The following is a 144,179-nucleotide window of genomic DNA, read 5'->3' on the forward strand; positions in this document are numbered from 1 at the left end:
AAAGTGGATGCGGACACAGTGTAGTATTTTTATTTGACAGAAATTGTCGTACTAGAAGGGATGTATGACAAGGAGCATTGTCATGATGAAGAATGAAACCACTTCAAAATTTTCCTTGGTTATTGACGCTGTAGGATGTCCTGATCTTTTCTCGTCTTCAATCGAGTCAGATCCATTACAAAATCGATCAAACCACTTGTAAACAGTCTTAATTGTCGGTGCACTGTCACCATAAACCGATTTTAACATTTGATGGGTTTCCTGAGCTTTTTGCAATTTGAAGGAAAATTTCATGTTAATGCATTGCTCGATATCCATTATTAGCACGACAAATTTGAAAAACACGCTTGAACTCAACAGTGGCTCACAAACAACTGATAGTATCAAACAAGTTGAAACTTGTCACAAACCAGGATGGACATGTCAGAACCTGCATTGAATTGTTTTGCGTTGCTCTTGGATGGTGCTCTGCATCAACATTCACCATACTTTTTGATCACAACTCGTATAAAACCATTCTATGCACCATTCTATTTCTAACAAACTTTGCACAGTTTCCAAATTTGTACAAGGGGTGACAACAGGCCATGTTTCTATTCAAAATGTAATTGTGTCTGTGCTTTATTAGCACTAGAATCCCTGAAGCCTACAAAAAATTTCGGAATCTCAGGTTCCCTTAAATTCTCTAGCACCTTCTTGCAAGCGTCTTTTGTTTTGCAAAGGTTTTGATTAGCACAAGCAGCAGGCAACCTGCTATCCCGAACCAATGGAGCTTTAGTCGCACACAAAGTTTTCCCAGCTCAAGCTATTTATATGGGTGCGAGGTGCCTTGAATTATATAGGGTATATAAGATATCATTATTCTAGAACACATACATTTCATGTGTGTTCCATGTCTACAATGATCTGCATAAATGTAGGCAAAAAATATTGAACATATCGCTAGAACAGAAATGTTTTTCATGTTCTACTAATAATTGGCCAAATGCTGATGTGACGTGTATAATGTGTGAAGACAAAAGTCCAACTATCAAATAAACACTTTTATAAAAGACACAGATATAACAAAACAAGTGTGCTTTTTTTCAAGAATTTAACCAAAGTAAAAGAAATTAGGATGGGGTACGACAAACACACCCACATATACAGTATGTCTGCTTTCCTGGTGTAGAGGTAAGAACTGCTGTCCCCAAGTCGAGAGGTGGTGGGTTCGATCCTGGGACTTTAATACATTAACTGTTCTGAGTAGTGAGTGGATATTTATTACTACCGGTTTAGAATAAAAATATACACTTTTTTTTTTTTATTTGAGACTGTATCAACCATTGTAAATTTAAAGTACTTGTAAAAGTTAGAGTTTTGTTTCATTATTCATGTTCACGCTCCCCCCGATCAGACACTGTTAGTTTTAAAATAATGACGTACTATAACAGAAGAGAACTCAGATGAGGATGAGGGTACCCCCAGGAGGCACTTCTCTGACCTGGCACAAGTGTGCAACATTATTCCCTAGGTTGGTATTTAGTTAGTAAGTATTTGGTATGAAATAAAACAATTCCTCCCTGGGTAATTAATTAGAGGCCGCACCTGCACATTATTCTGCCCTGAGCAGCGCTGGGTACCCCCTCTAGATCCCTAAATTTACACGTACTACTGTAACATCATCAGCAACTGCAATGGTTAGAATATTCATTCCGTCAAACTCATATCCAGTTCTCTCTAAGCACATTTTAATAACCTACATTGAAGGAAGGAGTGAATGGCCACTCTTTTAATGACTTGTTACTGTTAATAAGCACAGATAAAGCCCATGTTAAGCAATTGCAGCATAGTAATATGACCAAAAGATGAAGTGTAATAAGATCAAAAGAGACAGTTAGAGTGCTGGTGCACCCGTGGACAAACCCCATATAAATGAAATAAGTTTTGATCAAAAATAAACCCTATGAAAATGCAGAATCAAGTCTTCTCAGAGTACTATTCAGACTAAGAGGGCATTAGCTTCTGGTCATATGGCTGCTAGGCAGGAAGAGGCGGGTCCAGGTGGGCAGACAGCAGAGATGATGTTGTTGGAGGAGAGCAGTCAGTCTTCCAGTCTGCAGAGGGACGAAGAGAGAGAGCATTATCACACAGTATCACCCCCTGGATTGGTGGAGAATTACCATCAGCTGAGCCCATAAACCATCTCCCATGCACAGATGTGTGACAGCAGTCATAATCTCTGCTCTGTATTTGTATTATTTCTATTGCACTAGTATATTGTATTAAGGATTACTTGTGTTCTGTTCTGTGTATTGTATTGTATTGACCCCCTTTTCGACACCCTTTGAATTGCTTCTCCCAACGTTTCTTCCATTTTTTAACCCTACAAGAGTTATTTTTTTGGGAGTTTTTCCAAAGGCAGGGCCTGTTAACACTAGAATTACCAGAGCCTACAAGAAAAATTAAAGCCCACCTTAAAATCGTTTGCACCTCTTTGTCAGCGTCTTTTGTCCTGTAAATGTTCCGATTAAGACAAGCAGCCTGCTATTCCATTCCCCCACCATTGCAGAATGTTCACAAACCTCTCCCAGCTTGTACCTTGTTTGATTATCTGGGAGTGAAGTGCTGGAGTTTTAGAGTGGAAATAATAGATCATTATTTGGAACACATGCATTTCATGTGTGTTCCGTTTCTACAATAATCTGTGTACAGTAATCCCTCGCTATATCGCGCTTCGACTTTTGCGGCTTCACTCTATCGCGGATTTTAAATGTAAGCACATCTAAATATATATCACGGATTTTTCACTAGTTCGCGGATTTCTGCGGACAATGGGTCTTTTAATTTATGCTACAAGCTTCCTCAGTTTGTTTGCCCTGTTAATTTCATACAAGGGACGCTATTGGCGGATGGCTTAGAAGCTACCCAATCAGAGCATGTATTACATATTAACTAAAACTCCTCAATGCTATAAGATATGCTTCCCGTGCGGTGCTCGATTGTTTGCTTGTCTCTGCCTCTATCTCACCCTCTCTGACATTCTCTGCGCCTGACGGAGGGGCTGTGAGCAGAAGTGCTGTTTGCACAGAAGCTGTTTGCCTAGTGGATACGGAGACACCTCTAAGAAATGCTGCTTTATCGCGGTGCTTCCAAAAGCACACTTATTGATTTTTTGATGGTTTGCTTTAATCTCTCTCTCTCTCTCTCTCTCTGACGTTCTCTGCGCCTGACGGAGGAGATGTGAGCAGAGGGGCTGTTTGCACAGAGGCTGTTTGCTTAGAAGATACTGATGCTCCTCTAAAAAATGCCGCGGCAAACTTAAAAGCACACGTATTGATTTTTTGATTGTTTGCTTTTCTTTGCGAGCTCTCCCTCTCTCTCTCTCTGAAATTCTCTGCTCCTGAAGAGGAGATCTATTTGCATTCTTTTAATTGTGAGAAAGAACTGTCATCTCTGTCTTGTCATGGAGCACAGTTTAAACTTTTGACTAAAGGGTGTTATTTCATGTCTAGAGGGCTCTAATAATGTTAACAGTGTGGGAGAGTTTATAAGGGCTTAAAATATATAAAATAACCATACAAACATATGGTTTCTACTTCGCGGATTTTCATCTATCGCGGGGGGTTCTGGAACGCAACCCCCGTGATCGAGGAGGGATTACTGTAAACACATTGTTAAAACAGAAACTTTTTCATATTTTAGTAATAAATGTTACAAAATGTAGATATAAACTATAGAATGTGTGAAGCCTGAAGTCCAAAGATCAAATAAACACTTTCACAAAAGGTTTAAGAATAATACAACAGCTTCCGTGGTGTAGCGGTAAGATTTGCTGACTTGTAATCAAGGGGCCACCGGTTCAATCTCCACTGCCGCCTATATTTACCGTTTTCAGTAGTGAGCTGTTCTTATTATTAATATTATACAGTACACACATACATTTGGTTTGTGTCTATAACACACGGTGTACATTTATAGTACTGTACTTGTAAAAGTTACTGGTTTTTTTTTTTCACTTCACTTCACGATCATGATTCATACTACCGTCCTAGGAATCTGACGCTGTTAGTTTTTATTTGAAACTAGGAATAACTGTAGATCTGAGTGCTGTTTTGAGGCAATGGAACTGGACATTCTCTGATCTGAGCTGACACACAAACGCTGGTGAATCTGCCTTACTCGTATCTGACCGTCAGTTTATTTTTTATATTCAGTTTTATTGAGTGTTCCTGCTCACGCAGAATTAGTATGCACCTTATGGTTTATGATGTCAAAAAAAAAAACCAGAGATGTAGGTATATATGATATTTGGAATTATTCATTTTATGACCTTTTATGAGGTCAGTTCAGTGCTATATGCAATCATCAAATTCAAATGTTAACAGTTCACACACACATGCAAGAACCGTCTTTCCTACATTTATGACATGTGTACCTGTTGCAATACGCACACTCCTTGTGTGGTTTTGGTCTATACTGTACAAAAATAAATTGCATTTTATTGTATAATCATCTAGAAAAAGTGCTCCCAATTAATACTGCACAACAATTGTTTTGTAAAGTCTTGCTTGCTGATTGTGACAGGTACCTACCGGGTATGCACAAATATCGTTTTGGTTTTACTGCATCATGTAGGAACTCTGAGAAATAGACATTTATATGTTTACTGACAATAACGTATTTAATCATGTTTATGTTTCGCATAAGCTATTAAATCCAACAGAATTAAAAGTGTTTTGTTCCTGATTTTCTTTTGTATTCAATGTCTGGTGCATCACGTTGCAGTGTCCAACAGTAGTCAGCAAGCATTGACGGATTCCAGTTGCCCTGGTATTGTTTCTCCATCGTAGCAATGTCCTGGTGAAACCTTTCACCGTGTCCGTCACTTACAGTACTGAGATTTCTGGGGAAGAAGTCCAAGGGTGAGTGGAGGAAATGAATCTTGAGTGACATGTTGCACTTTATTGTTAAGTATGCTTTGAGAAGTTTGTCTACCAGCAGTACTTTGTATAGCCGAGGTGCAGTCCTAGTAACAGAGCAATGATTTTAAGATCTCCACTGATATTCCAGTTGTACCTGCTATACTGGACGTGCTTCAGCAACAGTTCCATATTCTCATACGTTTCTTTCATTTGTGCTACATAGCCAACAGGTACTGAAAGATAAATGTTGCCATTGTATAGCAAAACAGCTTTCAGGCTTAACATTGACGAATCAATGAAGAGATGCCACTCTTACGGTTTGTGATTACAACTCAAGGCAGAGAACAATCCTTCAATGTCACAACAGAAACAGAGACTGTTGACTTGTGCAAAAAATTTGGTTATATCATGATGTTGGCCTCGAAACACAGAAATTTTCATACCTGGTGAGAGCAAACACCATTCCTGCAGTCTCGAACCCCAGCAACTGGGCTTTCGCTTTTTGAGAAACCCAAATCTCTGACCAAATCGTTCAATTTGGACTGTGTTATCAGATGTGGATCGCCTGATGAGAACGGTTCAAAATCCGGGTCAATGTCACTGTCAGTTCCCTGCATTGCAGTTTCTTCATCTGGTGTGTCTAAGGTCCAATCCTCTGGTGGTTTTCGGAACTGGAAGACTGTCGTCATGTGGCACGAGTATCATTGCTGAAGGCAGATTAGGATATTCAATTGACTTCTTGTTTTTGGCAGAGAAGCCAGACACATTAGTCAAACAGAAGTAACAGTCCGTCACATGGTCTTTCTGTTCTCGCTATATAATCGGAATAGCAAACAGCATCGTCTTTTGAGTGCCTCTGAGCCAGGCTCTCAGACTGACAACACATGTCACACAGCAAATGTGAGTCACCCATTCCTTGTCTTGATCACCAATTTTGCAGCCGAAATACAAATGATAAGCTTTCTTCACAGGAGCAGTCATCCAACATCTCTGAGGTGCAAGTGCATATTCACCACAGATATAGCAGAATGTATCGCGGCTGTTACGACATTGACGAGACACCAAAACGTCTATAGCATCAAGCTTGCTTACTTACTGTTATATTGTTACAGATACTATACTGATACTATACATACACACTGACTATCTATATAAACCAAATGAGCAGGATCGGTGTATGCAAGCCACCTTTATAGCATGCTGAGACAGTGTCAAGCTTGTTCACACCTGCCTAGGATGTCAACTTCCACAGAACAGCTTCCAACCTGACCTGATTCCATGCCTGGACATACCCAGGCTGCACAAACCGTTGTTGATAAGTCACTTACGGAAGGGAGCAAAAATGTTTGGATGCAAATATAAGAAAAAATCATGACAAAACTGAAGATTTCTCTGAAAAGGTACGTGATGGGTAAATTAATGTGATATTCGTGATCAGCACCCAAAACTCTATAAGAAACACACAACAGTGTGCAAGAAGCAAAAAATTTGTTGTGCGGTGTAATCACCTACTTTACAGTATCTTGGTTTCATAAATGTCCCTGTAGAACAACAAATGTTTGTGACCAGCAGCTGCATAAATTAGCAATTTATTTGAAGGGGCTACGTGAGGGTGAAGTGAGTGCTACTGCCTCTGTATGGCGTGTGCACAGATTCTCTTCTCCAGGTATTGCAGTTTTTGATTTCTCAAATATGTTTTGGCTAGTTTGTTGGGACTAGAGTGAGTGAGCTAGCGTGTCCTGCCATGGACTGCCTTACCATTCAAGGATGGTTCCTATAATACACACTATTTTCTTACAGTCTCAATTATGCTTCAGTTTCAAAAAGTAATTGGATCAATGGATACAATGGCAGAATGCAATGCATTTATGTTTGAATACCCAAGGCAATACATTATTCTGTAAAAAAATGCCATTTAAAGGTCTTTTTAGTGATAGCTATATACAGCACATAAGAAAATCTTTTCATCCTTACATTCATGGTAAATGCACACACATGCTGCCCTTTGCAAAACAAATGAAATTATTATAATTAATAATATTGAAACATAACGTAAGCACAGGTCATTTCTTCAAAAATAAGTTAAAGCAAGCCCTTTGTCACTTGCTCTAGTCAGGTGTTTGTAATACACTTCAGAAGATTTCACATCATTTTCATATCTTACAAAAATAAACAATATCTAGGAGGTTTGCCTACTGTATATATTTGTTATTACATACAAATAAATGTGACACATTTTTCCCTTTTGTAAGGTCACTCTCTTCTAATATTGCTCACTTTAATATAACATTACCATTAAGACAAAGTTGCTCAGCTAAAATGAAATGCTTTACTTTGTTTTGCAAATAGTCCTGCAGTGAACAAAGTATTTTCTCACTTCAATGGTGCCGCTTTATTATAATAAACACAACTTTCAGCAAGTATAAACAGTATTTGAAGCATTTAAATACCTATTGTATGTATATATATATATATATATATATATATATATATATATATATATATATATATATATATATATATATACAGTATATATATATATATATATATACTGGATATACTGTACATACATCGGACTTACAGTACAACTCGGAGTCCTGCCATGTACAAAAGTTCGCCGATGACACTGCAATCGTGGCCTGCATTAGGAGTGGGCAGGAGGAGGAGTATAGGAACCTAATCAAGGACTTTGTTAAATGGTGCAACTCAAACCAATTACACTTGAACACCAGAAAACCAAGGAGCTGGTGGTGGATTTTAGGAGGCCCAGGCCCCTCATGGACCCCGTGATCATCAGAGTTGACTGTGTGCAGAGGGTGCAGACCTATAAATACCTGGGAGTGCAGCTGGATGATAAACTGGACAGGACTGCCAATACTGATGCTCAGAACCGACTATACTTCCTTAGAAGGCTGGTGTCCTTCAACATCTGCAATAAGATGCTGCAGATGTTCTATCAGATGGTTGTGGTGAAGGCCCTCTTCTATGCAGTGGTGTGCTGGGGAGACAGCATAAAGAAGAAGGACGCTTCATGCCTGGACAAACTGGTGAGGAAGGCAGGCTGTATTGTAGGCACAGAGCTGGACAGTTTGACATCTGTGGCGGAGTGACGGGCGCTGAGCAGGCTCCTATCAATCATGGAGAATCCACTGCATCCACTAAACAGGATCATCTCCAGACAGAGGAGCAGCTTCAGCGACAGACTGCTGTCACCGTCCTGCTTCACTGAAAGACTGAGGAGATCATTCCTCCCCCACACTATGCGACTCTTCAATTCCACCTTAGGGGGTAAATGTTATTATACATTATACAAAGCCATGGTCTGTTTTACCTGCATTTTTATCACTCTTTAATATTGTTTTTATCAGTATGCTGCTGCTGGAGTATGTGAATTTCCCCTTGGGATTAATAAAGTATCTATCTATCTATCTATCTATCTATCTATCTATCTATCTATCTATCTATCTATCTATCTATCTATCTATCTATCTATCTATCTATCTATCTATCTATCATTCCTGTTGTAAGGCTGTTCTGTTGCACCATGTCTACATCCAGGGTTGACTTATTGCCACAGTTTTAGGTACCTAGCACTTGGAAATGGTCAAATACTTTTGATCTTTTACTTATTGTAAAGGCGTTAACAAGTTGCATCAGCCTGGAGATGAGTCTTCAATAGAATGAGCTGGCATTCCCTCATCTAAATGAGCAGCTTTAGAGCCAGCAGTGGGGAGCCCATAAAAATGGTAAATCTGCCAAGTTTGTCAATTAATTCCAATTAGCACAACAAAAGCAAGCAGCCTTTTTAAGAACTGTGAGGAATGTAAACAGTGAGAATCTATTGGCACTCCACAGCACTGCCACATTGGTGTCAGAAGTGGGATAAGGAGAAGACATACACCTGAATTAGCAAAAACCTGAGTGGCTTGGCTCTCCTGCGAAGTCTCTGCAGAGTTTTGAAGCTAAGACCTGGGATCCGGAAAGCTGGTTGCTGCATCAGTAGAGGAGGACCAATTCACATAATTGTCAAATCTTACGAAAAGAAGTAACTTCTTGTGTTAAAATTTGAGTTTTGCGGAGAATCTAAAAGGAGTTGCTTGGCTGTCTTGAGAGGTTTCTAGAGAGTTTTGAGGTAAAGATGTGGGATCTGGATTGTTAATTAAGTCATAAGTACAGGAAGGATCAATTCACTTATTTTGTGTAAATAAATCTGAGTGCTGCTAAAAATTCAAAATGAAGTTGCTTGGCTCTCCTGGAGAGTTCTGACTCAAAGATCTGGCATCTGGAATACTGGCAACAGCATCAGTACAGGTAGGATCAATTCACATCATTTTCACACCTTATGTTAAAATCTGAGTGCCATGGAGACCCTGAAAGGAGTTGCTTGGCCCTCTTGAGAAGTTTATGGAGAGGTTTGAGGCTAAGACCTGGAATCTGGATTGCTGGTTGGAGCATCAGTACAAGAAGGGCAAATTCACATAATTTTCAAACCTTATAAATAACATCACGTGTTAACCCTTAAACTGCCACATACTTGGGGGTTAATGCACCCCCAGACGCCAAATACTTTTTCTCTGCCCTTTTTAAGGCAACACCACAATTCAAGAAGAAAAAGTGAAATTTTGATGGAACACATTTGTTTCATACAAAGAGCTTTGCAATTACTACAACACTGATCATTTTACACCCTGCCAATGAACTGTAAAAACTATTAAAAAAAAACTACTGGAACAATCTATTATTAAATGTACAAGGTGCAAATGATGCCATTGATGAAAATCAGTAAATCACCAACTATGACAACTGCATTTGAACTGGCTGCACACAAGAACACACAGAGGCCAACGCTGATGCTTACAGGCCAGTCTAGTGCAGCGGCTGAATCCCATGGACAGTGATGCTGATTCACTAGGGGGTGCCAGTGGTCATGAGCTGGCTGCTCAAATCCTGGATATTAACATTATTGTTTTTAAGCCTTTCCTGTTTGGGTTTACACTTACGATTGTTGTCTTGCTGGAATGCAAATCTTCTCCCAAGGTGCAGGTTTCTTGCAGAAATTCTTCAAAAATTTTGCTATATGTTTATGCATTCATTATCTCCTTTACCCTCACAAGCCTTCCATGGTTTACTACAGAGAAGAATCCCAAGAACATGATGCTGCCACCTCCATGCTTCATGGTGGGATGTTGTGGTTGTGAGGATGTGTTGAAACATGATGAATCATGTGATGGACAAAAAGTAGAATTTTGATCTCAGCAGACCATGGAACCTTATTCCAACTGACTCTAGTGTCTCCCACGTGCCTTCTGGGAAACCTTAGGTGAAAAGTCCAGTGCGTTTTTCTCTTTACCACTCTTCCATAAAGCACTCGGGAACAGCTGGTTTATGCACGGTCTCTCCAACCTCAGCTGTACTAGCTAATAAATCATCAGGAGTTCTCATGGGTTCTTTCTTCTTGCATGACCCCTCAGTTTTTTGTGGATGGCCTGTTCTAGCATATTTACAACTGTGCATGCTCTTTTCATTTCTAAATGATTAATTTAACTGGATTCCCAAGAGGTAGTCAGTGACCTGAAGGTTTTCTTGTATCCATGACTTGAATTGTGATTCATAATTCCCTTTCCACAGAGTTGCTTGTGCTGTTGTTTCCTCTTCATGGTGTAGATTTGTCTGCCATATTGAATCACCGCAAGTTGGCCCTTCAACATTCAGATGCTTTTAAAATACAATCAACTAAGACCCCAGACAGGTGACCTCCATTGGACAAATTCTAGGACTCCTAAAACCAATGAACTGCACAGGTGATGACTTCATATTACACTTATGAGATCAATTATTTTGTGTTTTATATTTGCAATTAATATTTAAGGCACTTCATAGAGGTCTAGCTAAAGTTTTTCTGTACGTTGGCATCATAAAAGCTAAATTATATCCACTGAGATTCAGTGTTGTATAACAAGAAAACAGGAAAATGTCCAAGAGGGTGAATACTTCTGCTGGCACCGTTTGTAATTTCTTCATAGCATCAAGTGATGTAAGACTGTTGTGTCTCAGAGTTCAGGGTTAGCCCAATTGATACTCCTTTTAAAAATTACAATGTCCCAATTGAATTCCTTGGCTAGAATGACCCTGCTAATCTGGATATGTGTCAAGTGTAAAAACAAAAAAAGAAATCCCAGCCCATGAGTCACTTATTCTCCGTAATTTCCACTTATACAGACTTCCTTATCTAATTAAAGCTCTTCTTTCAGTAAATGAATGATGGCTGCACGTGGTCTGGGTTGTCTGAAAAAGCTCTTCTAATTATCATGAACAACCTTCTCCAAAATAGTCCTAATTATCCAATGTCCATCTTCTGCTTGACATTGCTACTGCAACATCATCGAGATGTTTCTTAACTATTTTACCATGCAAGCAGAACCTTTTGATCTGAAATGTTTATTATACATTAAATTAATCTATTGTACAATAATGTTGCTTATATCTACTTTGCAAAAAAAAAAAAAAAGATAAAAATTGAAATAAAAAGTAAACTATAGAAAAAACACTAGCAATCTAGTGAGCAAATCAAAAGGCTCCAGGGTTTCAATAGGCTCATTTCTTGAGAATTACAAATATTTTGCTTATGGAGAAGTGGCTTTAAAAAAAAAACAAAAAAAAAAAATAACTTTTTTTATTATGAGGTATAAAAATGTGTGACTCGATGACCATTAAAGTTTTGCACTTGCTGTTGCTGACGAGTTGCTAGGCCTGGCTATTTGGCTAGTCAAAAAATAGGAGGAAGAGTGGAACTCATTACAATTTATTCTTTTTGTCATTTTTATCATTACTGAACCACACACACTATACAGTACTTATTTACAGAGAATTCAAAAAGTATTCAGACCCCTTCACTTTCTGCACACTTTATTGTGTTGTAGATTTCACTTTAAATGGACATATTTGCCATTGTTGCTCTTCAATCTACTGTATATGTAGCTGCGTTTTTTACCCAGAATTACCAAAGTTCAGCTGCTCTAGTTTGCCGATGGGATTCCTCAACAAGTTTTATGCATTGAAAAGATTCCATAGACAAAATATCTTCATTTTAAAAAGTTGTCCTGTCCTCTCCATCTTAATCTGTCACACCCATCACCTGCATGTCCTCTCTCACCACATCCATAAACCTTCTCTTAGCCCTTCCTCTTTTCCTCTTCCCTGGTTGCTCTATCTTTAGCATCCTTCTCCTAATATACCCAGCATCTCTCCTCTGCACATGTCCAAACCAACGCAATCTCACCTCTCTGACTTTATCTCCTAACTGTCCAAACTGACTTGACCCTATAATGTCCTCATTTCTAATCCTATTCATCCTCGTCACACCCAATGCAAATCTTGACATCTTTAACTCTGCCACCTCCAGCTCTGTCTCCTGCTTTCTGGTCAGTGCCACCGTCTCCAGCCCATATAACATAGCTGGTCTCTGTAGACCTTCCCTTTCACTCTTGCTGATACTCATCTGTCACAAATCACTCCTGACACTCTTCTCCACCCATTTCACCCTGCCTGCACTCTCTTCTTCACTTCTCTTCCACAATCCCCATTACTCTGTACTGTTGATCCCAAGTATTTAAACTCATCCACCTTCGCCAACTCTGCTCCCTGCATCTCACCATTCCATTGATCTCCCTCTCATTCACACACATGTATTCTGTCTTGTTCTTACTGACCTTCATTCCTCTCCTCTCTAGAGCAAACCTACAACTCTCCAGGGTCTCCTAGATCTGCTCCCTACTCTCGCTACAGATCACAATGTCATCAGCAAGCATCATAGACCAAGGGGACTCCTGTCTATTGGCTCTTACACTATACTTAATAGCTCATAATGGTGAAGTGAAAACATGTTTTCTGAAAGGTTTGCAAAAATCAAAAACTGAAATCTGTCATTCATATAAGGTGAAGTGCATATATGTCAGAGGAGCACCTTCCAGACTTATCAGAAATATAGTATGTCTTGCCACTTCGGGATGAGAGGGGGCGCTGTCACTAACTGTGTTGTCTTTCTTTCTCTCCACAGCTTCAAAGACACTCCATGAATACAACTGAATCTTCCACTCCTGGTCAGAGCACAATAAAATCCAGGCTCCCTGTACAGAGGGTGTCAATTGCCAGACTGAGGTGGCTGAAGGACAATGGTCTCTCGCAAACAAGTACCGCCAAAAGATGACGAAATCTCACCTTCCAAGGCTGTTTTCTTTGTGCCTAATATGCAATGTTTATTAGTGTTGTTTTTGTTTTCCTTTTGTTAGAATTAAACAGGATGACTCAGCTGTTGTCCCAGATTTTCACAACTCTGGCCTGTGTTACTCCCTCACTTGATGACAAAGTAATCAGATCCTTTGCTGCGGCACTTCAAATTGTGGTCAGGTACATTATGCACTCTTGAGATGTGTCCATCAGTCATATATGGATTTCACTGGACATCGTTTAGAAAGGCACACACCTGTGTATGTAAGATCTCACAATTCACCCAGAATGTGAAGACAAAAAAAACAAACCAATTCCGATGAAGCATAGGTAAGCCAAGGGTGTAAAACCATTTCCAAATTTTTAAGTGCATAGTGTCCCCACAAACTGTGAAATGGAAGAAGTTTGGTATCACTGGCACTCTTATCAGAGTTGGCTGTCCAGCCAAACTGAGTAAGTGAACAAGAAGGGAATTGGTCAAGGAGGTGACCATTGGGTTGAGCTTCATAAGTCATCTGTTGAGATGGGAGAACGTGTCAGAAGGTTCCGTCTGGCATTTATAGCAGAGTGGCTAGACAGAAGACACTCTTGAGTAAAAGCTACATGACAACCCACTTGGAATTTGCCAAATGAAACTTAAAGGACTCTAAATGCATGAAGAAAAAGATACTCTTGTCTGATGAGACAAAAACTGGAAATCCTTGGGCAGAATTCCAAGCACTATGCTTGTTGAAAACCAGATACTGCTCATCACCTGCCTAATACCATCCCTGTGGTGAAGCTAGGGTTAATAGATACCTGCGAACCCAAAGGAGGACACCAAAGGACATAAAGGAAGACAAAGCCATCAGAAAGGAGGAAAAAGGAGAACACGTCCCATACTATTCACGAAACACAGTGTGAACTGTGTGTTACAATGAAAACTTTAAAACCAACTAATTTGACAGGTCACAGGTTTTCAGACAAGGGAAATTTTCTTCTCAGTTCAGAGGCATGAAACTCTAGACAAGAAATGTTCTTAAAATTGTACTTTATCATGTTTCTGTGTTTTTCTCTGGTAACATGTCATTCTAAATCTGTGGTACCCTTGTTTGCAATGGATGCATAAGAATCACAAACCAAACACCTGCTTCATTTTCGCTCTGTCCTTCACCAAAGCACAGATACTCTGTTTTCATGTGTTCCGAGAATTTGCATTCCCTCTTGTTAGTGTTACTGCTGGACGACACTTTTAGATAAAAGACTACTGCATATTCGTATAACAAATGCGGACAACACAAAAAGGAGAAGTAGGAGTAGGCACGTAGCCGTGTTTTGTTTTCGATAAAACATAGAGAATTTATGTAAAACATAGAGATGATAGCATGTGATTTCAGCAAATAACACGGCCGAGTTAGTGATTGTTAAAAGCTGGATATTTTCACCTTTTTAGGCAATGCCTGCCGGACAGAGGACACAACATCGAAAAGGAGGACATGTCATCCTTTTGCCAGATGTCTGGTAACCCTAGGTGAAGCACAAAACATCTGCTGTCGCTCATTACGAGCACTGGGCAAAAAGGAACAACACACTAAGCAAGAGACCCAAAGGTGAAAGAGAAACTCCAAATACCTAAATGAAAGAGACTATCCATCTGGACATCAAAGACGCTGTGCATGCATCAACCTGACATCTGCCTAAAAATAAGCCTCCCACAAGATGCAAGATGGAAAGCAGATAACGCAGAATCAGCTAAACTGTTACAGAGGAACTTGCACAGTATACAGGCTTGAACAGATTTGTGGTAGATAACATTTAATGCAAGTAGGAAGTAAAATGTTAAGTATGAATACACAGTGCGAGATCTCAAACTTGAAAGTACACCTCGTGAGAAGGAGTCGTAGTGGACTCTTCAGTCTCAACATTCAGACAGTGTACAGGCACAATCTAGAAGGCCAATAGGGCGTTAGGTTAGATATCACAAATTTTAGAGTTCAAGTCAATGGAGATTATGCCTTTTTATGTTTTATTAAAATGTATTAAAAGCATGTAGCATTCCATACAAATGTCCATCCATCAATTTTATGGTATCAGTTTTCCCATTAAAAGGCTGTAGGGAGCTGGAGTCTGCTCCATTTAGCATTGGATGCAAGATAGGAATCAACGGATGGATGCCAGCCCATCACCTGACACAATTACACAAATCATTGCTAATTAAGAGATGCAAATCAACCTAAAGAGCCCAACTATGGGATGGTGGAAGAAAGGAGTACAAATGTACACAATAAGATGAAGAACCTGAAAAATCCACACAGAGGTAAACTTGGCAGAGACTAAAACACAGATTTCTGGAACAACAATGTGCCACCTGAATGTTGGTTTTGTCATATCAAATTGACACTGATTTATTATTATATAAATGGTAATTATGAGAGGCAATCTTAGGTACCCTCATGGTTAGAGTCAGCATCAAGGGTTACTTAAACAAATGCAGTTATCAGCACTTTTAAATTATACAATACATTGTGATATTTTCTTAAGTTTTCAAAAACTTTTTCTTGCAACAAAATCCTTATGCACTTTCTGGAACAATGACCATGACCTTCATCTTTTAAATGTTATTACAGAACCTGAATGTAATCGAAAAATTAGACCATTTTCATTACAGCAACCTGTGCATTAAACAAAGAAAACAAAAGTTCTTCAATCTTTGTCAAAAGATGGCATTTGCAGATCAATAAAGCTTATCTGTTTATACGGATTCACAAATGTAATTGTTCAAAAGGTAAAGGCAACGAGAGGAAAACAAGAATGCCTTTGTCATCCATCAAATCCAGACAAATATAAACTTATTTTTAATATTGAGTTTTCCAGCAACCGATGCATAAGAGTAAAGTAAATAGGCTCTTTATGAATGTGCAAGGTGAGTGTGGAAAGAGAAGCACATTATTACCAAGGCTGAAATAAGCAATGATAATTTAAGATGTGCTAGAAATGTAAAAATAGATCAAAATAATAATATGAAATTATAGAACACCATGTACTGTGCAAGTGTTGGAAACAACTGAACAAGGAGGCATTTAATTCAGCTCCTTTATTAATTTACTTTGCTTTCTTCCCTCATTAGGGATTTTGGGCCATTGTTAATTTATCCTTATTTCTATTTTCTATTAGTCTTAACTTTGATAGTTTTCATAGACTGACAGAGGTGAGCAAATTAGATTTTGTGTTTAACGGAGGAGTAAATGTAATAATGGAAAGCAGCAAACACTTTTACATTCAGCAAGTTGTAAGAATCTTGAACAAACTTTGTATGCTGTGTAATTGAAACAGAAACCCTAATGACTTATTAGATACTAGACAGTAATGGCGTACTGCATGACAACGTGCAGTGAATACACTTGACATCACCATTCTCCGTTGACCCTTGACCTTCGTTGACCATATATGTGTACAATGATTTAAGAAATGAAGTGGTAGGGGAAGTGACCGGCTGCTCGCTGCAGAGAATTGATTCTACAATAAAATAAAAATAAAAAGAGTAATAATTCCAAAACTCTTCGCTTTTAATATAAAGCTGTAGTGCAGAGTTTCAGCGTAGTATATGTGTACCACACTTCAGGCTGTGTAGAAGGAAATTTTTTTATATTAGCATAGAGAATAGCAAATTAACATAGAGAGCCATAAAAAGTAATTAAAAGCTTCTAAAACATTAGATTAAGCATAAATTAGAATGTTAAGCAAATAAGATAGGTCAAGCAAATAGTTAACTTTATCAGTTATATTGCATTATTTTTTAAGCTTACAGCAAAATTTCCAGAGTAAGAAAAGAACAGAAAATTAATGCACCGAAACCAGTTTAGAACAGGATAAGAGTTTGAGAACACCTGTGATTCAAGGCTAGGAAACTAAGGAAGCGATAACACAGAAGATGGCTCTGGAAGGCATGTAGCGAAACCAGCTGGGTTGATGAATCAGCAGAAAGGCAACAAAAGGCTTTTGCTGTAAGCAGGGTCACACTGATGTAATGCATGAAGAGAAGATCTTAGTATATTCAGGCATTAGTAATAATATTAGAAGAATATTTTAGAAATTAGCTTTAGTGTAGAAATTAAGACAAACCAAGTATGCCAAGCAACGATTAAATGAAAGCATATACAATATTTCTTTTTAATTAAAGCTTAGCTTTAGGCCACTATTATAGTATAGCTTGAAAGGCTAGAGGAGGAAGTGACACCATGAAAGACCAAATAAGGAATAAAGGACATCTGCCCAGTTGAAGAACCAATCAGGAATAAGAAAAACAGAAACTGGAGTGAACAATAGACAAAATGGCCAGGTGCAGAATGAGCTCATTGAACAAGGTTAAAATGATAAGAAGTTCTTATAAAAACTTTGATTATGGCGCAATGTTCAGGGCTCAGCTCAATTTGGCCGTATTGGGTTGAGTCCTTGTTATTTTTTGTGTCGTTTTATTGCAATAAAGCTTTGAAACTGTCTGTCTATCCTGAGTCCTAATAGCCTTTATTTTTAGGTAAAAAGCCGTCTGATGATGAATTTATCGCCAAGACAGCTACAGGTTATTTGATTTTTGGCCTTGACCTTCCTGGGTTGACCTTTGAAATTGGAGGTCAATCATCACTCCGAAAGTAGATAGTAGAGGTCACATATTTCAGGTCAATAGGTCAAGCGGTTTGTGAGCTACAGGTGATTTAAAATCCTGGACAGACAAACGGACAGCCCCGGTAGCGTATTATACTGTAGAAGAACAAAAGACAAAGTCATTTATTAGTCAAAAGTTTTGGGCTGTGGTTTCCGAATTTAGTATGTGGGGACCCGTGACCCGTGACTACATGTTTTTCTCCATCCAGTTTCAGTTAGTCATTTTACCGCTAAGTGACCACACTGTCTCCTTCTCTTGTTCTGCATTTAGAAAAATGAGTGATGGTGTGAGGTTTACATTCTTAAGAAATTCAGAAATATACCTATTCTATCCATAGTTTTAAGTTGTTAACTCTTTTTTTCATTTTCTATTCATTCACGTTTTTTTCTGTTGAATTTGCTCCCTTCATTAGTCATTTTTACAAAAAACTTTGTGTACTTTGCTTCTCTACTTTATGGAAGAAAAATGAGGGGTCACTTTATCATCTAGGGGTAATATACTAGGGACATTCAAAATGTTTCCGCACTTTTTTTTTTACTCTATTTATTAAGAATTTCAAAAACAATTGACATTACTTTTCTACATAGTCACCATCCTTTGCGATACAATTTTCCCAGCGTTGTACCAACTTTTTAATGCCATCAGCAAAAAATGTTTTTGGTTGAGCACGTAGCCACTGAATCACTTCCAGGGTTCTTTATTTATTCCTCGTGGTAATGGCGGTAGCTGGACATCTGGAGCTCTCTGTATCCATCACACTAGTACGGCCATTTTCAAACATTTTAATCCACTCATAGACAACTTTACGAGAGAGAACTTTATCCTCATACTGAGCACACAAGTGGAGATGAACTTGTGCTCCCGGCACACCTTCTGCCCACAAAAATCTATTGACAGAAAGCTGTTCCTCTTTAGTGCAATTTATCAGGTTTGCAGCCATCTTCACCACAGGGTGACAACTCTTATACTAAACTGCAAGGGCAGCTGGCATGCCAGACAGATCTAGTCACATGACACTCTCAGACACGACCGATTACTACTTCTCTCGCCTTCACTGTTTACAATCAAAATATAAAATTGTGCAAACTTTTTGAACGACCTTTGTAGTTATTGCACATAAAGTGTTTTGGTATGCTTTCCACATTAAAATATAGTATCTATCTTAGAAGTAGCATCAAAGGGTTAATAAATGTCAGAAAGTTGTTTAAGTTTTTCAGGAAACTAGATAAAGGTCAAGTGAACAACAGAGAACATCAAGGTTCTGGGTGACGGTTCAAGAAGTTGGCTGACTCTCATGTACCCAGTAAGACTTGACAGATGTCATGCACGCAGGAACACAAGAAGAATTGAAAAGTATTGTAAAGACCAAGAATACAGTAAAATAAGACTTTTATTTTGGGGTGTGTAAGCTGGTTATACTCTGCTGGAAACATCTCATGTCATTTAACCAATCAGAGTAAATATTCAGATAGTGCAGGCCCATGAACCAATCAAGAGTAAATGTCAAGATTAATTCAGCACTGTTATGTAAATTCAATTTTCTATAAATATGAGCCTGTAACTTTGCCTATTGATCATTTGCTAAAAGCCTCTGTCCAGGGGGCTGTCACTTAGTAGATTGCTGTAACAGGATGATCCCTCTTCATCATTTGCTAGAGAGAGTTTGTAGTGGGGCTACATAATAAGTATTTGTTTTATGTCTGGTGGCATGGTGGCGCAGTGGGTAGCACTGTTGCCTCACAGTAAGGAGACTTGGGTTCGCTTCCTGGGTCCTCCCTACGTGCAGTTTGCATGTTCTCCCCGTGTCTGTGTGGGTTTCCTCCGGGTGTTCCGGTTTCTTCCCACAGTCCAAAGACATGCAGGTTAGGTGCATTGGCGATCCTAAAATTGTCCTTGGTGTGTGTGCACCCTTCCTGGGGTTTGTTTCCTGTCTTGCGCCCTGTGTTGGCTGGGATTGGCTCCAGCAGACCCCTGTGACCCTGTAGTTAGGATATAGCGAGTTGGATAATGGATGGATGGTTTATGTCTGTGTTTAGTTGCGTTTTTTGTTTTTATCGTCCCATTTACTATCCTGTATATATGTGTATCAGTAAATGTTGTCCCCGTAAGTGAAAAGGGGAAGGATGATGGAGAGAGATCACAGGCCCGAGATGGAAATTGCCTGTTAAACTCACCAGAGACATTCCGTATTTAAAAAAGAGGAGCAAAAGGCAAAAGAGAGAAGAGAGGAGAGAAAGAGACAGCGGAGAGAAATCGAGAGGAGAAAGGAGACAATTTACTCGTTCAATTACCAACTCATCACTGCCATTCATTGCATCATTCCACTGCTTGCTTTTTCAACGTCTGATTCATCGTCACGACAGTGAGTGCCGAGAAACCCCGGGGCTTTGGATTCATACCAGCCATTGACAGGACTTTCAAGGTGAGGTTGTTTTCTTTTTGGTAAGGAGCACAATAACTCTACAGCCAATATCAATACCGCCGGACTTTATTTTGGACTCATTTATCACCACATTTCAACTGCCTTATATAACTAATCTTCGTTTGTGTTTTCATGTTTCTATTTAGTGTTTAGGGGCAAGAGAGGGTTCTTTGTAATTATTTGTATATTCGTGTTTTATACTGTATAATAACTAGTCACTGGTGTCATTGGGATAGTGGTGTTTTGTGCGTACATATTTGCATTGTTGAATATTTGTTTGTCTTTATCATTTACAATATATCTGTGTTTGATTTTACATTTCTGTCTTCTGTTTGCTTATTTCGTAGAGTGGGGAAAAGTACAACTTGTAAGAAGTATGGCTTGTTACTACATCAAGAAGCCTCAGGTTATCCAAGGAATAGTCTTCGTAGTGTAGTGGCCGGTCTGGGTAAGGAGTCATCCGTCACAAGATAAATGACACAGTGAACAAGTCTCCGTCTGCCTGGTTCCTTGATAGATAGATAGATAGATAGATAGATAGATAGATAGATAGATAGATAGATAGATAGATAGATAGATAGATAGATAGATAGATAGATATGAAAGGCACTATATGAGAGATAGATAGATAGATAGATAGATAGATAGATAGATAGATAGATAGATAGATAGATAGATAGATAGATAGATACTTTATTAATCCCAAGGGGAAATTCACACCAATAATATTCAAAGGGGTCCTAAGAGAGGACACAATTTCTTTCTTTAATATATTTCCAATTTAGTTTCTTCGTCAACTTCCACCTCCAAAAATCTGTTTTTGCAATGTAAGAAGTATCATTGAAAAGTGCTACATAACAAAATCATCAAAACTGTACAAGGACAGTAAAAGTTCAGTGGAGAAATACTTTTATAATTACTAAGGTACTAGGGTGTTGTACCATGTTAGCTGTTATGGATGTAGTGAGAAGTCAAGCAAAATGACACCTTTTATTGGCTAACATCTTGCCTGAAGAGGCCTGAGTTGCCTTGAAAGCTTGCATATTGTAAAAGCTTGCATTATTGTGATCTTTTTAGTTAGCCAATAAAAGGTGCCATTTTGTTTGACTTCTCACTGCATTTATAATCACTAAGGTAAATCTGTTCCCATAGCAATGAAAAATAAAAAAAAAATGACCTCCTTAATATCTTTTTGATTTCTCCAAGACTACAACGGGATCAAAAAGAAATAAAACGGTGACATTTTCTTTTGTCTCATGCTTCTCAGATTTTTCTCCTGAGAAAAAATCCCCCGGTGTTCTCACAAGTGTCTCCTCTTGAGTTTTGAAACCTCAGCAAAGTCACACAATGGATTCAGATTCTGCAAGTAGTGTCTTGATTTTTTTTTTTTCTTTACAGTTTGAAAGTATTGTGTATTAGTATATTAGTATAAGTATTAGCATTGTGTGCTCAATAATATCTGGTGACATGCATGGACAGTTTGTGGTATGAAAACACTTTACTAGGATTACAAAACTGTAATCCTTGCATCTGACTAATATTATAATTTATACTTCTGTGCCCCAATCAGATCCTACTCAGTCTAAAAGAAAAGGCAGGCAGTGTGGCATAGTGGCTAACTAAGACTTTAGTCTTAAAGCCCTGAGGTTGTGTAAATTCCACAGCTGACACCACTGTGTGACCATAAGCAAGTCACTTCATCTTCCTGTGCTCCAATTGGAAAAACAAAAGAAATGTAACTGATTGTATCCCAGATGTTGGAAATCTCCTTCGGTAAAGGCATCAGTCCAATAGTAAGTAAAAGTATGAAGTCTTGAAAGAGATTTAAACACCACCAGAAAGGGATCTCACAAAATATGACAGGCTTTTCAACCCAAATTCTAAATTTTCACTCCTTTTTACCTCAGTTGTATCTCATGTCTGCTTTTTGTCTAAGGAATTTAAAAAAAAAAAATCTGTGACAAAGTTGATTTTTAAATGAAACATAAAAAAGAGTCTCATGAGCCATTAAAGATGAACATTTGAGCAGTAAAACATTCCTATGGGTTAACATATGCCAGTATGCTAACAGTTTAAGGTGATCTGTTTTTTTATATTTAATGTTAGGTCGCTCCATTTCGACAGGTGTCAGTACAATGTTAAATAGAATAAACAAGGTAACTTTGTTATAATCTCAAATTTGATCTACTTGATCTGCTGCTAATGGCCATTTATCATTGCATTGTTTTCAAATATTTTTTCATGTTTCTTGTATATGAGTTATTAAGTTCCTGACATGAAACATGCAAACATACATCACTTAAACGTATGGTTCATATTGTTAGTCACTGCAGTTACATTAAGTTGTATACGCTGACCAGGAGCAGGTGCCATACACAGCACAGTTGTATTCCATTGAGAAAGCACCTGCTGTGTTGTTTTCTATCAGCACAGACTCTCACACATTAACTCCAAGATGACCATTTGCCCTTTCAAAATCCGATTCTCCTGTCAGTACAACACTAAAGTTGTTCCAGTTGGCACAGCACCAATCGTAAGGCAGCACATAAACTTCATATATTCATCATACTTAAAGTGATGGATACAAACATAAGTACTGCAATAAAAAAAATTATTTTGATCTTTTTTGATTGTTTGGGCCTATTACTGTCTATTCATTATGTTTCATGAGTGGACAAGAAAATCCGAGCACATTTCTCCAGTTTTGATATCACTACACTGGTTACCTGTGTCATTCAGAATTGACTTTAAAATACTGCTTATGGTTTACAAAGCCTTAAATAATCTCGCACCATCTTATATATCGGAATGTCTGACACCTTATATTCCAAATTGTAACCTTAGATCTTCAAATGAGTGTCTCCTTAGAATTCCAAGAGCTAATCTTAAAAGAAGTGGTGAGGCGGCCTTCTGCTGCTATGCACCTAAAATCTGGAATAGCCTGCCAATAGGAATTCAACAGGCTAATACAGTGGAGCACTTTAAAACACTGCTAAAAACACATTACTTTAACATGGCCTTCTCATAACTTCATTTTAGTTTAATCCTGATGCTCTGTATATTCAATTAATTAGCATTACGATTCATGGTGGCTCCAAAATCCGTACTGACCCCTACTCTCTCTTCTGTTCTTTTTCCTGGTTTTCTGTGGTGACGACCTGCACCACCTCCACCTAATCAAAGCACCGTGATGTCCCTACATTGTTGAATTAAAGGCCCGAAGTCCACATGACCGTCATCATCAAGTCCTTCCATGAGAACCGTGAATACAGTACAATGAGGACTGATTTAGATCATTTATGTTAGGTAGAATGCCTAGAGGGGACTGGGTGGTCCCGTGGCCTGGAACTCCTGCAGATTTTATTTTTTCTCCAGACGTCTGGAGTTTTTTTTTTGTTTTTTCTGTCCTCCCTGGCCATCAGCCCTTACTTTTATTCTATGTTAATGAGTTTTGTCTTATTTATCTTATTTGTCTTTTTTCTCTTTCTTCATTGTGTAAAGTACTTTGAGCTACATTATTTGTATGAAAATGTGCTATATAAATAAATGTTGTTGTTGTTGAAAGCTGTTGAATTTGAACACAGTTCATACTAAAAAAGCTCTTAATTTCTGATTCTGCCACTGTTTAGGTTAACCAGAAGTGAGTTGAAGCTTACCCTTTGACATCGCATCCTGAAAGAAAAAATGCAGAAGTGTGAAAAAAGCTAATTATTTCCTAATAATGTGTTGTACGCTTGCACATCTAACAGAAACACCTTCATCATAAGTGCGTGAAGACATAGTCACTAAAGCCTCCTTCTTTTTCACCTGCCACAAATTTGGACATCACTTTTGGTTTTCACCAGCAGGTCTCACTGCTTCTGCACCAGGACCCATTTGAAGAGAAATGGCGTTCTACTGACGAACCCGCTTCTAACGAGGAAGGAGCTCCTGAAGGAAACACTTGAATCTAAAAGCAATGTCTAGGCATCATAAGTCGATACACGTACAATTACTTTTTTGAATTTTACGTTCATTACTTTCACTTTTGTTTGTAATAATCAGGGTGCCTGGACAAATGACAATATAGTAGGGACCACGGCAAAAGCGTCCCAATGCTGCTTTTAGAGGCTTTGAAAATGTTCTGCACTGAAAAGCTTGGAGCGCGCATTGAAAGAGAAATTAAAACTTTATTTATGAAACTGTCAAAGGGTACACTTTTATGAGTTTCAATTGTTCACCCTTTGCAAAAGGGCTATTTTAACTGGTTTCTATAGGAAAATATTGACTTTGGCATAATGAAGGATTTTCTGTACACCTCTGGTGTCAGACTTATTCACTGTTTCAGTGGGTAGTAATTATTGAAATTTTACATATATTGTCAGTTATTTTCTGGTTTTGGAAAAGTTTTACTTTATTGTTGGTTGACCATGATGCAGTAGTTTTCATCATGAGGTAGCCTTGATCAGTTATGACACAGGATATAAATATGGTGCTGGTCATATCCACCCTTATCCCTCAGTTGGATAAATACTCTAAAACAATTCTAGTGATATCTACTGTAGTTTTCAAATTAGTGTTAGATTTTGGTTTATTGAGTTTTGTTCTACCTTCGACTTGATTTTTGCTTTGCCCTGGTGTTTTGTTTGCCTGTTTGTTTTCCGTCTTTTGTTACTGGTCTGGTTTCTCTCTTCCAATGCATGTAATCACGTCCTGGTTATTTTCTCCTCTCACGATAATCTTTGGACATGGTTTCGTTTCACATAATGATTCTCTGTTCAGACTACTAGACAATGACAAAGATGTATTTCTATAGCACATTTTTATACAAAGGCTATAGGTCAAAGTGCTTTTACAAGGTGACAAAGAGAAAGTTACATGAAGAAAAAAAAATAAGATTACGTAAGAATAATTATAAATGAATAAATAAGTGAATAAAAGCTGCATGATCTTATAACACATAGCCATATAATTAATACCATCCTTATTATACAATAACCCTCAAGGGAGGACCCATATTGTCACATGCTTTGTGTACCTGTCACCAATCACATGCAGCAGGAACACTCTGTGGGTGTCACATGTCACATGTCATCCTCAAAGCTGCTTAATCCCATTTAGTGCTGAGGAGGCCAACAACACTAGCCAAAAGTTCATCGGGACTCACACACAAACCAATTTAGAATAGGCAGCTAATCTAACTGGTATGTCTTGGGGCGTGTGGGGGGAAAAAAAAAAGAACGGAGTTCCCAGAGGAAAACCTTCTGTGACAGAACCACTAGGGGGTGTGCCAGCCTCCCATCCCGACACAGATAGACGCAGGAGGCACACTTATAAAAACACAAATGTTTTTATTTTCTTTTTTTTTCACCTGTGGGCAACGTCTTCCCTGTTTCCCACAGGCACAAACAGTCCCACAAGCACAGTCCCATCCAATTTTTCTTCTCTTTCTCTTTAACTCCTCCACTCCACCTCGGCAAGCTTTGTCTCTCTCTTCCCGACTCTGCCTCACCGAGTAGTGTCCACTGGTACCTTATATAAGACACCCAGAAGTGCTTCACGTGCTCATTGCCCCACTTCTGTCAACACCTCTGGGTGTGGCAGAAGAACCACTCAAGTGGGCTCAGGACCAGCTGCAGCACCCCCTGGTGGCCCTTGCGGATCCCAATAGGGCTGTACCAAACTCCAATTCCCAAGAAGCCCTGCGGGAGTCCGAAGCACCGCTTCAACCCAGGGGGGTTGCCATCTAGCATCCCGGGGAAAGTAACACTCTGGCCACACTCGCTCCCCAGGTCCTCCCAGCGTGAAGGCATCCCAGTCGGGCAAGGGTGTCGGCCGTACACTACACTGCTTACATAAGAGAGAATGTGTGAGACAAAGTCCAGGCACAGATTTGGAAATCGAGACGTCTACTCTATATACTATATATAAAATACTAAGCCTAAAAGTGCAACAACTTTTTATGTCACTCTTTAAATCAGGCTTATTTTAAAACCTACATATATATGTTTGTTATCATTCTTTTCAGGATTTATCGAACTTTAATGTGATGTTGTTAGATTTTCAGATTCTCATTCCGTTTTTAAATTATAACCTAAAAAATATCAAGAACTCACATCCCGCGAGACAAGGCTTAACCAAGAGTGCCAAGAGTTTAACCATGCTTGGGGCCGGAAATAAAAGACAAAGAGAAGGACAGCTGCTGTACAGGCTTTTAAATGTTTGAAGTGCCGTGTGGGATGCAGATCACACAGTGACAAGCAGCAAGCCAGCAGCTGATCGAGCAAAGAGGAGGTAAAAAAAAACTATTTGTTTCCCGTTGTATCACCGTTTAAGAGGGGGTTTCAGAGGAGTGACCACGTCTCCTTGGGGTGCATTCAGCCCCCCTCTTCACAATGCAAGCAAGTAGATACGCAAAGTGGCTGGTGCATAGTGCAAGCCGGGGGGTCGGTGAGCGAAGCAATCAGGGGCCAAACCCCCTAGTTAAAGCACTAATATTTGTGCACCACCTATCGCACATCAAACATCTTTACTGAAATTTCTATTTTTGTTATCAGACTTTTGTACTGGCAATAATTTAAAAAAAATACCTTAAACAGTCATTAAACAACTATAAATGCCTTAGTTGTGTTAGTGTGCACACCTTTTACAATGGAGGTTATATCTCATAGTTCAATGGTATTATAAAAAATGTTAATGAATACCTATTATAAGCAAATAGGAATATTGCATCCCAGGCATAATGGAAAAATGCAATGCACACAGGACTAGACTAAGACCTTTTAGAGGGTCTAAGCACTTAAAAGACTTTGGTGCCCCCATACATACAGTATGAGCTGCACTCACTCTCAGTGGACGACTAAACGGGACAGCCGACATGACCAAGGCAAGAAAGATCAAGTGAGCCTCAGTGGACTGTGAGGCAGTTACCATGTTGTATTCCCCAGATTAATAAATATCATTAACCTCTGTAATTACTGTTTTATTATTATTTCTATTATTGTATGTATATTTATGTAACTTTTTCATTTAACGATTTTGTGGAATGTGGTTCAGCTGCACCATCTGCAGTTTTGCAACACAATCTGGCAATGGAAAATTTAGGTGGTGCCCTCCTTCCCTTGACACCCTAAACACCTGATAAATTTGCTTAATGGTTAGTCCCGTCCTGAACACACATACAAGTCCAAATCAGGCTGGCAGAAAATTATGTTTTTTTCAAAAATGTAAGGAACAAAAATCCCAAAATCTTAGATGAGGAGGCAAGACATGCCAAGGTAGAAGAGGTTCTGACTCTGCAGAGGAATACAATTATAAATGTATAAAGGCCTGCTACACTTCCAGAACACAAATACTTTTTAACATCACCTGTTAATATTTGCTGAGCTAGGATCCTTAATGAAAAATACTGCTTCATATATTGAGATTTACACTTGTCTTTAATTATATTCAAATACACAAGACAACCCTGCTTAGGGATAGCCTTCTCAGAGCTTTCTAAAAAATGTTCACGCATTTGTCCCGTGGTGAGTTGTGGATACATTAATATCTGCCATCTGTGCTCTATTTAAAATCCACATCCCGCTTGGCTTCATTGTTTGGCATCTGACTAACCCTATTTTAATACGTACACTACTGTATATTCAATTTTGTTTGACCCCAGTGATTTTATCAGTGCTGTTTACTTGGAGCTCTTTGTGAGTTCATCTGCACAGTCACAGTTATCAGAACTTATTTTCATTAAAATAAAACATAATGTGAAGTGAATCTAACAAAGGATCACAGTGTAATTAAATAATTCAATTCCCATCAGGTAGAGAAATTAATAGCAGCAAGCAGCTTCTGAATGTTTACTGACCTACTCATTTGACTTAAAAGGAGAGTCCTGTCATCCTCCGTATTTAGGATCTGACACTAATGAGAGCATGTTGACATATGGAGGAGGTCGCATACTTTAAAAAAAGAAAAATAATAAGATTAGGAATAAAAAGATGATACTTTTATCTATACTAATAAAAGGCAAAACCCTCACTGACTCACTCACTCACTCATCACTAATTCTGCATCTTCCTGTGTAGGTAGAAGGCTGAATTTTGGCAGGCTCATTCCTTACAGCTTACTTACAAGAGATAAGTAGTTTTCATTTTGAAATTCTACATGTAACCGTCATAACGGTCGACAACGTCCGCCATGTTGAACTTTCTTATTTATGGCCCCATATTCACGAAATTTGGTAGGCGGCTTCCCTGCGCTAAAAGACACCAATGTACGTACATATTTCGGTGGTATGACACCAATGTCGGCCGCTATATTGAACTTTACAACGTCACTAATTCTCCAACTTCCCGTGTAGGTAGAAGACTGAATTTTGGCAGGCTCATTCCATACAGCTTACTTACAAAAGTTAAGCAGGTTTCATTTCGAAATTCTACGCGTAACAGTCATAACGGTCGACAACGTTCACCATGTTGAACTTTCTTATTTATGGCCCCATCTTCACAAAATTTGGTAGGCAGCTTCCCTGCGCTAACCGAAACCAATGTATGTACTTATTTTGGTCGGCTGCCATATTGAACTTTCAAACGGTCTTTGTTACATATGGGCCCATCTTCAAGAAATTTGGTACGCGGGTTCCCAACGCTAACTGAATCCCACTTACGTACATATATACGTCCATAGCCTGCAGCTCTGTCACCGTGTGAGGCGCCGTTGGGTCCCCCAACGCCACCCACGTTGTTGGCTGCCTGCCTATATAAGGCCATCCGTTGCTCCGGTCTCTTCCTTGCTTCGCCACGGGATTCACATCTCCTTGCTGATAACTACAGCCATTTTATTTAATCTACAGATTCTCCGCTGTTTTATTGTTCATTTATTATGATTATAGTTATTGTATAGATATTTTAGATTTATTTTACATTGTTCAGGTACCCATTTCCTTTATCATTCCAACCCCCATTAACATGTCTATCGAGGTGATCACCATTGATTAAAGAACTGTCACTTACCGAGTGGTTTCCATGCCCCGAAATGGCACCTGCCTTTTCCATTCTCTTTGTTACATATTGCACGGCCATATCAGGCTCACTCTTGATATCCGGAGGAACATTGTGTCTTATGTATTGAATGACTGGGACAGGTTCAAGGTGTGGACTGATGACAGTACAGGAGATAATTATACTACACAGGAGCACTACAAGAGTGAAATGCTTAAGCCCTTCACCTATGGTTCTGCATGTGAGTTGATGGCTGCTGCTGAATTGTTCGGTTGTCGCTTTCAAGTGTACTGAAATGGCCAAATATTTTACACCTTTGGACAACCGCCAATGCCTCTTAAACATCTTAGATTCACAGGTGACGATTTCAGTAGTGGACACTTTGATATTTATGAATGTTTAAACTCTCAAAAGCTGGATGTGAAGTTATCGATGAAACTGGTTGCATACTTACAACGCTTGACAGATGCTGAATGTCTCTTCAACACAAGTCCTGCAAATACTGTCATAATTGAAACAAACCATGAAACTCAAACCGATTATGACAGCAGCAATCCAAGCTGTGAAATTTGAGACAAGATTACTTTTCACATGGCCAACTGTACGTTGCATGCTCAAGAGTAATCTCAGCGCACACCTTGGTCATATTACAACCGGAGGGCCGAAATGACAATGTGGTATACAAAGAGATCCATAACGAATAATTATTGGTATATTTTCCCTCACTTTAAAAAGGTTTAATTTTCTTCTTAATAAAAAATTTAAGGCAGTATTTTGCCGCTGTGAAGCGCAGGTATTTTGCTAGTTCATTAATAATTATAACATTTATTCAGTCAGAACAGTTGTGATAATGATGATGATAATCATCTTTTTCATTTCAAATTGTTCCTGCTGCTACAAAGATAAGATCTGCCTCCCTGTAACCTAAACACTAGATTAAAAGTATTAAAAAAATGAGTAATAAAACTGTCACCATGGCAGCATACTTTGTCAAAATTTTTGAAGGAATCGATTCACAAAGAAACTCTAAAATTTTAATCAAATTTTAAACCAATATGCAATATAATTTTACAATTTAATACAAGTCTATACTTATATGAAGTCATAACAATGAACTATTAAGCATAAGGATAAGCACTGAATGTAACTAAAGGGTTAACTGAATGTTGTTTTAAGCCCAGGCACATGAGGCTTTGGCCCCATCTTAGAGGAGCCACCATGATAGTTACTAAGGTTAAATTGAAGTAGATGAGTAACAAAGACCCCTCTAGAAAGTGGAAATAAACTAATGGGAAAGCCTACATACCCCTCCTATGAAGAAGAGTCTGCATATCACCCCATTTACAAGGCAATATTCAGATTACTGGGAGAGTCAAAAAGAAATTACTTGCCTGTCTGCAAAAGTATTATCCTTAAGGGAGTGATGCAGATAGCAAGTGCACCTTATTATCCAATGGCCTGTGATTTTGACGCGTCAATTAATCCTTAATTTATCCTACTCATATTCAGTATAAAATTGTATAGTCATTGTCATGCTAGGCATACTCGTATACTGTAACACAATGATATATCCTAATTATTGATCTATTTTATACTGTATATACTCACGTATAAGTCAGGTCTTGAAGCCCAAAACATCGATCATAAAATCAGACCCTGACTTATACGGCCATTCAAAAATGCAACACATTTTCTTGCCTCCTTCAATCTCGTATCAGTTTCACAGATGCACTGAATTTTGTTGCAGCAGTGCAGTTACCAATTTCTTTCAACGACGTTTAATTTAAATCCAGCTTGATATTTTCTTCTGATCGAACGCTCCATCATAAATAAGGGATGCTCTTACGATAAAGGTGTATGAGGGTGTGAGATATAAAAAACCCAAATCTTTGGAAATGTTGCTTCAGAACAGTTTGGGTATTACTGTGTGGTCATGTAGGCACAATAGAGACAGTGAGAGAGAGAGGTTAGGAGCACATGCTGATTTAGTGCATTGCTGCACCCACATAGAAAAAAAGGCAGTGTTCTCCATGGTTACTCTCTCAGGTGGGCATTAGCATATCATAATCTCTTGGACCAATAGCATGAGTTTTCTGCATTCTACTTATAAGACCAACGTTATAAAATACCAGAAATTATACGATAAAAACAAGTCCCGATTTATCGCAGGAGAACTTATCCACGAGTATATACGGTATGCACGATATCACTTTGTTTTTGGTAAAACGTTTACTGTGCCCAAAGCTGCCCTTTGATGAGATACTGATTATGGTAGCGTACAACCAGTGAGAGCCATTGTTCAAAAGGGCAGGACTGTACCAACCTGAATTAAACGTTTAGCATGGTTTTCTATCTTCAGCAGAGCAATAAACCTCACACTATTTAAGAATCTGGTGCAGAATATCATAGAAAAAGAAGGTTTCTTAAAAGAAAAGACAAAAAGAGTTGGAAAATACTGGTGGCACTCGGTGATTGGATGAAGTCCTACATATTATGCATATTAAGAGTCAGATGATGTGATGTATTAGATGACGTAATGTAACAGGAAAGCATAAAAGCAGAATTGTTTTATCGATTGCTCCCTCCGTGGAATGAGACATTTGTGCATATCTGGCCTCTGTGAATGACTTCTTTGAAAACAGAGGGAAGCTTTTCCACTACAGTCTTACTTTTATAATTAAATTGCTTTTAAATGTAAATTGCTTATGTCAGGTTGAGAATGTATGCAGCTATGTATCTATCTGTTTCTGGGTGCTTCGTAGCCCTCATTCTGTGATGAGTTCCAGTATGAGACTGTGTTAAGGCCCTGTCATATTAAGGAAAATTTGAAATGATTTTTAGTCACAGACTTCATTAATATAATCTTAGTAGTAGGAGTAGCAAGGTATTTGCAGCATGCTCCTGTGACCAATGGCAGAGATTGTGGTTGAACTTGCCATACCTGTAAAACACTCCACATGGCCACCAGCTCCATAAGGGAGCATGTTACATTTTGTGACATTGTAACATTTAGTCCTTAGACTCACCTCCTGAACAGGTCATGTTATGGGTGGGTGAGGTTCCTGTCCCTGACGATTGAGGAAGCTCTCCTGTGAACTGTGGGCTCCTGGTGATCTTCTCAGCAGCCTTTACCACTCTCTGCAGGCGTTTGCGGTCCACAGCAGTAGTGTTACTGTACCACACAGTGATTGCATTTGGTCAAGATACTCTCAACAATGCTGTAAAAGTTGCCGTGGATCTTAGTCAACCTACCAAACTTCCTCAGCCTCCTCAGAAAGTACAGCCGCTGTTGAGCCCTCTTGACCAGTTGTGTGGTGGTAAGAGTCCAAGTGAGGTCCTCACTGATATAGACACCCAGGTATTAAATACTGCTCACCCTTTCCACTTTAAGCCCTCGGATGAACAGTGGCCGGTGAGGTCTCCTCTCCTTCCTCATGTCCGCTATCATCTCCTTTGTCTTGTCTGTGTTGAGGGTGAGGTTGTTGTCCTCACACCATGATGCCAGACTGTCCACCTCCCTCCTGTAGGCCGCCTCATCCCCACCAGTGATGCGTCCATCTGCAAACTTCAGGATGATGTTATATTTGTGGGAGGCAACACAGTCATGGGTGAACAGGGTGTAGAGGATGGGGCTGAGGATGCATCCCTGTGGGGTGCCTGTGTTTGTGATAATGGTGGCTGAAATCTTATTACCAATCCTGGCAGACTGGGGTCTGCCAGTTAGAAAGTCTAGGAGCCAGTTGCACAGGGTGGAGTGCAGGCCAAGTGCAGACAGTGTATGGGTGAGTTTATAGGGGAAAACCATGCTAAATGCAGAGCTGTAGTCAACAAAGAGCACCCTGATGTAGGAGTCTTTGTTCTCCATATGGGAGAGGGAATAATGTAGTGCATCTGAGGTGGACCAGTTGGGCCGGTTGGCATACTGCAGGGGGTCCAGAGTGTCCGGTATGCTGCTCTGAATGTGAGCCAGCACCACTCTCTCAAAACACTTCATTATGATTGGAGTAAGTGCTACGCAGGTAGGTGGGCTTTTTTAGCAAGGGGGACGATGATCGTAGTCTTAAAGCAGGACGGAATGATGCGCTGACTGAGGGAAAGGTTGAAGATGGAGCAGAGAATATCAGCCAGCTTGTTGGCACATGCTTTGAGAGCCCATCCAGGGATGGTGTCTGGTCAAGCTGCCTTACGGGGGTTGATCTTCCTTAATGCTTCCTTGGTGCTCATCTTCATCATTTCTGCTTCACACTCAGCAGGTAATCACTTAAAGAGTGTGCTAAATGTCAAAGTCAGAGGAGACAAAGATGACAACATCATCTTTATAAAGCAGATGCTACCCCTAGCCTTTCCAGCTGGGAACCCTCACATCCTCGTCTGTGCCTTGATATCTTGTCCATGAAAAGCACAAACAGGAGCAGTGACAAGACATAGCATTCATGGAGCCTCAAAGCCCACAGTGAAGAAATTCAAAATGGTCTTATGCTTTTTCAAAATCTCCAAAAACACATTTAGGTTGGTTTATCGTACCCCCATGGACCCAACTGTGCCAGGAAGAAGAGCTGGTCTACTTTTCCACAGCTAGGGCAGTTTTCATATTGCTCCTTCTGTATCTTAAGTTCAGCCATTAGAAAGAGTTTCCCTTTCATCACCCTGACTAAAGCAATACGTAGAAGGCTGATGAGCATGATCTGTAGTTGGAAAACAGCCTGTGTGCAATGTGTTTTGTGTTTTCTTTGAAATTCCAAATATATAGTCTGGTCCATAAGTATTTGGACAGTGACACAATTTTAATAATTTTGGTTCTATACATCACCACAATGAATTTAAAATGAAGAAATCATTAAATAAAAAGACTTTCAGTGTTAATTTAAAGGGTTTATAAAAAATAATGTAAAAGCCATTTAAGAATGACAGCCATTGTTATACATGGTCCCCCATTTCCAGGGGCTCAAAAGTATTTGGATATTTGACTGACAAGCTGTTTCATAGCCAGGTGGGAGCAGGTACCTCATTATTTCATGAACTATTAAGCAGGTAGAAGGTCTGGAGTTGACTCCAAGTGTGGAATTTGCATTTGGAAGCTGTCACTGTGCACTGTCAATATGAGGTCCAAAGAGCTGTCTGTGCAAGTAAAAACAGACCATCATTAGGCAGTGGAAATAAAACAAACCCATTAGACAGATATCAGAAACACAAGAAGTTGTGAAATCAACCATTTGGTACATTCTTAAAAAGAAGAAACACACTGGTGAGCTCAGAAACAACAGAATTTCTAGAAAACCGTGGAAGACGTCTGTGCTAGATGATCACAGAATTCTTTCCTTGGTGATGAAGAACTCCTTTCACAACATTTAACCAAATCAAGACCACTCTCTGGGAAGTAGACCTACTATTGCCAAAGTCTACAATCAAGATAAGACTTCATGAAAGTAAAAACAGAAGGTTTACCATAAGGTGCAAATCACTGATAAACTTCAAGCATAGGAAGGACAGATACGACTTTACCAGAAAATATCTCTCTATTATAAAAAAAAAAAAATCTTTGGACGAGATGTGATCTTTTGAAGAGAGACAGAGAACAGGGACACTTTCACATCCCGCGAGATGGTCAAGTCACGTCATACTTATAAACTTTGGAAGCAAGTCCCGTGAGACAGTGACTTTTTCAAGTCACACCCACTTACGACCATTTTCAACAAGACCATGGTCATCTAACCTTTCAGTTGTGTGAATGCTTTTGGCAGACACACTTCCTGTGCTCTGTTTGTGCCAAGAGATTTAACCTCGCCAGTGCCGGAAAAAGATAAAGTAGAATATCGTAAAGAAAAAAAGCTGGTGCGATACACATGCAGAGCAGGTTAGACCTAATGGAAGTAGGAAAATTTGAAAGTCTCAAAAAAATGATAGTAAAGATCGCATTAGTGTAAACAAACAAAAAATATTACTCTGTGAAATAACAGCGTAAAGAGATCGAATAATGTTTGAGGATGTCTGGGGGAGAAGAGAGACAAGGAAGTGAGACAAAAGGACAGCTGCTGTACAGGCTTTTAAAATGTTCGAAGTGCTGTGCGAGATGAACATCACACGGCACGCAGCAGCAAGCCAGCAGCTGATCGAGCAAAGAGGAGGTAAAAAAAAAAAACCCTGTATTTGTTTCCCATTGTATCACCATTAAAGGGGGGTTTCGGAGGAGCGACCATGTCTCCTTGGGCCTTGTAATGCACTCAGCCACTCTATTCACAATGGCGCAGGCATGGGAGGGGGAAGGGGTTGGTGAGTGAAGCGAGCAGGGGGCAAAGCCCCCTTGTTAAAAAAAAAAGTCCAGTTCCAGAACAGTTTTCTTTGGACAAATGAAACGAAGATCAGTATACTGTATACCAGAATGATGGAGAGAAGAGTATGGAGAAAAGAAGGAATAGTTCATGATCTGATGAATAGCACATTATCTATGAAACACAGTGGAGGCCGTGTTATGGATTAAGCATGTATGACTTCCAATGGAAATCACTCACTGGTGTTTAGTAGCAGGATGATGTGTGAAGTGTACAAATGATGCACAACTGACAGGAGGACACGAGCCAAAACATACTATGACAGCAAAACAAATGATTTTCAAGGCAGAGAAATGGAATATTCTTCAATGACCAAGTCAATCAACTGACCTCAACCCAACTGCAAATGTAGTTCACATCCTGAAGACAAAGCTGAAGACAGAAAAGTCTAACGAACGAACAGGACCTGAAGACCATTGCAGTAAAGCCCTGGTAAAGCATCACTAGGGTGGAAACCCAGCACTTGGAGATGGCCAGGGGTTCAGACTTCAGGATGTCATTGCCTGTAAAGGCTTTTCAACCATGTATTGAAAATGATCATTATATTTATGATTATGTTAGCTTGTCTAAATACCTTTTCAGCCCCTGAAAATAGGGAGGGCAGTGTACAGTATAAAAATGGCTGTCTTTTCGAAATGGCACATATAATGTTTTTGTTAAACCCCTTGATATAAAACTGTAATGCTACACTTCAATCATATCTTGATAGCTTCATTTTAAATCAGTTGTGGTGGCTCACAGAGCCAAAACTATAAACATTGTATTACTCCCCAAATACTTATGAACCTAACTGTTATCACACTGCTGCCTCACTGTCTCGGTCATATCACTGCTTGTATTGAGTCTAAACAATACCCACATATCTGTGTGAATGAACCCATCCCCTCACAAGACATGCATGTTAGGATGATTTTTTTCAGTTTATGGTATGTATTATACAAAAAGTGTTTCTTTAGTTTTCCTTGCAACCAGTGACAGTTATACTTTTGCAAATATTTCTGGTAACCAGGTATACTGTTGCATAATAAAAGCTGTCACTGCTTACACAGGATGAAATACTCCTCAGTCATTGCTGGTGCAGGCTGAGTTTGAAAGTTCATCGAGTTGTAGCCTAGTATCACTTGTTAATCAACCAATCATGTGGCAACTGTGTGATACATAAAATCCTATAGACACTGCTCAGGGGCTTTACTTAATGTTCATATCAAACACAAGAATGGGGTAAAAATGAGAACTTGAAAATTTCGTCCAGATGGGCTAGTTTGAGTATTTCTGTAACTGCTGATTATATCTCTAGAGTTTACTCAAAATGGTGCGAGAAATAACAAAAAATCCAATGAGAGTGGTTAGAGGAGAATGGCCAAACTGGTTTAGAAAGTCTACAATAAGTCAGATAACCACTGTGTGCAACTGTGATGAGTAGAAAGGCATCTCAGATATGCACACCACTTTGAACCTTGATACAGATGGGCTACAACAGCAGAAGACCACGCTGGGTTCCATTCCTGCCAGATTGCTCTGATAAATCTTGATTTCTGCTGCGGCACACAAATGGCAGGGTCATAATTTGGTGCCAACAGCATGAATTCATGTACCCAACCTGCTTTGTGTCAACAATCCAGGCTGGTGGTGGTGGTATGGGGAATGCTTTCTGTGCACACTTTGGGTCCGTTAATTCCAAACAATCATTGCTTGAATACCGTAGCCTATTTGGGTGACCATGCATGCTGACCAGGCTAGAATTTACCCATCTTCTAATGACTGCATCCAGAATGATAATGCACATCTCACAAAGCAAAAGTCTTCTCAAACTGGTTTCATGAACATGACAATAAATTCAGTGTTCTTTAGTGGATCAACGGATCTGAAACCAAAAGGTCATCTTTGGGATTTGGTGGAACAGGAGATTCACGGCATGAATGTGCAGCTGACAAATCTGCAAAAAACTGTGAGGCGCAATCAGGTCACCATGGACCAGAACCTTGATGGAATGTTTCCAATATCTTGAAGAATCTATGCCATGAAAAACTGAGGCTTGTCTGAGAGCAAATGGAGGCCATACCCAGTATTAGTGCATTACATGATACTTGGTATGTTATATTTTTAAGTTAAGGTCAGTGAAACATACATATCTTTCAGCTAATATTTTACAATATCGCAAACCAGTAAAAAAGATACCTTATAGATTTACCAAAGGCAAAATGACAGAGCAAGGGCAAACACTTGGTAACCTAATGCTGCTGGCCACATGAGACTCAGATCAGATGTGGCAGAAAACCTTCAGAGTAGTTAAAAATCTTCCTTCTGACAGCCATTATTCCAACAGAGCAAATTCATTTACAGCCTTCAGGCCTATGCCTTTTACAAGCATACTCCAAAATACAGATGTTACAAATGTAAACTGGAGTTACTTAGCTTCTGCTGTAAACCATGGTGTGGTCATCTGCCCTGTGACCTGAGTGTAACACATATTGAATGAAGCTATATTAATACCAAAATGGAAGGGTAATTTGCAGAAATGTAAAATTTCAAAGGGAAATCACTTTGCCTACTAGGGTGTCACTTATTGATTTTGTAAATCTTGCATTTTCTTAAATTGGACTGTCAAATTTAAAAAAAAAAAACCCGTTTGATATTGTTGACAGAAAATCAGATGGGATTGCATGTTCAGTGTGATTTGCTAATACGAAGGTTAACTAATTTAACACAAACATAGTGGCTGGATGTTACTGAGTTTCCAGATTTGATTATATTGCCAAAAATATGTGCTTTTAAGGCATTCATCTCAGTTCAATTAGACAACAGTTAATGTATTTTTTAAACGTCTACAGATGAAGCCCCTACTTTGTTAATTTTTTATCAAGCAATTTAGTATGGTCGAGTGGTATCATTCCATCACTGAACAATTATTTTCTGTTTGTGACTGGTGTATCCACAGGGGGCTGAGCCCCAAACCATAGATACAGTATCACCCGATACAGTCCCAGGATCAAATAAAGGATTTTATTTGGCACCAACACGTTTCCTAAAAGCCCAAATACACAATTACAAAACACAAAATTTGTTTCTCTCTCCTTCTTTCCTCCAAATGAGTTTTGCCCTTTGCCTCCCGACTCTGATTCTCCAAGGAGATGCGGCGGACTTCTTTTAAACTGGACCAAGGAACAGTTCAGGTGTTGCTGCAGTGGTCAATCAGAGCACTTCCAAGTTTTAAAAAAATCATGTTAGCCCCCCAACAGCACCCCCCCCCCCTTGTAGCACGCAAAGATGCCGACAGGGCTGCTCTTCTAAACTTCAATTCCCATGCAACCCTGCAGGAGTTCTAACTGGGACCAGCCTGGAGGAACTTTGACACCTATCGTGTGGATGGATGATTGCCACTGGCATCCAAGTTTGCCCAGTTGCTCCAGTAGTATATTATCCCATTTGGATTAAGGATTGCCAACCATCCCGGCAGGGCTGCAACTCCTTCCTTGTTGTCATTCCATTATGGGTTTGACCAGCTGGGATAAGGATTGCTAACAATCCTGGCTGGACTGCAACTCCTTCCATTATGGCCTCCCGTTGGTTAATGGTTCACTCTCCATCCCAGTTAGGATACCAGTCCATTTGCCTTGGCATCTACACTAGAAAAGCAGAACATGAATTCCCTTATTGAGTTTTTGTAATACAGTTACATTACAATATGCCATTTATTCAGTATTATGGAGTTGTTTAATTTAGATATCCTTTGACCAAGATCTCATGATCACAGGTCATGACTCACTCCACACTGGCCAATCCCTTTTCCTTGCCGTGGTCTCACCTAAAAACAAATATTAAATAACAATAAAATAAGAGATTATATTTTGTTGTCTGGAGATTGCTGGTGTTTTAACTGCTGGAAATGTGGAAAGGTACATCAGACAACCCAAATTATTATTTTTTTTTCTGCCATTGTTTGAAATTGATATTTCAAAAGCAAAGATGAATTCTCAGGATATACAAGATACTCACAATGCTCAGCATGACAATGCAGCAAGCAGATGGTATTTTGCATGAAACTCACAAAAGATCTCTGCGCAAAATTCTACAAGGAGCCCATACTTAGTCCAGGGCTCCAGGGGCCTAAGACAATGGAGACACAAACAAAACAAAAACTTATTTGACTTGACTGTATGGAATGTTATCTGTTTCTAATTAAAATCAATAACAAAACTTGTTTCTGGTAGTCATTTGCCTTTTAATGATTTATTTTTTTGTTATTTTTCAGACTTTTTTATCAGGAACAAAAAAAACACTAACAAAGTTTTGAAAGAGGAAAATGTCTCCTATGATGTCACATCTGCATGGCAACAACTGTTGCAAATGATATCACAGGATGTACAAAGCTGTCAGGTTCTTCACCCTTTATGCTGAGTTTTTTTGTACTGCTTTATGCTTTTTTAAAGTTTATCCATGTATCAAGTATAACCTACTGGGTCAAGAGGCAGGATATCGATATCAAGTCAAATCAAGTCAAGCTGGGGAGCATGCACTGGTACAGTATATTGCCGCACCCACTACACAATGAAACAACTCGGGATCCCGGATGGCAAACCCCCAGGCAGACATGCAGTCCAGTCCCACCCTCCAGAAATGACCCTCTATCTGCCACAGCCAGGTGTTACGTGAGCGACCCCTTGGCCTGGTCCAATCACTTGGGTCCCCAACAATGAGGATCTTATGAGCCGGATCAGCTTCTGGGAAACACGCCACTTTGTCATAGTGCTGTAACTGACACTCCCTCACAATGCAGGTAATGTGCCTCATTTGGGACTCCATGAGCAACCGCTCATTTGACACAAAGACAAACCAACAGTACCCAAGGATGTTCTGGAGTGACACAGTACCAAAGGAGTCCAGTCTTCATCTCAGGTCACTGGATAGCATCCATGTCTCGCAACCATATAGCAAGGCAGGGAGCACCAGGACTCTAAAGACTTGGACCTTCATCCATTTGCATAGATATCAGGAGCGCCACACACCCCTTTCCAGCGACCTCATGGTCCCCATGCTCTCCCAATCCGTCTACTGACTTCATAGGAAGAGTCACCAGAGACATGAATGTCACTGCCAAGGTAAGTAAACCTCTTGACAAGGTCGACACTCTCTCCGCAAACAGACACACTGCTGATGAGCGTGTCCAAGAAGTCATTCAAGTCCTGGATCTTGGTTTTTATCCAGGAAACTTACAAGCCCAGACACACAGACTCCTTGCTCAGTCTCTCGAGCACCCTGATCAGAGCCTCCATTGACTTTTTCGCAGGATATGACATGGAGAAATTAGGTAAATATGATTGATGAATTTTGTTAAGCTGAATAGTCTGTCTTATGGACAATGAGAACAATGTAGACGAGAACAGGCCATTCAGTCAAACAAAGCTCACCATACCTATCCACTTAATTCTTCCAAAATAACTTAATAAGTCCCTAAAGTCATTCTATCTACCACACTGATTGGTCTCTTATTCCAAGTGTCTATGGCCGTCTATGTAAAGAAAAACTTCTTAATGTTTGTGAGTCTGTAGTACTAGGTTGTTGTACCGTGTTAGCCATTATGAATGTAGAGAAAAGCCAAGCAAAATGACACCTTTTATAGGCTAACTAAAGATTACAATATGCAAGCTTTCGAGGCAACTCAGGCCCCTTCTTCAGGCAAGATGTAATCCAAGGGGCCTGAGTTGCCTCGAAAGCTTGCATATTGTAATCTTTTTAGTTAGCCAATAAAAGGTGTCATTTTGCTTGGCTTTTCTCTACATTAATGTTTGTGAGAAATTTACCCTTAATAAGTTTCCAACTGTGTCCCCATGTTCTTGTTGAACTCATTCTAAAATAACAGTCTCGATCTGCTGTAATAATTTCCATCATAATTTTAAATACTTCAATCATGTCTCCTATTAATCTTCTTCTGCTTAAACTGTAAAGGCTCAGCTCTTTTAATCTTTCCTCGTAATTCATCCCCTGTAGCCCTGGAATCAGCCTAGTCGCTCCTCTCTGGACATTTTCTAGTCCTTTTTTTAGCCTGGAGACCCAAACTGCACCCAGCACTCCAGATGAGGTCTAACCAGTGCAATATAAAGCTTGAGCATACCCTCCTTGGACTTGTACTCTATATATCAGGGTGCTATATAACCTAACATTTTGTAAGCTTCCTTAATGGCTTCTTGTGGTAGAGTGGGTCTGTGGCTAGGAATTCAATGGCAAATTTTAAATAAATTGTTAATTGTGCTCTGAGAAGGTGCAATTTCCAATTGGGTGTGGGTGTACATGAGTGTGTTTCGCTCCACAGTAAATTGGGGAGCTGTCAGAGTGTGCTCCATGCACTTGCAGAGGTAGGAGGATCAGTCAAGCACTTCAATGATGCTGCAGAGGAAGTGGCTCCTCACACTCGTACCCAAGTAAGGAGCATTGGATAAAAGAGCCTTCATAGAACAGAAGGGGAAGAATCAGGGAGGCTTGCAAAAAATGGAGAGACAGAGAAAAAAGAGAGAAAAGAACTGTGAGAACAGCATTGGGAGGACAAGCAGGATGAGTCAGCCAGTGTGTGAGAAACAGCACGGTTATAGGCCCTGTTATGGAACAAAGGATCAGTGCTCTAGGGGTGGATGATCCCAACTGATAGTCTGGAGAAGTGGGTGTGATCGAAGCGGAGTCCTCTCCAGGGGAGCGAGAAGGATGATGAGTGGCCAACTGACCCTGAGCGGTCTGGACGACACTGTGCAAGGTAGCCAAGATGGGGGTTGGTGAAGACCACGGCTGCTAGTGTTTCCACGAGCTGGGTGAGCAATGGGTGAGCTTAGGGAGATGAAAAGGGAGAAGTGCTGGACTCGTCCAAGAGGGAACCATTGCCCCAATGACTGTGTTGGCAGTTTTTATTCTCATTTTAAATTTTTAACTCACGGAGAGTCTCCATTTTAAAGGATTACAGTGGAACCTCGGTTTACGAGTGTTTTGCAAGACGAGCAAAAATTTTTAATAAATTTTGACTTGATAAACGAGCGATGTCTTGCAATACGAGTAGTATGGATACACTTTGTCTGCTGAGCATCATGTGATCACAACTGAGCTGATGCTGGTTCTCTCTCTCTCTCTCTCCTTATCTCGCTCGCTCGCTCATCGCGTCTTTTTCTCTCTCTCTCCTTATCTCGCCCAGTGGTCTTTTTCTCTCTCTCTCCTTATCTTGCTCGCCCAGTGCTTCTCTCTATTTACAGCGCTTCTCTCTCTCTTCTTATCTCGCTCGCCCAGCGCCTCTCTCTGTTTACTACAGCATTGTGACTGTGTGTGTGTGTGCGCTGTGAAGTGCGAGTCCTCATCTTGCTCCTCAAAACACGAAGCTGAGCTTAACACCAGCTGAATAAACACCAGTTTATTCAGTTTGAAACAGCAACAGCACTGTTATTTATTGCAGCGGGATCTTTATAATGTTCCCTGATCTTTTTGGATGCGCTTATACGGCGAACTGCTACAGCGCTGGAAGACTGCGATTGCTTTGGGATGCTCTTCCGCGTGTCGTCCCGTTGGGTGAAATTCCACATGAGTTTAGAAACTCACACCAGCCATGATTCTTTTTAAAGGTAAATTGCAGGTTAATTTGTATTATGTATTTTACTTTATATTTTGTATTAATCCTTTTTATATGAATAGTTTTGGGTTGTGGAACGAATCATCTGAATTTCCATTATTTCTTATGGGGAAATTCGCTTTGATATACGAGTGTTTTGGATTGCAAGCACATTTCCGGAACGAATTATGCTCGCAAACCGAGGTTCCACTGTATTTATTAAAGTGTTTCAAACACTGCAATTGAGCAGTGTTTTTGAACACTATTTTTTTTTATAGTTCACCACGATTCCTAAATCCTTCTCATAAGGTGTACTTTCAATTTTCAGACCTCCTATTGTGTATTCAAATAATTTTACTTTCTACATGTAATACTTTACATTTATATTAATTTTCATCTGCCATAAATCTTTGTTTGTCCAATATCCTCTGTAACGACTCAATGAATTCTAGATTATCTAACCATCCACCTATCTTGGTATCATCTGCAAACTTAACCAGCTTGTTACTATAATCCTATCCAAATCATTTCAATATATTAAAAATAGCCTCAGCACTGACCACTGCTTAACACCACTGTTAACATCAGCCAATTCTGATAAAGTTCCTCAAACACTAAAACTCTCTGTTGACTGTGTCTGCAACAATTTTGTATCCATCTACAAACATCACCCTCAACTCCCATTTCTTTTAGTGTGATTCCAAACCTCTTATGTGGCACCTTATCAAATGGTTTCTGAAAGTTCGGATAATTAATATCATATGCTTCACTGGTCATATCCTTTTGTTCCAGCATGTTGGTAAAACAAAACCTTCCTCTTATGAACTCATTGTTACTGTTCAGGTAAAACTCCTGTTCTTGCCATATGTTGCTGAATGTTATCCTTAATAAATCCTTCTATTAATTTACCTGAGATTCACGTTAAATTTACTGGCTTACAGTTGCTTGGATCTGCCCAGGCACCCTTTTTATATATAATGGTATAATATATGCAATTTTCCAGTACTTCAGAATTTTCCCAGTGTACAGTAACTTTCTAAAAACATGTGTCAAGGGTATATATATGTACTTACTAACCTCCTTAACACTAGAATTCCTGAAGCCTACGAAAAAAACCCATCATCCCGGCCCTCCTTAAATTCGACTCCTCTCCATCAGTGTCTTTTGTTTTGTAAATGTGTTAATCAGCACAAGCAGTAAGCAGCCTACTGTCCCATCACCCCCACCGATGGAGCTTAGCTCGGGTAAAAACTTCTCCCAGCTCAAACCAAGGCTCCTTATCTGCATGTGAGATCTGGAGTTATACAGGGTAAATAATACAGTATATCGTTATTTGGAATACATAGACTTTTGACCAAATATCTAATAAACGTGCTATTTTATTCACTAATATAACCAAAGAAAAAAAACATTCGATTTACAAGTGGATGTTAATGAGTTAAAAACTCAAGCTCAAATGTCAATCGACAGGGAGTTTACATGTATTCTTGAATGGTGCCGAGGTAAGAACTGCTGCCTTATAACCCAAAGGTCCTGGGTTCGAGACCAAGCGCTCCATGTTTTGAGTAGTGAGCTGCTATTGTAATTATCATTTCTACAATATAATAAAAACATGTATTTGATTTGAGCCTGTAACACCCAGTGTAAATTTTGGCTACTTGAAAAAGTTAATGCTTGTCTTGTTATTATTCAGTTTTATTCTGTCAGTGACGTTCACGTAGTACAAAGAATTTGCCTCTCCCTTTTTGAGTTGAGGGCATTTATCTCCATTCTTTTTACAAGAGCAGTGCCGTGGTTGATACCTGCTCAGAACTGTTTGTTGTACCGGCAATCAAAGATACAATGTTTCATGACCGCTATCAGACTAGACAAAGGCAGGACCATAACAACAGACAGCTTCTTCACAGCGCTTTCGCTGGCTAATAGACTGCTGCACCACAACGCAACTCTGCTTGGCACCATAAAGTAAAATGGGACTTCCACCTGCAGCTAAAGTCACTTCAGTACATGAGCAATTTGTCATACTGCTGTTTACCTCTGACAGCGCTGTGGTGACGGTGTATGCGCCCTAAAAGAAGAAGCCTTTGATTTCAGTCTGTAACAGCCGGTGTAAAGTTTGGGTGCATAAAGTAATTGCAACAAATGTATTAGCTAAGCTTACGGAATCTGAGTTTCAAAGTTCACTTTTTGGATTTGCATTTGGAAATGTTTCCAGGAAATCTTAGAGTGATAAGTGAAGAGCAGGGCGAAAGAATCCATCAGGACATGGGAAGAAGGTACCAGGAACGTTGGAATGTCATTATTATGGTGGACTACCTCTGGATGACTTATAAGGATGCACCAAAGAAAAGTGGATAAACAAAAACCACTAAACAAAGTTTTAGATCAAATAAACTAAAAAGTGACAAAAACTAGAGAAGTCCTATTTAAGTCAATGACTATCAATGAATGTGTTTTTACATATATGTTTAAAAAATAAGGCTGACTTTATATTTTCAAATTAAATTGATTTACAACAATATTAAATACATGAATACATGTGAAATTTGTTACATTTTAATAACATTTCTTTTCAGTTTTCCAGTTCAAATCCCAATACTGCAAGAAAATATCCTACTCCATTGGGCACTTAAGCAAGGCCCTTAATCTGAAAATTGCTCCGGGATTGCCATATAACAGCTGTCTCTGTGCTCTGACCTCCAAAGGTAATGTGAAAAGACAATTTCCCCTTGGAGATTAACAAAGTACAGTGGAACCTCGGTATACGTCCTTAATTCATTCCAGACCCTTTGATTTATTCCAAACAGGACATATACCAAACAAATTTTTCCCATAAGAAATAATGGGAAAATGATTAATCCGTTCCCATGAAAAAAAAAAATCCTATTGCTATTGGCATATTATATACATTGATGGGGTTGTATAAAATAATTTAAACACTGCTTAATACTAAAATACATAAATACAAAAGCAATTAGATGAAATAAATGAAAATTTGACCTCACTTTACTTTTTAATAACATCTTTGTTTTTCACAATCGTAGATACCGTCATTCTCGGCAAACGGTATGCAACAGCCATGTCCCGGATACGCATGCCACCTTCATACTTTTCAACAATCAATTCAAATTTACATGAAAAAAACACAAAATCACGTTGTGACGATGCAGGTTTGCTGTATGCTCCCATCTGCTGCCGGGGAGCCCTTGAACCCTACACCGTCGGTAATGTGCCTCGCTGCTAACCTCATCGGTAAAGCAAGGGGATGGTGAAAAAGTGCTTTTATTAAAACAATTAACAAAACAAGGTGTTCAAATGAAAGTGCAGTCTCCAAAGTTCCAATAAATAATCCATAAAATCAAAAGTGAAACGTGGAGGTTAAAAACAATAGAACAAAGTCTTCTTAAAAACAACGAAGTTAAAATAGAGCAGGAAGCATTCTTTTAAAAAAAACAAAAAAAAACCAAGAAGAAGCTCGGTGCCTTTTTACCTGTCGGCGCCCCTGATTCCCAACAGGGGAGTCGCCCTACTTGCAGCTGACGTTAACTGTACCTACTTCAGCTACTTCTCTCTCTCTCTCTCTCTCAACCTCCCGTCCGTTCTTTCTTTTTACTCCCCTTCTAGCCGACTCGCGCTTCTGTTTATCAAGATAAGCATCCCCAGGAACAATCATGAATGCGGACAGTCCCTCACAAGTGCACTTTGGTGAGAAACGCCCACATCGCTAATCGCCCTGACAACCTTCAGCCACATAACCACTACGCCCCCTCACCAAGCTGCGAGCGCGGTGATTATTTATTTTAAAGCTGGACTTTGACAGGAGCTGTGGACCTGCTATATCACACACGTGAAAGTTCACAGAGAGTTATAGCGAGGGTTGTTCACTGAATGCTAGCAACTGGCGCACTAACGCTTGTGGGCAGTCGTGGCTTTGTCTCGAGAGAGGTAAACAAGGGTAGCACGCGAGTCGTATTCCAAACAAAGGTCGTATACCAAGCAAAATTTTTCGTGTCCAAACAGGACATATACCAAGTTGGACTTATTCCAAAGCAGACGTATACCAAGGTACCACTGTATATCCAAAAAAGAAAATACTACACTTTATTGTGAAGTAATGGGAAAAGTTGTATTTTTTATTGTGTTTGTGAAGGCAAATTAAACAACTATTCAGAATTAAAACAATTTCTTATGAATTTTGAAGACCTCCATATTGTTCCCTGGACTTTTAAATACATTTTGCTGTTTTGTACTTCTTTTTTTCTTGATTTCAGTCCATTGTATTTTAATTTCTTATTTTCAAGTACTGTAGTGGTTAGGACTATTTTTGATTGATTTTTTTGTGAGCTTTTCTTTATCAATCTTGTTGATTTACCATTCATTTTGGGAGATTTTCTAGCCCAATAATTTGAATCTGTTATTACCTTTTTGATTCTGACCTTAGTTTTCATTAGTTCCTTATTTGCACCAATTTGGCCATCACCCCATTGTAAGGATGATGCCCCATGTTTCTATGGGTATGTCCCTGGAGGCTGTGACCTTTAGGGAAAGGTTAGACAGGATAAAAGGGTTTCAAGTTCACTTCGTCATTTCAGTTTGCTGATTCCTAAACCGTTTTTGAATTGTATGCTGATTTTTGCTTTGCTCCCACCTCCACTCTAACCTGTCATCTATGGGTGAGGATTGAAAGCTTTAAAAAAATTTGAGCACTGTTTTTTTGACAGATCTCGATGTTTTAGGGTCCCCTGTTACTGAAAACACTGATATCTCGATGATGGATGTGTGCGTGTCCAAAATGGCTGGACGGAAAAATACCAAAACCTGAAACTTAAGTCTGTTAGGAGATTCGTTTTTGATCCAAATTTTGCAAAGAGAAACAAGCCCTCTAGAGCAGGGGTCCTCAATCCCAGTCCTGGAGAGCCGCAGTGGCTGCAGGTTTTTGTTCTGACCTGGTTGCTTAATTAGAAAGCAATTCTTGCCAATAAAGCACTAACAAGCTATGAAATTAAATTAACTCTGCTATGTCAGGTCATTCTCATATCCTAGATTTTCTTTCCCTTTCTATCATGCAAATGATTTGAAGGCTAAAATGGACGAGTAATTCTCAGTCCTTCACTTTTTTCTCTTCATTTTTCTTCCAAGTATTTAATTAAACCCAATAGTGCAGATAAATACACACAGGTGTAAATGTAAATAAGCTAAATGGAGAAATGCTGCTCTCTCTTGTCATTTGCATGTTATTGATCATAAGGAGCAATTAAAATAGCTGTTTAAGACAAAATTAAGCAATAAGGGCTCAAAATCACTAAAGTGAAGCAGAAGTGTTACTTTAGCAATAAGTGCTTTTTATTAAGCAACTGGGTCGGAGCAAAAACCTGCAGCCACTGCGGCTCTCCAGGACCGTGATTGAGGACCCCTGCTCTAGAGGAACCCTCAAATACCTAATTCTGCAATTAATTATGAATTTTTCTCATCAATTGCTATGGTAATGACTTATTTTATGATCAGAAAGATCAGTATCAGAGCGTTTGAATTGTTAGAGAATAGTTTGGGTAATTTGGTTCCTAGGGTGGAAAGGCTACTGACGCTCACATCCAAATTTTTTTAGTACTAATATTTGTCTATACTTTTGATTTTGATTTTTTTTTTACCTCTCATTTTGTTTTTATAATGCTAATATGGCTCGTTCCTCCAGTTTTGAAGCTTTGTGTTTATGAACTGTGCCTAGCTAATCGAGTATAATGGTGGCATTCTAACGCAGGGGTCTCCAACTCCAGTCCTGGAGGACCACCATGACTGCAGGTTTTCATTCTAACCCTTTTCTCTAATTTGAATTGACTTGCTCTTGAAGGTTCAGACCCCTAAATTGTTTCTTTTTCCTTAATTAGCAGCCAAGGGTAATTAGGCCCTGATTTAGTTGGTCTTCTCTTGGCTCCCTCACTTCACATTTCATTTCTGTTTGGGTGCCATTTAAGGAAAGAGATTTAGCAATTCAGAGGAATGATGAAAAAATTCAGGAGAACAAATCATAAAAAAGCAATTCAATTAAAATAAATTCATAAGAAGTTAATTAACAGCACAAACAGGGCACTCAATTAAAAAGGGTTAGAATGAAAACCTGCAGCCATAGTGGACCTCCAGGACCGAACTTGGCGACCCCTGTTCTAACGCATATTTAGAATCCAGCTAATCACGTCCTCATTGTAGCTACATTATCGTCAGACTCTTTGTTTACTGCATTGTTTATTAGGACTTAATATAAATACTGGTTTTGTTAAATGTGGAGACAATGGGCCAACTGTATATAGTAAGCTGAAATCTTCATATTGTCTTATAGAGAGAGTCGCCAGGTATTCTGAATATCCTATCCATGTTTGAGATTTGGGTTAATGATTTTGATTTATAATTGCTTGGTTTGTTTCAAGATAACATATTAATGTAGATTTGTATGCCTTCTAATATCATTAATACACTATTTTTATTTAATTAACTGATAATGGGGTTAGGGTGTCTGATTAATTTAAGCTAACACTCACCTAATTATTATTAATCATTCATAACGTCTTTAGTGCTTGGAGCTGTTTCTGTTTTGTGTAGACTCTGTGTCACATAAAGAACGACAGGCTGTGGTAACATTATTAGATGCCCATAAGGAGATCATTTTTAAGCCTTTATCCATTATAAAAAATAATATTTTTAACATCTACACTCACACATGCTACATACTATATAGTGCTTATAAAAGTAAAAAAAAACACACTTTAGAGTTTTATTGCTATACAACATTAAATCATAGTAGATTTATTTTTTTTGACACCCATTAACTGAAAAAGACTCTTTAATGTTAAGGTGAAAATAGATCTCTGCAAAGTGGTCTAAATTAACTAAAAAAATAAACGCCCAATAGTTGATCACAATACGTATCCACCCCTTTCAATATGACATCATCACTGGTGCAACCCATTGGTTTTAGAATACCCGGAATTAGGTCAGGTGCAGACCACCTGTCTGGGGTTTCATTTGATTGTAGTTCAAATTCACCTGAATGTTAAAGGGATGACTTGTGGTGTGTCAGTATGGTGGGCTAACCTATACAATGAAGACAAAAGAGCACGCCAAGCCACTCCATAAAACGGGGACTGGAAAGAACAAGTCAGGGGATTGAGACCAGAAAATGATTGAGTCACTGAATATTCAGTTAAATCAATCGTGAAGAAATGGAAAGAGTAAGGCACAGCAGTAAATCTGCTAGAGCAGGCTATCCACGAAAGCTGAGTGATTGTGCAAGAAAAGTCTAATGGGAGACAAGTTCTAAGAACTCTGAAGAAGTTACAATCTACACTGGTGAAGATTACAGAGATTGGGCAGACAACATTTGTTGTCCAGTGGCTTCACCAGTCACATCTTTATGGAAGGGTGGCAAACAGAAAAAATGCACAGGACATTTCAGCAAAACACAAATGAGAGACTCTGAAGTTAGCTGGAATAAGGTTCCGTTGTGTGATGAGATCAAAATTAAACTTTTTGTCCATCACGCTATTTGATGTGTTTGAATGCTGAACATCATCAAAAACACACCATCCCATCCGTGCGGTGGCAGCATCAGGCTATGAGGTATGCTTCTCTACAGTAGGCCTTGGATGGCTTGTAAGGGTAAAATGAATGTAGGAAAACACAAGAGAAATCCTGGAGAACTACCTGATGAGGTTGGGAGCAGATTTGCTTCCTAGTAAGAATAATCCAAAAAAATAAAGTAAAAAAATTACAAAGGAATAGTTTCAAAATAACAATGTAAATGTTCTGGAATGATCCAGTCAGAGTTCAGATCACAGTGTAGCTGAGAATTTGTTTGTGGCTGGACTTGACAAAGGCTGGTCACACAGGATCTCCATAATATTTGACAAGCCTTGAACAATTTTGTGAAGAAGAATGGGGAAAATGGTAGTGTCCAGGGGCCTCATGTATAAACGGTGTGTACACACAAAAATGTTGCGTACACCATTTTCCACGCTCACAGGACGATGTGTAAAAACTAATCTTGGCGTAAAGGCACACACATTTTCACGACAGCTAAATCCTTGGCATACGCAGTTTTATAAACTGGTGGCACCCAGCATCACAGCAGTGCTTTTGTTGTTTCGTGGTTTCCCTTTCTTTTTTAGATCCACATCCCTGATGGCTTAATCAAATACACTGAAATTAACCACATATTGTCTATTAGTTTAAGGCATCTGATTGTAATTAACCTGTAACAATATAATGACCCACAGAATGGTCACACTATTTCGAATGCAATAGCTGCTTTAGCATTGTTACTCTCAAGTATTTATCCCAGTGTATCTGAGTGAGGAATCACAGCTCTCAAGCAGCTGATCGGAAAGAGAATTACCGGTATACAGCATCAAGCACACGCTGCCTCAGCCATGCTGCCTATTGAACTGCTCTCATATGGCAAACACTTCAGAGTCTTTCCCGTAGGGACCTCACGGTTCAGAAACAGTTTCATCCCAGGAGCTCTAAACGCTCTCAGTCAGTCCATCAAGTGCTCCTTGTAGAACTGCTTGTACTTAGTAGTGCAATTACCTCACCATAAACTTGTGATACAGTTATAATATTGCACAACCTGAGCCACTTTATAAAGCGTGTTTTTACATATGATGACAATATCATTTTTAAGATGAAATGCAGCAAAATATGTTTTTTACATTATACAGATAACATTTTAATATCATTTAAATAATCTATATTGTTAATCATTAAACATGTGAGGACACGGTGTTGCAGCGCTAGCGAAAGCTGGCGCCCCCTTCAGGGATTGTTCCTGCTGTATTCTTGCTGGGGCTGGCACAACACTGGATGGATAGATGGATAGAATAATTAAACATGTACTTTGAAGATATTTCAATGTTCCTTAAAAGTTTTGAAGAATTTGCATTCTAAGCTTACAGATGGCTTAACATCTGTTACAGAGCTGATTGTGTAGTGATTGGGTGCTTGGAAAAAGAAAAGGAAAGACAGAAATTGGACGTTATTACATTCGAAAGAGACAGTACTGCTGCAATAAATAATTTAATCGAAGGTCGTGCACGACACAGCAAACATCTTGTGTGAGGCAAGAGCAATCTCTGGACGGGGTGCCAGTTCGTCACTATCACTGTGCCACCATGTTCCCATATTTAATAATATTCTTAGCATCTTCTTATAATATTCTTATATTATTATTAGTTCTTATCATCATGAAAATGATATAAAGTATACATCTCAGTATTTTAGTTATTCAGAGTGCTGTAATATCACAAATGTAATGGATTCTGTGCCCAGTTGGAGGAAGAGAAAGCCCTCTTAAGAAACACGTAGTGATTAACACACATAGAAGATCACATACAAAACAAAGCATTTAACGTGCTACTTTAGTTACGATGGTATTTGAGAAACTAGTAAACGATTTTAAGATGAAGTTTATGACGTTCTACTTTAATGACAAAATAAACTACGTGATTAAAGTGGAAATTTCAAGATTAAAGTTGATAATTCGAGCTTTTTTTGCCTCTGTGTGCCTATTTTTTTCTTTTCCCTGTACCCTAATAAGCTTCCATATGAATCTCAGATGGTGGGCTATGATTCTCCTTTTCACGGCGACTTTGATATCTGACGACTTCTTTTTTATTTCGGGCACTACGCGACTTTGTGAACTTGAACTTTTGAGTTTTTCTGACACTCTATGTCACTCGATCAACTTCCTTTTGTTGTTTATACTAGCAGAATACCCGCGCTTCGCAGCGGAGAAGTAGTGTGTTAAAGAAGGTACGAAAAAGAAAAGGAAAAATTTTAAAAATAACGTAACATGGTTGTTAATGTAATTGTTTTGTCATTGATATGAGTGTTGTTCTCATATCTATCTATCTATCTATATATATATATATATATATATATATATATATATATATACATATATATGTTTTCATATCTATCTATATATATATATATCTCTATCTATCTATATATATATATATACCCGCGCTTGGCAGCGGAGAAGTAGTTTGTTAAAGAAGGAAAGAGAAAGAAAAGGAAACATTTTGAAAATAACGTAACATGATTGTCAATGTAATTGTTTTGTCACTGTTATGAGTGTCGCTGTGATATATATATATATAGCAAAATACCAGCTTCAGCGATGTCATGTGTTAAAGAAGTTATGAAAAGAAAAGGAAACATTTTAAAAATAATGTAACATGATCGTCAAAGTAATTGTTTTGTGTATTTGGCGGCAGCGTCACAAAGTTGTTTTCGGTAGCTGCATCAGAAAATGTACAACGACGTCTGACACGCCTCCTTTTTACTGTTTTCTCACAGCTTGGATTGCTTCTGTCATATATACACACACACACACACACACACACACATACATACATACATACATATATATATACATATATATACACATACATATCTTCATATCTACATATCTATATACATATCTACATATACACACTATATATATATATATATATATACACATACATACATACACACACACAAATTATATATATGTGTGTATGTATGTATGTGTGTGTGTGTGTATATATACACATACATATACTTGTGTGTATGTTTGTATGTGTCTATATGTGTGTGTATAGGTTTGGTCACTGAGTGCAAGGGAAAAATAATAAATTATAGTCTATAAGTTATTAAACAGTAAAACATTAACGTTTTAAGAAGTACAGGTACATTGAAATTACATTTTCTATGTGAACGTTCAAATTTGTGCCTCTGGTAATGTGCCTTACCGGCATTTAAAGAAAATTAGTTTTGTGTCCTCTGCAGTGTTAAGAGAGAAAGGCTTTGGTTTGGGGATAAAAGGAAAAAGGTGTAAAGAAAGGAAAGTTGCCTTTTTCTTTTATATAGTATAGAGAGATGTGTTCGCTGACGTTATGATCGCCTTTTGGGGACAGTCGCGTGGGTCTTGTGTAGACTGGTGAGACGCCCCGCCATTAATCGGCTGTGATGGCACTGTCAGTCCTCCACTCGTGTGCGTGTCTTCATAATCCGAGTGAGGACCTCATAATCGTGATACGCAAAAGAAAGTGTGAATCGCCTTAATATTATTTTGCCGTGGTGTAGAAAAGGGGTCCCGTGTTTGCACTTGTCTGGGCTATAGCGCAGGGGGAGGATGAAAAAATTAAAAGTGCTCACTTTGACTTAAGGCAGAAGCGCAGTCAGCGTCTCAAAGGCCGGCACAGCTATGCACGCGCTGGCTGCTCGACTTTTGCTGGGCAGGAGACCCCAGTTTTTGCAGACACGGTCATGATATCAAAAGTCTCAGCGCTCTTTGGAGGTCATTCATATATATATATATATATATATATATATATATATACAAAATACCCGCTACGAGCGGAGAAGTAGTGTGTTAAAGAAGTAATGAAAAGAAAAGGAAACATTTTAATAATAACGTAACATGATTGACATTGTCATGAGTGTTGCTGTCATATATATGCCTGCCTAAATAAGTCACCCTCGCTTTGCTCTTACTTTTTTACCGCTCATTTAATCATGGCTAGTGGCGGAAAAATTATAAAATGGAAGGAGGATGGCTTTACCAAAACAATTATTGATGGCGAATCGATTATTCATAAAGCTTGAATTGGTGATCTGTTTTTCTGTGTTAACCTCATATTTTTCATACTTCTTCTCAAACTAAGGTGGTGCGAGGGTAAAATGAATGGGATGCGCTGATCAATGTAATCGTGTACCAGGAAATCATGCATTGACAAAAGCTCCCTTTTGCTTGTAATGCATTATTTTTAACGCTATGGAGCACATGCATCAAGCTTCTCAGCTGTGCTTGTGCTAAGAAAAGGAAAGATTTTAAAAATAACGTAACACGATTGTCAATGTGACCTTTTGTAAGTAGTGCCTGGAGGATTCAGTGTGTAGAAACTCTAGAGACAGCGTGTGTATTAACTTGTGGATTTTTCTGTGAGTATTTGGTGGCAGTCTGACGGTTGCTTCGAAGACGGCGTTAGCTGAGCTCAGTTCAGAGCGAAATGAGATGAATGGGAGGGGAGATGATGACGTGACTCCCCAACCCGCCTTAACTGTCAATCCCCCACAAACACAGTCTCGGAATTTGCATAAGCACACCCCTTCACCTACAATTTTAACTTAGTTACAAAGTGATCAAAACTCTCGCTTATATCCTGCCCCTCTCATTAAACTTGTATCCCGCTTTACCTGTGGGCATGTGAAACGCCAGCGGTAGCCTGTCTATGAACTTAATTTAAAGTTTATGTTTACACCTTGCTTTCTTTCCGAGGTAGCAGCACTCATGAATATGGTAGCATATGTCACTCGCTCGCTTCTTATTGTTTCGCTGCCTTTTCAATTATATAATGCATGTTTTCTTAAGCGCTTTTTGGAGGTCTTCCTGGTTTTCTACGCACTGCGTTGACAGTCAGTTCACGGATTACGGGGAGGCGTGATGATGTCACACGAAACTCCGCCCCCCCACGTCTTTCCAGCTCAACTCTATTACAGTTAATGGAGACAAATACCTTCCAGTTATGACCATTAGGCGTAGAATTTTGAAATGAAGCCTGCCCAACTTTTGTAAGTAAGCTGTAAGGAATAAGCCTGCCAAATTTCAGCCTTCTACCTACACGGGAAGTTAGAGAATTAGTGATGAGTCAGTGAGTGAGTGAGGGCTTTGCCTTTTATTAGTATAGATTACTGTTTAAACCAACAAATAGTACATTTTTCCTTGCCTCCACATGGTATTCGCTGAAATTCTTATGTTTTCCCCTGTGCTTTTCCTATTGTCTTTTCACAGAACACTGAGCTTAAGGGCTATTTATATTTGCATATTCAAAAAAGGTGTAATTCTGGAAGGAGTTGGGGAGTGGCGGCAGGTGCGTGCACGTGCGTCACTTTTAACACTGACCGGGATTTATGTAACGGAAGAACGTGGAAGTTGGCGTATGCATAGATTTATGCATCTGGATTTTATTTGTGCGTACTCACATTTCTGCTTTTGTCCATACGCCATTTTTAGTGTGAATTCTACACTCCCCATTATGCATGAGGCCCCAGATGTTCAAACTCAAGACTGACAAAGTTGCATCTACTATAAACTGACTTTTGTGGACTTAATATTTACACAATCAATATTTTTTTTTTATTTTAAACTTGTAATTATTACAGAGCGTAATTTCTTAAATTAGGGGTCACAACATATTCTATAGACATAGACACACAGTTTGCATGATGGGTTGTCAAAGGCAGTTAAAGCAAACAACATTAGTCTTCTATCACTGTTGTTGGTTATTATACTTGCCCCCCACCGTGACTGTCAGCAAGAGATTCTCAAAGGGGGATCCAACCCTGCTTTGAATGTCAACAAAGACACTAAGAAGGGCAAGATTGGTTTGCTAGAAAAAACATTTAAGAAACACTGATATAGAATACCTTTATAGAGATATGTTGTTACTTTGAAATAAGATCTTTTTCCGTTGACCAGTGTCAAAAACGGTAAATTAAATCCACCATAATTCAATGTTATATAACAATAAACGTGACAACCTCCAAGGCGGTGACTGCTTTTTGTTCACCCTGTATATAGAGGTCTTCTGGCATAAACATAACAGAGTCTTGATGGCAGTACTCTTTGTTTTGATCATACTGGTGCTGGATTACCTTGCTTTTTGGAATAACAGAGGATTACTGACTTCTGTCTATTTCTGTACCACACTTTTCTACACAGGATGTGACTCAAAGTGCTTTTTTGTCTATTCTTTGAGCCTGTTTGCAAGGTAGCTGTTTATGTTTTCAGCTCTTGATTGTGTTCAAATTTCCCTCATTAACCCCAAGGTCAACATTCCTTTTCTGAAAATCAAACATTACATCTACAGTATGTCTTTATGAGCATTCTTGTATGGTACACACAGTTCTGTGCACATCACCCTTTCGATTCTCCTGTGTTGCGCACATTCCTGCTTTCACTTAAAGCTCCAGAAATCTTTTTCAGTTAATTTTTTTCAAACACATTCGATTTTCTTTGCCAGTCAGATAAGCCCCCCTTTGTTCTTTTGTAACACAGACGCTTAGGTTTTTCTTTGATTTTTCCCATTAGATTCTGATGGTTTTCTTTGTTTTTTGTTAGGGTCATGAATGAGCAGTCCTTGTACTGGAGGGTCTTAGTGGCTGTATGCTTTTGTTTCAAAGATAATTTTCATTTCAAATTTTTTGTTTTTAGTTTAAGAAACATATCAGTTGATTTCATATTCTGTCCTGTACAACTTTAGCATTCTGATTTGTTAAAAATTCTGTCTGGCCTATAGTTTACTTTGGATGGAAATTAATAAAATGAACTAAGAAAGATTAGAACCCCTATATTTTTATAGGTGTTTAAATATTAAAAGAAGCTACCAAGGTATATGCACATTCTGTTGAAGTTGGGTTCAGTTTTTCAGAATAATTCTCAGCTCTTTTTCCCAAACACTCCTTAATGAAGTTTGTCCTTATGTTTAACTCTGACTCCAGACTAGTTTATGAATTTTATGTTGTGCTGCATCATCCATTAGCTGTTCAGAGATTCTGGCTACAGATTTTTAAGGGTGATGTAGAGATTTAATGGGAAATCATTTTCGAAACCCTAGAAACCTCTAGAAACCCAAATTATCATTATGAGTATTTTTGATTTGTTCACTGGACATACAGTATATTACACAAATGTAAGTGCTTTTTATGGGCAAGGTTGCCTCACCAGAATTAAAATTTTGCTCATCTGGGTGCCTGAAACCTTTCTACTTGACTTTTGGGAGTACCCTAAGTTGGCAAAATTGTGGAATTTTATTGACAGTGCTCAGCCTCCATTCTTGATATTCACAATTACTGATTTTCGTAGATTTGTCAATTTGCTTTCCTTCGCTAACTAACAGATTCAAAGTTATTTCTACTGCCTGCCATAGCTTTTAAACTTTTCCTAGTTTGTCATTGGAAAAACCCAATTAATTTAAGTTTTTGCCAATGGAAATTATCATTGTATATTTTAATGAGTTTGGAGACTTCAGCTTCAACAATTAACAGGGCATCGAGAAATTGACTTAAAAAGTGGGAAGCTGCAGGCCAGTTGTGCAATGTTTAGGTTTTAATTAATTAATTAATTAATTATCTTTAGAGCATTTGATACATTTTCGTGAGATTAGGCTATTCAGAATGACAAAGCTTGCCAATCCTACCCATCTAATTTCTCCAAAATAATGTTAAGCTGCGATATAAAGGTCCCCAAAGTCCCACTGTCCACTATACTAATTGGTAACGTATTCCATGTGTCTGTGGTTCTCTGTTTGAAGAAAAACTCCCTGATGTTTTAGCAAAATTTAGCTTAAACAAGTTTCCAACTGTGTTCCCAATGTTCCTTCTGAGCTCATAACTCAATCCACTGTACTAATTCCCTTTATAATTTTCAACACTTCAATCGTGTCTCCTCTTAATCTTCTTTTGTTTAAATTGCAAAGGCTCAGCTCTTTTAATCTTTCTTCATAACTCATCCCCTGTAGCCCTGAATCAGCCTAGTCACTCTTCTCTGGACCTTTTCTAGTGATGTTATGTCCTTTTTGTAGCCTGGAGACCCAAACTACACTCAGTACTCCAAATGAGGCCTCACCAGTGTGTAATAAAGGTTGAGCAGAATCTCCTGTGACTTGTACTCCACACATCAAGGCGCTATATAACCTGACATTCTGTTAGCCTCCTTAAGGACTTTTGCACACTGTCTAGCATTTAATAGTGTTGAGTCCACTATGATTCCTAAATCCTTCTCAGAAGGTGTACTTTCTAGTTTCAGACCTTCCATTGTGTATTCAAATCTTAACATTTTTATTTCTTACATCTAATACATTTTGTTTTCTTTCATTAAATGTCATCTCCCACAAATCTGCCCAAGCATGTATGCTGTCCCAGTCCCTCTGTGATGATTCAACAGATTCTAGATTATCTGCCAATCTGCTTCCCTCGGTATCATCTGCAAAAATGAACCAGCTTGTTATTTAAATTTCTATCCGGGTCATTTATGTATATTAAAACTAACAACAGTGATTTCTGAAGATCACCACTTCTAACATTAATTAATTTATTAGCGGTTAATTAAATTTATAGAGCACTTTTTATAGTTACTCGAAGGGCTTTACATAGACAGTGGGGAGCCACTTCAGCCATTATCAATGTTCAGAATCTATGTAGATGTTGCAACGTCAGCCATTTTTGTACCAGTATTCTCACTACACATTATCTATTAGGTGGTGAAGGGGTGAGAGAGATAGTTAGCCATTAAGGAACGATTGGGGGCCAGAATAGGCAAGGCCGTGGTGAGCAATTTAGCCATGACATCAAGGAAAATCCTATTTTTTTTAAGGATGCCCAGGGATCTTTAATGACCACAGAGAATCAGTACCTAGGTTTTATGTCTTATCCGAAGGATGGAACCATTTTTACAGTGCAGAGTCCCTGTTGTGGCACTGGGGCATTGGGATTCATACACAGGCCACATGTTATATTTCAGCCAGGGTAAGGTTCAAGTGCCATTTTTATGTCTGTTTTTCTTTATTTATGTTACTATTGTTAGTTTCCATGCATCTGTGGATCTTTACCTATGTTCTGTGTGATTTGTGAGTGGTCCCCCAAGATGTGGAGCCACCTGCTCATCACTGACAAGGTATTACCCTCATCCCTATTAAGGCAAAGAGAACCCACAGTTCCTTGTGGTTCATTCAGATGCACTTGGGAGTTGGTTACTGTTACTTGTAGTTCTTCTGTGCTTTGGTGATTTATTGGATTTTTGGCCTCATGCTTTGTTTTTGACTTTCCTTTCTGGATTCTGTTTTGGGTCTTGTTTGTTTTGGATTGGGTTTTGGTTCAGGTAACCTCATTTGTCTTTTGTGCTCCATGGAGATTGTCTTGTTCAACAGCATTTTGGTGAAAATAAATCTTTTTATTTGCAAACATTGCTTGTTGTCCTTTTTATATGAATAGCAGGGGTTGATGGTAACCCCCTCTAGTTGTAATGTTTGTGTATTTTTGAGATTTTCATGCTTGGGACCTCTCAAGTTCATAACACCACAACCCCTGCTGACCTCACCAACACCTCTTCCAGCAGCAGCCCAAGCTTTCCTGGCCAGGCCCAAACATGGTTAGCTTCAGGTGGATTTCCAGTTCAGAAGTGCAGGAGATGTAGCTACATCATCTAATTTGGATAAGGTTCCTCAAACCATATCCCTTTGCTTCCTGTGGTTCAGCCAATTCTGCACCCATCTATGCCCTACATTAATTTTAAACAATATATTTAATTAGTATTTATGTATTTTTTAAAAATGATTTTTTTTTTGTTTCACTGTCCCTGGTGAGTGGGTATCCTGGGATTGGGGGTGGAGGCTGGGGGTGGCAATGGAGCATTTTGGTTTGTGGTTATTATCTTTAAATTCTAACATTTGATTATTTGTTTTTTCAAGTTTTTGTTTTTCAATTTTTCTTTGTATTTTTCTCTTATTTGTAAATTCATTAAAGTGTAATTATTTATTTTATCATATTGTTGTGTATTTCAAGTTTAAATTTAACTTCGATATACAGGGAGATTCACTCGAAAGAGGCCCCAAATATTCTGTAATAACTCTCACTAGGATGAAGAAATCTGAATGAAACAAGATGCAATGCGCTCCTCAGTATATGGAGTTTCGAAGAAGCCAGGATAGGATGCCCCTGCGTCAGAGTGATGAGGTAGGTGCCGGAAAGCCGTTGTGATGTTTAACCTCCATTTGCAACTTCTGGGTGCCTACCGCCTGTACCCCTTTACTCAGTCACTTGACTTCTCATGAAGATGGTGGTGTACAGTATTGAGCAGCGCGTCTTCATGGTGTGCAAACACCTTGGGTAAGAAATTCATTTAAACGATGTCAGAATCAACTGGATGATTGTGAGTTAACGGAAGGCTACTTCCAGCAAGATGGAGCAATGTGTCACACATTGACAAGGAACATGGCAGAAATCGAGTCCTTCTTCGGCAACAGAGTAGTTTCAGATGGGCTTTGGTCACCACAGTCGCCGGATCTGACGCCATCAGACTTCTTCCTTTGGGGTCTGCTCAAAGGAAAGTCTATTGGAAGATTGAAAGAAAACATCCAACGTGAAATTTAGCTATTCCCCTCGAGACGCTTACTGATACATTCAGAAACATGGAGCGCCACATCGAAATGTGTCTGGCAGAAAATGGAAACTACTTCCAGAATGGCATGTAATGCATTTACATACGTAAAGGTATAGAGCGTATTGTTTTGGTTCAGATCACTTCATCCTAATGGGAGTTACAACAGAATATCTGGGGCCCCTTTTGAATGAATCTCCCTGTATAAGTCATCAGTGAGCTAAAAATTGAGGTAGAAATATAAAAAAGAAACAGATTCTTATGGATTCATTCATGGCAATAATATTAATCTTTTTGAATTTCAAAGTGAAGTAAATGTGACATTAGTTTTACTGTCTGAAGCAACACGACATTCTAGAGAGGGTCATTTGATTAAATGAGGGATTTAATTAGCAAAATGATTGACTTTAAATTATAAATTGGTTGGAACAAAAGTCTACTAGGAACAGCGGCCCCACCAAGATCACAATTACCCACCCTTGTATGAGACCTTGTTTTTTCTTCTTCCAAAAGAGCAAGTTTTTCAAATTAAAGTTCAAATTCAAAATCAAGTTCTCTCATGTACAAAGTGCAGCAATTGTTTCTACATCTGAGAAACAAATAACCAGTTATGAAAGGTTAAGTATAAAAGTATCTGTGATATTTTAATTAAAAAAAATGAATGCACAAAGAACACACAACTTACTTTATAGTTTTTTTTATATATATATAGTCTCTTATGTTATTAAGATGGTTAGTCTAACAGTCACACACCAGCTTGATTGAGCCATGGCGCAGCCGGTTTCAGTGTTAGAAGAAGTAGTGAACATGGATCGGTCCCCGATTGTTCTTTAATTGTGACAGTTATGTGGCGATTTCTGAACTTTTCAACTCAGTTATAGACACTTGGCTGTGGTAGAAATGATGTTTCCATGGTGTGCTGATGGATCTGTAATGCTAATGCATGAAGGTGTTCCTGAGCTCGTGTATTCAGAAAACCAAGCGGAAATGTTAACACTGGTATAACATGGCAATAATGAACTAGTTCAGTTTGGACCTGGCATCAAAATGGGCAATCAAAGCTCACACAACTGGAAATGAATGTTAAAACATTATTGAGGATGCATTTTGACTAAGGATCATAGTAACAGTCAAAGAGATGACTGTCACACATGTGCACATAGGAGGCAGCAAAAGGACCTGAATGAGAGTAATTCCATGCCAGAACTGGGAGTGGCTGAGTGCACTAACTCTTTCTCTCACTTCTCTGCAGACCAGTTACGGGAAATTCTGCCTGGCCCAGATGACGTCACTTCTTGCTCCGGCCTCAATGATGCCACTTCCGATTTCCGGGCCAGTGATGACATCATTCCCAGTCCCGGGCCCAATGACATCACTTTCAGTTCTAGCCCCACTGATGATGTCACTTTCGGTTCAGGCCACAGTGACACCACTTGATGACATCAGTTCCTCCACTGTCACTTAAAGCCGCCTGCAAATCAGTTCAGTTGTGGAGTCAAACAGATCTGTACCTTACACTTATCCATTGCAGCCAGGAACAATATATGGGTGGCTTCCCCAAACCTTTTTTTTGTGTGCCACTTTATTGTGCTTATGATATAACCTTACCTTGAAACTTAAATTTGACAAACTGCTGTATAAAATAATTAACAATCAATCCAAATCCAAACCATGTCATCAAAGAGCCATATTGTGAGTAAACACAATAGAAGGAATTATAAGTAAAAGGAATATGGACAGCAAATAATAAAACAAAAACAACACAAAATTGCATTCAAAATTCCCCAGACCCTGACAGTACCTAACTTTGGGGGATTTTATTATCTAGAAAGCTTTCTCTGTCATTTAAAAGATAAATCCAGATAATTAGGAAACATTTAATATTCTAACTCTTTTTTAGGTACATTTGCATATAATGTGCAAGGCACCTATTGCAATAGCCAAGTCTGTCTGCCTGCCTGTAGGTCTGCATGAAACAATTCAGACCAATTTTATTGAAATGTGGCACATTTAGTCTTCAAATAAATTTTCAGTGAGTTATCTTGAACAGATTGCATTGTGCACAGTTTTTAAATTTCAAAATCTCCCATTGTACGGCATTGGTGAATTTGGGAGCTGTTTATCTTAAACAGAGAAACGTATAACTACAATTATGACTTAGTTCACTGTTTCAGGTTTACCATGAGAGTGGTAACACCAACTTATGTATTTTGTATATTAGCCTCTATTTCACCTCCTACAGACGCTACTGAAGGCGGATAGGTCCTCGACAGTTTTATTTACTTATTTATTTATTATGTTGGGACACATTCAATTTTTTTTTACATAATTTAATTTTGCAGTTAGAACATGATTTAGAGTATATCAGTGACTGAACCCAATTGTAAATGATGACATGCAACTACAGCTTATTTAGGTCAAAAGTTTTGGGAATATCATAATTAACAACTTTTTGGGCAAACACATTTGGAATTTTATCAGATACCATTGGGTTTCAAATAATTCCAAACCCTTTTAATATGAACCATTATACAAAAATTATACATAAATTTCTTAAATATGTTTCTAAAACATCTTATATTAGTTAAAAGTACAGTTATAAAAGTCTCATTTTCTTTACGTGGAGTCATGTAGACCTTATTTTAGAATCTGGCAAGAACTCATGAATGTCATTCTAAAATAGGTCTACTGGGCGTTTGCCAAAATTTCTGTTTAGCTCATGCTGTATTAATCAATATGATGGATAATGTAATGGGCTTTTCATTTTTAGTATTGGTTAAGATTAATGAATCTTAAACCTTTCTGCAATTTACATTTACAGTATTAATTGTAATTTTGTTTGGACTGAACTGTTGAATTAAAATGGTGGCTTTAAATGCCAGTGGAGGATATGATGTCATCAGGGCCTGAACCGGAAGTGACATCATTGGGACCAGAAGTGATGACATCGACAGCCCTGGGCATGGAAGTGATGTCATCAATAGCACCGGAGCCAGAAGTGACATCATCAATAGCGTTGGAACTGGGCAGGTTTCTCTGAGAATGGTCTGTAAGGGATTGAGAGTGGCAATTAGTGTACCTTGCCACCCCCTGGTCAGGCATGGAATTACAATTATTCAGGCCCTTTAATCATCTCCTGTTCTGACATGTGTGACAAATATGGTAATTTAAAAAACTATAACTATAAACAAATTTTAGATATGTGTATTGCAACCACAAGAGGGCCCCAGAGAGCCCCAAACCACAGTCCCAGCAATACAGCACAAATTTAATAGAATAAAATATTTTTTTTCTTCTATTACGCACATTTTCCCAATTGTCTTGTCTAATAAACAATCTTTATAACAATAATAATAATAGTAAGTCACCAACTATACAATAAATGATCTGCTAGGTCTTCTTATCCTTCCTCCTTCTTCTCCTCCACTGAGTATTGCCCGCTACCTCCCGACTCTAACTCCCCCATCTGTGGCAGCAGTCTTCCTTTTATGTCAGACCCGGGAATGCTTCCGGTATCATTCCGTCCCTTCTAGGAAGCACTTCCAGGTCACAGAAAAAGTAAAGTGAACCTCCTGATCCTAAGAGACTCCTACAGGGGTGCATTTCTGGACTCCATTTCCCTAGCACCCATGCAAGTGTCCCAACTGGGCTTTTATATGAAGCTCTGGCTTCCTCTGGTCCTTCCATTATTTTATGATTTATGAGATGATCTCTCTGCCCAGCTGGCCAATGACATTTCTCTCGGGCATTCTGTCCAGGTAATAATCCATGCTTTTCCCTGGCTGGATGCCCTTTCGTATGCCACAATATATATAAATAGATCTTATATATAAACGTCCATGCATTTGTGTCTGTCTGTCTGGCCCTGAAGCGTGAGGCTGAAGCTTGAAGCACAGAGAAAGTGATTCTGTTGCCAAAGCGAAACCAACAAGAAAAGAGAAACTCGCTTAGTCGCTAATACACAGGCGAGGTGAGCACATCGGCAAAACAAAACCTCAACCAATGTGATTGATTAATGTGCCAGAATCCATGGTTTCTAGGGGCCTGTGCTTTTTACAGCATGGGCTTACACAACTAGTATATAAGGTGGTTCAGATCTAATTATGCAATTTTTATTACGCTATAACTTATTAAGTTTATTATATAGAAAATTGCCCGAAAAATCACAGACCATCGAGAAGTGTGCGAACTGACGACAGGAAGAATTGTCTTCGCGCTGAACTGGAATAATCCTGCATAAATCAAAGTCATCCAGATGATCTGGATCTGCATAATTAGATCTGGACCACCCTGTATATTTATATATATATATATATAAATAAATATATATATATATATATATATATATATATATTTATTCAGAAAGTATTCAGACCCCTTTGTTTTCTGGATACTTTATTGTGTTGTTGGTTTAATTTTAAATACATAATTTTTTTGAACATCAATCTACACTCAATAAACCAATTATCCCATAATGAATAAGTGAAAACATGTGTTTAGAATGGCTTGAAAATTTATTAAACATTAAAAACTGAAATTTCTCATTCCTATAAGTATTGAGACCCTTAATTCAGTATTTTGAAGAAGCCCCTTTGGTAATAAATTTGGCTTCAGCTTATTGCGGGTAAGTCTCCACTAGCCTTGCGCACCTTGATTTTGGCAGTCTAGCCCAATCTTCCTGGCAAATCCTTTCAAGCGCCATAAACTACCATCTTCAAGTCTCTTCAAAGTTGTTCAATGGGGTTTAAGTCTGTACTTTGGCCTGGCTACTGAAGGACACTTAGAGCGTTATCTTGGCTGTATGATTCGGGTCATTGTCTTGTTGAAAGGAGAATCGTTGCACTGGTCTAAGGTTCTTTGCAATCTTAAGCAGATTTTCTTAAAAGGCTTTTCTATATTTGGCTTCATTTATCCTTCCCTTATTTCTGGCCGGTATCCCTGCTCCCACCGCTATAATATACACTCCCTTAGTTTCTTGCTGCCTCAATCATGCTTCACCGTAGGGATGGTATTAGACAGATGATGAGCACTGACTGGTTCCCACCAGACATATTGCTTATAGTTCTGCCCAAAGAATGCAAAATTTGTCTAATCAGACCAGAGAACCTTATTACTCATGCTGTCATGAGGAGTCCTTCTGTTTGAGAAAATACAGGCAGGCTGTCAGTGTGCCTTTCACTCAAGGCCCTTCTTACTTGGCTACTCAGTTTGGTGAGACGGTCAACTCTAGGAAGAGTCCTTGTGGTCCCAAACTTCTTCTATTTCACAATTATTGAGGTATCTATGTTACTGGGAACACATAAGCTTTAGAATTGGTTTTATTAAAATGTTTCCATATGACACTCAGACGATGGGCTACAACTCGCCTTTGATATGTGACCACTTCTTATTTATTTTGGGCACTGCGACTTTTTGAACTTGAACTTTTGAGTTTCCCTGCCATTCTGTCACTCGATCAACTTCCTTTTGTTGTTAATATCACTGCTTAAACCAACAAATAGTACGTTTTTCCTTGCCTACACTTGGCAGTCACTGAAATTCTTTTTCCTCCGTGCTTTTGCCATTGTCTTTTCACAGAACACAAAACATAAGGGGCTATTTATATTGATTTGCATATTCAACGAGGTGTAATTCTGGAAGGAGTATACTATAAAAGGGTGAGGCAGGCAGCCTTTTGCTGTTATGCACCAAATATCTAGAATACTTTACTGATAGAGATATGGAATTACTCTCATTCAGGCCCTTTAGCTGCCTCCCATGCACATGTGTGTGACACGGGGCATTTTGCATTATTATTGTTTCTGCTAAGTGTAATGTAATACTTTTATATTTTGGCTTATGTACATTTGAATGTATATTGCATTTGTATTGTTTTATTCTGGCTAACAAAACTTTGAAAACAAAAAAATGTATATTTGTTGCCAGGCTAAACTGAGGATAAGCTCCTTGTAGCAATGGAAAATCAAAGAGAATTTTAAATAGTACCTGTCAAAACCACTGGAGGGTATCATTAGAAATTCCTGAAAAGTCATTTTTTTAACAGGCAACTGAAGTGCTTCAGCACAAGTTGACAAAACAGGTGGAGTGGCCTGGAAGAAACTAAGAAAATGCAGTAATTTTCCCCATGGTACACCACCTGCTTGAGTGCAGCACCCAGCCGAGCAAAGAGACTTACTTCTATTTGGAGTTTTAAGCCTTACACATTTAATAAATAATGTAGATTGATTATTGGCCATGGTGACAACTCTCTTAGTCCTTTAAGTAAAAGTACACAATTTAATGGAGAATTTGACAGTACTTTATTATTATGTAGGGTGCTATTAGTCCCAATCATATCTGAACATCCTGTCTTGTTGCTTTTCTTAGAAACTTTATAAACTTGAGATTTAGTGAACAGATAATGGATAATGGAAATGACATCTTTTCAGTCACAAATAAAGCTAAAATAAATTGCATAAAAGTGAGTACGGCTGTGTAGATGTCAGTGCCCTGCTGCCAGGTTAGGCTCCATCCCCATTCTACCTACCTACTGTAAGTGGGTTTGAAAATCTTGTTCTAGTCTAACTAACCACTATACTGTATATATTGTCACTATCTGTAGTATACATACGTTTTTATTTTGGATTTTGGCACATGTCATCTATTTTTAGTGTTGGCTTGAATTTAAAAAGTTCATTTTCTTTACTATCTTGGTTTCCTTGCCATTGGAACAAATCATGTATCTGTGATTGTGATATCATGGGAAATGACGCTATAAATATGGTGGCATACACATCCTATGTTATCTCACACTGCATGTACAAAATCTTTCTCTTTAGTGCTAGTTAACTTTATTTCCAAGTGACTTGTATATGATAGTTTTTTTGGTCATTTTGATTCTTGAATAAACAAGCAGAGACAGTAAGAAGTATTAGGGCACCCACAGGCAAAGACAATATACTTTATTTCTCAAAAAAGAAACAAAAATAGGCAGATAAGAGCATTAAGATGAAGAGGCAGGTCCATGTGGATGAACAACGAAAGTGACATCACTCGTGGAAAAGCCGTCAATCTTTCAGTCTGCAGTGGGAGAAAAAGACAAGGGGTTATCACAGAGTGTCAACCCCTGAAGCGACAGAGAATTACCATTACCAGAGCTTTTAAACTGTCCCCTATGCGCATGTGTGTGATATTTCTTTGCTTGGTTCTATTTTGCTTAATTGGTAATTTCACATTTCCTTGCCTTTTAGCCACAAATTGTCATTTATTTATCTCAATTTCTTGCTTTTTCTTTGTCATTTTGGTTGCAATTATGAAAAAGCCCCTCCAACACCTCCAGGAGGCGCTCTATTGGAGCATTTTTAGCCACTGGCTCATTTAACCACTGTGTGCTAAGAAGCGCCTCTGGGGATCTCTTCTGCCCGCTGCTATCAGGTAATTCAATGCTTCCACCCAATGTACTTGTTATTTTTATTTATTTATTTTCTTATTATCTAATTTAATTATTATCTAATCTTTTCTTTGACTAAATTCCTTGGCAGCTTGAATGTCCTCAACATTATCATTATTTAATGAATTCATAATTCAAATGAATGAGCCTGACTAAAGCATTGGTTCAATTACTGAGCTGGGCCATAACTTCTGAATAAATATACTGTAGGCAGCAATGCAGAAGAGTCAATCTGAAGAAGATTAAAGACTACAAAGTGGTGTCTGGGGAAAGTGTAGTTAAACAGCATAGGATGGTCGTCTGTAGGATGCCATTGGAGATCAAAAAGAGGAAGAGAGTGAGGGCAGAGCCAAGGATCAAATGGTGGAAGTTGAAAAAGGAAGACTGCAAGGTTGAGTTTAGGGAGTAGGTGAGACAGGCGCTGGGTGGCAGTGAAGAGTTTCCGGACAGCTGGGCAACTACAGCAGATGTAGTAAGGGTGACAGCAAGAAGGGTGCTTGGCGTGACATCTGGAAAGAGGAAGGAGGAAAAGGAAACCTGGTGGTGGAATGAGGAAATACAGGAGAGTATACAGAGGAAGAGGATGGCAAAGAAGAAGTGGAATAGTCAGAGAGATGCAGAAAGTAGACAAGAGTACAAGAAGGTAAAGTGCCAGCTGAAGAGAGAGGTGGCAAAGGCTAAAGAAAAAGGCATATGATGAGTTGTATGTAAGGCTGGACACTAAGGAGGGAGAAAAGGACCTGTACTGATTGGTTAGACAGAGGAACCGAGCTGGGAAAAATGTGCAGCAGGTTAGGGTGATAAAAGATAAAGATGGAAACGTACTCACAAGCGAGGAGAGTGTGTTGAGCAGATGGAAAGAGTACTTTGAGAGGCTGATGAATGATGAGAACAAGAGAGAGAAGAGGTTGGATGATGTGGAGATAGTGAATCAGGAAGTTCAACGGATTAGCAAGGAGGAAGTAAGGACAGCTATGAAGAGAATGAAAAATGGAAAGGCTGTTGGTCTAGATGACATACCTGTGGAAGCATGGAGGTGTTTAGGAGAGATGGCAGTGGAGTTTTTAACCAGATTGTTTGATGGAATCTTGGAAAGTGAGAGGATGCCTAAGGAGTGTAGAAGAAGTGTACTGGTGCCGATATTTAAGAATATGGGGGATATGCAGGACTGTAGTAACTACAGGGGGTAAAATTGATGAGCTACAGCTGAAGTTATAAGAAAGAGTAGTGGAAGCTAGGTTAAGAAGTGAGGTGATGATTAGTGAGCAGCAGTATGGTTTGATGCCAAGAAAGAGCACCACAGATTCAATGTTTGCTCTGAGGATGTTAATGGAGAAGTATAGAGAAGGCCAGAAGGAGTTACATTGTGTCTTTGAGGACCTGGAGGAAGCGTATGACAGGCTGCCTCGAGAGGAGCTGTGGTATTGTATGAGGAAGTCGGGAGTGGCAGAGAAGTACATAAGAGTTGTACAGGATATGTATGAGGAAAGTGTGACAGTGGTGAGGTCTGTAGTAGGAGTGATGGATGCATTCAACATGGAGGTGGCATTACATCAGGGATCGGCTCTGAGCCCTTTGTTATTTGCAATGGTGATGGACATCATGTTTGCTGATGACATTGTGACCTGTAGCGAGAGTAGGGAGCAGGTAGAAGAGACCCTGGAGAATTAGACATATGCTCTAGTGAAGACAGGAATGAAGGTCAGTAGGAACAAGACAGAATAAATGTGTGTGAATGAAAGGAAGTTCATTGGAATGGTGAAGATGAAGGGAACAGAGATGGCAAAGGTGGATGAGTTTAAATACTTTGGATCAACAGTACAGAGTAATGGGGATTGTGAAAGAGAGGTGGAGAAGAGTGTCAGGAGTAATTTGTGACAGATGGATATCAGCAAGAGTGAAATGGAAGGTCTACAGGACGGTAGTGAGACCAGCTTTGTTATACGGGTGGAGACGGTGGCACTGACAAGAAAGCAGGAGACAGCTGGAGGTAGCATAATTAAAGATGCTAAGATTTGCATTGGGTGTGACGAAGATCGACAGAATTAGAAATGAGTACATTAGGAGGTCGCCTCAGGTTGGACGGTTGGGAGATAAATTCAGAGAGATGAGATTGCGTTGGTTTAGACATTTGCAGAGGGAAAAGGATGTTAAGAATAGAGCTGTCAGGCAAGAGGCAAAGAGGAAAGTCTAAGAGAAGGCTTATGGATGTGGTGAGAGAAGACATGCAGGTGATGGGTGTGACACAGCAAGATGTAGGAGACAGGAAGATATGGAACAAGATGATCTGCTATGGCAACACCTAATGGGAACAGCTGAAAGAAGAAGAAGAAGCTGGCAGACGGGATGGACAGGGATCCCAACAAGGAATAGTTATGGTTCCTTGCTCTAACTGGATGCCTCTGACAGGCAGAGACGCATCCCAGCCAGGGGAGAGAAAGGTTCCAGACCTGGAAATAATGGCCAGAAGGGATGGACGGACAATCCACTGAAGGAAGAAGATGTTGCTAGTGACTGTACTTCCCCAGGATGCTAAATGGCAGTGGCCTGTATATTGGTACCCAGTATGAAACCACTAGGGCATGCTGGGAGATGTAGTCCAGCAACATAGCCCTGCTGGGGTCCATGTGTGCTGCAAGGAGATGAGCTCCATAATATGTGGGACTTCCATATGACCTGGAAGTGCTTCCATCAAGCAGCAGCCCTGGCACTGGAAGTACTCCTGGGTCTGCAATAAAAGGGGCCACACTCCCTTATCCATGCAAGTCGGAGCTGGGAGGAAGGAAGGCTACACTCAACTGAAGGAGTGCAGTGCGGTTGTGAGAGGAGAGGAGACGAATTGTGAAAGATATTACTTGTGCTTTTGTCAACTTTTTGAAGGTATTGTGTAATAAAACACACCTATATTTGAATCCAGAACTGTGATTGTGTGATCGTGTTTGGGGTGCTGATGTCCCGCTTCCATCACAATACTCAATATTAATATATTGAATATGTTCAATAATAAACCAAACATATTGAATTGAGTTTATTTTAATACAGTGCTATCCTCAATAAATTGCATAAGAGCCATGAACACATTTTAAGCACAATACAAGACATCATAAACTGGTGTGTTGAGGAGCATGGGTGATTGCTGCCTTATCTGTTATTGTAGTATGGTAGTTTAAAATTTGTTTTAATTTTCAGTGTTTTCCTTAACACCCATTTCCTGATTTTTTAAATTATATTTTACATTTCTTTCATCTGTTAAGGTATTCTTCTTATAGTTTTCCTAAATTATCCTTAGCCTTGGATCTCCTGAGCCCACATCATTGTTTTTACATGCTATATAATCTCTGACTAGTTGTTTTAATATTTTAAATAAAATAAAATTGAATGACATACTCACTGAGAAAATTATTAGGAATATCTAATAAAATTCACAGAGTAGATTAACACTAGAATTACCAAAGCCTATGAAAAAACTCATAAATCCTGCCCACCTTAAATACCTTCGCACCTCTTCCTCAGCGTCTTTTGTCTTGTAAATATGTTGATCATCACAAGCAGCCTGCTGTATGCCTGCAAAAACGCAGCTCAACCTGGGCAAAAAGCTCTCCCAACTCAAGTCTTGTTTATATGGGTGTGAGGTGCCTGGAGTTCTATAGGGTAAATGATATATTGTTATTTGGAACACATGCATTTCATGCATGTTCCGTGTCTACAACAATCTATGCAAACACATCATTAAAACAGAAACTTTTTCATGTTTTAGTAATAAATGACAAAATGTAGTCATGAACTGCATAATGTGTGAAGGCTGAAGTCCAAATATCAAATAAACACTTTCACAAAAGGTACATTGGAACCTTGGTTCACGACCATAATTCGTTCCAGAACTTTGGTCATAAACCGAGTTGGTCGTGAACCGAAGCAGTTTTCCCCATAGGATTGTATGTAAATACAATTAATCCGTTCCAGACCGTACAAACTGTATGTAAATATGTAAAAATATGTAAAGATTAAGCACAAATATAGTTAATTACACCATAGAATCCACAGTGTAATAGTAAACTAATGTAAAAACATTGAATAACACTGACACAAAACACCCAGGCTCCCTGATCAGCTACACGAGCTGGCTGTCTCTCTCTCTCTCACTGTAGCACACACACCACCAAAGCCCCTCCTCAGCTACAGGAGCAGGCTGGCTCACGCGCTCTCTCTCTCTGTGTAGCGCGAGCGCGCGCACACACACACACACCTATCCTCCCCCCATCCCTTCCCTGTCAGCTGCCTGTGCTCTCTCTGCGCTTGCTCGCTAGTGCTCTCTAATCTCTCTGTAGCACGTGCTCGAGCAGCATTTTTTTTAAAATGAGTTTTAAGCACAGCAGAAAAAAAAGGAACAAATCCGCTTGCAAAAACCAACTCACAAGCAAACAAAAAAGTCAGATTGCAGGAGATCACACTATTAAACCTAAAGCCTGATCGCTGTAAACAATGTTGTTCAAATGAGTTTTAAGCACAGCAGAAAAAAAGGAACAAATCCGAAGCGCTTGCAAAAACCAACTCACAAGCAACCAAAAAAGTAACATTGCAACAAATCACACGATGAAGTCCTCCATGTAAACAATTTTTTTAATGAGTTTTAAGCACAGGGAAAACCACGAACATTTGAAAAAAACACAAATCACAGCATGATCTGAAAAATTAACTTTTGAAAAATCAGTAAAACAAAAACTAATGTACAGTACATACCACCAAGAAAACTAACCTTGCATGAGTAAATGGGTGGAGAGGAGGTTACAGTTTTGAGGGAGAGTCCGGCTCCGTGATGGAGGGATGTTTTCTTTCAGGCGTTTTCTCTGTTGTGTTTTCTTGGGTTTCTGGTGTTTTTAGCCGTTTAGCTGGTGGATCAGACTTACTGAAATAGCGGTCTAATGTGACTTGCCTTTTCCTACGCATTAAAATTTTTCGGAAATGCGAGACGACATTGTCGTTCATCATGTTTATCACTCTGTTCGTAACCGCTTTGTCAGGGTGGTTCTTTTCAAAAAAATCCTGGCACTCGTTCCATTTTTCCATGATGGCTTTTATTGCATCACTTTTTATAACTGTCCTTTCCTCTTCTTCCCCGGAGGACTGCTCCTCAGTGAGCAACCTAAGCTGCTCCTGCTGGAGTGCATCGAGTTCTTCTGTCATCAGCTCCTCCTTGTGATCCAGGACCAGCTCCTTGATGTCCTCATTGTCCACTTCAAGACCCATGCTCTTGCCCATGGACACAATTTCAAGCAGCACACTTTCTAAAACCTGTTAAGGAACGCATTCAGGCCAAAGTTTCTTCCAGGCGGAGATCAATGTGTGGTGTGTGACGTCTTCCCAGGCTTTATCAATGAGGCCGATGCAATGCACGATATTAAAATGGTTCTTCCAGAACTCTTTCAGGGTCAAAGACGTCTCCTCGGTCACATTAAAACACCTGGTGAATAGTCCTTTGGTGCACAGTTTCTTGAAATTTGAAATAACCTGCTGGTCCATGGGCTGCAGAAGAGGAGTCGTGTTGGGGGGGAGGAACACGACCTTAATAAATTCGTACTCCTCGACCATATCGTCAACCAAATTTGGAGGGTGTGCCGGTGCATTGTCCATTAGAAGAAGGCATTTTTTAGGCAGGTTATTCTCTTCGAGATATCGCTTCACGGCGGGAGCGAAAGCCTTGTGCAGCCATTCCAAAAACAAAGTCCTTGTGACCCACCCTTTTGTGTTTGCCCTCCACATCACAGGCAGTCTGGCTTTATTTACATTGTGCTGTTTGAAAGCACGAGGGTTCTCAAATTGGTAAACGAGTAGCAGCTTGATTTTTACGTCGCCACTAGCGTTAGCACACAGCAAAACAGTTAACCTGTCCTTCATTGGTTTATGGCCGGGCATAGCCTTCTCTTCCTGGGTAATGTAGGTCCTCTTTGGCATCCTCTTCCAGAACAATCCGGTCTCGTCACAGTTGAAGACTTGTTGCGGGATGTAGCCTTTCTCCTCCACTAAGTTTGTGAAAATTTTCACAAATTCTTTTGCAGCTTTAGCATCGGAACTAGCAGCCTCTCCATGCCTTACCACACTATGAATGCCACTTCTTTTGCAAAACTTTTCAAACCATCCTCTACTGGCTTTAAATTCCTCACTTCCGGCACTCGTAGAAGGGTAGTTTTGCAGCAAATCGCCATGAATCTTCCTGGCTTTCTCGCATAACAACGCCTCACTTACGCTGTCCCATGCAAGTTGCTTCTCGTTCAGCCACACTAGCAACAGTTTTTCCACCTCTTCCAGCACTTGAGGTTTCTGCCTGGTTAACGCTGTAACGCCTTTTGCAACATCAGCTGCTTTTATAGATTCTTTTTGCTTTAGAATAGTCGAAATCGTAGATTTTGACTTCTTGTACTCGGTGGCAAGATCAGTAACACGAACGCCACGCTCAAACTTTTCAATAATTTCTTTCTTCGCTTCGATTTCAATTTTCTTTAAAAGTTTTTTCTCACCACTCTTCACTTGCTTAGAAGCCATGGTTAACTGCAAAATCCCACGAAATAGAGCGCAAAGATATCACAGGTAAAGCACGCACGTCTGACTTAGAACAATGAACAAGGCACGGCTCAACACGTGCTTAAGTAATCGGCACGCACGTGCAGGCAGGCAGGCACGCACATGCAGGAAGGCAGGTAGGCACGTGCAGGAATGAAGGCAGGCAGGCAGGCAGGCAGGCAAGCACGCACGCACATGCAGGATGGAGGGCAGGCAAGCACGCACGCACGTGCAGGAAGGAAGGCAGGCAAGCACGCACGCACGCAGGAAGGCACGTCTGACCGAGAACAACACGTGCGGAAATCATCGGCGCACACAAACCGAAAGGGAAACTGGCTTGTTCGTATACCGAGTGTGTGGTTGTGAACCGAGGCAGATGTTTGTGAACCGAGGTTCCACTGTACAAGGATAATACGACAACTTCAGTGGTGCAGCGATAAGAACTGCTGACTTGCAGTCAAGAGGTCGGCAGTTCGATACCAGGTGCCTCACAAATTTACCATTTTGTGCAGTGAGCTGCTCTTATTGTTAATATTACACAATAAAAACAAAAATTTGGTTTTTGTCTGTAAAAGCTGGTGTAAATTTATAGTTCTTGTAAAAATTAGCGTTATTTTTTCACTTTTATTCTCTCAGTCACAATTCCAATACAAAACTAACACATCCCATAACCACCACCCCTTTTGGTATGACGGTGTTAATTTTTATTTGAAACTGGGAATAATTAGATGTGAGTGGTGTTTTGAGACAATAGAACTGGAAATTCTCTCATCTGGATGGATAAATGCTGACACACAAACGCTGGTGAATCTGCTTTCTTTGAATCTCATTGTCAATTGAATTTTTTTTATTCAGTTTTATTGAGTGTTCCTGCTCACACTAAATTAGTATGCACCTTACGGTCCATGTTGTCAAAGCGGCACTGACAAAAAAATACAGAGACATAGGTATATATGATATTTGGAAATATTCATTTTATGACCTGTATAGTACATTTCGGAAAACATTGTGGCACGGATGCAACATTATTCAAATTCATTCACATGCCTCCTTGTGGTTGTAATCAGTGACCACGATTTTTGGTGCATGGTAGTGTTTCTTTTGTACTCTTGGTTAATTTTTCTTGTTTTTTTCAAGCACAGCACAATTAAAATATATATATTTAGGGTCGAGTTGAATTGAATTTAGTCTTGTTAAGTTTGACTTGATTGTATGGAAATGTTGCTTGCTTTTAATAAAATCAATAATTTAAAAAAAACAAAATTACATGCTACATTATGTTAATATGAAAACATGATAAGCTGTAATAGCTGCAAATGGTAATGTTCAGTGCACTTTTTAGTTGAGAGCACATGCATACACATGATCGAGTCTTATACTGCCAATTTTAATCTGGAAAATTAGTTTATGACTATTTGTGTCAAATAAATAATTCATGCTTTGGTAAGACATTAAAATATGAAAAATATGTTACCTTATAATTTATTCACAGAATAGATTTAAAAATATTTATCAGTTACATATATCAAAAAATGTGTTCCTTGACAAGAATTGGTGATTGGAATTTTGCACGCAGGGATCCATACGAATAAATGAATAGATACACTCACTGGTCAAATTATTAGGAACACTTGTGGACCTGCTTATCCATGCAGTTATCTGATCAGCCAATCATATGGCAGTACGGTAGGTTTGTAATGACTAATAGATAGTCTGAACTTGCAGAGCTCAGCTTTCTGCCATTAGTCTATTTGAATTCAAGGTTTAATGAACATGGCCACTCTGCTGTTGAACTGCACCATTGTTGGAGAACATGCCATAGTGAGAGCTGTTTGGGCAGGGGAAGTAAAAACTGCTGTAGTTCACCATAGGATGTTGGCTCAGTACGGAAGTGAAAACAGCATGACTCAATAAAACGTTTATGAAGGGGTAGAAAGTTTTAAAGCCTGAGGAACAATTGTAACAGATGAAAATCGATCTGGTCGGCCATCAACATCATGTACACAAGCCCAGATTGTCATGGCGAACACATTTATCAGAAAAGACTTACGACAATTACATTGTCCATTGTTGCTGATCATTTGGTCATCAGCTATGGATCTTCGCATGTCATAGTGTATGAATACTTAGGGTACCATAAAGTTTGTACAAAATAGTTATCCAAGCAGCTTACTGAACTGCACAATCCCTCCTTTGGCTAATTTCAGCAGGTCTCACTCCCTTGGACCAAAGAAATCTCACTATGGCGCATTGCTCAACAATGATGCAGTCCAGCAATGGAGCTTCAACTAGACTAGTGGCAGAACGTTGCCTGTATGTATGTTTGAGCTACCCATAAGCCATTGTGAATGTGTTGTACTGCATCAGCTTCTGTTTGTTGCAGTTACTGTGGAATTTTCATTTTTTCTTTACTTTTTCATTTACCCTCATATTAAAATGGTAAACCACATAGAAAGCTGAGAGTATGGCATTACAAAGTGGCATGGATGCTGAGATGTCATGGAGCAACAGTCATATGTACTGATCTTCCATATAATAATTTATAGCATTAAATAATGCAGACTTGAAAACAAAACACTGTATGTAGTGTATTAAATGTTATGCCTTTTATTAAAAAATGCAATTAAGTTTAAGGTATAAAGAGTTAGGCAGAGAGCTTCTGTATGGGAGTAAACACAAAATCTTGTTAAACTGAACATGAGTACAGTGTATTCTGGGAAAACTGTAAAGGCAAAGCAGGGTTCAGAGTGATTCTCATGAGAAATCAACCTTTTGTTTTTTGATAATGTATCATTAACATTTTCAGTATGTTTTGAGAAATCTGTAAGCTCTTTATTTTAGATGAGAAGGATTGAGGAGAGGGACTGCCTTTCTTAGATTTTTTTTTTCAAAAAGAGTCTTCTCTTTGTTCAGTTTTTTTTTTGTTTCAAAAATGGAGCTTTCTTTTAGTTCAGTTACTGTTTTTCTTACACTTTTGTAAAGACCTCAGTTCAGCTGCAAATAATAGCACTTGCAAAGAGCCATTCTCTGACCTAAAATGGGAACTTTCATCGAGCTTGCTATCTACTGCTGCTTAGCTGCTGGATACTTTTCAAGTGTCTCTGCCTTGTTCTTTTCCTTTTTTAATTAATGGTATACACTGTATAATTTGCACCTAAAGTGAAGACACCATCTGGGAATTGTCATCTGGGACTGAATGAAGACTACATGAATCTCTCCAGGTTGAATATTATTTTAAGCTTTAAAGAAGTAAAGCCCTTGTCTCTTTGTTTGATTTTTAGTTGTGTTTCTGAGAAGCTAGATTGCATATTCCTCATCTAGCTGTGGTACCTTAAAGTGCATCAGAGGACACCGTTGAGAAGCCCTCTTTAGGTGGTAAAACTGGGTTGAAGTAAAGACCCACCTAAATGTTTTTTTCTAGAGTTTTAACACTAGGCCAGAACTTTCCTAAACTGCTTGTAAAGTTGTTTGTCATTTTGTTCAATGACACTTTACACATTTAATACGTTTTTCAGAAAACAGATTAGAAAACACCTGTCAGGAACAGTTTTTGGGCAGTTGCAGTCAAACAGTTTTTCCATTGATATAAATTGCAGCTCTTGTAAAACACTGGTAAAAAATAAACAAAGCAGGGTTTTTCAGTGTTTTTACAGGAAGTCGCTGCCTCTTTCTGTTGGATGAGCATCTGATCATGCGCCTGCTACAATGACAAAAAGACATAAATTCAAGACTCACAAGATGGTTTATTAAATTCCAACTTTTAAATTTGTCTCTTCAGCGCCATTTAAGTAAACAACATATTAACACAGAAGTCCTTTTCTAACTCACAGAGCCAGTTTTAGAAATTTGCTTCATCAAGCGAGAGAATAAAGCTGAGGAGGAGGGTGTGATGTGTTGGCTGTGCTCCCACTTTCTAGAACTGTTTCATTTACAGAGAAAACACGCATTCACTCAGACAGAGGTGAGAGAAATACTGGATCAGCTGTGGTTGCACACAAGTCTCATATCTCATGGAAATAAAAACCTTTATGAGGTTTTATACATGTATATGCCATAAGAGATGGCCTGCAGCTCAACCCGGCTGGGACACCCCTGCAATGGAAGGATGGGAAAAGGCAGCTTTTCAAGGACACTGCCTCCCCCAAAACGATAGATGACAGCTCCCCTGGACTGCAACAGTGTCTTGGATTCCCGCAGGGTACTATGAGACATGTAGTGTAATATGACAGCCCTGCTGGGTACCATGGGTGTCACCAGGGGATGCTGCAAGAAGACCGAAGGAGTTGTATTTCATCCATAGCCTGGAAGTACACCTAAATAACGAGGACGTCAGCTCCGAAGTACTTCCTGGCTGAAGAAAACTCATCCATCTGACTCAGAAGTGCTGACAAGTCATGTGGGATGAAGAACAGAAGCACTTTCAGGTCAAGGACTATATAAAGGACTGCTGTGAACCCAGCAAGTGAGCCAGAGTCGGGAGGAGGTGGACAACGCTTGCTGGGAGGTGTGGAGGAGAGAGAATTATGATTATTATTTTTGCTTTACTTGAGTTTATTGTGGCTGTGGTGCTTGGAGGCACTGAAAAGGAGGAAAAAAGAATTAAAATACTTCTGAGTGCTTTTTCCCTGTATCCTGAGTGTCTGTTGGGTTTAAGAGGCAACAGTGCCACCTAGTGTCCACAATGGTTTCATAAACCTTTATATTGTCAAATGAAAGCTGTTCTCCCCCTGACTAGCGTTCTGGTGTCTTACAGACGTCTTACGGAATTTGTGGTCCCATCCATCTGCAGTAGGACAACTCTGAAGATGATGCCTTGGAATTCTTTTTAGCTCCTGGAAGACAGGAACATCTTTTGAGGTTTGTTAAGTTTGTTGTTTGCCTTTGATAGTCCTCAATGTTGTTTTCTCAAGTTCAAGAATGAAGTGTGATAAAAAGGACAGTTCTGTGCAATTCTGAATCTGATACACGATAAAGTTCTGTTCTCACAACTCTGACGACACCTCCTCTTCTATAATGTGATCGCCCGGACTAAAAGTACTAAAGTCAAGGAAGACATTCTGGAGACACAAAAATCCTTTCACAATCCACAAAATTGTGACAAGAAATATCAGTCATATTTTCACTTCTTTCTAAATGCTTTAGAAATGCAAAATGCCACTAATAAGCTTGTTTATTTAAAAATAAACACTGGAAAATTTTAATGCTGAAATGTGAATGGGCACAAGCTTTGGAAGTAAACACAGCCCCAGTCAGAGAGCAGTCTGTTACTAGGGGTCCCTAAATTTGAATATGGAGAGTACATAACTCTGTGTGAGAAGGTTAAGAGGTTAAAGGTAACTATTGTGTGCTCCCTATACCCTATTCAGAAAAGGACCTAAGTGGTTAGTTGGTAACCTTCGTGATATGTGCATATGATCTGATAATAGATAAAAGAGCTTGAAAAACCATGTTTTACTCTGTGAGACTTCTGAACTCTTTTGAGACCCTCCCCAACAGGCAAGATGTTTCCCATATGGTGAAGAAAATAAAAACGTCTTTGTTTTTATTAGTGTGCTTCTAAGCATCTGTCTGTATTGGGTTGGGTGGCTGGCATGCCCCCTAGAGTTGTTACACTATATATACTGTATATATATATATATGTATATATATATATATATATATACTTATATATACTAGCAAAATACCCTCGATTCGCAGCGGCGAAGTACTGCCTTAAAATTTTTATTAAGAAGAAAAGTAAACCTTTCTAAACTGAGGGAAAATATACCAATAATTATTTGTTAAGGATCTCTTTGTATACCACATTGTCATTTCGGCCCTCCAGTTCTAATATGACCAAGCTGTGCACTGAGCTTACTCTTGAGAATGCAATGTAAAGTTGGCCATTTGAAAAGTAATCTTGTCTCAAATCTCACAGCTTGGATTGCTGCTGTCATAATCGGTTTGAGTTTCATGGTTTGTTTCAAATACGACAGTTGAAGTGACATTCGGCATCTGTCAAGCGTTGTAAGCATACAACCAGTTTCATCGATAACTTTACATCCAGCTTTTGAGAGTTTAAACATTCATAAACATCAAAGTGTCCACTACTGAAATTGTCAACTTTGAATCTAAGATGTTTAAGAGGCATTGGCGGTTGTCCAAAGGTGTAAAATATTTGGTCATTTCGGTACACTTGAAAGCGACAACCGAACAATTCAGCAGCAGCCATCAACTCACATGCAGAACCATAGGTGAAGGGCTTAAGCATTTCACTCTTCTAGTGCTCCTGTGTAGTATAATTATCTCCTGTACCGTCATCAGTCCACACCTTGAACCTGTCCCAGTCATTCAATACATAAGACACAATGTTCCTCAAGAGTGAGTCTGATATGGCCGTGCAATATGTAACACAGAGAATGGAAAAGGCAGATGCCATCTCCGGGCATGGAAACCACTCGGTAAGTGACAGTTCTTTGATCGATGGTGATCACCTCAATAGACATGTTAATGGGGGTACGGTTGGAAGGATAAAGGAAATGGGTACCTGAACAATGTAAAGTAAGTCTAAAATACCTACACAATAACTATAATTGTAATAAACGAACAATAAAACAGCGGAGAAGCCGTGGATTAAATAAAAATGGCTGTAGTTATCAGCAGGGAGACGTGAATCCCGTGGCGAAGCAAGGAAGGGAATGTAGAGACTGGAGCGACGGACGGCCTTATATAGGCAGGCAGCCAACAATGTGGGAGGCATTGGGATGGAGGACCCAACGCTGCCTTACATGGTGACCGAGCTGCAGGCTATGGACGTATATATATACGTAAGTAGGATTCAGTTAGCGTTGGGAACCCGCGTACCAAATTTCTTGAAGATGGGCCCATAAGTAACAAAGACCATTGGAAAGTTCAATATGGCGGCCGACAGTGGTGTCATATAACCGAAATAAGTACATACATCGGTTTCGGTTTGCTCAGGGAAGCCGCCTACCAAATTTCATGAAGATGGGGCCATAAATAAGAAAGTTCAACATGGCGAACGTTGTCTACCGTTATGACCGTTACGCATAGAATTTCTAAATGAAACCTGCTTAATTTTTGTAAGTAAGTTGTAAGGAATGAGCCTGCCAAATTTCAGCCTTCTACCTGCACAGGAAGTTGGAGAATTAGTGATGAGTCAGTCAGTCAGTCAGTGAGGACTTTGCCTTTTATTAGTATATATATATATATATATATATATATATATATATATATATATATATATATATATAGGAGGCAGCTAAAGGGCCTGAGTAATTGTAATACCATCCCCGATCAGGGGGTGGCGGAGCGTGCTGACTGTCTTTCTCAGTTACTTGCAGACCGTTCCCAGGAAATCCTGCCAGGTTCCAGCCCCAGAGATGATGCCACTTCCAGTCCTGGCAGACATCACTTCTGGTTCCGGCCCCAGAGATGATGTCACTTCCTGAGCGGGCCATTGAAGCTGCCATGTTTCTTGTTTTAAGTCAGTTCTGTTTTGGGCTCAGTCATGTGAATATCTCTGTTTAACAATTTCAACTTTTGCAGCCAGGATGCATTATACGAGTGGCTGCCCTAAATCTTTATCATGTCTAATGGTTTTCTTTATCACAATGTATACTGTATATACATTCAGTATAAATCCAAATAAACACTTGGCTACAGACTCTTAGCAATTTTGTTCTCCCCAGTTAGGTGCAGTTTGGACATGCTAAACATTAAACATGAACACGTAAGTCACTGTATAATTTCCTAGACATACAAATGCAGATATAGCGATCATTTCCAAATGCTTTTATACACACTGCATTTACCGCTTCACTAAGGCAGTAGGCTTACTTTAATCTATTGCTTTGCTTGAGTGAAAAAGGCCCTTTTTTATCATAGTATACAAGATAAGCGTAAGGAAACTGGAGAGAGCAGGAGATAAGTAATTCTTGAGTCATGATATCTCTGTATCAGTACTTGAATACAGTATAGCATTCTTTTTTTGTGTGTGAATACCAGTAAATTAGATAAATATTCCTGCCGCATTACTACTGTCAACAAAACCTAGAGGCTCATGCGGCAACAGCATTTACCACAGTTCACTTCAGCATGCAGAAAATTATGCTCTGTAGTATGAATATTAGGTTGTAAAGAAGAAATATATTATTTCAAAAATAAATAAGATGGTGGACATAGACACAGCTATAATCTGTTAACTCCAGTCTGAACGCTTTACTGAGTTTTGTTAATATAACCAGAAAAAATGATGTAAGCTATATGAATTCATTTTCCCTCCTCTAACCTTACATGCTTTTTCTTTCACTACAGAACATATCTAGATATTATTGCTGAAATTTTAAAACACAAATTGAACATACTCACACAGCCCAAATAAAAATGGCTCTTCTGTATTTCAAGGGAGCAGGTATTAATGTATTAATGCAGTGCTTAACATTTCAGTTTTGTAAATGGCTTGGGGGAAGCAGCCATCTTCATGCTGCAGTGTGTCTCAAAAATGAACCAAGCTCTGTGTGTATGAGGTACAGTATGTGACATGTCCGACCTCTTCCACAAACGTTACAACAATAACCAGCTAAATTCCATATTTTTAGTATGATGTGAAGGTCTTATGTTTTTCATTAAAAAAGCTATCCAATGTAGTGCTTTATAGTGCAGCTATATTTTTGAATAAAAGCGCAATTGTTGTGTTATATTTGTACCTTTTGTGAAAATGTTTCTTTGATATTTGGACTTCAGGCTTCATACATTATATAGTTTATGCCTACATTTTGTCATCTACTACTAGAATATAAAAAACGTTTCTGTTTTAACAATGTGTTTACACAGATTACTGTAGAAATCTATATGCTGCACCGATCCCTCTCCCACTTGGACAGAGGCAGTGGTGCTGTAAGAATTATGTTTTTGGACTTCTCTAGTGCCTTCAACACCATCCAACCTCTGCTCCTTAGAGACAAAATGACAGAGATGGAAGTAAATTCACACCTGGTTGCATGGATCGTGGACTATCTTACAGACAGACCTCAGTATGTGCATCTCGGGAACTGCAGGTCTGATATTGTGGTCAGCAACACAGGAGCGCCACAGGGGACTGTACTTTCTCTGGTCCTGTTCAGCCAGTATACATCAGACTTCCAATACGACTCGGAGTCCTGCCACATGCAAACGTTCGCTGAATACACTGCTATTGTAGGCTGCATCAGGAGTGGGCAGGAGGAGGAGTATAGGAACCTAATCAAGGACTTTGTTAAATGGTGCAACTCCAACCACCTACAACTGAACACCAGCAAAACCAAGAAACTGGTGGTGGAGTTTAGGAGGCCCAGGCCCCCCATGGACCCCGTGATCATCAGAGGGTACAGACCTATAAATACCTGGGAGTGCAGCTGGATGACAAATTGGACTGGACTGCCAATACTGATGCTCTGTGTAAGAAAGGTCAGAGCCGACCATACTTCCTTAGAAGGTTGGTGTCCTTCAACATCTGCAATAAGATGCTGCAGATGTTCTACGAGACGGTTGTGGCAAGTGCCCTCTTCTACGCGGTGGTGTGCTGGGGAGGCAGCATAAAGAAGAGGGATGCCTCGCGCCTGGACAGACTTGTTAGGAAGGCAGGCTGTATTGTAGGAATGAAGCTGGACAGTTTAACATCTGTAGCAGAGCGATGGGCGCTGAGCAAACTCCTGTCAATCATGGAGAATCCACTGCATCCACTTAACAGTGTCATCTCCAGACAGAGGAGCAGCTTCAGTAACAGACTGCTGTCACCATCCTGCTCCACTGACAGACTGAGGAGATTGTTCCTCCACCACACTATGCGACTCTTCAGTTCCACCCGGGGGAGTAAATGCTAACATTATTCAAAGTTATTGTCTGCTTTTACATGCATTTTTATTACTCTTTAATTTAATATTGTTTTTTGTATCAGTATGCTGCTGCTGGATTATGTGAATTTCCCCTTGGGATTAATAAAGTATCTATCTATCTATCTATCTATCTATCTATCTATCTATCTATCTATCTATCTATCTATCTATCTATCTATCTATCTATCTATGTGCAACATGCCTAGGGTTCAAAACCTCAAAGTCCCTGGCCATATCTGTTACATAAATAAATAATGGTAAAATCCAGTGCTCATTCACATGCTAAAAAATAATACATAATTACAATCTACTCAGGAAACCAGGTGTTCTGAGGTGATCATTTATCCATTTATAGTAGCTCACTTTGTCTCCTCAACAAATCTTCCCAGCTGGTCTCCAGACTCACATCCAGTCTGCCCCTGCAGGGATCAACCCGAACCCGCATTGGAGCCAGACCACCGTTATCCCATCACGTTCCCTCAGCGCTTCATGGATACCTAAAAGGTTTCAATCCCAGTTCCCTTTCCTTCTCTGTTTATAGCAAGGACACCCCTCAGAGCACCATGGCTTCACCAGGGCCTGACCACACTGCCTCCTCCTCTTCGCATTCATTCGCTTACTTGGATCCGTCCCTCTGGTTTCCTTCTAAAAAACCTTCACATCCTGTGCAAACTCTTTTTAAACTTAAGCTTCTTTAAAGAGGTTTTTGATTTAGTTATCAAAAACATTCTTGAGATAGTAAATTGTTAATTTGATTCTGGCATTTTCCTAGATTCTTTTAAAACTGCTGTAATTAAGCCACTGCTCAAGAAAAATAACCTTGATTGCCCTATCTTAGATAATTATAGGCCAATCTCCAATTTCCCTTTTCTCGGTAAGACTCTGGAAAAAGTAGTTTTTCAGCAGTTAAGTATTTATTTGAATAAAAATGTATTCTTGATAAGTATTGGTCAGGTTGTAGATCAAATCATAGTACTGAAACAGTTTCAGTGAAATTAGTAAATGATCTGTGACAAAATTCAGATGCAAATAAAATATCTGTAATGTTCTGCTAGACCTGAGCGCAGCATTCAGTACTAGAGATCATGATATTCTTATGAACAGGCTTTGCCAGTGGGTAGGGCTTTCGGGCACTGCCTTAGGCTGGTTTAAATCATATATAACTGGAAACAAAATCTATTGTCAGTTATGGTGATCAATTTTGGGACCATTATTATTTTCACTCAACATGCTTCTGTTAGGCCAGATAATATCAAAATATAACGTAAATTACCCTAGCTATGCTGATGACACACAGCTCTATTTATCTATCCATTGCGCCCGATCACCCAGAGGTTCTCAATCGTTTAATCCAGTGCCTTGCTAGTATAACAGAATGGATGAATATGAATTTCCTTAAAATAAAAGGCAAAAAACAGAATTGTTAGTTATTGGCAGCAGTAAACAAAGTGAGAATCTTAGAAACAAAATGAAGCACCAGGCCCCGTGAATCAAAACAGAAGTTAAGAATTTAGGTGTTATTTTTGACTCTGACCTTCATTTCGGAGCACATGTTAATAAAATTACCAAGACTGCTTTATTCCATCTAAGGAACATTGCAAGGATCTGATCTCTTATAACATTTAAAGATGCCAAAAAATGAATACACGCATTTGTATATAGCCAAATAGATTACTGCAATGTCCTATCAGGACAACCCAAAAAGGATGTAAATCGACTACAGCTTGTAAAGAATGCAGCAGCAAGAATTTTAAGCAAAAGGAAAAATATGAGCATATATCCCCAATACTACTATCTTTACATTGGATGGCAGTGTCCTTTAGAATCGATTTTGAAATACTTCTCCTTGTATATAAGGCTTTAAACAGTCTTGCCACTACCTACATCTCAGAATGCCTGTTTCCTTACGTAGCAAATTGAAGTCTTAGATCTGCAAATTGTGGTTTGCTTGTTATTCCAAGATCAATGCATAAAACAACTGGGGAGGCAGCTTTCTGTTCTTATGCACCTACAATTTTGAATAATTTACCAATAGAAATATTGCAGGCTAAATCTGTGGAACATGTCAAAAAAACTTCTAAAACCCCTTTTTGTAATCTGGCTTTCCAGTAATTAAAATATAACATAGTGATCTGATGACAAGTTTAGCTCTTTGAAGTGTTAATAAGTACCCAGCATTAATCCATTGCTTTTTTATGTTTGTCGTCTCTCTTCCTGTGTGGTTGTCTATTCAGCAGTCTCCTGGGGTACTTTGACACTATGACTGCGTTTGCACATGTTAAAATGATATATTTATTCTTTTATTTACATTTACTATTTTACATTTACTATTTTAGACCTTCTGTGATCACATATCCCACTGAATCATAGAAATACTCCATCCAAGTTTTATTTATTTATTTATTTTATATATGTTACTTACCCGGTTCGCTTCCCGGGTCCTCCCTGCATGGAGTTTGCATGTTGTCCCCATGTTCTCCCCGTGTCTGCGTGGGTTTCCTCTGGGTAATCCGGTTTCCTCCCACATTCCAAAGACATGCAAGTTAGGTGCTTTGGTGATTCTAAATTGTCCTTAGTGTGTGCTGGGTGTGTGTGTGTGTGTGTGTGTGTGTGCGTGTGCCCTGCCCGGGGTTTGTTTCCTGCCTTCAGCCCTACACGGGGTTTGTTTCCTGCCTTGTTGGCTGAGATTGGTTCCAGCAGACCCCCATGACCCTGTAGTTAGGATTTAGCAGGTGGATGGATCTTACTTACCCTGTGTAGTGTGTAGTGATGGCTGAGAAAAAAATGTAAACACACGTTTTCATGCAGAAGAGAGAAAAATGATGGAATGGAACGTGATGTTGACCCATTCTGGCCAACAAAATCCACTGAAAAATGAAAAAATAATAAAATGATCACCTAAGTTGTGTCGTGTCAGTTTTCCTTTTTTATACTCAAAACATGAAAAATAATAATAATAATTCTTTGCATTTATATAGCACTTTTCTCACTACTTTTGCAAAAATATTATTAATGCTTAATTCTGGAAAACTCAACATAGAAGATTAACAGGAAAGACACATTCCTGTAATACTGAGTGTTTGAATTGAAGACAGGCCTCTTGACCAATGAATGAGGGGGAAGGCGGGTTTTCAGCTCAAATGCAGCTTATTATGTTTTTGAAATACTGACCATTTTGTCATTGTCTGCTGAAATGTTAGTGTCCCATCTATCATCTACACCATCCCTCCATTAATTTCCCAACAATTTGTTCTTTTTGTGCATGACTTCATGGTAAGTAGGGCCAGACCTAAACAATATGCCAAATTCATTACAATCGACAAAACTGTTTTGTCATGATAACCTGGTTTTGATTTTGCATTCCCCACTTCTTGAATGAACTTTTGAAAAGCCTTAAACTCTACCACCATTCGTAATAAATTGTACATACAGAATTTCAGTAAGGTCAACTAAACCATTTTGGAATAATAGGCAGATTTTGGGTTGCAACCCTGCTATTATAGCCTCTCTCCCCAATTAATTTTTTAAACTCCATATAGCCTATATTTTAAGTTGATCCAATAGTGACCTACGAGCAAAATTTAATGAAAATTGGTAGTTGTTTTTATGTGATTGGCAAACAAACAAACATGATCTGAGGGTTGAAATGAGGTCCTTAGTGTGCAAAATGGATAAGTGGATAAAGAACATCACATAAAGCCAAAATTATCAAAATATGGACAGGGACCATTACGATTTCGTTTATGCAGAGGGAGTGGTGGGTGGCTGTTTTGGTGCAGTAGTAGACTGGGATTCAAGTTGTGAGTGCTCTTTGTGTAGAGTTTGCATGTTGTCTCTATGGTTTCCCTCTGGTTGCTTCCAGTTTTCTCTCACAGTCCAAAGACATACAGGTTAGTGTAGTGGAAATACTTTCATCTGTTTTCAAAGAAGTTATTCATGGAGACCAGATGAAAATGCAGAACAATTCTTTATTTGTTCACAGGTGTGCACAAATGTCTCCTTCCATGGAATGAGTAAGCGATAAGGCAATTAATCTGCCTTTATACTTTTCTGTTACATTACTTCATCCAATACATCATCTCACCTGACTCTTAATATGTAGAATGTGCAGAGCTTCATCCAATCACCAAGTGACATCTTTGTTTTCTGGCTCCTTTTGACTTTCCCATTATTGCCTTGTAAATGGAGTGAACTGTGGAGTCTTCTATTGATTTTAGCACTGCTTCATAGGAGGGGTGTTTGGGCTTCTCCATTAGTTTATTCCTGCTTTCTAGAGGGGTGTTTGCTACTCATCTACTTCAATTTAACCTTAGCAACTATCTTGGTGGTTCCTCACATGAGTGGGCTTAAAACAACATTTAGTTAACCATTTAGTTGCATTCAATGCTTATCCTTATGTTTAATAGTTCATTGTTATAACTTCATATAAGTATATACTTGTATTAAATTGTAAAATTATATCATGAATTGATTAAAAATCTACTCTCTCTATATATAAAATCCTAAGCATAAAAGTGCAACGATTTTGTGCAAAGATTTTATATGACGTTTTTATGTCACATTTTTTGTCACACTTTAAATCGGGCTTATTTTAAAACCTACATATATACTGCTCAAAAGAATTAAAGGAACACTTTTTAATCAGAGTATAGCATAAAGTCAATGAAACTTCTGGGATATTAATCTGGTCAGTTAAGTAGCAGAGGTGGTTGTTAATCAGTTTCAGCTGCTGTGGTGTTAATGAAATTAACAACAGATGCACTAGAGGGGCAACAATGAGATGACCCCCAAAACAGGAATGGTTTAACAGGTGGAGGCCACTGACATTTTTCCCTCCTCATCTTTTCTGACTGTTTCTTCACTAGTTTTGCATTTGACTACAGTCAGTGTCACTACTGGTAGCATGAGGCGATACCTGGACCCTACAGAGGTTGCACAGGTAGTCCAACTTCTCCAGGATGGCACATCAATATGTGTCATTGCCAGAAGGTTTGCTGTGTCTCCCTGTGCAGTCTCAAAGGCATTGGAGGAGATTCTCGGAGACAAGCAGTTACTCTAGGAGAGCTGGAGAGGGCCATGGAAGGTCCATAACCCATCAGCAGGACCAGTATCTGCTCCTTTGGGCAAGGAGGAACAGGATGAGCACTGCCAGAGCCCTACAAAATGACCTCCAGCAGGCCACTGGTGTGAATGTCTCTGACCAAACAACCAGAAAGACTTCATGAGGGTGACCCAAGGGCCCCATGTCCTCTAATGGGCCCTGAGCTCACTGCCCAGCAGCATGCAGCTCGATTGGCATTCGCCATAGAATACCAGAATTGGCAGATGCACCACTGGTGCCCTGTGCTTTTTACAGATGAGAGCAGGTTCACCCTGAGCACGTGACAGAAGTGAAAGGGTCTGGAGAAGCCATGGAGAACATTATGCTGCCTGTAACATCATTCAGCATGAGCAGTTTGGTGGTGGGTTAATGATTGTCTGGGGAGGCATATCCATGGAGGGTCACACAGACCGCTACAGGCTTGACAAAGGCACCTTGGCTGCCATTAGGTATCAGGATGAAATCCTTGGACCCATTGTCAGACCCTATGCTGGTACAGTGGCTCCTGGTGCACGACAATTCCTGGCCTCATGTGGTGAGAGTATGCAGGCAGTTCCTGGAGGATGAAGGATTTGATACCATTGACTGGCCAGCACACTTTCCTGACCTAAATCCAATAGAACACCTCTGGGACATTATGTTTTGGTCCATCCAATGCCACCAGGTTGCACCTCAAACTGTCCAGGAGCTCAGTGATGCCCTGGTCCAGATCTGGGAGGAGATCCCCCACAACACCATCTGTCATCTCATTAGAAGCATGCACCGATGTTGTCAGGCATGTATACAAGAACACAGGGGCCATACAAAGTGCTGTGTACAATTTTGAGTTGCTGCAATTAAATTTTGGCAAAATGGACTAGCCTGCCACATCATTTTTTCACTCTGATTTTTGGGGCGTCTTTGAATTCAGGGCTGTGTAGGTTGATCATTTTCATTTCCATCAAACGATGTGGCATCCTTTCGTTCCTAACACATTACCCAGTCTATACCAGTATAGATATCCAGGAGGATTTCTTTTTCCCATTGAGATCTGATGTGTTTTCTAAGTGTTCCTTTAATTTTTTGAGCAGTTTATATATGTTTGGTATCATTCTGTTCAAAATTTAATCGAACTTTAATGTGAAGTTGTTAGATTTTCAGATTCTTATTCCTTTTTAAAATTATAAAGTAAAAAATATCAAGAACTCACATCCCGCCAGACAAGACTTTGTGCCAAGAGATTTAACCATGCCTGGGGACGGAAATAAAAGATAAGGAGTAGGACAGCTGCTGTACAGGCTTTTCGAAGTGTTCAAAGTGCTACGTGAGATGCAGATCACGTGGCACGGCAGCTGATCGAGCAAAGAGGAGGTAAAAAAAAAAAACTGTATTTGTTTCCCATTGTATCACCATTTAAGAGGAGCGGCTGCATCTCCTTTGGGGTGCGTTTAGCACCCCTCTTCACAACGCGAGCGGCAGAGACACAAGGTGGCTGGTGCATAGCGCAGGCTGGTATTGGCGAGCGAAGCAAGCAGGGTGCAAACCCCCTAGTATTGAATAACATTCTATATTAGGTGAATTGGTGATGCTACATGGGCCCCTGATGTAGGTGTGTTAGTGTGTATGTATTTTTGTGTTAACCCTATGTTAGGCAGGTGACCTGTCTGGGGTTTGTTCCTGCTTTGCACCCGATGCTTGCCAGGATGAGCTCCAACTCTCCTATGATCCTGATCCAGACAAGCTGGCTTTGAAAATGAATAGATGGATATAAAATAGGGGGTTATCCTCTATTTATTTATACTCAAGCACAATTAATAAAAAAGACTTTAAAATGACTTCTTAAGTAGTTACTTTTCAAAAAGGTGTGTCTACTTTTACTCAATTATGGCTGTTGAGTGTTTTATACAATAATGTTTCAGAAATACTCTGATAAAATGCCAGAACCTGTTGAAAGGACAACCATCTCAGCAGCAATCCATCAATCGGGTGTTTATGGTAGAATGGCTAGATACAAGGCACTCTTGAGGAGAAGGTACAGTATATGACAGTTTAAGTTATAGTATGAAAGTATGACAGTTTGGTAAAGGTTTTTCTGGTCTGATTAGACAAAAATGTAACTCTTTGGAGAGAACTCCAAGTACTATGTCTGCAGTAAACCATCATCTGCCTAATACCATCCCAACTTTAAAGCCAGGTGGTGGCAGCACCATGCTATGCTCTCAGTGGCAGGGACAGATAGACTGGTCAGAACTAAAAGAAGGATGAATGCGGCCAAATACAGGGAGGTCCTTGAAGAAAACCTGCTGTCAGACTGGGGTGACAGTTCACCATTCAGCATGACAATGACCTGAAGCAATACAACAATGGAGTGGGTTTTGGTTTCGGAGTGTTCTTAAGTGGGCCAGCCAAAGCACGGACTTAAAAAAAAAAATAGAACACCGGTGGAATGACGTGAAGATGGCAGTGTACTGCTGCTTCCCATTCAATCTAATAGTGCTTGAGAGGATCTACCAGGAAAAATGGGATAAACTGTTCAAGCCCAGGTGTGCAAAGCTTGTAGAGCATTACCCAGAATACTTAAAGTTGGAGTTACTGTCAAGGGGGCTTCTACATAGAATTGAATTAAGCATCTGAACACTTAGATTACATGAATGAAAGATTTCACTTTTTAATTATTAATAAATTTGTAAACCTTTCTAAAAACAGGTTGCCACTTTGTCATTGTTAGGCCCTTCAGTCCTTAACAGACAAATCTGGCAGACCTCAGGTCCTTGATAGATTGACCAGGGTCAGTCAGTGGGACAGTAAGAGAGGCAGATAGAGAGGTGCAAGTTGAAAAAAGGTGCAATTTATTGTGCAACAGATAATGAAAAAGAGTTTCAAAAAGTGCACGTTCAAAATCAAGTAGCTTTACAACGTACTAAAAATGCACAATACATATCTCAAAAACAAAAAAAAACGTTATTGTGAAAACTGCACCCAGACAATTTTTATTCGATCTGGGCACTTCACTCCCAGCACATTCAACTTCATTTAAACTTGCTATCTTTTAATTCCGCCTTAGCAGAGCTTTCGGTCATAACCGAATTCCAGCTTATATGCCACAGCTAATAAAAGCTCATGGCCATATGCAACCCTGGTTGTCCTAGGCTTAACTCAGCTTTTCTTTCTCCTATGTACGTTCCTGACAGGCTTTTATAACTTTCTTCTACAATCGGTTGACAAGAGGCCTGGTCACCCATTCCCCAGGCACACGTTCTCCTGCTCTGCGTTCCGTGACCCGTTAAACCACCTACTCACCACATGGCGCCAGTTCACACTCACATACATCTCCCAACTCTGCTCTTTGCCTCCTATGCGAGATCAGATGCACCTCCTCAGCTGGCAACCAAAGCAGCAAAAATAAAAAAAAAACTTCCAAATCCGTAGCAGCAAGTAAGCACCTTCAGAAGAAATGGATGAGTGGTGGTTGACACAACTCCTCGAGGGTCCTTCCATGAGAGATGCCCACACTGCTATCCAAAATCCTCCCAAGACACCCCACACTCCATGGCCTCTGACATTGTCCCACACCCCTTCATGTGCACCTGTAATCTTTATGTATAATACTGAGGACTAACAGGGCACAGTTAATTATCTTCAGCAGGACACCACTGGAAGAAACTACATACTGCCCTGTAAAATGTTGGTGAGGGCAAATGTACCACTACACTGTTGTGCAGGGAGATGCATCTTCACAGTCATTATGGCTTATTAGGTGTAGCTTGATGGGCACAATCTGACTCTTTAAAATTAAATCTACAATACAATATAATGTGCAGAAAGTGAGGGGGTCTGAATAATTTCTGAATCCACTGAATCTCCCCAGGCTTAATTGGGTTACTTTTCTTGAGAATCAAGGAGGACTTCTCACCAACTTGATTATTATTTTAAATCACAAAATACTTGATTGCATAATTATTCACTGCCTTCAAGTGAGTATTCAATAGATGGACCTTTGGCAACCATGACAGGCTTAAGTCTGCATAGACAGACTGCATCAGGGATTCCTCCAGGAATTCCTTATATTTTGGCTCATTCAGTTTACCATCTACCCTCAAAAGCTATGGAATTTTTATTTAATATATAATAATCTTTTACAATGTATTACTGTGTTTGGTATCTGGCTGCCCCCTGTAGGTTGCCAGCACCTTATAAACTCTGAAATGGGAGGTATCTTTAAGGTCCTGCCTCGGGTGCGGATCAACATTGTAATTACTGGCTTGGTAATCAGCTTGGTTGTGAGAAAAGAAGGAAATTATTTCTTTCAGCACTAGTGATCCCCACATATCCCTAAGATATTTCTCAAACTCTGAAAATAATCTTTATAGATATGACTCAACATCCTCATCTTCCGGGCAAGGCTCAGAAATTTTTAAAAGGTCTATTAAAATTTGATACTCATAGGTCAATATACAGTAACATATATAAATATATATTGAAGGATGTTATGAACAGATTTTGTAGTATGTCAGTTAGACTGGATATGGAGTAAAATCTACAGTTCTGGGATTCAAAGAAGTGCACTAAATGCTATGTTTTATTCTGACAGGTTAATGCAATAAAACCTCTTTAGGGTTTGTGGCCTGTGAGTCGGTGTCTTGCACTACAAAAACGAGGCAGAGTCTCAGTACTTTATCAAAACCAGCTTTATTCAACTTGAAACAGGAGCAGCAAGGTTATTTATTGTAGCGGGATCTGCCACTCTACTATACGCAGACACAGCAGTCAGGCAGGGCCGGGGCCAGGTCGGTGGCCAAGTTATAATGTTCCCTGCATCACCCATCGGGCGACCGGCGTTTTGAGCGTGGCAGCAGTAAACTGGTAGTTGTTTCTGTGGTGCTTCAAATCTGTGGTTGCCTCAGTGACAGACAAGCAACAGAGTCATGCTTCTGGTGTCATCACCAAACATTCAAAGATGTCAATCCGGAGCACATCAGATAGGCTGAGAGACACGACACAGATCAATCACTGGCACGCTGACACACAGACACATATGGGACACTCCAAGGTGAGCAGTGCATGGATCATGTAAGAACTGCATGTATCAAGGTATCATTGTGCTGAGGCAACAAAAAGCAGTGGGATAAACACATCTGGACCTGCTGTCGAAAAATCATTTACCTCGTGAACACATTGTTCAAGGTCCGGATAGGCGATCAGTAAAACGTTGTCTTAGTCACAGCACAGTGCAATAATAAAACATTTCCTAAAACACATAGTTGTCCAGTCTAGATCATTCTTAAGCAATCTTCCAGTTATAGAGGCGCAATTCCAGTTACTAACACATTTACCGTGTAGTCCCACCCCCCCACTCAAAGTAAGAACACATTCCACCTGATTAATTTAATATTTGAAAATTTTAACCCACGCAAGCCTTATTATGAAGCAACAACGCTACCGCTGCACCACTACTGTTTTCAGCAGAGTGGATGTATATAATGTATGTTTTTTTATGTATGTATGTATGTATGTACTGTATGTATGTAATGAAGACGAAAACAATTATATATACAGGGTGGTCCAGATCTAATTATGCAGATCCAGATCGTCTGGATGACTTTGATTTATGAGGGGACGATTCCAGTTCAGTGCAAACACGATTCTTCATGTCGTCATTTTGCACACTTCTCGAGGGTCCGGGATTTTTCGGGTGATTTTCTATGTAATAAACTTAATAAGTTATAGCGTAATGAAAATTGCATAATTAGATCTGGACCACACTATAGATGTATACTATATGACATACGCTCAGTGTTGCATGACAATGTTGCACGAGGCGAAGAATGGATATTTTTGAGAGTATTATAGTGAGAGATGTGTCGTCACCCGTATTACTAAAGCTCTTCTTTGCAGCATTATGCATTCTACAAGATCTATAATTTATAGTTTTATTTTTTGCCGCAAAGTATTATCAGGCACAATCATTTAAAATGTATTGATCATCCATAAATATTCATTTCACCTGGGAATTCTGTCGAGTTTTTGAACTCTGTTGATGCCGTATATACTTCAAACAGGAGTTCGATGAATAATGATTCAAAGCACTAAGCAGACATACGCACTGGAATTGTCAAGCTTGGTTAGAAGCACTGAGCAGACATGCGCACTTGGATTGCATCATGACAAATGCTTCGAAGCCTCAAGCAGACATGCGCACTGGGATTGCATTGTGACCCGAGCTTCGAAGCACTGAGCAGACATGCACACTGGTTACTGAATCTTTGTGAAGCCTCAACACACTCAAAGGCATTGACCTCTATATTTCTGAGTCTATCTGACACTTAACTCTCCAGTTATATTTTGTAATTCATATTGACACTACACATTTCAGTTGATATAGTTAAGTGATGGCCTGAAACTACAATTCAGGTAGTTGCTGAGAATTCATTATTGTTATTGTGGATTGCTGTGATTTCCTTTGTCTAACCCATAGTGTCAAAGATATATCGTCATATATCAACTTTATATATATAAAAAGATAAGGTAAATTGTGCAACCTTTTTATGAAATACTTAATTTTGTTCAAAACCGTACATCATATAGCATACATCTATAAATGTATTCTCCTAATGAAGATGAAAAATTATAACAGTGATAATCTCGTGTAAATTTAGCGTGCATATGTTAAACAACATATGTCTACATCCGCCGCAGTAAGAACAGTAGTAATAGTTCAGTTGTGCAGAGCTTGTTAATAATCCCGATAAGGTGGCTCAATGGTATTGCAACTGTTTCTTAGTAAAAACACCAGGGATTCGCGTTGTTGATCCTTCTCTTGTGAAAGTTTTTTTTTTTTTCAATTCCTCCATTTAACAAAATTTTCGAACTTGGATGGATAGTGAGTGAATCGAGCGATTGGGGGAAGGTTGGGCCGCCGTAGTTGGCCAGGGGGTACACATCCCTAATTATATTGTGTATTATCACAACCGGATGGAGGTGATACCCAGCTGGGACGCCTGAGAAGACAGGAGGAGGGCTGGTGCCTCCTCCAGACCTCGAGGGGGCGACCGCCCTGGAGGCCTCAGGTAAAGAGCTGGGAAGCTTGACCCTGTAGAAACCCTAGACCCTAGACCTCAGCACTTCCGCCACACCCGGAAGTACTGAGGGGAAGAGAAAACGGGGACACCCGGAGTGCTTTCAAAGAAACAGCCGGCACTTCCGCCACACTGGGGCGTGTTGGTGGGAGATTGCCGGGAACACACCTGGAGCACAGTATGTAAAGAGTTTCACTGTAAAACATAATAAGCTTCATATTTGTGTGTTTGGAGACCCTGGTGCCGTACTGAACTTGTATTGTAGAAAAACAAACTACTGTCCAACATGCCTAAATGTGTCTTTATGTTTCTGATCGCTATACGGCACTTCCAACTTGGGACAATTTGCTGTAAAGAGTTTCAGCCATTCAGCACCTTCTAAACATGCAGAATGACAGTGTGAACCTTTATTGCAGCGGCACAGCATCTTCGTTTCAGTCATTCATTGTCCTATTAGACTATTTACTGTTAAGTGTTGCTTGAGCTACCGTTTATAGTACAACAGGTGGTCTACCTAGTTCTTAAATCGATATTGAAATGCACACACAAGCCTCCTAAATTATTTATTGAAATGCCTATGTTTACAGTGTCCGTTTTTTAAAGTCGTAGTTTTACTTAGTAGAAGTATAATTTCTCAGTGTCACATATTATTCGTTACTACTCGCAAGTCCCGCATCATTGACATTGTTTTATATTGTAGCGACCTCCGCACCAGGATCAAAAAAAAAAGACTGTTTACTTGAACAGTCAAGAAGAAAACGGTGACCTCCATAAACCCCAAAAACACAACCTTCTAGCACCATCTCCAACCCCACCTCTCATCCCGGGTCCCGTCCCAACTTACCGCATCAATCAATACCCCGCTGTCACTCTTACATGCTGTATTCTGCCCTCCCTGAGATGAACCTAACAGTCACACAAACAAAAAAAGAAAAGGCTTCAGCCTGGCTGGGATGCTACAATATTCTGTATAAGCAAACTTTTTAAAAGAAGCGTTAATTGAAATGACTATAGCAGACTTGTCATCTTCTTAAAATGACTTTATTGATTTGATATTGACAAATTAATAATAAGGTCAAAAATCAAGGAGGATATGAGTTTGCATGGACTGTGCTGTTTCTTTTTTTTTTTGACATCATGTCAGTAGAGAGTGCGTCACATTAACAATGTATTCTGTCCTAAATGATAGCTCAAACGCTTTTTTATATTTCCTAAAGGCCGATGTGTCTCAGTTTACTCATTAATATATTTTGACAGTGTATTTTAATGAGAACGATTATAAACATATTACCCATGTTTATTCCCATGTAGATATGTAATGTCTGGTGAGAATAAATAAAAAAGTAACAACACATATAATAGTTATGTTGCACTGTTTATGACTAACAAAATTCATTGTTTATCTGAAATGTTCTACTTATACAGTCGATTTATTCCACTTCTGAAGATGTACATTGTCGGTATTCTCCATTGCATTTGCCTCCAGTGTAACGTGTGCCAGTGCAACTGAGGGGTGGCAGACGAGCTCACGTAATGGGTGACAAGGCACATCCTTAACCTGATGCCCAGGTTCTTATCATGAATATTCCCATCTTGTGCTTTTTTTCGTTCCTGCCAGTTTACTATTATTATTGGACACGTATGTACAGGAAATGTGTGTCTTATTTTATGTGTATGAAAGAAAGGACGGTAAAGCCTTGAATGAAACTGAGTGTTGATGCTTTGGGTAACAAGACAGGTTAAGGAGCAGGGAACGTTAAATGTGACAGTGACTGCGGGGGATTGTGTAACTGGAAGATAGTTTAAGAATACAGAAAATGACAAAAGCTTAGTCTTTCAACAACTCTATTTACAGCAATGATTTACTCTGTTGTGCTGCAGTTCGGAAGATTACTTATTTACTCCCCACCGGAGCCTTTGATAAGATGCATTCACAAAGAAAGGATGTTGCTGACAAAGTCAGGTGCTTTTTTGAAAGTTTTGCTCCAGATGTGCTTATCCAGCTGTTCATTCTTGTCAGCACTTGAGTGATCTTTATGTCCACCTCTGGATGAATTCACAAAGTTTCTTTACAACTTTTTTGTCTCATTAATGCAGAATTTCCTTAAATTGTAGAAGACACTGTTGATGGTGCTGAAAGACAGTTGTGATTAGTTATTCAGCGCACGCTTTTACTCACATTGCCTTTTGGAAATCAATAACACAAATCAGCTACAGATCTGGGAATCACTGAATAGTAAAAACATTTAATGAGGAGTGTCTTGCGCATATACTGGTGTAATGACCATGTCGGCTTTAGTGAAGCATTTCTTAGCCTCTCTGATATGACCGACATGGGGTAGAATAGATTCTGGATTGTTATAATACGTGCTACCTTACGCAAAATATACTCATCAGTTTGTTACAGATTCTAGGTGGACACGATTCCACACCAAGGAAAAAGGTGCCCCGTGTAAATCGTTCATAATATCTCCAAAATATATTTGTGAACTTACAGACAAGTACTTCATAACTGTTTTATACAAAATCCTTATTTTAACATATGCAAGCCCCAATTAGGATTTGAATTCGCGTCAGCACACCTTATCGCTGTAGCACGGACAACTGCTTTTACGCTTTGAGCCAAAACAGTTCAGCAGAAGAGCAAGTGACGGACCAAATTGACAGCTGACTGCGCAGATATCAATGACGTCATTATGCTAGTGTGCCTCAAAATCTAGTGATGGGTGCATTTGAAACAGGCCTCGAAGCGGTGCTTCGAAAGCTCAACACAGTGTCGAAACCTCAGTGTGGAGCGGCCCATCACTATCCCCAGAACCGAGTTTGGGAAACACTGGTCTGGATAAACATAAAGTGGAACACCTGTAGTAAATTGGAACATTGGTTAACAACACAAGAGCATTCAGCAGTTTCTCTTAACACCAGTTTAGGACTCTTTATTTTATTCCAAGAGAATTTTACAATCCAAAGTCGACCCACTTTCCTAAACAGAGTAGGTTATGGTATGGCACAACACCCTTGCTGAACAGCCAATGCAGCTGAGCCTCAGCTAAAACAGACCCCCAATTCACACACTTGTATGAAAAAGAGGCACTGATTGCCACCGCACAACACTCACACTAACAGGAAAACAATTCAGTAACTGCAATGAGGTGATTCTCTCTACTAAATCATAAGTAGCAAAACTGAGTACATGCCTGGTGAATATCAATAAACCATAAACTAATTACAAATTCAGTCCATTTAATCCATTCTTATTTGTTTGTAGCCATATCTTTAAAATAATGATGCCAATGAATTAGAAAAATAGAAATCAAAATGTGCCTCCAAATACAATAATGAGAGTTCAATATATAAGAACCAACTGCAACAGAAGTCAATACGCTCTTCAATAGTCAGATTTCATTGTTTTTAGCTGCATTCGCATTTAATGGGCTAAGCACCTATTGCAATAGTCCAGGTATGTTTGTCTATCAGTTGACATGAAAGAACTCAGATCTCATGGACCAATTGTGTCACACTTATTCTTCAAAGAAATTTGTTGAGACAGTTTTCAATGAGATATCCCAATCAGACTGGTCTGTTACGAAATTTCATCATCTTTTCTCTGAAAAGCATTGGTGAATTTGCAAACTTGTGAATCTTAAAATGGAGAAATGTTCTTTGCGATTTCAACAATTCAGCTGAGTTTACTCTTTCAATTTTACTGTGAGAGTGGTTTCTTGAACTTGTATATTTGGTATAATTACCTCTTCCACTCGTCTGCCAGATGGTGCAATGCGTTCAATGCAAGTGAGTTAAACATTGGGAGGAGTGGATGTGAGAACAGCTCACACAGCGGCACCTTCTCCTGCTGCTTTAGCCAAGTTAACGAATAGAGTACAAAAAAGTCACTTATCTGGAAATAAAGAGGAAAGCAATCATGTAGCCAAATATAAGGCTGAATTAATTGAACTAATATTATCTGAAGATTATTATTGTAAAGAACTGACCTTACCAACTTGCAGTTGAACAGTGTTTGAGTGAATCCATAACACGGGAAGGGTGCGGCTGCTCAAAGTGATATAAACAGAGGACGGATTTAGCATTAGTAGTGGTGTTTGGTACCCAGCCCTTGATATACAAGAACAATCACACAAGCCCCTGATCTTGTTGCCCATCATTTATAAATTAGCTCCTAATCAATGGTAAACATTTTATTTAAGACCAGTAAGGGCGTACTGCACGATGACGTGTACTGAATACACTTGACTTGAGTATTCCTAGTTTTTATCCTCTTTCTCTGTACGTTTAGCATTCCTTTGCTCAGAGGTTGATGCTCTTGCTGCTTCCTGAGCAGCTCTTCTTTTCTCCACCCTAGCGGCCTGCTTCTTCTCTTCTTCCGTCAGCATCTTTTCACATTAAAACTGATTAAGTCAGTGTTTGTGCTGCAATTACTTAGTATGTGTTCTTTAATTTTTTTTTTTCAAGCTGGCACTTAAGTCTTCAATCTGCCTCAGGAATGATTTAAGATATGAAGAGGTAGGGGAAGTGACGGCGAAGGTGGTAGCGATAAGAAGGGCGCCCATACGCATGCGCTGCACGGCCAACCCAGCTGGCCGCTGCCGAGAGTTGATTCTACAATAGAATAAAATAATAATAAAAAGACGAATAACCTTGGAGGTCAATCATCACCCCAAAAGCGGATAGTAGACGTCACGTAGTACATGGGTACCAACTTTCAGGTCAATAGATCAAACAGTTTGTGAGCTACAGGTGACAAACGGACTGCCACAGTAGCATATTATATAATCTAGATCAAGAGTTCTTAAACTTTTTTCGGCCGCAGACCCCTTTACCAGAAACTTTAAAAACTGTCGACCCCCTAGTCATTTACTTTACTTACTCAAATTAATACATTTGTACAGTACTCAATATTAAATATTTCACTAGATATCAAACTTTGCATTTTAATCACTTGTAATTAATGATTGAAAAAGATAAAAGGACTACGGAATATGGCATTATCTTGTGCAACATTTAATATCGAAACCTGCACTAATGAAAATTAAAGCAAAAAAATACGAGCAGAGTTTTTTACATTTTGCAGTACTGTCTGCATTTCTTTTTTAGTCCAGTCATATTATTTTCTGAAGAAATAAAAATTTTTTTAGCAAACAATTTCGACAGACCCTGTGATAAAAAAAAATAAAGTAAGTACTTAATTGAAACAAGATTTTTGTTCAAACTCAAATAAATAAACTGTCTTCTGATTTTTTTTTTCGTAGTACTGCTCCTCAATAAATAATTATATTCAAAGTTCAAATCACAAATAAGTACATGTTACATCAAGCAAACCAATTTATAGTGTTTTATGAAAGCATGACTGTTCAAGACTGATAGATTCTGCTAATATCGAATATCTGTCGTCTCGTCCCACCATGAGCAAATGCGGGCATGCAATGGTTTTTCGTGTCCATACTTGCTTTGATACGTTCGATAAGTCAATGCACAGACATTGTAATAAATAACGAGTCCTCAAAATAGAAAAAGTTTTGGGGTTTTATCCCCGTATATTGTCGTTCAGACAAAATGAAAAGAATGATCCAAATATGACCTTTTTTCAGTACACAAATGAATGAAATGCTGTAACAAAATGGCGTTTATATAGAGGATGGGATGATGGGAGGAAGTGGTTGGCAGGAAGTGACGTTTGGAGGCAGGACCACGGAACCAACGTCACCAGGAGCAGACTGAAGTAATCGAGTGGGAACCGGAAGTGACATCATCAGATGGAAACCGGAAGTGACGTCATCGCGGCCATTTTGGATTTGTGATTTTGAGACTGTTTTACTTGTCTTCCGGTTTTCTGTAGATAGAAAGAGAGTCAGGTAAGCACCACGTGATAAACCCTTGTCTCGCGAGATTTCACTCACCTTTAGGCTCTTTGACTGCCTCCAACTCGCACGTGTGACATGACCCCCTCAGCCCAGACCCATCCGTCGGGCGACCTGCACCGAGGTCGTGAACCCGGGAGAGAGCATCTGCGTTGGCCTGCAAGGAACCTCTACGATAAGTAACGCTAAAACGGTATGGTTGAAGATCCAAAAACCACCTAGTGACGCGAGGATTTGACTCCGATGAAGGGACATCCACTGTAAAGCGGCATGGTCCGTCACCAGAGTAAACTCTCGCCCCAATAGGTAGTACCTTAATGATGTGATAGCCCACTTAATCGCCAAGGCCTCTCGCTCCACCGCAGCATACTTCATCTCACGGTCCAGCAGTTTCCGGCTCAGATACATAGCGGGGTGTTCAGCACCGTCGATACATTGGCTCAACACGGCACCCAGTCCTGTGGCCGATGCATCGGTCTGGAGAACAAAAGGAAGAGAAAAGTCAGGAGATTTTAAAACAGGTGCTGACGTAAGGGCCAATTTTAAGTCACTAAATGCTTTATCTACTATATCATCCCATACCACTTTTATAGGTGCCCGTTTCTTTGTCAAATTAGATAAGGGCGAGCAATTTCTGAGAAATGTGGCACAAAGCGGCGATAGTAACCAGCTAATCCCAAAATGCTTGTACTTGCCGCTTATTAATCGGACGGGCCAATTTATGATGGCATCAATTTTAAGACATTGTGGCTTCACGAACACCTCCCCACCAGATAGCCCAAATATTTGGCTTCTCTCAATCCAAAGAAACATTTCTTTGGATTAATACGAAGCCCTGCTGCTGCTAGTGTGGAAAGTACCATTTTCACCTGCCATACATGATCCTTCCATGTGCTGGAATAGATGACGACGTCATCTAGGTAGGCGGCACAATAGGAATTGTGGGGCCGTAGCAGTGTGTCTACCAGACGTTGGAAAGTAGCTGGCGCCCCGTGCAAACCAAATGGAAGGACTCTGTACTGCCAATGTCCACTGGGAGTGCTAAATGCGTTTTTTTCTTTTGCAGAATCCGCTAAGGGAATTTGCCAATACCCTTTTGTCATGTCAAGGGTAGTTAGGAATTGAGCCACCTAGTCGATCGAGCAGGTCATCCACTCGTGGCATTATATACGCATCAAACTTAGAGACCTGATTGAGTCGTGGAAGTCATTACAAACCTCCAAGACCCATCGGGTTTAGAAACTAGAACAATTGGACTAGACCAAGGGCTATAGCTTTCTCGATAACCCCTAAATCCAGCATTCGCCTAATTTCCAACTCTACTTCGCTTTCTTTGCCTCCGGGAGTCTGTAAGGTCTCTCCCTGACAATCACTCCAGGGTCCGTAATAATATCATGTGCAATCAATGCAGTACGTCCAGGTAATTCATCCACCACCTTAGGTACAGACAAGATAGCCTTTTCGAGATCTTGTCTTTGTTCTGATGTTAAGTTGGAACCAAAATTAAGTTTGGCACAGGACATAAAAAGTGAACTAGGCTGTCCGGAGGAGGGGTCGGGTTCCCTTCCTTCCACGGTTTCAGCAAGTTAATATGATATATTCTTTCACTCGGTCGACGATTTGGTTGTTTAACTAAATAGTCGACGAGACCTTTTCTTTCTTTAATTTCATAAGGTCCTTGCCAATGGGCTAACAATTTATAATGGGATGTTGGGACTAATACCATAACACGATCACCCGGGACAAATTCCCGAATGGTGGTGTTTCTATTATAGTAACGTGACTGCGCTGCTTGCGCTTTTTCTAAATTCTCTTTTAGGATAGGCCTGATTTTCTCTAGTCTATCGCGTAATTGCGCGATATATTCAAGAATATTTGAGGTAGGGAGTACCTCCTCCTCCCAACCCTCTTTTAACGTGTCCAAAATCCCCCTGGGTTGTCTTCCATATAATAATTCAAAAGGAGAAAACCCTGTTGAGGTTTGAGGACTTCCCGTAGGCAAACAAAACGAGAGGAAGCAACTGATCCCAGTTTCTCCCGTCCTCGTTAACTACCTTGCGCAACATCTGTTTTAACGTCTGGTTAAAACGTTCAACCAATCCATCAGTTTGAGGATGATAAACCGATGTTTTTAGATGTTTTATCTTGAGTAATTTGGCCACTTCCCTGAACGTTTCTGAAGTGAAAGGAGTCCCTTGATCTGTTAAGACTTCTTTGGGGATCCCAACACGCGCGAATATCCCTACTAATTCCCGTGCGATATTTTTTGTATTAGCTGAGCGCAACGGAACAGCCTCTGGAAAGCGAGTGGCATAATCTACTAAAACTAAAATATATTTAAACCTTTTAACGAGGGTTGTAATGGACCAACGAGATCGATACCTACTCGCTCAAACGGGATATCAATGAGTGGAAGGGGAATAAGAGGAGCTTTAGTCCTTCTAGGTATCTGGCGCAATTGACACTCCGGACATGAAGCGCAAAATCGCCTGACCTCCTCATTAATTCCCGGCCAAAAAAATCTGAGTTTTATTCTCTCTAAAGTCTTTCGAGCCTAGATGGGCTCCTAGAAGGTGGGCATGTGCTAATTCACATACTTTCAAACGTGCGTGGAATTAACAACAAAGCCCGCACTTCACCCTCGTGTTCTGCCACTCTATATAATAATTCATTTTTAATTACAAAGAACGCATCGGTGGCATGGGATCTAGGTTTGTATAACCGTCAGTAGATACTATTGCATTTCTAGCATTTTTTAATGAATCATCATTCCATTGTTCTCTTTTGAATGATGACGGGGTTAATCTAAATTGTGCCGTTAAATTTTGAATAGGATCTTGTTCTAATTCAATGGGAGGAGCTATTGCCTCTACGTCTTCTCGTCGACTGTATCAGCTCCCGAGAGGACGATGGGACATCAAAACTTTCACTGGGTACCCGTATGGATCCGTGCTACTGAGGGACACGGCGTGGAGGCAGTCGGAGCAGTATTCTCCATTACTAAGCCCAAATTCTTATTAGATGCAGTTACGTTCTTACCGCTGTTAATTTTATTCCAATCTCTTCCTAATATGACTGGAAAAGGGGGATCGGGCAATACTGCCATAGCCATAGATATTATTTTATATTCTACTGATATTACACACCTGGCGGTTTTGTAATATTTAATATCCCCATGTATACACTTTAGACTAGTTTTCCCTTAGTCCACTGTTGCGTAATACGTAACGGTAGCAACAATGGAAATGTTACTCCCGGAATCAAACATTGCCCTTACCTTTCTGCCATTTATAATAACTGCACCTGTATATGGAAGAGACAGAGGGTTATTCACTGTGGCACAGTACCTTTCTCCCCTTACTATCAAGCAATCCATCGGCTCGTAGGCACAGCTCGGGGACAGATGTCTGATCTCCCCGCACTTGAAACAGCAAGGGGGGCCGGATGGTCTGTCCCTTCTACGAACGGCAGGTTCGGGAGTTTGTCGGGGGCTCAGGACTGCCCCACGATCTGTTGGGTTGGCGAGAGTCCGTTCGACGCCCGATTTACTGGCCGCCCAATGGCGCTCCGTTATCTGAATCAGGGTGTGCATATCCTCGTATGTTTGTTTTCTTATTTGATGGACGATGTGGTCAGAGAGGGCATGGACGAAGGTCTCACATGCTAGGAGCTCCGCTATTTTATGGGAGGAGTTAATGTCGGGCCGTGGCCAGCGACACACCTTTCCCCAAGCTTCAAAGCCCTGCGTTCTTATCGGCCTTTCGGGATCAAACTGCCACTCCCTCCACTCTCTCGCCTGTTGTTCGGATGAAACGCCGTAGCGCTTGAACACCTCAGTCTTCAGAGCGTCATAGTTGGCTGCCTGTTCCTCGGTTAAAACCTCTTAACGCGCACACGTACCGGTCCCGGGACATAACAGCGGTTCAAAAACATTACAGTAATGTGTGCATGCCCATCTGCCATGCATCTCGACACCCTACCCATCAAATGAAACTTCAAAGTCTCGTCTTTCCGATGATATAAACCATTTTGACACACAACAACCACAGCACTGACACTAAAGCCTTTTTTACAGAGAAGTACATACTTTTAAGAGTTGACTGTGCCTACCTTTGAAGACCCCCTGCAAGTCAAACATCAATATTTCCGAGCAGTATTGATCCCATTGTGTCCGTAAGGCTCCAGCGAATATAATCCAGTAAAGCGATTTAGGTCCAAAACACACGATATATTCTGAAAGGGACAAAAACTCCAGAAAACGTTTCATAACTTGAGACCACCTAAGTAATTTTTTTTCACTTATATTGCTCATATTAGACGTAATTTGTTTCTGTCGGTGATAACCATGCTACCGCATGAAACACGGAAGTGTTAGCTTTCGAAAGACACCTAAGTTGGCCAATTACGACGGGTCTGGGGTTGACTGGCACCTCGTATAGCCAACCAGTGTCACAGAAAGCTTGCAGGGTGACGTATAGCTCTGAACGCTGGTAGAATCTACCAGTTTGATTGGACACTGTGACTGACACTCAAAACTTACAGCCAATGAGCAGCTGAGCATTTTGATATGTAACATGCTATATCTAACTTGTAAAAAAAACGATCGGGGCTGCGTGAAGGTGGCATTTGTGCCAGTCTGCAGAGTTGGTGCGTGGTTGTTTATTGTGATTTCGCCAAGTTTTTTCACAGTTTAAATGTGAATAAAAGTAGAAGTTTAAATGTAAATAAACGCTCGATTAAATGATAGATGCATGTACGCGTTGCAAAAGTATTCAACCGGCAACCGCGAGGTATAATGGGAGAGAGCGACGTGCCACGCCCTTGTGCTTTCTGCTTGCTAGTGATTGCTGCCATCAAGTGGCACATGGAAAACGCTGAGATGTGTTGTAACAGTTTGTAAAAGAAATATATATAGTTTGTGTGCATTTTATAAAAAAAAGTAAAAATAAAAATATAAATATATTTTTGGCCCATAACTTGTATTGACTATTTTTACATAGAAATGTGTATTGTTGATTGTTTTTATTATGGAACATGAATTTCCATAACTAATAGAGTGACACTGTGTGTAGATATAGATTCCTTTAGGTGTAAGCTTTCAGTAGAGCCCTTATTGATATCTGTGGGTTGAAGCATTCAAAAGTTATTACACTTTTTCCATACATTCCAAAATGTGGATAATGGTCCCTCTAAAAAGCCCCTGGGCATGCCCACATAAAAACTGCTGTAAAAAATGTCATTTTTACAGGTATTCTTTTCAAAATAATGAAATTTGAGTAGTCCACAAGTTATTCTGTTAGTACACAGTGTTTCCCCACCTACCTACTGCAGCTTTATTTTCCTTTATTTTCATAAAAAAAAAAAAAAATTGTTTTTTTTTGTGAGTTCTAATGTGCATAACTTTTGATCAGTCACACCTACAGTGATTCTGACTAAGGGTGAAACTAGAGAATGTTACCTTTACAAAGAGACCAAACATGTGTTTATACTCCAGATAGTTCAATAACAGCAATGATTCTAATTTGGAGAGGTCGAATTACAAGCGATTTAGCAAAAATGACCCCGAATGATAAGGGGTTATTAAGTCATAATAAGCCCTCTGCGCCGTTCCCTTCAAATAGGGAGCCAGTAGGTACGCCCACTCCGACCTCGGCCAAGCATTACGCTTCGCGGTTCTTTCAAAAATCAAAAAATAGGACTCGATGTCATCTCCTTCAGTTAAAGGTGTTAACTGGATTGGCTGTGACCGAGCCACCTCCGTCCGTGCACCAGCACGGGAACGAGCCTCGGCTTCTGCCAACTGGGTTCGGGTCTCCCCCATCTGGATCTTCAGGGTTTGGAGATCTCCCATGATCGTATTTAGGACAGTATTCAGGTCTTGTTCTTCGCTAATGATGAACAATTGTATCCTACCGGCTACGCCAACTGTAATAAATAACGAGTCCTCAAAATAGAAAAAGTTTGGGGGTTTTATCCCCGTATATTGTCGTCCAGACAAAATGAAAAGAATGATCCAAATATGACCTTTTTTCAGTACACAAATGAATGAAATGCTGTAACAAAATGGCGTTTATAGAGGATGGGATGATGGGATGAAGTGGTTGGCAGGAAGTGACGTTTGGAGGCAGGACCACGGAACCAACGTCACCAGGAGCAGACTGAAGTAATCGAGTGGGAACTGGAAGTGATGTCATCAGATGGAAACCAGAAGTGACGTCATCGCGGCCATTTTGGATTTGTGATTTTGAGACTGTTTTACTTGTCTTCCGGTTTTCTGTAGATAGAAAGAGAGTCAGGTAAGCACCACGTGATAAACCCTTGTCTCGCGAGATTTCACTCACCTTTAGGCTCTTTGACTGCCTCCAACTCGCACGTGTGTGACAACATGTTTGTGCTACATGTATTTTTATGCATTCTTACGTGTGACTCTCTTAATGACACTTTTTACCTTTTCGTTCACAAGTTTGGTATGTAATGTGTTTTTATCAAAAAAGTGTTTTTTTTTTAATATTTAATTAGGTTACCTATTGGAATCATAGATATTTTGAAGTCACAAACAAATAGCAGTAGTAAGGGGGTCTATTTTTGCTGTCGTCGACCTCCAAAATTTTTTATTGAAACTATCAACCCCTAGAAAGTTCAAATCGACCCTAGGGGGTCGATATCGACCACTTTGGGAGCCCTTGATCTAGATAGACGTATGACTTGAGTGAAGCCCAAAATGGGGACGGCGACAGACTATCACTCTTTGATTTTACACACATGTGCAAATTGTGCAAAAACCCCACTCTTCCAATCTTTATCCGTGTGTAACACAATCACAGAGGGGGTTAAGACCTTGATGCCTGCAAATCCTACAGACACCCCTGCAAATGTGGACACAAGTCCAGACCGCTCTGGCCAGTGATAGTGAGCAGGATTACAGTTTGCACGGTGCTGATTACTTAGCGGTATAAAACACACAAGACTGAGCGTGCGTCATGGTTTATCAGTACCTGCAGAGCCAATTTTACTTGTGTGTATCTTCAGACTGGAAATAAGTTTTAAAGGATTACACAACCCTGAGATTGCTGAGCTTATTCCCAGCTTATTGTTCAGCCTCGTTAAGATTACTGTCACTTTTTGTATTCTCATTATGTAATAAATCAGTTCCTTTCCAAGTTCTTTTTAACAAATTTCTGTGCTTTAACTAATGTTAATAGCTAGATGGACAACTTACTTCAGTTGCTATTCTCCTTTCATAGGGGGATACTGACAGTGATTTTATGCTAATTTTGTTCATTTTGTATTAATAATAATCATTTTCGTTTGCTAATTATTGGATACTACTCTATTGAGGATATGTTGAAAAATGTTATGGTTAACTCTTTGAGGACTGAATATTTTTTTCCAAAAAATAGTTTCTGAAAAGTAATGGTTTCACACAGAAATCAACACTGTTGCTGCATGCTGTGGCTGCCAGTTTGCCAAGAATATGTGGCAGGCTTGCTGCCAGGCTGTCTTTGTGTGGCTGGATCAAAGACGCAGTGCATTGCAAGCTGGTTTCTACCTCTTATCATTTTTAAGTGGCAGTCCTCCCTGGCGAACATTGTCAGTTCAACGATTATCTGGGAGCTTCACATTCGTTTTCAGTCACTTGTATCAAAATCTGAGTCTGACAAGTCATAGTCCAGTTCAGAGATAACAGGCAAAATGCAGTGTTTTGCTTTACTTTCACTTCACTTTGATCTCTCGCCAGATGTCAGTGCCATTTTTGCCATTGTTTGCGTCTTGCTACTCACACGAGCGCAGGAAATCTCGGTCAAACCAATGATTTGAACTTTCCTTCTAGCTACGAGAGTCCAACTAAAACATAACAGTTGGTTTTGTCATAGTTGACAGTCGATTACCATCGTCAGCTCTTCCTTTTGACAACAGTTGACATCATCCATGAAAGAGTTAAGAAAACTGAACAACAATTAGTCCCAGACATCAGTCGATGCCATTTTCACATGACCTGAATTGGAATCTGCTGCTGTGTATGAAAGCTACCGAGCCACCACAAGCCAATTTGTGCTCCATCTTGAACTCCGTTGTTAAAAAGCAGATATTTAATGGAGTCTATTCACACACAGCACTGCAGCAATATTATGTATATGTCTCGTTGTTGCAAAAATATTTAAGAAACAAAAATGTGATCACTGATTCTAGGATGAAGTATATAAAAATGTGAATTGCTCCAACTTTCATATTAGTTAACTTAGCTGCTGAATGCACCTGAATGTTATGCTAGGCACACATTGTCCAACTTGTTAATATTTCTGTGTGGCTATCTTTATTTTTAATCCTCATAGCATAGATGATACCAGTCTTGTACAGAACTGTGGAGAGATTTTCTGCCATTCTTGACATTTTCAATTGCTGTTTTGTTGTTTTACCTTCCACTTTAAATTTCCCCAAAGGTGTTCTGTTAGATTCAAAACAGTGGACATACTTGGCCAGGTCACAGTTTTCACCTTTTGATTCTTTAATTTTTCTTGTTTTATTTTTGCAGTGTGTTTGGGTTCATTCCCATGTTGGAAATGTCAATTACTTCTTGAGACTGGGAATCATTTTTTTTCTTGCGCTCATGGTGCCATCTACTGTATAAATGTCATGTCCCCCAAAGCTTTTGAACTCATGCGGCCCCACGTCGGCACACTCCCATCTCCATGTGTAGTCCTGACCAAGTCAATTCCAAACATGCCAAACCTCATTTGATCCAGACAAATTTATTTTGGTTTCGTCTGTCCCAGGAATGTGCTGCTAATATTCATCGGTGTTGTTTTCAAACTTTAATCGTGCTGCTTTGTGCTCTTTTGCAGTATTCTCTTTGGATGCCATCTGTGGAGGTTGACCTCACACAATGTCCTTCGCGCTGTCTGAGCAGTCAGTGAAACACCAATTTCCTCAGATAATCCTTGTGCCAAGTCAGAAGGACTTGCCAGTCTGTTCTTGAAGGCAAAGTTGCGTAAATAGTGAGTTGTGTGTGATCTCATTTTTCAAGAATGGCCACTGCGCCTTCAGTTACTGGTAGTATGGCTCTTACAATATCTTCTAAACACTTCTGCACTTTCTTCTTATTTTCAGTAGGCTACTGATGCTGTTGTACACTCTAAATTCTTCATGAAGTCTCATAATCTGCTTTATTAATCCATCCATCCATTATCTAACCCGCTATATCCTAACTACAAGGTCACGGGGGTCTGCTGGAGCCAATCCCAGCCAACACAGAGCTCAAGGCAGGAAACAAACCCCAAGCAGGGCGACAGCCCACCGTGATGCTTTATAAATTGTTCAGGCAATTCCTTTCCATATGGAGACGTGTTGTTCATGAAATGAGCCTGGACTGAAAATCCCAGGGTTAATCAATTCTGTCACAATGAGTTTGTACTGTGGGGCCCTGATTTTCCATGTAGTTTATAAAAACTGTTAGATTAGATTCATATAAACGTAAGGCCTGCGTGTGTGTGCTCTGTTCATGCTCAACCACAGCCACTAGATGGCGTATACATTTGCATTTGCATGTGCCTCAGTTCTCACTATGAAATATGTGTGTGTGTATGCGTGTACGTGTGTGTGTGTGTGTGTATTTGTGTGTATGGTGCAGTCCACTCTGCTCACGCTCAACCACAGCCACAGGAGTTGGTGTGAATTCTATGGAAGATGTAGAAGCGTACACAAGTGTGACTTGCTCTTGTTGAAATGGCATATGCATGCAGTTTTAATTTTTTTTGGTGCTTGCACACACCTCACGTCTCATTCAACCCAAGCAGACACACTCAGCTTTATGGTACATTCATGTTGTATGTTCGCACAACAAGCTCCCATACATTTGCCTGAGATGGGTGCCAGCTTGTCCCGCTCAATTTGTGCAATGGCCGCACTCGACTACACGTCCTTCTCGGGTAAGATACCCCCTGTCCTGGGCCAGTTAGCTGACGCCTCTGCCAGTTCACCAGTATAATAAAACTGTAGGGAGTCTTCAGGGTGTTTTTCATCCCGAAGACCACACACAGCTAGTTTATATATAAGATCAAATACCCTGCATTTTAACTTTAAACAATACAATGATGATAGAATTTTGAATCATTTAACATTTCAGTGATATTAGCCAGCTGTGCACACAGTTTTGTTACGCACTGTGCAAAACTGTCCTCTTATCCACCTTAATAAAAGGATTAGTGTATGTGTGTTTGTCTGTGTGTCTGTTTGGTTGCTGTGTCTCAGTCATTCCAACAGATGACACATCACAAATGCTACATCACAAATATTATTACTAATAAAATGCATGCTATTTGTCATTCCAATTCTATGTCTCTGTCATTTCAACAGATGGCTCATCACAAACATTTTTTATAATAAAGGGCATTGCATTTGTCATTACAATACATGGAACATCACAAAGAGGAACACCGTTTTTATGAATCCTAAACCAAATGCCATATAACTGAGACATGCACTGCATTTTTCATTCCAACAGATGGTACATCACAAACATTTGTAGTAATTCATTTTATTACTACATACAATACAAAACCCATTCCAACAGAGGGTGCACTGCAAACGTTACCACTGAGGTCTACTTTGATTTCAACCCATCTTAGATGAGTAGCACACTTTAATCCTTTAATTAAGGTTTTATTGTGAAAAGGAGGCTTTCTCTATATAATCAAACTTTTTATTTTAAAAACCCATTTGGGGTTCCTACCAAACCAAGCAACAGACAAACCTGAAGTTGAGGATGAGGACAAGATGGAAACATCCTAAGTGCCTGATTGAAAGCTGACCTCTTAAAGTCAATCTATGGGGCTGTCAAACAAAAAGATGTAGAATTCACATTTCTGTTCTTTCTTATAGTTTCTTTTCAAGAAAAATTAAGATTGAGAGCCAATTACATAAAACAATATTAGCTTGAAGCATCTGAAGCACCACAAAACCCACACTTAAATGTACAGTAAAGCAGAAAGACCCTTATTCAGACAATTGTCCCTGAGAATTATTCCATCATCATTACTATAGACACTCTGCTCACCATCTGCTTGATTACCAGAAAGGTCACAATGGAAGCTTATTTATTTTAACATGAATTTATTTTAATAAGAATGTCACAGTTATGAATTTGAGGACAATCTGCAGTTATACAATTAAAATCCTTGAAATTATGCAAAAAAGAATAATGTAAGATTTTAACAGAGGCTCACCTTAAGATGCATATAATAGGAAAATGCCAACTGATTCCTGTGATGTTTCTTTATTTCTTCTTTCATTCCAGCTGAACATTTCATTTCAGATTTGGTTCTGCTGTATATTGGCTTCTGTGCTAAAATGTATTAAAAATATACCTCTTTTATGGGGTCACTGCCTTTCCATAACACAAAGAGTTCCATAAAGCGGAATCTTCAACCTGCCCCAAAGTTCTCAAAATGCAATTCTCATGCTTTCCAACTAAACACCTTCCAAGCTTTGGCTGCGCTTTGGTATTTGGGTTCTGTGGTAATGAGGAAGAGTCCATATGCCTATTGGGAAATTATAACAAAAGTGGATGTTTATTGACTTTACATAGAAAAATAATAGAAAAGAATAAATTGACACCGCCTTTTAACTGCAGCATGTAAAGGTAAACTGAGCTATTTGTGTCTTTAACCAAAATGGGCACCTCTGTCTTGTCTTTGGTGGGATTGTCGAGCAGCTGTAGAGTTTGAATTCACAAATATTGTGCCAATGTTAATATCCAGCTGGCATGTAAGATAAATTATCAAAGTATATATGTGGCCACTAAGGACACTGTTTGACCATCCCAAATCCAAAATGTGTAGTAGATTGAGAAAATGTTCAGACCCCCTGCACTCCTATCTTGCCGTGATAGAACGTGTAGGGGTCACTCTGAAGTGGCAAATGCAGTTTGTATGTATGCCTGCCAATGTCGGGGTAGGGGGGTTTGCATGCTCCTAATGAGACGACTGATGGTTTCCTGAGGGATCTCCTCCCAGATCTGGTCCAGGGCATCACTGAGCTCCTAGACAGTCTGAGGTGCAACCTGGCAGCATCAGATGGACCAAAACATAATGTCCCACCCAGAGGTGTTCTATTAGATTTACGTCAGGCGAGTGAGCATGAGGGGCCAGTCAGTGGTGTCAATTCCTCCAGGAACTGCCTGCATATTTTCGCCACATGAGGCCAGGCACCCAGGACCCACTGTCCCAGCATAAGGTCTGACAATGGGTCCAAGGATTTCATCCCGATACCTAATGGCAGTCAATGTGCTGTTGTCTAGCCTGTAGAGGCCTGTGCGTCCCACCACCAAACCAGTCAGGCTGAACAATATTACAGGCTGCATAATGTTCTCCACAGCTTCCTCAGACCCTTCCTTTTCTGTCACACGTGCTCAGGATGAATCTGCTCTCATCTGTGAAAAGCACAGGGTACCAGTGGTGAACCTGCCAATTCTGGTATTCTGTGGTAAATGCCAATTGATCTCCATGGTGCTGGGCGGGCAGTGAGCACAGGGCCCATTAGAGGATGTCGGGCCCTCAGGCCACCCTCATAGAATCTGTTTCTGATTGTTAGGTCAGAGACATTCACACCAGTGGTCTGCCTGCCTGCTGGAGGTAATTTTGTAGGCTCTGGCAGTGCTCATCCTGTTCCTCCTTGCCCAAAGGAGCAGATACTAGTCAGTCCTGCTGATGGGTTAAGGACCTCCAACGAGGGGCCCCGTCCAGTTCTACTAGAGTATGCCTATCTCCTGGAATCTCCTCCATGCCCTTGAGACTGTGCTGGGAGACACAGCAAACCTTCTGGCAATGACAGGCACATATTGATGTGCCATCCTACCTGTGCAACCTCTGTAGGGTCCAGGTATCACCACTCATGCTAGCAGTAGTGACACTGACCGTAGCCAAATGCAAAACGAGTGAGAAAAAAAATGAGGATGGAAAAATGTCAGTGGCCTCCCTCCACCTGTTAGACCATTCATTCCTGTTTTGGGGGTTGTCTCATTGTTGCCCCTCTGGTATACCTGTTGTTCATTTCATTAACACTAAAGCAGCTGAAACTGATTAACAAGCCCCTCTGCCGCTTAACTGACCAGATCAGTAGCCCAGACGTTTCACTGACTTGATGCTATACTCAGATTCAAAAGTGTGTGTATATACAGTATATATATATATATATATATATATATTCACTGTGATGTATGGCCAGCTGTTCATCCCGGCCAATACCCCCACACCGCCAGGTGGAGCCCTCCCTGCAGTATGGAGGTGCCCCGAAGACCAGCAGGGCATTATGGACATTGGAGTCTTTATTCACAGCCCTGCTGGATACCATGGGGGCCGCCAGGAGTCGCTGCAGGGAAGCCCAGAGACTATTTATCTTACGCCCAGGAAGTACATCATAGTCACATGGACAAAGAGAATGATGTGCTTCCTGCGTGAAGAAAAAAGGAATTTTTATCTGACCCGGAAGTGTTCCAGGTCACATGGACAGAGAGGGTGAACACTTCCGGGTTAAGCAGTATAAAGGACTGTGGGAAATCCCAGACGGACGAGCTGAGTTGGGAGGCAGGGTGGCTAAGCGTCTGGGAGTGGAGGATTGGTTTATTGATTATTGTTATTGGTTTATTGGAGAATTGTGGAGAGGAGTGTGCTTTGTGCACTTTATTAATATAATAAATAATTATTTGGACTTTTATCTGGTGTCTGACATGTGGTTCGAGGGTACAAGGGTGCGAGGAAACCCTAAATCTGTCACATCACACAGACGGGGCCAGAAATGTATACACACTTCAAAAAAAGAAAAGCCTACATTAAAATTGTGATATTAAATTTATTCAGATATTAAAGGATGAATTTAAGTCACTTTTGACTTCTACATTTGCAACAGGTGCTCAAAATGGTTACCATGAGTGTCCAGACACTACTACTTGAACAATGTTGGCCAAAGTGTCCAGTGGGATTGATGCACAATTTCTCCTCGAAGTGCGGCCAGTGCAGCTGATTTCTTTGAAGGGAGTAATGACATCCTCCGAGATGATGTCATACTACACCACATTATTGCCATAATTTGACTCCGCTTCAGAAAAGTCCAGAGACAACATCAGTTAAAGTGTGTATACATTTTTTGCCCTCCTCTGTATATACATGGGAGGGAGGCACTCTATATATACAGTGGATAGAAAAGGTGTACACATTCCTGTCAAAATTACAGATTTTGTGTAATAAAAAAACGAAGCCAAGATAAATCCTGTCGGAACTAATTCCACCTTTATTGCAAAACTTCAATCCATACAAAGGTGAAGACAAATCAGAAACTGTTTAGTGAAAGTAAAAGGTAAGAGAAAATCCTGTATTTTTTTTTTTTTTGTATTAGTGTGCACACGCTTTAATAATCAAGAATATGGCTGCGTTCAGAATCAACCATTCACAATAAGTCTCATCTTGGAATGAAGAAAAAAGAAAGAAGGAAGGAAAGGACTGTGTTCTCTTGTACTTTGGTGTTCGGGACTGTGCTGTGTTGTGGAGAGCAAGCAAAAAAATTGCTTCCCACGTGCTGTGTGGCAAACTTGTGTCAGCATCTGTCTGTGTCGGGGTTTGGGTGGCTGGAGCGCCCTCTGGTGGCCACAACACCTGCAATTTCAGCTACTCATACGACCAAATCAGCATGCAAGTTTCTTTAAAATCTGTGACGATGAGGTCCAAAAGTGTGATGATTTGACATCAACCCCAGTAAGGTAGGATTTTTCTAGGACTCTGGGCCATGATTTTTCTTAGGTTGTCTAAATAAGAGTACCATGACTAGAATAAAAGGAGTCAGGAGTTTGGCGCAAGATATTGGAGTCTACACGCTGGAGAGGGATCTGCATAGAGCTGACCAGTGCAAGGAAGATTACCACATGTGAATGGGAGACAGGCAAGAAGAGGACATATGTGACTCGTCTCATGGTGTGTTTATTGATCCTGAAGCATTTTCAGTGACTGTAATAATGAGTAACAATATTTAAGGACCCCAAAGTTAAATATGTTTATGGTTAAAAAAGTTCCACATGTATTCATAGTGAACCTGTAACTGGAGCTGTGTCTGTCCACACAGTCAAAGTCGAAGAAGGAGGAGTAGAGAAGGGGGCTCTGTGGTGTACCACTGCTGAGGGTCAGCATGCAGGATGTGATGTTGCCAATCTATGCCTGTCTGAGTCTGCCAGTTAGGATGTCCAAAATCCACTTTCAGAGAGTGAAACTCTTGAAGAAGGACTCTCTTATCCTGGTGTGCCAGGATGATATGAAGTACCAGAGATACTGATAGGCATCTGCTTTAGAGCAGTTGTGATGACGTACACAATGTATGTGGTCCAGACTATCTGGAATAGTTGGTTTGCTGTGTTCCAGCAGAACGGGAGCGGGTGCCATCAGTCTGAGCTCATTAAGACAGTCCACTTTTGTTTTCTTTGGCAGTTTGATGATTTCAAAATGTTTCCGTGAATGAAAATGTGTGAGGCATAATTGGATAAACAGAGACTTCAAAGTGATTTAGTTTGAGTGTTTACCAGGGATTCAGTTTATCTGAACAAAGTTCCCAAAGCTTCTTAGCTTATGCATAATTCATAATGCATGGTGTTAACTTGATAATTTTCACCCTTTTTAACGCAATACACAAAGCAGCCTAGCAATTCAGGATAGTAATACAAAAAGCTGTGATTTTCTTTTAGAAATGAGTTGCTGATGAGACTGACATTGAGCTCTCTGTTGAAATTCAGGAAACTGCTGAAAACTCACTGGACTTGTTAACACAAAATATGCCTGTTGTGAAAAAGTGATACACTAAGTGTGATTTGAAAAGTGGAAATTGCGTGGTGCATATACGACCCTAAACCGGATTAGGCTGTCTTCCTTTAACTGAAAAAGCGTTAAATTTAAACCCAATCAAATAGCACATATACTTAATATACCAAAACGTGTGTTTCTATAGCTCATTGTAATTCACAGGATGTAGCTCAAAGTGCTTTACAAGACGTCAAGGAAGAATACAAATAAATAAATAACATGAAAAAATATATATACTTTTTAACAGTCAGCCAGTCATCGTCTGTCCCGCTATATCCTAACACAGGGTCATGGGGGTCTGCTGGAGCCAATCTCAGCCAGCACAGGGCGCAAGGCAGGAACAAAACCCGGGCAGTGCACACCCACACACCCACACATCAAGCACACACTAGGGACAATTTGTAGGTTCACCAATACACCTAACCTGCATGTCTTTGGACTGTGGGAGGAAACCCATGCAGACACAGGGAGAACATGCAAACTCCAGGCAGAGAGGACCTGGGAAGTGACACCAGGTCTCCTTATTGCAAGGCAGCAGCGCTACCACAATGCCACCATGCCGCCCTATTTCTTAACATATTATTGAATTTATTAAAATCAAACAACATTCCATACAAGCAAGTCAAATTTAACAAAATCAAGTCAATCCCCACCCATGAGAAAGAGGGCTAGGCCAATATAGTGAAACTTTTATAGTAGAAAAGTAAGTAAATAAATAGAATAAAAAGGGGAAGAGAATCTGCTTCCTCAATTTAAATGCTTATTCTAAAATATTATTAATTAGATCCTGCCTGGTTTTAAAAATGTTTTGCACAGATCCTCTACGTGAGAATTTGATTTTTCTAATTTTAGATAATACAGTGATCCCTCACTATATCACGCTTCAACTTTCACGACTTCACTCCATCGCAGATTTTATATGTAAGCATATCTAAATATATATCATGGATTTTTCGCTGGTTTTGCGGACTTCTGCGGACAATGTGTCTTTTCATTCATGGTACATGCTTCCTCAGTTTGTTTGCCCAGTTGATTTCATACAAGGGATTTGATTTTTGATTGTTTGCTTTTCTCTGTCTCTCTCTCACCCTCTCTGACATTCTCTGCACCTGACTGATGGGCTGTGAGCAGAGGGGCTGTTTGCACAGAGGCTGTTTGCTTAGAAGATATGGACGCTCCTTTAAAAAATGCTTAAAGATTACCTTCACATTGCTCCCTTCCTTGAGGCCGCTTTATCGCGGTGCTTCGCATACTTAAAAGCCCAACAGCCCTATTGATTTTTGATTGTTTACTTTTCTCTCTCTCTCTGACATTCTCTGCTCCTGACATGCGCACTCCTTTGAAGAGGAAGTTATGTTTTCATTCTTTTAATTGTGAGAAAGAACTGTCATCTCTGTCTTGTCATGGAGTACAGTTTAAACGTTTGACTAAAGGGTGTTATTTCATGTCTGGAGGGCTCTAATAATGTTAAAAAACATATTTAGAAGGTCGTAAACAGGTTTTCTATACTTTAACTGCGAAAGTATTAGATTTATAAATAAAGAATCCTACTCCGTGGAAATTCATTTATCGCGGTAGAGTCTGGAACGGATTAACTGAAATATTTATAAACAGTATGGGAGAGTTTCTAAGCACTTAAAATATATAAAAATAACCATACAAACATATGGTTTCTACTTTGCGGATTTTCACCTATATTCTGGAACGCAGCCCCCGCGATCGAGGAGGGATTACTGCATATACTGTAACATCAGTTATCCACTGACTTAAAAGAGGTGAGTTAGGATTCTTCCAGTTGAGCAAAACAAGTCTACATGCCAATAGTGAAGTAAAGGCAATTCCAGTTTGTTTGTCCTTCTCCACTTTAAGCCCCTCTGTGAGCCCACCAAACACAGCTGTTAATGGGTTAGGAAGGATTGTGACACCAAGGCTGTCTGAAAGGCATTTAAAGATTTTTGTCCAAAATGATGCTAATTTGGTGCAGGCCTAAAACATATGGCCCAGTGAGGCTGGAACTTGATTGCAATGTTCGCAGGTTGGATCTTGCCCTGGAAAATTTTTTGACAATTTTAAATGAGACAGATGTGCTAGATAGATGATTTTAAGTTGAATAATTGAATGTTTTGCACATATGAAGCTTGAGTGAATTCTGTGCATTGCTGCCTTCCATTCCTTTTTCAAAATGTTGAGTTAGAGATCCTTTTTGCCACTGTACTGTGGGATCTTTGAAATGGAGGGACTTTAAAATGTTTTTATATGTTAGAGAAATGCTGTCTAAGTCCTCAAGACTGATCAATATTTTTTCCAGAGTAGAAGTAAGTAGTAGGTGAGGAAAGTCAGGCAGGTTTTGTTTAACAAAGTTTCTAATTTGGAGGTAGTGAAAGAAATGTGTTGCTGGAATGTTAAATTTGGAGTGTAATTATTTATAGGATGCAAAGACATTGTCTATGTACAGATCTCTAAGTGATTTAATCCTGAATGTTTTCCAGACATTGAAAGCTGCATACGTTTTAGAGAGGGAGGAAAAAGGTGTTTATCATGCAAAGGTGCCACAGATAAAAGCTTCTCTATCTTAAAGTACTTCATGCATTGGTTCTTGTATTTATTGGGGTACACAGTAAGGAATATAAAGAAGTGCTGCAGAATTGTATTTCTATTGTGGACCAGGCCTGTGTCTGTTCATCCATTTGTTTCAATGTCCAGGTTTTTATAGCTTGTATATTCACCGCCCAGTAATAAAACTGAAAGTTAGGTAGAGCCATGCCACCTTCTGCCTTAAGTCTTTGAAGGGTCACCCTTTGGATGCGTGGATGTTTTGAATTCCAAATAAATAAGGTTATGATTGAATCTAACTTCTTAAAAATTATTTCTTAATGTATATCGGAATGCTTTGAAAGAAGCTTAGGAAGGATATTGATCTTGGCATTGTTAATTCTTCCAGCTAAAGTGAGATGAAGGGTAGACCATCTATGCAAATCATGCTTTTTTCCAAGCAAACAGCAAACTTTTGTTAATAAAGAGCTTTATGTCTACTTGTGATGTTTACCCCTAGGTATTTAAACTGATCTGTGATGATAAAAGGGAAGGTATCCAATCTAATATTGTGTGCTTGAGAGTTCACTGGAAAGAGCACACTTTTATTCAAATTAATTCTGAGACCAGAGATCACTTGAAATTCTGTAAATGCTGTTAAGACTGCAGGCACAGTATTTTGTGGATCTGATATGTATAGTACCATATCATCTGCATATAGTGAAATACTATGTTCAAGTCCTTCTCTGATAATCTCCCTTATCTCATAAGCATTTCAACAGTGAACTGTCAGTGACTCTATGGTGATTGCAAAAAGCAGTGGTGACAAGGGGCATCCCTGTCTGGTACCACGTACTAGTTTGAAGTAGTCTGAAATAATGTTGTTAATACAAACTGAAGCTTCTGGACTGGTATACAGTAGTTTAATCCATACATATATGTTCAGGCCAAATCCAAATGTTTCCAATGTGGTGAAAAGGTAGTTCCATTCAACCATATCAAATGCTTTTTCTGTATCCAATAATCATAATATCTCCAGGGTGTTAGACTTTGTGGGTGAATATATTACATTAAACAGACATAGAAGATTGAAAGCTAAGTGTCTGCCTTTAATAAATCCAATTTTGTCGTGTGATATTATTGAAGGAAGAACTTTCTTAATCCTACTGGCAATGACTTTGGAGAGTATCTTAATATCGTTATTCAGAAGTGAGACTGGTCTGTATGATGCACATTGTAATAAGTCCTTATTTTGCTTATGAAACACGGTAATCAATGCAAAAAGTTTGAGGTAGAATTGTACTGTCTCTACCTTCTGTAAATGTTGCTAGTAAAAGGGGAGCTAACTTGAGAATTTTTATAAAATTCATCCAGGTAACCATCTGGGCCTGCTGCTTTCCCGCTCTGAAGTGAGTTCATAGCATCCAGTAATTCTGATAGTGCCAGAGGTTTGTCCAATTCCTCTGCACTGAGAGTATCCAGTTGTGGTATTTGTAATGTATCCAAAAATGTGTTTGTCTTCTTTAATCTGAGTAAAATATAAGGCCTTATAGTAGTCTCTAAATGTGTGCATTATATTTGTATGGTCAATGATTTTGTCTCCATCTGTGTTGGTGATTGCTGGGATTGCACTGCGAACTTTCTGCTTGTGGATTTGTTGAGCTAAGATCTTGTTAGCTTTCTCTCTGTGTTTATAGTAATGATGTTGTGATTTAAAAATTAATTGTTCTATTTCTTTTGTTGTCAAGAAGTTGAGTTCTGAATGCAAAGCCTGTCTTTTCCTATGAAGTGCCACATTTAGACTCTTTGCATATTCTTGATCTATTCTGGCAATTTTACTTATTAGCTCTGATATCTTCTTGGTTTCCGATTTATTTTTGTTGGACAGAAAAGAATTAATCTGTCAACTTATGAAACCCTTCAGAGTTTCCCAGATGATTCCTGAAGAGATCTCTGAGGATGCATTTGCCTCTAAAAAATCATTTTGCTTGGATATAAACTCGTCTGCTAATAACAGTGGGTTAAGGCGCCATCTGCGAGATGAATATATGGGGCAAAGTGATTTAAGCTCCATGATCAAAGGGACGTGGCTGGAGATAACAATAACATCGAACTTATAAGCTCTAATCGTGGGCAAGAAATTGTTATCTATGAAGGAATAATCAGTTCTTGAGGAACAATGATGCACAGGTGAGTAGAAGTAATATGCTCTTGAATTTGGGTTTAGGAATCTCCAGGGATCTGATAAGTTATGATCAATTGCAAACTGTGTGATTGTTTTTGCAGTGTTAGATATCATCATCCCTGTGGCAGGAGACCTATCGAAGTCTGGATTTTTTTTTTTTTTTTTTTTATTTTATTAATTTTATTACAATCAATACATAGCAATCACAGTTTTACAAAAAAGAATTATGCTAAGAACAGATCGATCCCCACCCTTGAGAGAGAGAGCAAGCCAAACGGTGTAAAATTTAAGGCTTTTAAAAATACCTAAATCAACAAATTCTCTGTGCTTTATAAACATTTCAAAATATTACTGATTAGATCCTGCCATGTTTTGAAAAAGTCTGCACAGATCCTCTAACTGAGTATTTGATTTTTCCAATTTTAAATAATATAACACATCAGTTTCCCACTGACTTAAAGAGGAGAGTTTGGGTTCTTCCAGTTTATCAGAATAAGTCTGCGTGCCAACAGTGTAGTGAATGCAATCACAATTTGTTTGTCTTTCTCCACTTTAAGACCCTCTGGAAGAACCCCAAACACAGCTGTTAATGGGTTAGGAGGGATTGTGAGTCCAAGACTGTCTGAGAGGTAATTAAAATTTTTGTCCAGAATAATGTTAATTTGGTGCAGGCCCAGAACATGTGACCTAGTGAGGCTGGGGCTTTTGCAGCGTTCACAGGTTGGATCATGCCTGGAAACATTTTGAGAGTTTTAGTCGAGACAGATGTGCTCGATATATAATTTTGAGTTGTATAATTGTATGCTTTGCATATGGAGCTTGAGTGAATTCTCTGCATTGCTACTTTCCACTCCTTTTCTGATATATTAATTGAGAGGTCATTTTCCCAGTGTCCTCTTGGATCTTTGAAAGGAAGGGATTGTAAAAGGATTTTATATATTGTAGAGATGGAGTCTAACTCCTTGAAATTGAGCAATAATTTTCCAGCGTGGATGAGGGTGCAAGATGAGGAAAATCTGGAAGGTTCTGTTTAACAAAGTTCCTGATTTGAAGATAGTGAAAGAAATTTGTAGCTGGAATGTTAAATTTGGAATGTAATTGTTCATAGGATGCAAAGACGTTGTCTATATAAAGATCTCTAAGCAAGTTAATTCCAAATTTTTCCAGATATTAAAACTGCATATGTTTGTGAGGGTTGAAAGAGGTGGTTCTTTTGCAGGGTGCCACAGAAAGAAGCTTCTCCGTCTTAAAATGCTTTCTACATTGGTTCCAGATTCTAAGTGAGTGGAGCACAATTGGGTTATTAGTGTATTGCCGATAGCGTGTGTTTATTGGAGCACAAAGCAAGGAATACAAAGAAGTACTGCAGGATTTTACTTCTATTGCGGTCCATGCCTGTGTATGTTCTTCTATTTGTGTCCAGGTTCTTATCGACTGTATATTTGCCCCCAGTAATAAAACTGGAAGTTAGGTAGAGCCATGCCGCCTTCTGCCTTTTGTCTTTGTAGGTCGCTCTTTTGATGCGTGGATGTTTAGAATTCCAAATAAATGAGGTTATTGTTGAATCTAATTGCTTAAAAACGATTTATTAATGTATATTGGTATGTTTTGAAATAAAAAGGAGCTTAGGAAGAATATTCATCTTAACAGTGTTAATTCTTCCAGCTAGTGTGAGATGAAGGGTTGACCATCTATGCAAGTCTTGTTTAATTTTTTCCATGCAGACGACGAAATTTTGTTGATAAAGAGCTTTATGTTTACTTGTGATGTTTACCCGAGGTATTTAAACTGTTCTGCAATGATAAAAGGAAGGGTGTCTAATCTAATATTATATGCTTGCGAATTCACGGAAAGAGTACACTTTTATTCAGATTAATTCTGAGACCAGAGAGCTTTTGAAATTCTGTGAGTGCTGCTAAGACTGCAGGCACAGAATTTTCTGGGTCCGATATATACAGTACCATGTCATCTGCATATAATGAGATTTTCTGTTCCAGTCCTTCTCTGCTAATCCCCTTTATCTGATCAGTATTTCGACAATGTATTGCCAGTGGTTCAATGGCAATTGCAAACAGCAGTGGTGACAAAGGGCATCCTTGTCTTGTGCCACGTTCTAGTTTAAAGTAGTCTGAGCAAATGTTATTGATGCAAACTGAAGCTTCTGGGTTAGTATACAGTAATTTAATCCATGCACAAATGTTGGGCCAAACCCAAACTTCTCCAAAATAGTAAAAGGTATTTCCATTCAATCATGTCGAATGCTTTTTCTGCATCCAATGATAATAATATTTCTGGGGTGTTTGATTTAGTTGGTGAGTATATTACATTAAACAGGCGTCGAAGATTTGAAGATAAGTGTCGGCCCCTAATAAATCCAGTTTGGTCTTGTGATATTACTGAGGGAGCACTTTCTCCATCCTTCTAGCTATGATTTTAGAGAGTATTTTAACGTCGTTATTCAGAAGTGAAATTGGTCTGTATGATGCACATTGTAATAAGTCCTTATTTTGTTTTGGAAGACAGTGATTAGTGCTTGGCGAAAGGTTTGTGGAAGAGATTGGTTATCTCTGGCTTCTGTAAATGTTGCTAATAGGAGGGAGCTAGCTGAGCGGAGAATTTCTTGTAAAACTCTGCAGGGTAGCCGTCAGGGCCTGCTGCTTTTCCACCTTGGAGTGACTTTATAGCATCCAGTAATTCTGATAATGACAGAGGTTTATCGAGCTCCTCCACACTAATAGCGTCAATTTGTGGTATCTGTAATTTATCCAGAAATGCATTAGATTGTATATTGTCTTCTTTAAACTCAGTAGTATATAGGGATTTATAGTAGTCTCTAAAAGTGTACATTATATTTTTGTGTTCGATGATTTTATCTCCGTTCGTGTTAGTAATTACGAGATTGCGTTGCATACATCTTGCTTGTGAATTTGTTGCGCTAAAAGCTTATTAGCTTTCTCTCCATGTTCATAATAATGATGTCTGGATTTGTAAATTAGTTGTTCGGTTTCTTTAGTTGTCAAGAGGTTTAATTCTGAATGTAGAGCCTGCCTCCTCTTATGTAGAGTCTCGCTTGGTAGTCTGGCATGTTCTTCATCTATTTTAGTAATTTCGCTTTTTATCTCTGCTACTTTCTTGCGGATTTATTTCTGTGGGAAAGATATGAGATAATCTGTCCTCTTAAGAAGGCCTTAAGAGTTTCCCAGAGTATTCCTGCAGAGATCTCAGGGGATGTATTTGTCTCTAGAAAGAATTCAATTTGTTTGGATATAAATTCAGTACAATTCTCGTCAGCTAATAGAAGCGGATTGAGGCGCCATCTGCGGGTGAGTGTATGGGGCTTAGTAATTTCAGCTCCAAGATCATCGGAGCATGGTCTGAAATAACAATAGCATCGTATTTACAAGATTTAATCTTAGGCAAGAAGTTATTATCTATAAAGAAGTAATCAATCCTTGAGTAGCAATGATGTACTGGTGAGTAGAAAGAATATGTTCTTGAATTTGGGTTTAAAAACCTCCAGGGATCTGATAAGTTGTGATCAGTTATAAACTTTGTAATTATCTTTGCGGTGTTAGTTGCCGTTCCCCCTGTGGAGGAAGTCTTATCTAAAAGTGGATTTAGAACACAATTAAAGTCCCCAGCCATTATAAGTTTATGAGTGTTCAGATTGGGAATGGATGCAAATAAATTTTGTATAAATTCCTTATCATCAACATTAGGTGCATAAACATTTATCAAAATCATTTTACAGTTAGATAAGTCTCCCATGACCATCACATATCTCCCTTCAGGATCCAATACTACATCTGATGCTACAAATGGTACTGTTCTATGTATGAGAATTCCCACCCCTCTAGTTTTCTTTGTAAAACTAGAATGGAACATTTGGCCAGTCCAGTCTTTTGCAGCGGAACTGATCCTTACTTAGTAAGTGGGTTTCCTGTAAAAATACTATTTTAGCATTTAGACCTGTTAGGTGAGAAAGTACTTTCTTTCTCTTTAATTCGTGATTCAGGCCTTTAACATTCCAGCTTACGAAGTTAACTGTCCCATCATGGAGACACTGATTCTGAGTTTTTGGTGTCATATTAGTCTTAGTTTAGGTCTTAATTTCCTATTCCCCCAAGAGTTGTTGCCATGCAGCTTATTATTACGTTGATAGTTATAATTATAAAGATTGAGATGATAGATTAGATATAGATCAAGCCTGCTCTCTTTCTCTTCCCCTTAACCCCCACCCTCCCTTTTTGCCTCCCCAGGTGAGGCTAAAACCCACTTCATGCAGTCCCAGTCCTCTGACATACCCAGAGACAGAGCACGTCCAAAGCACATCAAGCCCCCATGCAGTGGCGCTTTAAGGTTAAAAGATAGAGATATCTGTTACCAATATAGTCTTTAAAAGGGGAAAAAGAAAAAAAAAAAAAAAAAAAGAATTTTGCACTTAATATATATACATATATATATATACATATATATATATATACATATATATACATACATATATACATATACATATATATACATACATATACATACATACACATACATATACATATAATCTTCATCAATTTTAGTGCATTAAGATGATATCCCCAGATAATAAACCCAGGTGATGGTGTTAAAGATGTGTCCAAAACAAGCATAACAAGTCTTAATGCAGTAATAGCAATAACAGCAAACCAAGGGTATGATATTGAACAGTCTCATTTAGGGTACACATGAAATAATTAGAAAAGAAAAAAGAGGAGGAAAACGTAATTAAGCACAATAAAACATAAACATTTAGCCCTAGTAATACTAAGTAATGATAAGTAATAAGTAAGTAATAATAATATAAGAATATGAGAATATATGCTGATAAAAACCCGTATTTTAAAACAAATAGATCAGACAGTAGATTATTAATCCTAGCTTTATCATTTACCGCCATGACTCACAATTATGTATCAGAATAGTCCCGGGATCAGCTTTCTTAACTCATTTTCTGCCTCTTCCTTGCTAGCGAAACATAGAAATGACCCTGCCATTCCACTTTCAGTTTTGCGGATACAGGAGGCCGTATTTGACATTGGCTTGCCGTAGCAGCTGTTTAATATTATAGAAGGCGGCGCTTTAATAGCTGTTGCTGGAGAGAAGTCAGGGAAGACGCGAATGTGGCAATCTTCATATATAATATCTTCCCCTTTTTTTTTCCTGAGGAGTTCCATCACCTCTAACTTAAATGATAATCGTTCAAAACGAACTATAAAAGATCTTGGTCGGGTCTGACGGTGTTTGATCCGCGCGCTGTAAGCCGCTGCTATCTCAGATTCTGCTTTAAAGTCGCCCCGATTATTTTAGAAAAAGTTCAGTTGAATTTCACGGGTTTAAACTTTCTCGATTCTCCGGCAGGCCTTCAATTCTGACATTATACCTTCTATTCCCATCTTCTAAAGCAGCCAGTCTGTCTCCAAGTTTTTCTCCGAGTTTTTTACATTCCGAACTGACATTTACTGCTCTTTCCTCGGCACTGGCAGCTAGATGTTCGGCTATTTCGATCCGATTCGTGAATGTCTCACTAAGATGCTCCAATCGATCAGCAAGCGTGCTCAGTTTAACTGAGTTTTTCTCAATGCGCTCTTCATTTTACCCAGCACCTGTCGAAGTTCAGTTGTACCTCTTGGCAGCCTTTCATTTGCCTGTTGGATTTCCTGTTTTAATTCCTGTTTCAGTCTCTCAAGTGCCTTTGCCGTTGCTTTCTCATTAGCCTTCTCGCTTTTCTTTATATCTTGCCTGAGCTCAGCGAGCAACACTTTCAGTTCAGATAGCTGAAATGTGCCTTCTTGTGCCGTAGATGAAGCAGCAGACTCTGCTGAAGCCGGTGTCCCGCTGCTCCAGTCCCGCGTAATTGCGTAACTGAAGCCGCGGACCTCCCGCCTTTTCCAGTTTCAGGTAATCCTCTCCAATCGGCGAGCTATCCACATCTGCACTCACGATCGCACCTTCGCTCCCCTTTTCGCTCTCAGCCGGCGACGATGTAGCGGACCGTGGTCCCGAGGAGTCTGTACTTTCGCCCATCTGATCCAGGTCTGTCTCTGAGAGGCCGTATCTCGAACTAGGGCTTGCTGATCGCAGCTTGGATGTAGCTTTAGTCTTCGATTCTTTCGGACCCCCCTTCTTGTTGGCCATGTTTATATGTGTTTACATATACTGTAGCGGTCCCTCTCGGGTTGAATAAATACAGGATATCTCAGAATAATAAGCAAATAATATGAAAAATAGCACCACTGCTAGCGGAGCTCCACTTCAGACGTCCATCTCTCGCATCGGACGAGACCAAACATGGATTTAAAACAGAATTAAAGTGACCAGCCATTATCATTTTACATTGGGAATGGATGCAAAACGTTTTGAATGAAGTCCCTATCATCGACATTGGGTGCGTAGATATTTATCAAAATTACTTTACAGTTCAATAATTTACCCATGATGATCACATATCGTCCTTCAGGATCAGATACTACATCTGATACTACAAATGAGACTGTTCTATGCAAAAGAATTCCCACACCTCTAGTTTTCTTTGTAAAGCTAGAATGGAATATTTGACCAGTCTATTTTCTGTGCAACAGGACCTGATCCTTACTTACTAAGTGGGTCTCCTGTAAAAATATTACTTTAGCAACAGGACCTGATCCTTACTTACTAAGTGGGTCTCCTGTAAAAATATTACTTTAGCGTTTAGACCTGTTAGGTGGGAGAATACTTTCTCTTTAATTTGTGGTTGAGACCTTTAACATTCCAGCTCATAAAGTTAACTGTTTGATGATCTTTTGTTGACATTCTGTAGTCTTATTTTGAGAGAGTAGTACATTATTACATAACACAGATTTGACCTTAATTTCTAATTTTTCCAGGTGTTATTGCCATGAGGCCTATTGTTATGTTGGTTCTTACAATTATAAGGATTTATAGGATAGATAAGAAATAGCTTGCTCTCTTTCTTTCATCCCCTATTCCCCATGCCTCCCCATTTTGCCTCCCCAAGTGAGGCTAAACCACACTTCACAAAGTCCCAGTCATCTGACATACCTAGAGACTGAGCATGTCCAAAACAAAACAAGCCCCCCAGCAGCGGTGTATGAGGATTAGTTCCTAAAGATAAGGTTGTGAAAGATGGCTGGGGAGGAAAAGAAAAATAAAAAAGAGAGAAAAAAGCAAAATCTGCAGGGGTTCTAAGGCCAAAAGCTAAGTCTCTCTTCATTGTTTCAAAAGGCTTCGTCCTTAGAGCCAGGGTCTTTAAACAGTGGGTGGCGACCCATTTTGGGGTGTGTGTTGAGTCTGAATGTGGGTTGTGCAGAGTGTAGATTATCAATAGTTATCAATGAGAATGGAGCACATGTTTTGCGAGAGATCGCCGAGGGCCGTTTAAGGAAACACCATTGCTCCACTACAACCTGCACTGGCGATTCTCCAAAGGGAGAGGGCTGACGGCTAGCAGGGGGAACAAGGAAGGAATAACAGGAAGTGATAATCCTGAGCCACGAAGACAAAAAAAAGGTAAAATTGGGTTATGGGAAAAAAAAAGTATAAGAACCCCTGTCTTTAGGGGAGAGTTGTTTTGAGTTGTGTTACGTTCCAGTATTTGAAGAAAACTACTGACTCATGGACCCAGCATTACTCGTTCAAATCCCTCTCTGGGTCATAGTCCAAAGTGAGGGGCAGATTTTCCTCTCACATCCCCAAAGAGGTGTTTTAGGCTAAATGTTGCTAGGATTGGCTCTCCTCACTGTAAACTTGAATTGGATTAAGCAGATTTGAAAATGTTTTATGTTGCATTGAATTAGAATGCCTTTAAAGTTCTACATAATTGTGATTCCTGAAAATGTGAACTGGTGTGGCAGATTGAAAAGAAAAGCTGTTCAAAGTTAGACTGACCGGCACATTGGCTTTAGCCTTTCGTGAAAGCACCTGAGCATGTCTTGTAGTTAACTGTGTCATTTGCCCTTCTCTTAGGCAGTACTTACATTAGGAGACATGTGTGAATAGGATAAAGAATTGTAGAGTACAGTTTATGAATAAAACCAAATGCAAGAGCTTAAGGGTTACATTTCTTAAAATGTGAATGTCTTTCCCCCAAAGCAGGCAAGACAGCACAACACAGCATTTTCTGTATTACAAGCAAAAAATGTGTATTGATGAATAAATTGAAAAGTCTTGTAGCTCAAAACCAGCAGCTGTTGTGTACTGTCACTCACTGTATTTCCTTAATCTGAAATAACAAGCAGCAGCGCTGACATTGACAAAGTTAGACTGCGTTACAGCAGCGCGTAGTCCTGAATGTAAAGAGAGCTAATAAATCAAAGAAAAAAGTTGTTCAAATTGTTGCTTATTTATTGTTTTTACTGGTGGTAAACAAGTAGTTTCACAGAATTTTCACTTTTTGAAAACTAATAAATATTTGAGTCTTCATACAGTTCTCCAATATCAAAGCAAGCAGAAGTAGACAATATCCAGTTCTAATTTGTTTTATGTTTGCTAGGGCGCTGACTACGGGCCCAGAGGGCTTACACAAGTTTACAATTATAAGGCAATAATTGTAAATTAGTAAACTACAAAACATTTCTTTACATAAACACAAAAATTAAATGAATGCACAGGAAAACAGAAGTAACCTCAATGATTATTAATGTAAACAAATGTGATAATATTAAATACATTAATATTATAACTTGGATCTGGCAGGCTGACAACAGAAGAGTGGAAAACAAAAATGACTAATTAAAATAAGAGTTCTAGTAGTGTGCAGCAGGCCTTTGGGTCAGGTTTATTTCTTCGCACCTGTGGTCTTTGATTTATTTCTCTGTGGAAGTACTAAGCTTAAATCACAATTTGGCAAGCAAATTATATCATTTTATTGATTAGCTTTACAAAATTGAGAGCAGAATACCAGCTGCTCTACCATAGAAGACCCAATATTGTGATCGAGTTTCTCAATCCTTACCAATTATTATACCTCCTAATTCTCTAATCTCTATGACAGAGAGTCAGATTTTATTAGCTTTGATTGATTAACAGTTCTTATGTCATAACAGAGTGAAATGAGTAATAGAAAGATGAGCAAATGTCCAAACAAGGTAACACGGTTTCTCAGATTATAACTACTGTCTGAGGGAGCAAGAAGAACGTGATCATCCTTTCACCAGCTGTTTCCATTGACCAAATCAATTAGCGAAAACCTCAGGAGCATGGGAGAAGTTAGAAGGGCTATACCACTTTCCAGGGTACCTTTGCTTCCTTGACTGTTATATATTCATTTGGAAAATATCTCTAAATGTTTAAATTCTTTGCAAGATGCCATTAAGCTAATGCAACAGGCTGTGGCTGTTTTATATTCTCACACGTTGTCTGTGTCACATAGATAGATAGATAGTGTGGATCACCAGGGGCACACAGCCATCCCAACCTGACACAGACCTAACGTGGGACACAAGTTCACTTTTTTTTAATTTTCATTTTCCCTCGTGGGAAATGCCTTCCCTCGTTTCCCACATGCACATCACAGTCTCCAAGCACAGCACAACACACATTTCTTCTTGTTCTCTTTTTTTTCTGCCACCCACCCAACCCGACATAGACAGACACAGGAGACACATTTATAAAACCACACGGATTTTATTTTTCTTCACCTCGTGGAAAACAACTACCTTGTTTCCCACAAGCACAACACAGTCCAAAACACACAAAGACTCAATACACAAAACCTTTTTTCTTCTCCTCTTTTCTTCTCCACTCCTCTGTACCGGCTTCGTCTCCTCCCACCTGATTCTGGCCCCCGGAGTAGTGGCTGCTGGCACCTTGTATAAGGCACCCGGAAGTGCTCCAGGTGCTTGTTGACCTACTGGCAGCACCTCCGGGTGTGGCAGAAGAACTGCACATATGGGCTAAGCAGCAGCTGCAGAACCCCATGGCGGCACCCATGGATCCCAACAGGGCTTTATCCCATGGAAGTCTAAGGCATCGCTACAACAAAGGGGGGCCTGCCACCTAGTGCTCTGGGCGAGGTAATGCTCTGGATATGCTTCCTCCCCAAGTCTTTCCAGCATGGAGGTGTCCAGGCCAGGCAAGGGTCTCGGCTGTACATCTCAATAGAAAGATAGAGACTTAAGACTACAAGAAGCTAAATAAATAAACAATAATAAATTACAACCTACCCCCTACACAACACACGCAAGAACTTCTACCACAGATAATAATAGAGCTACTGCTGCTATCAATAACAGACTTCTAGGGAGTAACACGTGGTCAGATCCCCCCAGTTATGCCACAGGTTTGCATTTAACCTCCTTAGCGTTAATCCCGAGCAGAACCCTGGAGTCAATTTTCTTCTGCACCCCAATCTGTCAGCTATCATTGTGCCAACTTTATATTTCATATTCCATAGCACGACAAATGCATGCCGTTTGGCACAAGGTGTTCCTCTTTTTGGAAACATGGTGTTCCATTTTCGAAACATTTTAAAAATATACATTTTCACACAAACAATTTATATCTGAAGCAACAAGTTGTATCTATATTCATCCAACCTTGACTTTTGCAATTATTTTTCATGCCAGTCCTTGGATCCATTTCTGTTAAACACTAGACAGAGTGGAAGCTTCCATTTTGTACTAAAGATTGTTTTTTTCCTTACAATTCACCCATCTTATCCTGCCTTCTGTTTCAGTAGCCCTGCAGAAGTCTAGTGCATTATTTATTTATTTATATGTTTGTTTGTCTTGTTGTCGGTGCTTTTCGTCTTACATTTCACATCTGGAAAAACTATGTACTGTACATACACACATTTTCATACCAGCTTCTTCCAGTGCTGGTTTACTCCCACAAAGCTTGAACTGTAAAGCTGCATGGGACAATGCTTCAGAGTCATACTACGCAGTCCTTCTTCAAACATGTTGTTCTCAATAAAGTCAAAACTTTGCCCAGAGTCCAACTCAAACTTTGTGCAAAATAACATAGACAGCTATACATCATTAGAATGCTCTGAGCCACAGCTATCCAGTGACAATTAGTATTTACTTTATGTGACTCGACATGCAAGGGACTTTTGATGAAAGCAGACTAACTCAGCTGTGATGCACTGCTCTCATCGAAATATACAATACTTGTGCAAATTGTATATTTTAATAATGAAAGAGAGCAGACAACACTGAAACTGTGACCGGGTGTGGGAATGACAGGACTGTAACTGGCTGGAACTTAAATTGTCGCTGGTTAATGTTCAGGGGCAAATAACAAAACAAAATAAGAATTTCGACAATTAAGTGCTGTCTGTTAAGCTTAGGTCCTTCTGTAGCTCTGGCTGGTGGTCTGCTCGGTCTCAAAAGACTCCTCCTTCTGGGCAATCAGAAGGGGTAGGGTTAAGTGCCCTCACTGGGTGGTTTATCATAACCGCAGGTAAAAAACGGTTAGAACTGTTAGCGACAATGCCTCCTCCTGGATGGGGTATCACATACCTTGAGTAAGCCAGTGAGGAGGTCCACAGACATGCATGAGTGACAAAACTTCATTCATTTGAAAGAAGACCACTTTGGGTATATAAAAATACCATTTTTGGTTATGATTGACTTGTGGGTTTATTGCATTGTACATAAACAACTGGCAGGACACCTTGTGCAAAAGTGATTAAATCATGGCTAAAGTAGATTTCCACAATAAGTGACAGCTATGTCTTTAGCGTTTGAATTGAGGGGGATGTGGTGAGGTATTGTGGGTAGTGTACTTTGCTGGTTTGTTACTCTATATATGGTAATTCCATGGGGAGTGTCTGTTGGCATTCAGTTTTTTTTTCTACTTGAAACATTCTCATCTAAAAGTAATAAAAATGATGTAAAAAACAAGATAAAAACGCACTTCAATTCCAATGATCCAGTTCTGCAGTATACAGTGGAGAACAGCGGAGTGTATTGCATCTGTTGCCTTTCCTGCTTGGTCTCACTCATCATCTGGTGGAAATGCACAACTAAAGCATAGACATATTTCAGGATTTGCTGGCAAGGCTTTCTGTGTTACCATCTGTTATTCCTGGAGTACTCAGGGCCTGTGCTGACCAACTTTTTGGTGTCTCTTGAATCTATCACTGAAGCTCAAGAAAGTGATGATGCTGTGGAAAACATTGTGTATCTTTCCTGGTGCAAAGAAGGTAGTTGACTCCTTCACCTCCTTCAACTACAGACCAGTGGCCCTTATGTTCCACATGATGAAGACCTTCAAGAGGCTGAGCCTGGACAATCCTCTTGTGCTGCTGTTCCCCTATCAAACAAAGACTGGAATGGACGATGCAATTATCTATCTGCTCCACAAGACTTACTCAGACCTGGACAAAGATGGCAGCACTGCAAGGATTATGTGTTTTGATTTCTCCAGTGCCTTTGAAAATATCCAGCCATTCTTGTTAAGTGATAAGCGCAGGGATATGCAGCCTATGTTGTCCTGGATAATGGACGGTCTGTCAGGCAGACTGCAGTTTTGTGAGACTCAAGGACAGTGTGCAACACTGGAGCACCACAAGGAACAGGCTTGTCTAATTTTCTCTTCACCTTGTACCACCATAGAGTACAAATATAATACCAGGTCATGTCGCTCGTGCAAAACTCTCTGACATACTGATGGGCATTGTTGTGAAAGTTCACACCTCACAAGAACTAGCTCAAAGTTCAGCTCACACAGATCAAAATGATAGATAGATAGATAGATAGATAGATAGATAGATAATAATGGCACTATATAATAGATAGATAGATATGAAAGGCACTATATAATAGATAGATAGATAGATAGATAGATAGATAGATAGATAGATAGATAGATAGATAGATAGATAGATAGATAGATAGATACTTTATTAATCCCAAGGGGAAATTCACATACTTCAGCAGCAGCATACTGATAAAATATATATATATATATATATATATATATATATATATATATATATATATATATATATATATTAAATTAAAGAGTGATAACAATGCAGGTATAACAGACAATAACTTTAAATAATGTTAACGTTTAACCCCCTGGGTGGAATTGCAGAGTCACATAGTGTGGGGTCTCCTCAGTCTGTCAGTGAAGCAGGACGGTGACAGCAGTCTGTTACTGAAGCTGCTCCTCTGTCTGGAGATGATCCTGTTCAGTGGATGCAGTGGATTCTCCATGATTGACAGGAGCCTGCTCAGTGCCCATCACTCTGCTATGGATGTCAAACTATCCAGCTCCGTGCCTACAATAGAGCCTGCCTTTCTCACCAGTTTGTCCAGGCGTGAGGTGTCCCTCTTCTTTATGAATAAATTCATTTCATTTGTGAACTAGTTCATGTTCAGTTCATTTTGTATTTTTTAAGGAGTAAGAATAAATGACCCATGAGTTTACTTTTTTCAATTTTGCATGCCTTATATTAGGCTATTACAGTGTTCTTGAATAAAATACAATAATTATAAAGACGTTTTTAATTTAAATACATTTTATTGAGTTATACCCAGCAACAAACATGTATAACCATATATGGTATTATCCTCCCGGTCAAAAATGAAATTAAATCGATGCAAGTATACATATAAATTACCGCTTTATTTCCAAATGTGAGACACAAATGGTGACTGTGGAATCAGCGTGTAGGTGAACTAACCAATTACACTGCTGGCCAAAATTTGTGTCACATATTGCATGTCCAATGAGGAAAAATATAAAGTGGCCTTGCAAAGTACAGCGGAGGATCACCTCATGCTCGTGTCAGCGGGGGTGCAGCTGTAGCACAAGCAGGCAGACGCAGACAGTGCCTATTTGATTTGATGTTATTACTTCCAAATGCAAATAAATAGCAAAAAATTCATACAAAATAAATATTTGTAAAAAATCACTATTTGTGCTTATCCAAATACTGTATTCAGATTTGGCTCCACCCCTACATTACAAAGTAAGGCAAAACGTTTAATCAGGACTCAAACCAGATTCAGAATGTCATATAAAACTGAACTAGCTCACCTTCAAGTCCTTCACTTGAAAATATGTTACGTTAAGTTCACCACTCTTAGAAAAATGAGCTTGTTCAATGAATGCCCTCTTTTGAACGCGTTCATGCACAATACCACTGATGGGTGTAGGGTGGAGACAGAGCACAAAGAACAGGTCTTTGTTTCCTGGTCCAAAGAGAATTGTCGGTAACTGAATATCCAAAAAAAAAAGCACTTTTTATTGAGTTTCATCACACCAACAAGCCTATATACTTGGTCACTTTTCATGGAGTGGTGCCCTGCCACATGCACTTGGACGTCAATTTCAATGACAGGCTGGACTGGTCTACAGTAGTAACACAGAGAAACTATAAGAGAAAGGGCAGAGCAGGCTCTTTTTATCTAAGGCATTGTCGGGCAACCGGTGCGCCTAGGGGCGCCACGAAAACTTTTTGTAAAATATTTAAAAATGCTACTGTTTTTGAACTTTTGGTTGATTAAAAAGATAATGTTTAACAAAAATATTTTATGTTGGAAAAACAGATAACGGAACACTTACGGAAATGAAGTCTAAGAAATGCGAGAGACTTTGTGTCTTTCGAAAATTGATCCTTGCATCAATCTCATATGTGCTGAAAAACAATCTCAACGTTCACATTTATTAAATTTAAGATTTATCCTTTGATTCCTTTATTAATAAAATGTCTTTCAAACTTGTAAAATTAATTGTTTTTATTGGCGATTGTCCATAGATTGTGTCATCACGACTTTATTTACGCGCAGTCCCTCAGGTGCGCCGCGAAAGAAAATTTTTAGACTTAGTGCGCCGCAACTCGAAAAAGGTTGCCTTTCACTGATCTAAGGAGACTGTGTTTCTTCAACGTGGATCGTGACATCCTTTCCTTCTTCTACAATTTAGTGATGGCCAGTGGGATTTTCTATGCTGTGTCATACTGGGCTGATAACATAATTTCAAGAAAGACTGACTGAATCAACAAGTGGACAAGGTGGGCTCAATTATGGGGTGACCACTGGATCCTCTGGAAGTAGCAGTGGAGGAGTTGATGAAGACAAAATTCAGTGCCATTTATGAACAATGCTGCACATCCTCTCTCTGACACACCGACACTGAAGACTTTCAGCCGATGAATGACTCAGCAGAAATGTGTCAAGAAACACTACTCTATACCAACTGCAATACACCTGCATAATGTGTCACTTGGTCAGGGAAAGCTCTCTTATCAACTGCCATGTCAAATGTTTTCTTCATTTTTTTGGAATTGTTGTGTGATTTTAAGAGGAGTTGTGGTTTGCTATAGCATTTATTGAGTTTCTGTAGTTTTCCCTCTTGGAACAAGTAAAGTCCCATCCGTCCATCATGTAGTGCATTTCATTATCTATCAATCTTTCTTTCTTTGTAGAAGCTTCTTTGCACCACCATCGTCAACAATAATCATCAGCTTTTACTACACTGGACTTGTTTGGGTGTCTGTAAATATAATTTTGATGTTTGTGTTTGCTTTGGGATATGTTATATGTTAAATGTTATATATTGTGACGTGTGAGTCCCTGTCTTGCACCCCAAAACACGAGGCTGAGTCTCAGTACTTTAGCAAAACCAGCTTTATTCAGCTTGAAACAGGAACAGCACGGTTATTTATTGCATCGGGATTTACCACTCTCCTATACACAGACATAGCAGTCAGGCAGCGTCATGGCCAGGTTAGTGGTTAAGTAATCCAAACCCTGCATTTATAATAATCTTCCATGCATCATCCATCGACGATAGGTGCCTATAGCGTGACCGCATTCATTTTGGATTTGCTTCAACGGTGCTCTGCTGCAAGTGCTGTGAGCCTGCAGTTGCCCCGGCAATGGATAAACAGTATTCCACAGATGTGGCGATCACGCTTCGGCACGTCATCCCATTGTTGGGGGTCCCAAAAAAGTTTAGAAACCTCAAATGTTAAATATGTTGTGTCACTGTGATTCAAGCATTTTTCTTCTGTTGCTTTTGATTTATTTGATGATTTTGTTGCATGCAGTTATTTACAAAATTGGGTTGATCTTGACCTTAGAATCCTGTTCTTCTTGATGACGTGTAGCAGTTATGTACGTACTCCTTATATTTTACGGTCAGTATTGCATTGCTTGTGTTATATTTGCTGTACATTGTGCTTAAGTTAACAGACTACAGGAGATAAACAATTAAGAATTTTGCTGAGCTGTGTACACATGCTACATGCATCTTATCACCTTAAACCTCATTAGGATTAGTGGATGGACAGTACTTAAGTGATTCTCCACTTTTTGACATAGAAATCCGAAATAAAAGTGATGCTTACGTATCCCTTATTCTCCTGTACTCTTAACTCTTCGTCAAAGTCCTTGTATCGACTCCTGAGGTAAGTTAGAGTGGCTGTTGGTTTGCTGAGTCTCCTGACATATAACAATTGTTCCCAATGTGGTGAGTTTATGATAATGAGATTCTTGTTCAGGGGAAGAATAAATCCGGCAGTCACTGAGGCTCTTATAAAAACCTCTCAGTCCTATGGGTAAATATTCTTCTATTATAGACTTTCTCGGTTCATATCTTTCTTCATCCTCGAGAGATTTTATTTTATAATCTTTCATTCACCCTCTTTCTTTTCTCAGTGTATATGTAATTTTTTAAAAATGTGCTCTACACTTGTATGAGAACAGTGACTTAGCACATTTGCCTTAATTGGAGAATTTTTATTTAAGACACCTCCATTGGACAGTCATAAACCAATCTTTTGTATGCATTTTAGCTTGTAAACCTGCTGGGAATGGCACCATTTTGTATTGTCTGATATGATGAAAGTAAATGTTAAATATTCAGCTTGACTCTGATCCATGTCTATCAGCTAATATGCATATCTATATGGCATTTACTAACCATGCAGACAGAACCATTTTACGGTTTTTAATATAAATCCATTTTAATACAAGAATCTCTTCAGGACATTTCCTCCAATATTGTCCAAAGCGGTTTGTGTTCATGATGGCTTTTTTATTAATTAGAAAAAAAAGATAAAGATGAAGAAGAAAAGAGGATGATAAATAATAACGGTGTGAAACCAAGGTGATCTTCCATCCATCCATTCATTATCTATCCATCCATCCATCCATTATCCAATCCACTATAACCTAACTACAGGGTCACGGGGGTCTGCTGGAACCAATCCCAGCCAACACTGGGCACAAGGTAGGAAACAAACCCCGGGCAGGGTGCCAGCCCAACGCAGAAGGAGATCTTATTTTTGAAAAACAAAAACAGCTGACAATAACAATCCCTAAATGAATATTTTATTAATTTTATTGCTAATATTTTCTTCATATCACTCTCTTGACTTGTCATCTTGGAATTACTTTTGTACCTGCCTTGCTCCACAAGCGTGAGGCCATAAGTCTCACTGAATCACTGACACAATGTGAGGAGCAGTCATCTGTTGCTCCGTGGTGCATGTGCTCGCCTGCTTTTCTCTTACTGACAGTGACCCTTAGGAATTAGAAATACAAGTATTTATTGCACTAAAATGTCATCAAAAGTCTTATAGTAACATGTAGGCCCTGTCTTTCACTTATTACATCACCTTACAAGTTTGAATGTGGTGCGATGGGTCCACTCATATACATTTGTCAGGGGAAAGCGGAATGTCAAGCACAGGCCTGGAGTACAAAGTTACTTTTGCTTATTTTTGCCACAAGATTGGCAGAAATGTTACTGTCTTTCAGTTTTGTTTATGTTCATTTATTTATAATTTTAAGATAAACCAGTTGATTTAAACACTTATTTTTGATTAACACTAGAATTACCAAACCCTACGAAAAAATTCATAATCCCGGCCCACCTTAAATTCCTTCACATCTATGCGTTAGCGTCTTTTGTGTTGTAAATGTGTTGATCAACACAAGCAGCAAGCAGCCTGATATCTAGGGCCCATGATTTACCGCGGCATACGGAATTTAACGCCACGCAGCGGAATATAGGGTTTTGCAGCGGTAAAACGCCACAGCACGGAATTAACCTGACTGCCGTGGAAAATACCAAATCTGAATGAAATCTCACCATTTGAGGCATATTGATATTAGTATGATAAGTTTTGATTACTTCTTTAAGTTCTTTCTTCAGCCTATTGCATCATCTCATTAATATCTCATTCATTGCTACTGAAATCAAACAAAGTGGAGCTACAGTGCAGTTAAAGAAGCTGTCGGCGTTGCTGCAAAGTACTGATAAACTTAACGAGCTGAGAGCTAAACTTCAATTTGTATCTTTTCTCTGTCAGTCAATTATGAACACTTTGACTACTTTTGAGGCACAGTCATTCATGGCTGTTGATGTCTACAACAAAGTGTCTGACTTATTGTCTTGCCTGAAATCATCCGGATTTCCAATTGCAACCAGCAGCTGTGAAGATGCAAAGCACAATGCTGCTGCTAAACTTGAAGAATATTTTGTGGAAACCAAACAGCCAGCAATAAGACCTATTCTGTGAGAATATTTGATCCACAACAGCTACCACTCTTATCAAAGAATTTTGCTGATTATGTACCATCAGTGCCAACATTGATGGCTGCAGCAGAGGAATGGCAAGCTTATCTGGACATAGCATCTTGTGAAGTAATTCCAGCATGCCTTAGAGGACAGACTGCCTCGCTAAGCAGCTCTTGCTAAAGTTTATATTGCATTGCAGATCTCTTTTGTTGATGTGGAACGTTCATTCTCAAAATATGGATCGGTGTTGTCACCACTGCAATATTCTCTGTCACAAGACAACCTATGAGCTTACAGTGCCGTTTTCTTCAACAATAAATAAACTATAACTTTAGAAATATTATTCGACAGTTTACTGAGGATAATATTATGCCTACATATGTTTCAGCATTGTTTGCCTAAAGCAAATCTATGGATTAAAATGTGTGGATGTTGTCGCAGTAGGGGGCAGTAGTGCTCCCTTGAACCCTCAGGTACCACGCCAAACACCTGGTAAAAGTGCTACAATTATTCTTTTTATTATAACAACGTGCACTAAGCACCCTCCACTCCACACTATTCATAAACCACAATAATAAATCAATAATAATCACAATCCTCCACTCCCAGACGCGTTGCCCTCCTACCACCCAGCTCAGCTCGCCGTCTGGGAGTTCCCTCAGTCCTTTTATATTCCCTGACCCGGAAGTGTTCCCAGTCCCCAGTCCATGTGATCTTGTATCACTTCCGGGTCAGGTAAAAAGTACTTTTCTTCATCCTGGAAGTCCGTCGCTCTTCCTATGACGAACTTCCGGGTCATAGTGTACAAATAAGTCTTTGGTCCTCCCTGCAGCTCCCTCTTGCGGCCCCTGTGGTATCCAGCAGGGCTGAGAATAAAAACTACATAGTCCATGACTCCCTGCTGGTCTTAGGGGCACCTCCATACTGCAGGGAGGGCTCCATCTGGCGGCTTGGGGGACTTGGCCGGGATAAACTGCCCGGCACAGTCCACAATGTGTACGCTTTGATATACCTATTTGATTAATATTATGAATTATGATTGATTATTATTAAGGATTAAGAATAAGAAAAATTGCATTTATTTTTTTTGGGTTACGAATTAGTCTTATGGAGTTCTGGTACTGCATTTGTCGCAGCGTGGTACGCCGCAGAATTAAAAAAAACATGCCACAGAATTTATGATTTTTTGCTGCGGTAAATCGTGGGCCCTACTAATATCCCATCACCTCACCAACGCAGGAAGGGCAGAAAGTTCCCTCAGTTCAAGTCTGTTTACCTGTGTGTGAGTTGTTCAGAGTTGTATTGGCTAAATAATATACTGTATCGTTATTTGAAATACATGCATTTCTTGTGTGTTCCTTGTTTACAATATCTGTTTTTCTTGTTTTAGTAATAATTGACAAAAAATAGACATGAAGTGTGTAAAATGTGATGCCTGAAGTCCAAATATCAAATAAACACTTTCACAAAAGGTACAAGTATAACAAAACAAGTGCACTTTTATTCAAGAATATAACTGCAGAAACTGGCTTTTATATACAAAGTACAGTGATGGCAAAAGTGCAACGTGCATTCTTTCTCCGATGTAGAACCATCATCCTCATCTGAGTTCACTTCTGTTATATCATGTCTTTATGTGAAAACAGCAGTGTCAGATCTGGCTGAGCTTGAACGTAACTGGGAGAATAAAACTGAATACAGTAATCCCTCGCTATATCGTGCTTCGACTTTCGCGGCTTCACTCTATCGCGGATTTTAAATGTAAGCACATCTAAATATATATCACGGATTTTTAAGCTGGTTCGCGCTTTCTGGACAATGGGTCTTTTAATTTATGGTACATGCTTCCTCAGTTTGATTGCCCAGTTGATTTCATACAAGGGACGCTATTGGCGGATGGGTTAGAAGCTACCCAATCAGAGCATGTATTACATATTAACTAAAACTCC

Source organism: Polypterus senegalus, chromosome 2 (assembly GCF_016835505.1).
Source record: "Polypterus senegalus isolate Bchr_013 chromosome 2, ASM1683550v1, whole genome shotgun sequence".
Taxonomy (NCBI): Eukaryota; Metazoa; Chordata; class Cladistia; order Polypteriformes; family Polypteridae; genus Polypterus; species Polypterus senegalus.